Source organism: Miniopterus natalensis, chromosome 1 (assembly GCF_054644295.1).
Source record: "Miniopterus natalensis isolate mMinNat1 chromosome 1, mMinNat1.hap1, whole genome shotgun sequence".
NCBI lineage: Eukaryota > Metazoa > Chordata > Mammalia > Chiroptera > Miniopteridae > Miniopterus > Miniopterus natalensis.
The window spans coordinates 6,262,689-6,406,867 of NC_142081.1; the positions used below are offsets into that span (position 1 = coordinate 6,262,689).

Below are 144,179 nucleotides of genomic sequence, written 5' to 3' on the forward strand. Positions count from 1 at the left end.
GGGGACCCCCGTGGAGCGGTCGGGTCCCAGCGTGGCTTACACGCACCGCCGTCCCGTTCAGAGAAACAGAACAGAGTGTGTTGTTATGAAAACCCCTGTTCATCTCCGGTTGTAAAGTCAGACTCGGCGTCACCTTGTCAGGTGGCCGCCTTCACCCAGACCAACCCTCCACCCCCACCCCCCACCCCCCGGCACCGACATATTTGTCTTGTGCTTCACAGCCACGTGGGTAACTAAGGCTCCCCTCGCCCCTCGGTCTCTCCCACGCCTGCGGTTAGCGGTCCTCCTACGAAGGCCAGGCCGCCTCAGCGGTCCCCGCGCCGGATTCACATCCTGCGACCAAGTGAGTCTCTTCTCCGGCGCCTCTCACTGCCTCTCCCAGCTCAGAGCAGGCGACAGGTACACTCCCTGAATTTAAGTCCAGGTTCATAAAAGTGGGATGCCCGGGAGAAACCGTTGGTCACAGCAAAACCAGGCCCCTCAAGCCCGGTGGCTCGAGGCTCAGTAGCAGCTGAGAGCACCGCCTCTCCTCGGATGGAGCATTTACAAAGCTGCTCTAAAGGAACTGCCGCCATGGATCACGAGCTCTTAGAAACCAGCCTTCCCGTATTCGCTCCCGTCTAGCTAACCGCCCCGGAAACACAGCCCGTGCCGCCCGGTGGGTGCGGGAAGGGGGGATGCGTAACGCTCTCGCTCCGGTTTCCAGCTCGTGCGGGTTTCTTTTCTGCCAGCTCTTCCCCAGCCCACTAAATATTCCAGACGTACGCGGCTCCTCATTTAATTCATTCTAATAACTTTTTTCATCAATGTGACTTTTGAGAATGCATTGCTATAGCAAATTAAATATTATTTATGACTTTAATTTGTGTCCTGTTTAGATCTTACATCCACAGGGCCAACGTGGCTATCATCATTACCGTATCGTCTCAGACTACTCCTAAAATTAAAACCCACTCTTGCCTCTCAACGTCTTATTGTGCTTGTCATTCCTGCTCTGCGCGGGACGGAGCGTGATGAATTCTGTTAGCCAAGTGCAGGCCGCCTGCCTGGCCACCACCCACTATCTCCACCTCGGCTGCCTGAGAGCGCGCTTTATTATTACTTTTCTCGTGTTTTCCATGACCGCTTGTATTTCCCCGTTCTTGGGGGTTCTGCACTGCCCAGATCCAAACCTTTGCAGGGACTTTGAGGCCTGTGCGATCTGGCCTCATCCTGTGCCTCTCTGCCCCCTCACCGACCACGCAGGCTTCCTCAGCTTTCTTTCAGAGGCTGGAACACTCAGGGCCCTCCCCTGCCTCTGAGCATCCCTACAGGCCCTTCCCTCTGGCTGCAATGCTCTTCCCTCACTTTCCCCCAGGGCCCCTTCTCGTCCTGCAGGTCTCCTTTAGGTCGCTTCCTCACAGAGGTCATCTTAGGCGCGTCTCTAAATTAAGCTGCATCTCTACCAGCAGCATGTCCCCCGTTTCCTGTTTCCCCCTCTGTAAAATGGGCTTATGTTAGTACCGCCAGGCAGGAGCTTGGCGAGTGCTGGCCCTGTTCCCTCTCACCCTTTGTACCAAGGACCATGGTTACACACGGAGAGATAACTAGGGACTAACATCTAGAAAGCCCCCAAGCGCACCTCCCTCCACTCCAGCCAAACCTGCGAGCAGGCGCTCCCATGGCGGCAGGGAGGTCGGGCGGCACAAGCAGGAGGGGGCGATGCGGCGCGTGCTCAGGTGCTTGGTTTTAGCCTCTTTGGCAGCCAGAGTGCATCGCGGGTGATGTGTCCTTGCGAGCAGGTGGCAGGGTTTTTCCTTTCTCAGGGGCCCGTGAAATAAACAGTAGAGCTAACAAATGAGCGCTGCCTTCGATATGAGGAAACGTGGTCACGACTATTAAATATTTCTTATTTAGTGCTTTCCACGGGCCAGGCACCAGGCCGAGTAGCTAATGGGCACGATCTAATTTCATTCTTAAAACAAGTCTGTGAGATACGTGCGGGCACAGCCGCTTCACCGATGAGGCAACTAACGCCCCGAGTGAGCGGGTGGGCTCCAGGGTCGCAGGCTAGTGCCAGTCAGGGTTCTCCCGAGAAACAGAACCACTCAGGTGACAGACAGAAACGTGGGTAAGTAGAGAGACGGGTGGAGAGATAGGGCCAATATTTCTATATGGACCCCAAAAGAGAATATATATAGAAAGACATTATACACAGGGTGCCCCAAAAAATCTATACACACTCGAACAGCTGATAGCTCCACTGATGCCCCTTTCAGATTTAACCCATTAGAATTAGTAATTACTCAAAGGGTGTATGCATTTCGGGGACACCCTGTATAAAGAGATTTATTGTGTATGTATATATTACATGTATTTATTACATATATGTATAATGTTTTTAGAACTACAGAGGTGACTAGCAGGAGGACCTTAAACAGTGGCCGTGGCCACCCTGGGGCACAGGAATTGAGGGTGGGAGGCTGGGACAGTTGGTTTTCACTATGACCCATACGGAATGATTTGATTCTAAATGCTCACATAGATCACAAGGATAAAACTAGAGTAAAGAAGAAAGTGCCACAGATGACGGCTCTGGGGCTGCCCGCAGTTCATCTTCTGTAACTGCTCCCTCGGAGTCTCTGCTCCACGGGAGCCAGTTCCTGGGTGCCCGGGGCCTCGCTTTCCCGCCCGGAAGCAGGGCGGCCAGGCTGCCTGGACGGCCAGGGAGACCACCCCCTGGCAGACCCAGGCTCTTTCTCAGTCCTTAGAGACCCCGAGAATCCTGTACGGTCCCTGCGCCCCAGCCAGAGCCGGAGGGTATTCCGCCCGGGCCGCCGTCCCTACCCAAACACCAGCCTGCCAGGCTCAGTCCCACCGAGGGCCTGGGCCAGGCTCTCCCTGGGGCCCGGCACCCTCCCCAGCGTCCCGCCCCCGTGACTGTGCCTCCTCCTGCGACTTTAACTTGCAGGTTTGGGCCCCCTCGACCACACCATCGAGTTAGCCCCTCCCGTTTTCTCCTATCCCTTATCAAAACACAATGGTTATCAATATTTTTAATCATGTGCACTATTTGTTGATTGGCTTGTTTATAGACTGTCAGCTCCATGAGCAAAATGAACCTATTTTATGCTCTAATTTTCCCAGGGGCCGTGCACTGTGCCTGCCAACAGCAGGCCCTCGATCGATGGGTGAAGAGAGATTTGTCGGACGAATGTCCCAGGAGGCCACTGTCGCTGCGCCGAGCCCCTGCACCCCTCGGTTAGTTCTGACCAGGTCTTCGCTGACCAAGTCCTCAGGCGTCAAGGTCTCTGATTTAGGTATTGAAATGGAGGCGCGGCTTCGATTAATTCTCAGTGTCCTGAAGTTTTCAGCCGTTAACGTTTAAACAGCCCCCGCTCTGGGCCAGCCCCCGCCTCGGCAGCTCAGACACACGAACGCACTTCATTCTCATCACAACTCTGCTACGTGGGGACACTGTTTAATCTCCGCTTGCAGGTGTGAAAACTAGGACAGGCTCGGGGAGCCGCAGCACGTTCCCCAAGTTCCCACAGCAGAGTCGGGGTGCAGATTCCAGGGTCCCGATCTCAACCATCGCAGGTACCGGTGAGGCCTCCGAGGTCGGAGGGGTCCTCGGGCCACATCACGTCCCCCTGAGGTCAGGGGCAGGCGAGGCTCAGGCCACATCACGTCCCCCTGAGGTCAGGGGCAGGCGAGGCTCGGGCCACATCACGTCCCCTAGATTGGGGAGGGGCTGCAGGCCCGCTGCCCACCCCCCCCCCTGGTGCTGTTCTCCTGCCAGACTGAGGGCTGCTGAGCGAGGGCACTGCAGCTGCCTCTTGCTGCTGTGTTGTTGCAAGTGACCCGAAGGACAGCCTTGCAGGCTGGGGAGGACTCCTGCTCCGCACTCAGGTGAGGCTGGGCAGGGCATGGAGGCACAGAGAAACCGCTGAGGCCACTGGCCACGGGACCTGACGGCCTGGGTTCACCTCTTGGCTCTGCTACTTAATAACTCCATAGGACCCGGGCTGTGTTGCTTCAACTCTCTGTGCCTCAGTTTCCTCGCCTGTGAAATGGGGGAGAATGTGAGTATGTCACTCAAAGGAGCACCATGCGGCTCAAATCCGCAGTTGCACTTGGAACAGGTCAGAGGCTCAGTGAATGGCTGCTGCCCTGCCATCCGCGGTCCATCTCTCCCTCCGACTCCCCAGCTCTGTGCGCCTGATGCAAACTCGGGCGAGCCCACCTCTGCGGACGAGCCCCTTATTTATGAGTCAGGGGACTGCATGAGCCACCCACCGAGCCCTGTCGTGCATTTCAGGCTGCCTTGCGGACAAAGCCCTCCCCTCCCACCCCCACCCCCCAGGACCACTGGAGTCGCTTCCTGCACCGGAGGAGCCCGGGGCCTGCGGGTCAGGGGGGCCACAGTGCGGGACAACTCCTCCAGCGAGAACAGCACAAACACAGCTCAGGTTCAAAGCTCTTCTTAGAACCTCCAGGCCGCGCTGTTCCCCACACCCAGGGAAGCATTCCACTTGGGCCCTGAAAGCTGAGTGGCGACAATTAGGCTGTAGCTCCGTAACGATGTCCCCTCCGACCGCTGAGTCCCGTCCGCCCTGCTCATTAAGGTGAAACACTTGTTAGTGGCTTTGCAAGGGGGGGATGGCAGACAACCAGCAGCAGGTGGGTGGGCGCCTGCTGGCTCCCTTGTCTCAGGCCTGGCCTGCGACAGTAGATGGTTCACTTTTCCCCAAAGCAGCCTGGCGCCCCCTCCTCCCCCCTCCCCCCGCCTCCAGCCGGGTTAACTCCCGTCCCCCGGCAGGTGTGGCAAATGCACACCGCCTGCCTAATTGTTCGACAGGATCATATGCTGGGCTTCAAGATGATTAGGCTGGCGGTAATGAGGGTTTGATGGTTTCTGGGCAATTAGACGAATGGACACAAACACTTTGTTTTTTAACCTGTGCGGAGGCTAATGACCTCAGGTGGGAATACGGCGGCTCTGCGGTTTGAGAGGCGGAGGGAACACACCCTGGGAACCTCAGAGAGAAGAAACCACCGGTGGGCTCCTCCCCGCAGAGCTGTTGCTCTAGATTCCTGGCCAGATGGTCCCTAGACATCGGTAATGAGGGGTTTCAGGCCAAAGGAGCGAGCTCGAGGGGCGGCAGCTCACTCTGGGCTTCAGTCCGTCTGCAGCAGGCGTTGCCTCTGACCTGGAGCAAGTCGCTCTCCCTATAAAGTGGGGACAGTGACGTCCGCGGAGCAGGGAGGGCCGCTGCGAGGCCTCACACGCAGTCAATGTGCCATAAAGACTTGGGTGGGGGTCACCCAGCCGGGTGTGGCTTGGCGGTTGAGCGTCGACCTAGGATCCAGGCAATCAGGGTTCGATTCCCGGTCAGGGCACATGCCTGGGTTGCAAGCTGCAGCCGATCAATGACTCTCTCATCATTGATGTTTCTATGTCTCACTCCCCCTCTCCTTTCCTCTCTCTGAAATCAATAAAGATATATTTAAAAAAAAAAAAAGACTTGGGTGGGGGTCATGGGAGAGGGAAGCTCTGCGTGGAAGTGTCAGGAAGCTAGAACCTGCCAGGCTGGCACGGCTCAGCGGTTGAGCATCGACCTAGGATCCAGGAGATCTCAGTTTGATTCCCGGTCAGGGCACAGGCCTGGGTTTGGGGCTCGATCCCCAGTCGGGGGCGTGCAGGAGGCAGCCGGTCAATGACTCTCATCATTGATGTTTCTATCTCTCTCTCCCCCTCTCCCTTCCTCTCTCTGAAATCAATAAAAACAGATTTACTTAAAAAAAAAAAAAGCAGCAGCTAGAACATGGCAGAGGCCAGAAATGAGCAGTGAGTCCTTTCCCACCAGCAAAGGGGAACTGGCCCCTTCCAAGTCTCAAAGGCTCAGACACCAGTGGCTGTTTAGAACTTGCCTCAAAACAAAGGAGAAGAGACAGGAAACCCGGCTGGGCCGAGGCTCAGGAGAAGGAGCCACTGGCCGCCACGGCAGAGCATGCGGCCTCGGGAAATGCCGTCCCCTCCACGTGCCCCAGGTTTCCCGCGTGGCCAGGCAGAGCAGCGCCACCTCATCTGACAGCACATGGGCACAGGGGCCTGCACGGCCGGACAGGTGGCAGGGCCTAGAAACAGGAGGACTGGAGCAGGGCGATCGGCGTGGTGTCCGCTGATGGGTCCCCGCAGGCAGTTCTCCTCCAGACAGGCGGTAGGGTAGACGGGCAGGAGATCCCAGGGCTGGGATGGTGGGTAGCACTGGGGAGGGGTCTATCCACTCGACACACACCTTCTGAGCCTTTGGTCTGCTCGGGGCCCAGCGCTCACGCTTGGGCTACAGAGATAAACACCACCAGCCCCTGGCAGCGACACTGTCACAATATAAAGTGACAGGCAGCTTACGTGAGACCTGCAAGGAGCATAGGGCCGCTCTGCCCGGACCCAGGAGAGCTTCCCGAGAGATTCAGGCTGGGCCCTGAAAGGTGGACCAGTGTGCCTGGACCCTGGGGCCAGCATCAGGCTGGGGGTCGTGATCAGCAGTCCGGCCTACTGTGTGCAGCGTGTGGGTGCTCCCGGACTACACACTGCCCCTCCGTTCCTGGAGAGAGGAACTTCCTTGCCAACTGCAGTTACAGAAAAAGGCGATTCTCTGCCTCTCCGTCCCTCATGGCCGGGCGGCCCACAGCCTCTGCCCAGCATCCTCCGGGTCCTCACTCTCTCCTGCACCAGCCTAGAAATCCCTGGCAAAGCTGGGCCAGGAGGCACCGGCACCAGGACGGAAGGGGTGGGACCTGAGGCGGGTGGCTCAGCACCATGGACAGAGGCCCGCGCCTCCGAGCCACCTGCTCCGTCCTCCTCAGCGCCCACGCGGGCTCCTGCGACCTGCCTTCCTCGCCCACGCACAAGGACATCCAGAGCCACTGTCTTGTCTTACAACAGTTTGCATCACTATTTGCAAACCAGGTGCCAAATCTTGCTGTAATCTATTCAAATCTTCAGGCCGGCATCGGAGGCTTCTCTCAGGTACCGTTTTAACCCATATTGGCAGCCGCTCCAGACGAGCGTTGCGACATCCTGTGTGTGGGAGTGGGAGGCAGAGCCCACCAGGACTCCGATCTCGGGGCCGGGGGTGGGGGGGGGAAAGAAGGGCAGATGTTTAATTGACATCAGGGACCCCGGGGCTCCCCTGAGCCTCGAGTCCCAGGCTGACGTGCTGCCTGTAATCCCCCTATTATAGGATAGAAGCCCAAGGGACCTTCTCGGGTCGGCCCTGGCGCCTCTCTGTCCCTGGGGAGCCACCTCTCCCGCAGGAAGATCGGGGTGGCTGCAGAGAAAGTCCCAAGCAAGGGCCATGCCTAAGGTAATTCCATGGAAGAGTTCAGGGTCACTGCTGAAAATTCAACGTCAGCCTGGGGAAGTGAGGGAGCAAGGCTGACACCCTGACACACCAAATCAGTCTCACCCGAGACAGACACCCGGCGCTCAGGTTTCTCTCGGGATAAACCAGCAGGAAACGGAGCTCGACGCTGAAGCCGAGATTTCCCTGGAAACCCTGAGCTCCTGCGTGTGAGCAGGGCTTTCCTCAAGAATCACCGAACCTGAGAGAGCCAGAAAGGGATCAGGTGCCACAGAAATCCCCAGTCTACTGAGCTCGGTGGGGGGGAGGGGTGGGGTCCAGAGCTGCTCAGCTGAGCCCCCAGGACAGAGCTGGGGGGTGGGGGTTCCAGAGCTGCTCAGCTGAGCCCCCCCAGGACAGATCTGGGGGGCGGGGGTTCCAGAGGTGCTCAGCTGAGCCCCCCCAGGACAGATCTGGGGGGCGGGGGTTCCAGAGGTGCTCAGCTGAGCCCCCCCAGGACAGAGGCTGTGGCCTCATGAAGCAGCTACTGGCCTGGAAGTCAGAGGCCCTGGTGCTCACTCCCCTGGTAACCATTCATGGGTTGCTGCTCGACCACTGAGCCGCACCGGCTGGGCCAAAGGTGTCTATTTTATCATAAGTACCTAGTGACTCATCTGTCACCCCGCAGAGCGGCTTTTCAATGCTCTAACTCCAGGGCCGGGCACCTCAGCGGCCACACAGCAGGTGCCCCGTTTCAGCCAGATGAATGACGACTATGAGATATTTTGAAAATACTCTAAAGTACGACAGGGAGGTAAACTGTTATCAACAGAAACAACACTGAACATCCTGGCCATTCGGCCGAGATGTGAAACTAGAGTAACAGGCAGGAAAGATCGAGGACCTGCTTCTGTCTCGGTTCACGGGGTGAAGGGCATCTTGACAACGATGGGACGTCCGATCCGTGAGGCCTTAGAGAGCTGTGGGAGTTGGGTAAAGAGGAGGTTCCCTCTGGCCGCAACGGTCAGGGCGCCCCTCCTGGGGGAGGGGCCTGGGCTTGGGGGCAGGGCCATGAGCTAAGGATTGGGGTGCGGGGCAGGCCGGGGGAGAGATGAGGGACGAGGACTGGCTGGGAGGACAGACCAGCAGGTCTGAGGGCCCACTACCTCAGTGACACCGGTTCTCCTCTAAAATGCCGTTTCCCTTGCCTGGCCGGCGTGGCTCAGTGGCTGTGCATCGACCTAGGATCCAGGAGATCGGGGTTCGATTCCCGGTCAGGGCACATGCCCAGTTATGGGCTCGATCCCCAGTGGGGGGCAGCCGGTCAGTGGCTCTCTCATCATTGATGTTTCTCTCTCTCTCTCCCTTCCTCTCTCTGAAATCAATATATACTTTTTAAAAATAAATTAAATTAAATGCCATTTCCCAGGCCCTTCCAGAATCAAGATCTACAAGGGAGGGACCCAGGAATCTTTATTTAACCAATTCCTACACAGGATTCTGATGCAGATGCAAAACTGGACCTTTGAAGGGACCCACAGGTTCATAAAGGGACGCAGCGTGGGGTGACCGGCTAAGGACAGACCCAGACTGAACATTAACCTGATGGCACTAGGGAGCCACGGCGGGCTTTAGAGTGAAGGAACGGCACACCAGTGCTGTCGGTGTGGGGAGAGGTGGGGGGGAGGCGAGGCGTCCTCCCGGGGCACCTGCAGCAGTCCAGGCACAAAGTAGCGACAGGACGGAGGCTGCAGCGACTGGAGCTGAGGAGTATTATGCAGAATAGTCAGGACCTGGCAACGGACTGGATGGGGGACCGGGGAGGAGGGAGTCACAGGTGACTTATTCAAGATGCCTTCGGTGTCTTTAATATAAAATACACACACGCGAGATCTTATGCTCTTTAATGTTTGTCCGGCTTGAAGAAGCAGCCCCCACCTCTCAGCTCCCGGAGACACGCAAGGCTCGAGGCAGTGTTAGCAATGATGTATTTTACAGTATATGAACTTTGCCATCTGTGCTGCAGGCATCAAAAAGTCAATATGAGCAAATTGACAAGCTTGTCAATGAATAAAATTAATTTTTTTCCTGCTGCATCACTAAACATCATTTCAGGATGTCACGGTAATAACATCCGCCGTCCGCTATCACGGCCATGGTGGGACGGGGCGAGCGCGGGGTTCGCCTGTGGACAGAGACGGCCAGATGGCAGCACCCAGCACCCAGGAGCGCGCACGCCCGAGACAGGCATTAGTTCCGGGGGACACGCGGCCCCCGGTACCTTCTCTCAGAATCTGCCCCATTTGCAGCCGAGACACCTCTGCCCTTGGGGTGCGAGAAAGTGGATTTTAACACATTGCCCAGTTTTAACCAACTGAACGGACGGTCAGGCCTCGGAGGCGGCCACGGGGATCAGGGGTGCAGTCTCCCGGTGGGAACGGAGAGTCGGGGATCCAGCCGTGGTCCGTGGGCCTGGCCGTGTGCAGGGGGTGGGAGCAGGGTCCCGGAGGGGGCGGCCACTGCTTCTGTGGAAAGAAATCAGAGGCTGGACGGTGGAGAACATGCAGGCAGGTGCTGGTTCCTTCACCCAGTCGCGGGGCAGCTCGCCACTGAGCACCGGCCACGGGCAAGCGCCGCGGCGAGCCGGGAACTGGGGAGAAAGGTCCCTCCTGCCACCTCTGCTGTGGCCGGTGGAGGAGTCGAGGGCCTTCCCCGGGTGCCAGCGGGGGCGTCCTTGGTGCTCGAGCAGGACAAAGACCAGGAGCTGCTGACGTGCAGACCTATAGACAACGCTCCTTCCAAAACTGGGGCCCCAGCTCCACAGGGCGGACAAGGCGACACCCGCTCGGGGCCACGCCCAGCTGGCGTTGTCTGTCCTCGTGGAGAGAAGCAGCCGCCTGGCGCGAGCGAGCGGCCTTACGTATTTCCCCTAAACGGCTGAACGGGGTTTTGTCTCTGTTTCTGTTTTGCTTCTAGTTGACAACAGGGCTGACAAGGACGGGTTTTTAGAGCAAACGTCTGTGTTGTTCGTGACGGTGTCTGTGCAGCGCCAGGCAGGCAGCCGGATGTGGGCGCGTCATGGGGGGAGGGCCGGGGACCGTGTTTCTGCACCTTGGTCCTTCTGGGCCGTGCCGCTAATTGAAACTTACTGTCCCGTTAATGAGTCCCCTCTCCAGAGACCCGTGTGACCCTTTCAACTCTGCAGTCCCTGCCTGATGGACTCCTGAGGGCGGGAGAGCCGCGCAGCTCCGTCTCAGCAGCCCCCTATTAAGTACGCAGCACCCCCAATTAACCCCGGGTTTGAAAAACAGGGCGGCGACGCGGCTCTCGGGCCAGCTCCTGGAACAGCGCTCAACTGGCAGGAGCTAATTGCTCTCCCTCCCTGGAAAAGGCCAGCGTGGCCACCATCTGAGCAGTGGACGCCAGGCCCCTCGGTGGCGCAGAATCAATTGCCATCCTCTGGATGCCACCTGTGCAGGCCAAGTCGCTCGGGCCCTGACAGTCACCCGGGGGGCGAGGCTCACAGGGCCAGTCTTCACACGATTCCCTGGCTGCCTGGAAAACGGGTCCATGGTGAGAGCGGAGACCAGCCAAAAAGGCCAGTCCCCAGGGACGCCCACGGGCAGATGCCAATGGCTGAGCACCCCCGGCCGGGCTGGGTAAGGACTCTGCCCCAGAACCTCCGGTTTCACCTCAAGTGTGGCCACTGACATCGCTGCACCTCTGACTAGAATGCAAACCTGCTCACAGCCCTCCCTGCTCCCTCACCCTCACCGGCTCCCTATGGCCCTCCCAGGACACCCCAGCTCCTCAGGGGAGAACACAAAGGCTCCGTCTGGCCTCCAGCCTCCCCGCCCCCCTCGCGCTCCTCAGGCCTTATCTCGGGAAATAGCACGTTGCCCGTGGTTTTCACGGGCCCATCATGCCCTGGGCTGCGGCTCAGCTGCCTCCCCACCCCCCAACCGCTTTTGTGCTCCCTCCTTCCCACAACCCAGGTCTCACTGCAGATGTATCCCCCCTGGGAAGACGTCTCCCATGGAGGCCTCTGCTCCCCGACCCAGCCCCGGGCTGAGATGTAAGATACCTTCACCCTGTTCCCACCGTGGACACCCGGTCATTGCGGAGACCTGACAGCGGCTATTTTGGTGTCTCTCTCCAAATAAAACAGAGTTTCTCAACCTCGGCTCCACCGACATTTTGGGCACCTAATTATTTGTTGTGAGGGGACTTCCTGTGCATTACAACAACCGAAATGCTCCCTCACACTGCCAGATGTCCCCCAGGGGCGCCATGGCCCTGGTGCAGCTCCCCTGGGCTAGACTGTCAGCTCCTGGAGGCTGCGCCCAGGGAGGGAACAGAAGCACAGGGCCACCCTCGCCACCCTGCTCCCCAGGTGAGTGTCCCCAAGCAAGCTGCTTCCTCCCGAGCCTCGGTTTCCTCGCCAGGGAAACGGGGATAGGGCGTGTAGCCTGCACAGCTGCTGAGATTTGCTGCAGTGGGTGGGGCTGGCCGTCGGCACTCACCTCTCCACCTTGGGCTGGACGTGCTGCATTAGATGCACAAGGTGCTGCTCTCTGTCACCTGCCCGCCGTGGCACCTCTGTGTAACGGGTCCTTTGTCCTGTGCATCGTCCCATTCGACTCTCACCATTATGACTGTGCCTATTCTCTGGATAGGGGCACCGAGGCCCTGACATCAGCTGACTCACCCAGGGCCTACCTAAGCGGTTCCCTGTCTCCTGGCTCTGCAGTCATTGGGCCTCTCCCCTCTCCAGAACCCGGCAGGTGCTGTCCCCTCTTCCAGCCCAGCTGCACCCCACCCTGTCTGGTGACCTGTCCATCTGCAGGCCTTGCTTTAATCAACTCCTCCAGGAGCTGGCGCCCACAGCTCCAGGGTTTATCATTATAATGCTGTCACACACCCTGACTAACACATAACCCAGGGGGGCTGAGTTACTGACTGTCCCCCACTTTGCCCAGTGCCTGGGACACTGGCACGCACTATCAAATGAACGAATGAGTGAGTGAGTGAATAATAAAGAGTGGTTCAGCCCTGGTCGGTGTGGCTCAGTGGTTAGAGTATCGGCCTGGGCACCAAAGGGTCACGGGTTCAATTACCGGTCAAGGGCACGTACCTGGGTTGCAGGTTCGATCCCCAGCCTCAGTCAGTGTGTGTGCCGGAGGCAACCAATTGCTGTCTCGCTCACATCAATGTTTCCTGCTCTCTCCCCCCACTTCCTCCCTCCCTCCCTTCCACTCTCTCTAAAAACCAATGGAAAATATCCTCAGGTAAGGAGTAACAACAACGAAAAAGCGGTTAAGAGCTGACAGGACTGACCTCCAACCAGGAACATGGCAGTCAGCAGGCCAGGGAGGGAATCCTCAGCTCCAGAATGGCCTTCTTCTCTGCGGGAGTCTCCAGTTTCTTCCTCTTTGTAGCAAATGCAATGCGCAGAGTGGGGCCAGTCACATGGAGGCGATATCAGGGCCTGCGTGTTTTAGGAGGCCACGCAGTGGTCAGAGGCCACGGCCCAGGCAGAGGCCTGCACTGGTCAGCTCCACGGCAGAGCTGTCCCATGGCCCATCAGGCCGGCAGATGTGGGGGAGCTTCGCCCGCATGCCTGGCCCCTCCGACTTCCTCCAGTTCCTCCATGACCCGTGTACTCTGAGCACCAAGCTTTGCCTCCTACTGTTCCAGCTTCCTCCAAGCAGCTGTGCACGCCCACCTGAGTTGTGAGTCTCCACCTGGATGTGCTTCCTGGAAAGGCCACACACATGCACGCACAGACGCACACACGCACGCACACACGCGCGCGCACACACGCACACCCTGCTCTGGCGAGGCTCCCATCATGCCTTGCTTCTCCCTGGCATCGTCTCCTTCAACCGCACACTGTCAATGACGGTCACCCGCTCGGCTCTCAGCTCTGTCCCTGATGCTCCCAACGCCCCGCAAAGCGCAGCTGCCCAGTAAATGATGGGTGAGCGAATGCATTTTGCAAAGGGGCACACGTTTGGGCTGTGGTGTCCTGAGAGGCCCCTGGACGTCCATTTCCTTAAGTTCCTTCCGTGGTCCCAACCCTCTGCTGATGGCTCTGCCTCTCTTGTGGGGTCTGCCCACAGGGAGAGGACACCTCGGTCCTGACTCGAGAGTTCCGATCCACACGCTATTCATAATTCTCACTGTAAACCAGCAAGCTGGATTCTGGTTGCATAAGCTCTGAGCCCAGCACCAGGGGACTCCCTCGCAGGGAACCCTCCATGCTCGCCCGCTACCGTCCTCTCTCGCGGGACAGGTGTGGCGGTGACTCCCCCTTTGTCGTTTCCTAGCCCCGGGAAAGGCAGGCGAGGTGGGAAGGAGAGAAACCTGCACGAACCTGGCCTCGCGTTCCCATCACTTCGCCAAAGGAAAGCCGTGTCTACTGGAAAATACTGTACAAAACAATCTCTTCCCAAGGGGGAAAAAAAATGCAATCCTCTCTTTAGGAGAAAAAAAAAATACAGTCCCTAAAAACCCAGCCATGCCCTGCATACGGTCTGTTTAAGTGCGTTTTATTAAGAGTTATACCTCTTAATGATAGCTTAAAGGATCACTATATAAATAACACTATCTTAGCCGTAAGAAGGTTGGAATATTTCTAATCACGCCAGTAAAAACTCACTCCTCGGTGGCCTATGCAACGTGAGGATGTGATGTGGCAGCGTTCAATTAGTGTCAGGCCGTATGGATTTCAATCTGGCTTGAAATTTATTTAAACAAATGAAGCGGCGACAAACGCTGGCTCTCGGGCCAGCCGGAGCTAAAAAATCCATTTTCTATCCCATTTATAATAAGGACTAATCTGAATGTAATTTATCTAAAGCACAATGTTTCCTAATTTTTCCTTGCAACCGTTACTTAGAGTTTAAGTAATAGTTATATCCATGGATCCGGGTGCACTTAATTGAAAATGCATGTTATTAAAACGCAAGACTTAATCCTTCAAAAATAAAAGCGTTATCCCACAGGATAATTGAACACTCAGACTCGGAGCGAGGGAGAACAGGAGGGGAGGGGGGCCGCTTTTAAAACAGAAACCCGCCCCCTTTAAACAGCGCGCTTCCCTCGTTTCACGCGGTATTAGGATTATGTCAGAGCGAAATTAGCCACTCTCGACCCGCGATTTCAATTCCGATTACCACCGCCTCTCATCCAAGTGTCAGGCTTGGCACCGGAGTCAGATCCGTCTGCAGGGGAGTGACATGTCAAGGGTGACAGTGACAAATTGTCACTAAGTGAGGAATAACACATGACAGGGCATGTGTCCGTAATGAGGCATATGCATGCCAGGGAGCCTGGGGACGCGCGCGGCTGAGGGCGGAATGCTGGGAGCGCCCCCGACGCCCCGACTTCTCATTAGGACTCCACGCCTCCTCGGAAGGGGTTTCCATCATTAGAATAAATAAATAATAAATACGCTCCGAAGGGAGCGGCACACGGACAAAGCCCTCCTCTGTTCTGGGTTTTGTTTTTTTAAAATGCTCCAAACGTCTGGGAATTTTTTTCGAGGGTGTAAGATAAATAAGGTGGTTCTTTGTGAGCTCTTCCTGCATGTTCCTGATTTGTTTCTTTGTTTTCTCCTTAACATCACCAAGTTCAAGGAGACCTGTGCTCGGAACAAAATGACTCTACCCATGTGTTTGTGCCAACGTTTCCATGAGCACTTTGAGAGACGGTCCGATCTCCCAAGTGGGGCCGTCAGGCGGACATCTCACAGGAGCAGCAAAGGGGTGGGTTTCGTATCCGTCTGCAGTGCAAATGACCATTTCTTACCCCAAGCAAAATGCAAACCGGGAGAGAGAGGGAGAAAGCAAGAGGTATCACTATGAAAAACTAACTGAAGAGGCCACAGAAACAGCAGTAAGAAAGGGAGGTAAAGTCTCGTTTTGTTTTCTTGTCTTTAATTTCCCCTATGGGATTTCTGGAATTGTTTTTTGTCCCAATAAACAGCGACGTTTTTATACCTGAGTCAGAAGGATAAAGGTGTGCTGTTGGGTTTTTATTGAGTGGATGGGTGGGTGGGTGGATGGATGGGTGGGTGGATGGGTGGGTGGGTGGATGGGTGGGTGGGTGGATGGGTGGGTGGGTGGATGGGTGGGTGGGTGGATGGATGGAAAATAAATGAGTAGATGGATGGATGGATGAGTGGGTGGGTGGATGGATGGATGGGGGGATGGGGGATGAGTGGGTGGGTGCGGGGGTGGGGGGTTGTGTGGGGGGATGGATGGGTGGGTGAGTGGATGGATGGACAAATGGATGGGTGGATGGATGGATGGATGGATGGGCACAGAGGTAAGACAGGAAGTGAGGAGTCCACAGGCATGGCTGGGGCAGCTCCTTGGGGGAATCAAATGTCCTGTAGGAGCTTGGACTGCCCAGCGTGGTAAATAACTTGGCGTTGGAGTGGCGTGGACAGGTCTGCATGGTGGAAAGATTGCTCTGGGTTCCGTGTGTACAGTCTACGGGAGCAGATGGAAGGGAGGCAGGGTGACCAGAGAGGAGACAGCTGCAAACTTCCAGGTGTGAAACGGTAACGCCCAGGGTAAAGCGCTGAAGAGGCGGGAGGGGCTGCTGCCTTGGTTACCCTCTGACAGCTGATCCGGATTCGCGGTGTCAGGGAAGCCTCAGGTGGAACAGAGAGAACTGGACATCTGCTACTTGACAGGGGATCTCGGGGGCCAAGGGCCCTGCTGCTCCCACCTGCAAGCCCAGGGGCCACTCAGCCCACACCGGAGCCCGAGAGCGAACGCCGCAGCCCTCCTTCCTCTCCAAGGTGGGCCTCTCCGCAGATGACAGGTGGCCGACTAGCTGCTCCCTCTGGCCCCAGCTGGACAGAAGCCCCAAACCATCAGCAGCTGTATTTGGGCATCAGTGCGAATAGACGAGGACTCACCCACGAGGCTCTCCCCAGCTCGGCAGAGGGTGGCAGGGAGCAGACGGACACGTAAGACAGGCCGGGACAGCGTGAGAAACCCCGGGACTCTCGGTAAACTTGCCAAACCACCCTGGCAGGGGTGAGATCCCACCCACAGAGGCTCGCAGAGGCTCCAGTCCACCTGATTCACTTCCAGTGTTTGGGGAAATTAGAGAAAACTTGCTGAAGGCAAATCTCAGCTCCCCAGTTGGACAACTCTGCCCTGCTCGGCTGCCCCTGAAGTCTAGTCCCACACAAACGTGTCCCCTACCAGCCCATCTCCTCTTCAGTGGGCGGCGCTCAACCTCCCCTCCCTGCCACCGGCCTGCTGGTCCAGGTCCGACACAGGAAGCAGGGCGGCCCCAGGCTGCCACTGCTCCTCGGGGACAAGTGCGCTGAAGCATCTCACTGTGTGACTGGCCGCAGGACGGGACTCACTGGCCGGAGGCTGAGACCCCCGTGTAGCTGCAGAGGTCCCACGGAGGGACCACGGGGTGAATCCTGACAGTGTGCTGAGCGCTGCTCTGGGCTCGAGGGGAGGAGCAGCGCCCAGAGCATCCCCTGGCTCCCGAGCCAGCGGAGGAGACAGGCCACGGGGGACAAGCAGGAAAGACTGACGCTCTCCCGGGGTCCCTCGCGGGGCCGCAGTGGGGGGTGACGGGCAGAGCGGCTAGGGCAGCGTGGGCGAGGTGAGGGAATCCAGGGCAGGGCAGCGTGTACACGGGCTATAGACAAAAATGGGCTGGGTGTTCCAGAAACCGGAAAAAAACGGAGTGCCCGGGGCAGAGTGAGCTGTAGTGGAGAGGACCCGAGCGCCTGCAGAGGTGGGAAGGGCCCAGGTGGACCGGCTCTGGTGGCGTGGGAGCCACAGGGACTACGGGCCACGGGGCGAGTGTGGGAGGAACAAACCCAAACTGCACTCGGATTTAGAATTTCCAACCAGCCAAACGTGAAAGGGCCCACCACGGGCCGGGAGGAGGTGCCTGCCCCTCGGTAACCGGGCAAGGGAGAGAATCAGGGCGCACATAAAAACGGCTACAAATCAGCAAAGGGAAGCAGCACCCCAAGAGGGAGGATTTCCAGAGGCAGCGCCAGGTACGTGCGCGGCTGGTTCCCGGGTCCCTCGGGGGAACCTGCCCAGCCTCTCCCAGCTTCTGGACGCCTCCAGCGTCCCCGGCTGGTAGATAGATGGCTGTGGTCTCCCTGCGCCTGCTCCCTGTCTTCCCTCTGTGGGTACCCATGTCCCAATGCCCCCTTTCTATAGGACACCAGTCACGCTGGATTAGGGGCCACCTGATGACCTCGTGTTAACTTGGTTACCTCTGTAAAGACCCATCTCCAAATAACGTCCCTTTCTCAGGCCCTAGAGAACGTATCTTTGGGGGGGAGGGCACAATTCACCCCATAACATCGGAACAGTAGCAAAATGAGTTGACCCAGCTTCTCCCATCCAACCACTCAGGGCTGGAGGTGGGGCGGGGGGCAGAGGAGTCGGGGGTCGCATTTAGTGAAACGTGGTGAGCGGTCACAAGCACGGCCACGCAGCCTGGGGTTGAACCCCCAGCTTTGTTCTTTGAAGTTGCCAATTTTCTGAAACCCTAGGAGCCTGTTCCTCCTTCTGGGAAACAGGGAGAAAGTCCTAGTGCCCGTCTCGGGGCGGCCGTGAGAACACGAGGAGAGGCGGCGACCGAGGCCCCATCCAGTGGCGGCAGGTAATAGGCCCTTGATAGGCGGTAACCGTTACTGTGTCCCCACTTTCCCGCACCCTGCTGCTGCTGAACTCCCGTGGAGGGAGAACGTGGAGAAGCCGAGAATATAGCCACATAAGCCGATAAGGTGGCGTAATTTTCACAGGCTCAGAGGCGACCGCGCACCGTCCTCGCGAGGGACAGAGAATGCGCGGGGAGTGGAGAAGCCCTGGGTCCCTGCGCGTTTCCACGCCGCAGCTTCGGCGGGAGAAGGCGGCGCCCTGGCTTCCCCCGCTGTAGAGGCTGCTAAATGTTTTACACTTATTTACGAGGCAGAGCAATTATGTGTAATTATTGCGTGATGCAAACACATTACGAACACTTACAGCGCCGTCTCCCTGCCTCCTGGGGAGCCTGGCCGAGCCCCGCTTGGGATATTTCGTAAGGCTGAAATTTGGAGCGGGCGTGGGGAAAGGCGAGCCTTCCTGCGGGCGGTGGGAGCCGGGCCAGCTCGGGTCAAAGCAGCAGCGCTGGTTGGGAGGACTCGAAGGGCTCCGTCCCGAAGAACCCGCTGCGGAGCGCATCAGGCGGACGCGGAGATCCAGACCTCTGCTCCGGCGTCACCTCTCTCCTCCACGGAGCTCCCACCTGACAGCGTCCTCTGCCCTCACTGTCCCCGGCGCCTGCACCCGCTACAAGGGGACCCTCAGTGTGTCCCTGAAACCACAGCACCCCCAAGAGGGCCAGGCACACGGTGGGCACGCAATAAACACATGCTGACCAAGCGCATCAATGAATAAATCACTCCCCGGAAGGAAGGCGTGAGGGGGAAAGGAGTGGGCGTTAAGTGAGCACCTACTAGACGGGTCAGTCACAGGATGGCGTTTCGTCGGCGTTTCGTCGTCATAAACACTCTCGGGTTTGTATTTTATCCCCAGCGCACACGAGACTGAGGCACAAAGTGGCGGAGGTGACGAGACGGTGGCTCAGGCCTCGGCTCTGGCCGCTGCACCGTGTGACCGTCTTCCGCACCTGACGTCAGCACCCCGATAAAAGGCGCATTCTGTATGGGCAACCAGAACCTCGTGAATCACCCCACTGAACAGCACGGCTGTGACGGAAAAGGGGCCATCGGACACAGAAGCTGTCATCAGAAATGAAAAAGGGAATCCCAGTGGCCGGGGGAGGCCGTTCGTCGGGGGAGCTCATTTTCCCGACAGCTGACGGAAACCTGAACCGTGGCCTCTCAACCTGAACTTCGACTTGGCCTCATCCCGTATCGAATGACAGAGGCTGGCCATCTGTCCCGGGTCTGGCCCGCGCAGGAGCTCGCAGGGCAGATCTAATCTCCCCCCTCCTGGTCCTGACATACAGATCCTCGCTGCTCCTACTCGAGAAACAATCACTGCATTTATCCCCCGGCCCCACGCAGATGGCTGGCCAGTGGCCTGCTCCCTGTCTGCCCCTCCGTCTGAGAGAGGCAGAGGGAGGGACGGTCACTTTAAAGTGAGGTGAGGCCCTCAGACAGAGAGCCTTTCAGTCGGGGCTGGACAGATGAAACCCACGCGCCTTTGCCCCAGGTGCCAACTTAATGAACCACACGGAGGGGAAACACGCACATGAGAGTCAGACTGTGGTCTGCGTCCTGGCTCCCCCACTACCAGCTGTGTGACCTTGGGCAAGTCACTCCACTTCTCTGTTCAGCTGTCTTAGCTATAAAAATAGCCTCTTTCCCTTGGAGTTTCTGGGAAGGTTTAACTTAATGGGACAATGTATGTAAAGCTCCTCAGACCAGACTCAGAATGAGCTTCTTAAACAGGTGTTAGTAGGGGGCGACCTAGACCCTAAGAAAACATCTCCAGGGACACATAAGGCTGCAAACCTTGTTCTTTGTTGCACTAACCTGTCCCCAGAACTCACCCAGTCAGCTCATCAGAGGCTGTAAGAGGACTCAGTCGTCACTTGATCTGCCCATCTGGCAGACAGGGATGCCAAGGCCCAGACGGGAAAGCATGGTCCACGCCCACCCAGTGAGAGAGACAGCGGCAGGGGCAGAACCCCAGATCGGAGCTCTGCCTCTTAGCCCCCCCAGGCCTACACACTCTGCATCCCTTACAGCTGTACATAACAGATACCCCCCAAAACACAGGGGCTTAAAACAAGCACGTTCTCTGCATTTAATTGCCAAGGCCACCAAAGAACCACAGACGGGGCGGGGTGGCGTCAGCAACAGGAGTCGATCTCTCAGCTCTGGAGGGGAAGACGTCCAAAGCGTCAGCACGTTTGCTCTCTCCTGAGGTCTCTCTCCTTGGCTTGCAGACGGCCGCCCTCACACTGCCATTCCTGCGCACCCACACCCCTGGGGTCCTTTCCCCTTCTTACAAGGACACTAGTCATATTGGACGAGGGCCCCACCCTGTGAACTCAGTGAACCCTGATTACCTCTTGAAAGGCCCTGTTTCCACATGCAGTTAGTGCTGGGGGGTGCCCTGGCCAGTGCGGCTCAGTTGGCTGAGCACCGTCTCATGCACTGAAAGGCGGCGGGTGCAATTCCAGGCAGGGCACGTGCCCAGGTTGCAGGCTCGATCCCTGGTCGGGGTGCATGCGGAGGCAACCGATTGATATTCCTCTTTCTCTTTCCCTCTCCCTTCCTCTCTAAAATCAGTAAAAGGACATTTTTAAAATCAGTTAACTAAAAATGGGCACTGCACTCATACATGGGGAAGATGTCCAGGCCGAGTTCAGAGAGGTGCCCAGCAAGGCCAGCACTGCCAAAAACTGCCCGATCTCTAGTCAACTGCGGGGAGACGGGACCTGTGCCCGAGCCTCCCACAGCCTGGCCCAGCACCCTTCCCTCAACTCCAGTGAGCCCCGCTCCGCGAGAAGTGAGCAGGCAGGCCCTGGAACAGCCCCTGAGCAGGGTCAGAGGAGCTCCCCTCTGGTAAGGATCCAAGGACAGAGATGACACTAGGCTGCAAATGACAATCGCTCCTTTGACCAGAGCCTGTGTTTCTGTGACTCAGAGCTTCTCTCCAGTCAGTGGCTAAGGCAGAGACTCTGAAGTCACCACTCACCACCACCCCCACCCCCCCACCCCGTCCTCCCCAGGCTGCTTTCCTTGCATTTAATTTCCCCCCCTCAGCCACCTGATAAAACATAACACAGTGTATCCCCCCGCCCCCGGAAAGATCAGCTATTTTATCAGCATTACAAAGCACCTCCAATTTGAACTCAACTTGTAACCACAGCCGAGGACTATTTCACTTTTAGTCACTATCATGTGGGATGTTATTCATTACTGTTTTTCATTTCCAGCAATATGCTTTCTATCCATATGTATCTTTTGTAACCTTTTCTTGTAACAGGAATGAACTTTTCTCTATGGCAGTATTAGCATTACGCGGCATTGCCTTCTGGGAAAAGAAAAGGCTCAGTGGGGTCGAACCCATTCTTTCTCCAGGGCCTGTCCTCACCCCCAAGCTGCGTCATGAGAACGGGGCTCCACGGGGCCCCAAGGGCAGGGTCCATCTTCCTGGTCACCCCAAGCTTTGGGACTCAGTGGGGCCGTGCGTGCTCAGGTCCAGGACAGAGGAGCTTGGTGACACGACACAGCACCAGCTGCCAACCCCTCGGCGAGGCCTGCTCGGGCCCAGGGAGCAGTTACGAGCGGCTACAGTGAGCCCTCCCCGTGTGCAGAGCGTCATGTCTCGGAGGCTGACCCTGGGAAAGCCGCCAGGCCCAGTGAGCCCGTGAGCCTCAGTGCTGGTCTCTGCAAAGTAGGGACGACCGCCAGGGATGCGTGAGGACAGCAGTCTCCTGGTCACCGTGCTGGCCACCTCTGAAGGGCAGGGCTCTACACAGGAGTCCTGGTTGCTCTTCAGAAGCAGAATCCTCCAACATGCTTGCTGCTCTCAGGACCTTACAGTTTGGGAAGAGTAAAAGGGGGGGAGGCCTTTTATCCTCAAGGCCCTGTCACAATGCAGCTTCCTCCAGGATGCCTTCTTGATTTCCTCACCCCCACTCTGTGCCCTCATGTTACACTTTGTGGAGCTGTGTGCCTCTGCCATGCCTAAGCCTCCCTCATTTGTCCCTGAAAGCCCAGAGCCTAATTTCTACTGGATGCTCAGAAAATACTAGGTGACCTGAGGCCCCCAAGAGTTCGAACACAGGTCACCATAAAGTTTAACAGCCCAGCCCCGGCAGCTGTGAGTGGGTCTCGTGAGCACAGTGCGAGGCTCCCTCACATGCAACTCCCTGAAGACCTGAGTTTAAGGGAGGGGGGCACACTGAGGGCCGGGTCCTGGCAGAGTGATCCTTAGAGAGCTCCTGTCATCTCACTTCACGGGGGGAGCCTGCAATTAACCCGCACCTGGAAGGCAAGCTGCATTCACAGAGAGCTCCGGGGGACAGGGGGAACGTGTACTTGAAACATCTAAGTTCGCAATGGGTTAGTAGTTGGAATGTGCAAGGGAAGCCTGCAAATTGACGGGAAACCGAGAACAGACCTAACAGAAAAATATACCCAGGAAAAGAACCGGCAACTTACAGAGGAAGAACCAAAACGTGTATGAAAAGATGCACAAACCCATCAAGAATCAGAGAAACAGCACTGGCCGGTGGCTCAGGTAGCTGGAGCATTGTCCTATGCACCAAAAAGGTTGAGGGTTCGATTCCCGGTCAGGGCGCATACCTAGATCGCAGGTTCGAGAGTACTGGAGGCAACCAATCTGTTTTGTCTCACATCCATGTTTCTCTCTTCCTCTCTCTCTGAAATCAATTTTTAAAAAGTATCCTCAAGTGAGAATTAAAAAAAAATCAGAACAATCAGAGGCCACGTACTCAGTGCGCTGGGGTGGCCGCTGTGCCAACCTCATTGCATTATTTTAGAATGGCCACTGGAGCCTATTCGTGAGCCATATAATGGTTTTGTTTTTGGAGCAATACATTGTTTTTTATCCCAGGTGCTATATGCCTCAGTGCAACTATCCATTTTGTTGCTAGATTTGGCTCTGAAAAACTTGGAACCATCGCCAAGCATTAAATCTAGCCTGGAAGGTGGGTGCTGGTCTCTGCCATGAGCACATTCAAAGCAATATGCTCATGTAGAAGGTGTACCTCCAGCCTGCGCCTCTTCCACCCTGCTGGTTGGGCTACTCCAGGCTGGGGATCTGGTGCCCAAAGGCTGAGAACCTTGAGGGTTCATGGGTGACACTCAACTTCCACTCAGTGGGATTAAGCTGACCCTATCCCCACCTCCACCTTGGGGATGCAGCTCTTATCCACCCCTGTCTAAACATGTTCATTTTCAAGCCAGGAGAGTCTAGGATCCCAAGATCTGGATTGAGGGTTAGGGGATTCTAGGAGGCTCTGCCTACATTGATAGACAACATACTTACTAAGACACAACCAATATCGACTGTGATTCATTAAAAGCCACATCCCTCTGCAGACCATGCTGGGAGGGTAGCAATGCGTCGCCCTTTCAAAGTGTTGGCAAAGCCCCTTTCACAGGAGCACAATTCTGAACCCAGATGGATGACAGGAACTGAGAGCCTGTTTCTAGACCAAGGTGCCAATCACAAGATTCTTCTCCTTCCATCTTGGTGTTCGGGGGTGGGAGGGGCCTCTGCCCAGGCTGCTGTGAGCCCCCAGTCCAGCACCACCACCTCAAGGGGACGCTGTGTTCTACACCGACCCCCTCAGCTCTCAGAATTACATGCTGTGAACTATTGAAAACAAAACCCCAGGACGCACAGGGCACCAAGACGACGGCATTTCTGGGCGGGGATCACAGATGGAGTGAACTATTGAAAACAAAACCCCGGGACGCACGGGGCACCAAGAGGACTGGCATTTCTGGGCGGCGATCACAGATGGAGGCGCTGTGGTAGGGTCGGTGGGTCCTGCTCCCAAGGGCAACAGGGTGGACAGCTGTCCTGCTTTTCACGGAGGTGGCGAGCAGTGCCACCCCGTCACTCACCAAGAAAAGTTCACTTCCCAAAATACCACGCGCGGCAGGTAAAGGGAAGAAAGGTCAGAATGGGGCAGGTGCGCGTGGTATGAACCAGCTCGTACATAAAAATTGCCTAATTACTGGGAAGATACGGAAGAGCGTATATTACTCTGAGCGGCTAACCCTCGGGGCTGTGTTGGAGGCTTTCACCCAGGTACAGAGAAAATACAAAATTCTTTATGCCCCACCACTGCCACATTACATATAAAGCAGTCTCTAAAAACTGCATAAAAACGTCATGTATATTTGAATCTTTTGTGTTCATTTCATACTTAAATAATATGACTAATCATTGTTTTTTACTCTTTGTCCTTGAATTTTCATTCTGAAGATTCGAAAGGTATAAATCTCACCCATCAGGCTTAGAGGCATACAATAGTATGTCATTTGAAAGAATTAAATTTTGTTGACTTCTGTGTATTTCAGTTGAGGTTGTGAAACGAGATGGGTGCCAGCATGTCGTCCTGTCTCCTTTGATTCTGGGTGATCTCCAAACTCTGCACACAGGGAACCTCGGTCATCCAAGTATCAGATCCCCTTTGGAGCAAAGCAATTTTCTTTTAAAATAACTTCATAATTCATTTATCCCACCAAAAACTCATTTGCTGTGTGTCTCAGGTTCTAGACATTGAACATCAAGGATTAAGTCTGCAATTAGTCTTCAGGTATTTCTTCAAGCTCTTTGGAAAAAGAGAACATATAGGTATTTAATTATAAAAAACATTGTTTGTAAATATAAGTAGGGAGCAAACAGGAGGGACAGCTAAGCCAGACTGATGGGATCAGGGAAGGCTTTCTCAGGAAGTGAAATCAGACTCTTCAAGAATCAGCAGGAATCACTTATTTGGAAAGGAGGAGAGAGGGCTTTGGGGAGAGGGTGCAGACCCGAGGCTGAGCACGCAGCTCATCTGAAGTAACATGAGCTGTTTTTTTAGGGTGGTCCCCATCGACATGAACTCTGAGGGGCACACCTGTTTTCAGCTGGTTCTTCTGCACAGCATCTAGAGCACCTTCTGGAGTCTTCCTTCTTGCTCCCCTCAGGATATAATCATGAATCAGTGTCGTAAGTCTCTACCATTTTTAGAAAATAGCCCGTATTAGAGAGAAGACAAGCCAGAGCAACAGAGATTTCTAGAAAGATGGATGGAAATGAGGCCCGGGGGCACCGAGGCTGTTGGAAGAGGACTGGTAAACAAGGGTTCAGAGGCCACAGGAAGTGACTCTGACCACCACAGGAAAAGGGGGTAGATGCACAGTCAACCACCACAAGCGGCTGGGTCCTGCAATACCATCTCCCCGTATGCATGCACGGGCCCATGTGCGCACATGCGCGTGCGCACCCACACACATGCACATCTAGGGGACAAGCTAGGATGACTCTTGGGTCACTTATTCAGGTGAAGCATTGATCAGACCAAAACCACTGCTTGGGTGGCCTGGAGAAGAAACCCCAGAAATCAAGGCTACTCCATCAGAAAGGAATCACTGCAGGTGGAGACCGACATCTCTACATGCCAGGCATCACCAAGATGCTCGTCACAGAATGAAGGGTGTGACCGAGATCCCAACTGCCAGTCAGGAAAGTGTCTGTGACTATGGGGGAGGGGGACAACCTTGACCTTGTGAAGTCTTCCACATAATGCAATGCAAACATCACCTCATGCCTCACACTCACGGGAATTCCTTAACCTTGTAGTAACCTTGGACAGTTTTTTTAATTTCTAATATTCCCATGTTCCCAAAGAGAAGGGAACTGTAACTACCAGACTCTTCTGAAAAGCCAAGTTACCCAAGGGAAATTCCTTATCAAGTGCATCAGTTATGCCAAGGCACAGGTTCCCCACCCACCCCTCCTAGTGGTGAGCAGCAGCGAGGTCAGCCGCTCTGCGGACCACAGGAGATGCGAGGGTCCACTGGGAACGACCTCATCATCCTGGGTGGGGACATGAGTTCCCATAGCAGAATGTAGCCAAGAGCCTGAGACTCGTGTGCTGAGCTGGAGATTTAACCACCAGACCTCCCTTGAACATTCAGCAGATCGCTGGTTCATGACGTGTCTATCCATCTATCAATCAGCCCAGCGCCGAGAACCTTGGAGACAAGGGTGAATCAGAGGGTGAAACGTGTTTCTTGCCAATAAAGGGCAGGAAGCGAGGGTGAGGCGTGCCTGCCACGGAGGGCTGGAGTTCCGAGGGCTGCAAAGACCGCGCTGCAGGAACTTCGAGGAGGGAGGGTGCCACACTCCCCTTGGCACACCACAGCCAAGGATGACGAGGGAGAAGGGTGCACAGAGGTCAGCCCTTCCCCCATTTGGGACTACACTGTAGGGCCCTCCCACCTCCCTTCATTCTGACTACACCACAGTTTAACTCCTCCCTCTGCCTCGCCATGAGTCCCTCATGCCCCCATGGGGAGCTGGTGGGAGTCAATCCTGGGCACTCCTGCCAACTCTGAATTCAGTCAGGTCAGGTCCAAAGCTAGAAATTGGCCCTGGTGGGAGAGTTTACACCACAGAAATTGGCAGACTACAAGTCACAACACCCCGCCAGAAAATTGTTGTTATGCACCTATCAGCACAACACTACCCATGCTGTCAATCCCAAGGCACTCAGTAAACTTCCTGAACGCAAGACACCTTTCCCACCCAGGGGTCCTGGGACCTTGGGTGGGGCCCCTTTGCAAACCAACCCCACCCCAACCACTGAGACTTTGAGCACGTCACCTAATCTCACAGAGCCTTAATTCCCACATCTCAAATGAGAGGCATGGACTGGATCTGAGTTTGGGGCTGTTGCAAAGAGCACTGGATGCCCAGGGAGTCTACAAAGTCACAGAAAAATATCTAATCCCACTGTGGCCTGGGACCTATGTGGTAGGGTCCTCGTCTATAAAGTGGGGACAAATCTCTCAGCCATTATAAGAAATAGAAGAGACCAGTGGAGAAAAGCTCCCTGTGCAGGGCCCAGGCTGGGAAGTTTGTCTGCAAATGAATGAACACCTCCCAGCTGGTGCTCTCGGCAGGTGCTCCCAGACTGGGTCCCACAAGAGCAGGGTTCATTACTCACCCAGAACGTGGTGGCCGAACATGTGTCAAATGATGAGATGAAATGGCGAGGTCTGCTCTTTGCATAGCAGCATACAGCATAGACAGAAATGTTAACCAAGCAATCCAAACATTTTCACTCTCTGTTTCCACCACCATAAACAGGAGACAATCAAGAGTATTCTAGGAGAGGCTTTTAATGGCCATATAGTTCAATTAAACCCTCTTTAGAACCACTCTGCGTTGCTTCCCATGGTTAGGCTGCTGGCTAGTGCCCTAGACAGGTCTGCCTTGGGTCTGGCATCACACAGTTGCTCCACAGAAGAGATTAGTTTACCCCCTGCCTGCCTCTGTCCGGCTGCGGTTAAAGGCTGTCTCCTTGGACAAGTCTCCTGCTAGGGCTCTCCTGGTTGAGGTGATGAGGAGGGTTTCCTGTGACCCAGACGCAGAATCGTGCTTTCTTGGAAGCTGCAGAGAGCCATTTGTCTCTAGGATTCTGTTCTTCCCCCTACCGAGTCCTGAAGAACATGTCCAGGAATACACTCTGAGAAGCTGCTCAGCACACGGTTGGCAACGCGCTTCCCTGAGCACCATCTCGAGCTATCTGAAAATCAGCAGCAGGTGCATTCCAGGTGGGGAATAGCAAAATCCCAGAGAACATTCTGTAGACATGAGTTTATTCTAAAAATCATCTACAAATAAAAAGGTCCTTTAATAACTAAAACAATCTTTAATAAAAAAGAAGGGACAAAGTGGGAGGAATGACAGGACCACTCCCCCTGACATGCAGCTTTCTATGTGGCTGCAGTAATCCAACAGCAAGGCAGTGCCTGAGGGACAAGCATGTGCATCAGCAGATAGACAGGAAACCCAGAAACAGACCCGCTTACAAATATGTCCAACTAATCTCTGACCAAGATGCAAAGCAATTCAATGGAGGCCAGTTTCCAAAAGATCGTCTTTGAACAACTGGGTATCTGTATGTAAAAACTTGAACCTTGGCTTAAAACTCAGACCTTACACAAAAACTAACTCAAAGTGGATCACAGACTTACACGTAAAACAGAAAGCTATAAGTCTTAGAAAAAAAGAAAATCTTCAGAATCTAGGGCTAGGCCGAGTTCTTAGACTTGGCACAATGCATAAAAGGCAGAATCAATACACTGCATGGGTGTTACGAACTGAATGCTTGTGTGCCCTCCCCAATTCCTATGTTGAACCCTGCCCAGTATTATGAGGTGGGGCCTTTGGGCAGCGACTAGGCCTAGATGAAGTCAAGGGTGGAACTCTCATGAATGAGAGCTGTGCCTTTTAAGTCAGGAGAGCTTGCCCCCTCTCTGCTCTCCACTATGTTCACTATGTTAACACACAAGCAGGCAATCACGACCCAGAAGAGGGCCCTCCCCAGAACCCAACCATGCTGGCACTCACTCTCAGACTCCCAGCCTCCGGGACAGTGAGAAATAAATTTGTTTTTTTAAATCCTCACAGGAGGATGTTTTTTTTTAATTGATTTCTTTTAGAGAGAGAGGAAGGGAGGGAGAGAGAGAGAAACATCTACGTGAGAAACATTGACTGGTTGCACAAACCTGCAACCTAAGTATGTGCCCTGACGGAACAGAACCCGCAACCTTTTGGTGCACAGGATGATGCTCCAACTGAACCACCCGGCCAGGGCAAATTTCTGTTGTTTAGAGGCCACCCAGTCTATGATATTTTTGTTACAGCAGCCCAAGCGAAGACAATTGGGACCTCTTAACAATTCAACCCTCTGGGTAAGAGGTAGGAAGAATCTTCTCTAGGGAAACTGACAAGGAGGAAAGTAGGTGGGCGAAGAGGAAAAGAAAAAAAAACCTTAGCCGATCAGCCCGTGGTTCCCAACCTCTGAATAACGAAGCCCCCAAAAGAAAACAGAATGACTTCAAGTCTGCTCAACAGCAACACTGGAACCAGAAGACACGAGTGATGCTCAGTAGGAGGTATACAGAAGGCAGCCAATCGCCATCTCTCTCATCAATGTTTCTCTCTATCCCTCTCCCTTCCTCTATCTCTAAAATCAACAAAAACGTATTTTAAAAAAAAAATGTTTGAAAGGAAGTATCTTTGAAAAATGGAACACAGACCACTGTCACATTTTGGAGGGAGGGGAACTCCATGCAGAGCACAACCAAGTTCATCTGTGAGGGTGCGGAGCCGGGTGTGGGAAGCGGCCTTCTGAATTTAGGAAACAGCAACGACGAGCAGATCAGCCAGGCCGCGAGTGCCACATGCCCACGTGCTGGCGCGGCTGCAGTTCTTTTTTTACTGTCTGGCAAAATGTCTTACAAACGAAACCCAGCAAGACTACCATTCTACCAGAAGGTGCCTCAGATGGCTTAGCTAATAATTTTGATCAGCTGAAATGGAGAAAAACACCAGTTCAATTATTCACTTTTCAAAACCCATCAACTTTAAGTGGGAATATTAAATGCCCTTTCTTCCACCCTCCGTGACCACTGACCAAACAAAACCCAACCCCAGGAGAACCTTCACAAAGAGGAAAAAGGGGTGGGGCAAGCAGGGACATTTTTCAATAAAAACCTTGTCAACATTAACTTCTCGTCACTGGAAGCTGAGTCCAGCTTCAGTGCGACTTTGCTGGAGGAAAGCACGTTCCTTTAGCGAAATCGGGGGAGGCCGGTGCTGCCGCCACCACAAGGATGTAAGCACAAACCACCCTACATTGGCTTTTGTCTTAATAGCCTTTTAACCAACTCTGTTAATGGACTGAATGCAATTCAGCTATGGAACTTGGCTAAAACGGAGCTTCAATTGGCTATTAAAATTTAAGAGCCAACTAAGATAGCTAATTACAAAAAAAAGCTCGTGATAGTGCTAAGCAGAATTAGTAATAGCAAATGACAGTCTGTCTCATCTTGTTCCCACAGGAGAAGAAACTCTCGGCTGAGAAGCCGACCAGACACCGCGCAGCAAACCTAATTGCATTGCTGGTGTCACGGCGGGCAAGGCTGGTAGTGTGTGGGGACAAACCAGGAGGCGAGTCTGCCCAACTCACCACGGAGCAACTGACCCTCTTTACATACCAGTTACGGCGGGTCCAGGAAAACTGTGCTTTCACTCAGTGGATGGGGAGGCGCCCTTTCACAAGGAGCATTCCTATAAAACTCAGCAGGGACCTGGGAGGGGAGGGAAGGCACAGGCCCTCCAAACAGAGCAGTTCAAAAGGAAAAGTGCCTTCACTCGCAGAGTCAGGCTCTCCCTGATATTTAGGTCTGAAGAACAGGGATATCTGCTAAAAAGTTGAGCGTAGAGGGGATGCTCCACTTCTGAGCCTCATTACAGGCACCTCGTTACAGCATCGGCTGAAGTGCAGGCCGGCGCGCCCGGGAGGATTTATCGTGTGTGTGTGTGTGTGTGTGTGTGTGTGTTGGCCACTTTGAATCGGAGGCACTGGAGTCTTTAACATTCCCTCGTCAAGTGTCTCCCCGCTGTGCCTGTAAATGTCAGTCCAGTTTTTTCACGGCTGCGCGCACAGATTAGAAACAGCGGGAGGGCCGGGAGTAGGACTACAATGCCAGTAAGGACACTTGTCTTCGTGGCACTGCTCAAGTGATTCTTGGAATGCAGGACCCCGCTGTTTTCTAATATTTACACACAACTGGAGTCATCAAGAGCGGTAAATGCAGTCTCAAGGCAGCTTGCTTCTTTTGTTAGGGACTCTTCATTTAAATGGGGATATCAACAATCACACCAAAAAACCCCACTATTTTTAAAAGTTTCATATTTCCCCCCACAATTTTGCTGCTAAAAGACCAATGGGTATTACGATGGCTGTTCGCTCAGCTCGACCCTCCCTTGCAAACATTTCTGTGTGCATCGCACAGCTCGCTGGGAACAGCAGGTGTCTGGGATTCCTGACCTCGAATTGTGTGCTTGCGGGCTGGTTCCTCTGACCTCCACAGGACAGGGCCTTGGAAACCATTTGATGTAATTTCAGCTGCCTCTGCTTTCTGAGCACTTTGCATGACATAGCAAAGACTTACTGGGGGCTGCTGCACCTGGAATACAGACAACTTCTCTCAAAAACCTGGTTAGAAACTTAAAAGGGCAGGGGGAGAACCCCACTGTGACTATACGTACATCTTTAAAAATGTCTGAGTGACCCAACCCTTCTTTATATTATAAATGGTAGGATAAATTACATATTTTTGTCATAAGCTTTTAAATGCCGCCAAGGCTTTTTGGACTAGAATCCTGAGGGGTAGGCGGGGGAGAGGGGCTGCTGTATAGGGAGCAGCTCATGTGCCTCAGCAACTACTGCTGACCAGGGTAGGACGCACACAGCCCTTCCCCAGGGGAGCTGACTCATGCATTAGCACTAATACGTTCTGTAAAGTTCATCACACACATGAAGACAAAGCTTTTAATTGGGGTGGAGGTGAGTGGAAACTAATGCCCAGAACATAAAGGTCTTCTGAAGGCTGTTGAAGGCGCATTTCTCTATCTAGAAAAGTTCAGGAACGGAACTCATCCTCTCCCCCCTTCAGCAGGCTATCCAACAGAACCCACATGCACGCCCAGCTGTCACTTTCCCCGTGACAGACTGCCACAGCACTTCACCACGTTCAGGTTAGCAGGCCCTTCAGCTGCTTCACTCTGACCTCTAAGACTAGCATGTACTGGACCCTTATGAGGAAGGTCTGGGAATGTGTGTAGAGGCATTTCTCACAGCTGAGAATTACACCAAGAAGGAGCATTACAGACTCTGTACTAAGATTTTTGTGTCAAGGTCAGAAAGGATATTGAATGCAGCTGTTCTTCAGTTTTTAAACAAGCTGCAGTCTAGGCTTCACTTACATAACTGTGACCACTTTCACTTGCGTCTAAAAGATGTCAGAAGCAGAAACACAACCTACAGAAAAATGGGAACAGATCTCAGAACACTGTCCCTCCCCCACCTCCTCCAAGCTCCCAAGCCAGGCGTTCCAAACCCTTCCTGTCTGTCTCTACACTCCAGGCACAAAGATGACCTTACAGATCATCTCCACTCACACTCCTGATCATTCAGACAGTTCTAACAAATGCTTAACTTCACTAAGTCAAAAAGTGGTGTTTTTTTGAAGATCATTTACAGTGGTATATAAATACAACTCACTTGCTCAATGCAGAAACTTCACAGGCAACTTTTCACAAGCCAAAACTACAAAAATTTAAGAACCGTACTCATAAATTACAAAATGCTACTGCCATAATAAAAGAACACTCACCATTAGATGAATGACACATCCTTAGCACACTGGAAATGGTAAGCATTTGCTTGTAAAATAACACTTGAGTGATAGCTACCTAAATCGTACGGTCAGTGGGATACTGCATGGAATACAGTGGAGGCCACATTTACCGAAAGACCCTTTTCCAGTATTAGAACTTCAATGTGCCTGGTACTCTTTGTAGAGCTTTATAAATGAGAGGGATACAGAGTAACCTGTGCACTTTAAGAAAAAAACAAAAACCACAAAGCTTTTATCTACGCAACTATTTGAACCATGAAAAATTAAGTGGGCGTGAAACAGTACTAAAAAATAACAGCCAAAGGACAAGAGTTTAAATTGTGTACTGGTGACAAGATTGTAAGTTTTTTTTTTCCATTTTGATTTTTATTAATGTGATCTGGGCAATAAATAAGAATTAATAAGTTAAATGACATTAATTAAATCAGTGTGGTGTGGGCATAAGAATAGACAGATCAATGAAATCAAACACACACTCCAGAAACAGACCCTGGTATAAGAACTTAATCTGTAACAAAGCAGTTATCACAAACCAGGGTGGGGGAGAAAATTTATTTAACAAATGATACTGAAGCTACTGGTTAGCTGTTTGGAAAAAAATCCATTGTGATTCTTGCCTCATGGCATATACACACCAAAATAAATTTGACACGGATTAAAAATTTAGAAGTATTAAAAAACCTAGAAAACATCATGATAAATAATTCTGATTTCACAATGAGAAATATTTTAAAACAGTGGCAGAATTTATAATGAAAAAGATCAATAGATTAAGTGATAAAAATCAAACTTCATAAAAATAAAAAAATATAGCAATAAAAAATAAAGCAGAAAAAATAAGCAACACACGTGACAAAGGGTTAAGGTTCTTACTATACAAACAACACAAACACACACACCAAAGAGAGACCAGAATGAAGAGTTTACAAATAAAAACTGCTCAGGCTCACTAGCTATTAAAAGAACTCACATGATCAAAGTATAAAAATTAGTAACACTCAGGGATGACAGAAGCGCAAGCCAAGCTCTCTGACTTACAAGTGCAAAGGGATGGACTTTTTCAAGGCAATCTGATAATATGCATCAGCAACCTTCTTCCACTCCTCTAGCCTTTGGGCCAAGTGGTTCCCTTTAGAAAATCTAAAGAAATATTTATACATGTGGACATATTCCTGCCCAATTTTATTGAAGAATATTCCTTATGCCATTCCAATACTGAAAAAAACTTAATGTCCAATATGAAGGAAATGGTCATGAAAGTATCATAAATCCAAGAAAAATATTATAAAAACATAAAAATTATATTTATTCTCTGTAATAACATGGCAATTATTTAATGTTATCTTTAAAAAGCAGAATATAAAGCTTCATATATAGTATGATAATTAAAGATAAAAATGCCTACAAAGACTAGAAGAAAATGTGTCTGAACCTTCTCAGTGGCTGTCAGGGGCGGCAGTAGTGTGGCTAGGCTAGTGTGTCTTTGGACAGTTTCTGCATGTTCCAAATGTTCTACAATGACCCTGTATTACCAATACATCTTGACAGCCAGACTAGTAAAGGACACTAAAAATAAAATTTTAAAGGATAAACAAGCATATAATGTTCGAGTATACATATATAGGGTATCCAAAAAAAATGTACACACTTTAACAGCTGATAGCTCAATTGATGTTTCTTTCTTTTCAGATTTAACCCATTGGAATTAATAATTATTCAAAGTGCATGTAAACAGGGGATCCCAAAAAAACGTATACACACACTTTGAATAATTATAAAGGCAGTATTTACTAAAATATATTTCATTTTCGAAATTGCATGTAATTATTTATACTACCACCACTAACTTACTGCTATGCAGCTGAGTCTCTACAGGCACAGTGAACTCAGTAATTCAGAGAAGTCAGTGGGGTTTTGTTTGTCTTAGAGATGGCTCCTGAAGAACACCTAGAAGCTATTTCACTTCAGGGCTTAGTCAGTTACAAAGGTTTACTGGTTGCTTCCTAGAAAATGTGGAACACACATAACTCCTGTTGTGTGAGGACAGGAGCTGGGCACAGGTGTCGGTCCTCAATAGACCTCAGAAAACGGCAGAGAAGGTGACAAAATGGTGCGGGAAACACATGTCAGATACGGAAGCTGAACTCTGAAGGGTGAACAAAGAATGGCAAACCCCACTGAATGCAGGGAATGGAAAGAAAATAATAAAAACAACACAAGATAAACATAGTAAATGTAGAACTGAACAAGGGGGGGGGAGCATAACTCCAAATAAGGGCAAGATTATTTTACTTTTTTTTTAAAAAAAGAAAAAAAAGAAAAAAGTGGGTAGGCATCCAGTGGGCGTGGGTCAGTGGTTGAGCAATCACCTATGAACCAGGAGGTCACAGTTTGATTCCTGGTTACGGCACATGCCCGGGTTTTGGGCTCGATCCCCAGTAGGGGGCATGCAGGAGGCAGCCGATCGATCAATGACTCTCTCATCATTGATGTTTCTCTCTCTCTCCCTCTCCCTTCCTTACTCTGAAATCAATAAAAATATTTTAAAATAAAATAAAAGGGGGTAAGAAAAACCAGTGTGAGGCCAGGAAAGAAAGCCAGCAGACAAGGGGTGCAGCTGTAGAATCAGACTGGCTACTATGGCTACTGGTTTTCCATTTTTGCAGCCCTGCCAATAGAGTAACATTCGAGAAAATGCCAGCACTTGTTAAAAACAATATGTGAGGAAATATTTGTTTTCTTAATATTTAACCAACAGGTTCTGCTACGTTTTTGTGTTTTGAAAAATAAAAAGGGCTAAGGCATATACACAAAAACACAGCACACACAGTTTATCCTATTTTAGGCGTCAATGTGTTTGAAACAGAACTTGAGAGTTGATTTAGGTGTTACAAATAAACTCGGGACCATAACACTGGTGAGGACTACAATCCAACACCACAGACAGCAGAAGTCTCTGCCCAGGGCCGAGTTCCTTCTTCTGCAGACACAGAGCCCTACAACTTGGGGAGGCTTTCAGACCAACCTTCACAGGGAAGTTGCGGTCTGTTTCGCATGTGTCAGTGTCTGACCACTTCAGGGATAAATGCTGCAAGTGACAACTGAATGCCCACATCAGAGAGTGAAAGTTCTAGTCTTTGTGTTGCCCAGAGTTGCTCTAACTTGGTACAACCTGGACAATTTTTTATCTGTCAACATCCCACCCATACTGTTACTTAGTATTTTCTTCAGATCAACTCACTTTTTACAAACTGAAATATTAGGCTTGTCCTAAGCAGTACAGAAAATCACCAGCTTGGCATGGCTACTTATATTTTGAATACATATTAAAAATAAATACTTAAGTATTTAAGTAAAAGTGAGTCTCTACACCACCTAAAACCCTGTACGTGATACAACGGGGAAGGCCTGCCACCATTAGAAAATCCAATCAGCCCCAGGTTCTCTAACAAAGCAAACCTTGAAATGGTTCATAAACATTTAAATTCCAAGTTTGTTTCCAGGGCAACTATAAAAAGTCCACATCTTTAAATTTCTAATCACCAAAACTCTCGAGAGCTTGGTTTACTGTACAAACATTATATGCTACAAAAAATGAAACTTTTAAGAAAAATAACCTGTGACTAAACCATAAGATATAGAGATAGATATAGATACATTAAACGGACGTACAGATATAGATATACAGATGTATTTCACAGGATTTCCTTAAATGAAGCCAGTCTATAAAGTCTGTGATCATGTCACCACTTGACAATTACCATCTGTCTTCTCACCTTAGAGCCTACACACTTCCATAATCCTTATGTAATCTAACGTTCAAACACATATATCTGACCAGTCACAGATACACTTACTTACTACCCCACATTCTTTCATATCCTTTCCCTTTGTACCTCTCATTTCATATAGCAGGTGCTTAAGAAATGCTTGTGGAATTGAACAAAATCAGTAAAAACCAAAATTATGACCACAACAAATTGCACATTTGTATCAAGCGAAAAGACCCTTTTATTTTAAGTTTCCTATTTCCTTTAAAGGAAAGACTCGTCAAGCATGTTATATTCTGGGAAAGACACACGACGGGAAAGTGCACGTCACAGCAATTTCTCTGTAAGTATCCAGACCTTTCACAGGCACAGACAGCTTAAAGGGTACATGTAACCTAAACATTTTGAAATTTTATAAGTTAGCCTTTAATAAATTGTACAAAGCATTTATTTTAATAAAAAATTGGTTTTTCAGAGACATAGGTATTTCCCCACTACCCCACCCACAACACTCACATGAAAACACCCAAAAAAGAAAAAAGAGAAAAGTCACATGAAAGGAAGGAAAGGAAACTGGCTCACACAGCATGTGATTTACTTCTGGACTCTCTTTCTCCGTTTTGAACCTTGAAGAGAAAAATAAAGACATTTAAAACAATAATCATTAATTTACAAAAACAGAAGAACAGATAAGTATTTCCACACATAGTTATTAATATTTTAAAATTTATTAACCAGGATGATTTGTGGAGATGAAATTCATACGTAAAGGTACAACTATTAATGCCCTGAAGATCTTAGAAAATTGTGTCAATTTTTTAACATGTCAAAAATATGCTGCCCAGCCGGGCATGGCTCAGCGGTTGAGCATCGATCTAGGATCCTGGAGATCATGGTTCGATTCCGGGTCAGGGCACATGCCCAGGTTGCCGGCTCGATCCCCAGTTGGGAGTGTGCAGGAGGCAGCCGATCAATGACTCTCTCATCATTGATGTTTCTCTCTCTCTCTCCCTCTCCCTTCCTCTCTCTGAAATCAATAAAAATATATTTAAATATATATATACACACACGCTAACAAAGTCGGCCTTCTAAGTTCCATCGGAACTCTTCCACTGGTAAAGCATACCCAATTCACACTGCTCCTGAAATATTTCTCCCCAAAATTGTCTTGCACAACTGAAAACATCAAATCTGACATAAAGTATAGCAACAAAGCAAGTACTCACTTTCTTGGGGGAACTGCTGAGGTTATGGATATTATGAAAAGCAGGAAATTCTATTCTGAATGTGCTGCCTTTTAACACCTGTTACCTGTGCTCCTTAGGCAGGAGAGCACTGGACTATTCCCAAAGTTTTCTCCCTAGGAATCAAACAGATCCCAACTGAGCGGCCCCTAGAAAAGCATCACATCTGATACTAGTCTAAGTAACTTAGGACAGTTTTGCTCAGACTGTCCCTGGGTTGGAATAAATCAGCGATTCTTTTCGAGGGCAGGGAGTGCTGCCTCACCAAGGAGACTGTGTTCCCAGCCACCACCCCCACGCCACCTCCCACAAGAGCGCAGCAGAGTCAGAGGACACAGTTAAGGCTGATCATGCCTAGTGCTGTGCTCTGCCAGGGAAGAGCAATGGCACCAGGGTGAGGGCCAGCACAGCAGCTCACCATCAATCAATGAACCCCCAAACAACAGAGATCAATACTTCCTTTCTGAAACATACACAACATTGTTTGAATCTGGGACCAAATGTCTATCACACACGTCTAATAAATACTGTCTAAAGGTTTTCTGACTACAGATTTATTTAGTCACTTAACTGGAAGATCAGCAGTTTAAAAATTAGTGGGGTTTTTTTTTTCCTTCCATTTTTCCAAGTTCTAGTTTCTATTCAACTGCCATACACTAAATCAGCAATTTTCAATCGGTGCGCCGCACGAATTTTTAACACATGCAAAACCTGACTGTTTAGTTGGGCACTGGCCTCTTTTCCCTTAGATTGTCAGATAAAAAAATGACAGCAGCCAGCATAACAACAGCCGTCTGGTGTGAATGAATCAAAATCAGACCTATTTTGGGGGGGTCAGATCAGCAAAAAATGTCTTTTCTGGTGTGTCACAGAACCTTAGTAATTAGGTTATACATGCCATGAGATGACAAAGGTGGAAAATCGCTGCACCAAATTAAAGCAAATTTCAAACGTATATGAATAATCTTTTTTTTCTGCCACTCAAATGCATAGCCTATAACTATGGCTGGTTTAAACTTGTGAGTTTTTTCTTCAATTTCTGTGATACAGCCTTCTTTCAAAAGTATCTCATGGTAGATTTTTAGGTTTCTATTTCAAGAATTTCAAAATTAACTTGGCAGAGATAATTGAGAGTGTTGTGATCTTCTGAGTTTGGCAAAATGGGATCACGAGATCAAGGTCAATAATCAACACATCTCCTTTCAATAAATTGTGAATCTGCAGTCACACACTAGGGACACTGAAGTTCGCAACAATTACAGCCTGTTCAAGTAGTATTGTATCATTAACGTCCTAATTTGACATTTCACTCTTAAATACCATTGCTGCTCATCCCCTCCGATCTAGACTTAAAGTTCAATGCCATCACCACCTGGAATTTACTATATAATCAGTATTATGCAATTTAAACACTTTGCTGCATCTATCAGTTCAATATTTTCCTTATAATCAATTCTGATTGCTGCAGAAAAAAATCTATTTCTCTTCTCATCTCTTTAAAATATATACTCATTTTCATAATACACTAATACTGGTAAAAGTTCCAATTCACAAAATTACTATGTGTAAAAGTTAATATTTGAAAAATAAAATAGACAAGTTTGGGGGTACTTTCCTACAATTTTAATGATGCAGAATATAGAAAACAAGTGGAAAATTTCTATGTAGGGAGCCCTTAAAAATATCTCTTTCTTGACTAGAGCGTAGATATTCAAGAGGTAAATATAAAACATGCTTTCATCAAAGAATCCTCAAGAATGGTCCAAATCCAAGGTACTTCAAAAATAAAACTAAAAACACCAGCAAGGCAACTGTTGTGTACTGACCATTCAATACTAGCCATAAATATCATGGCACCACTGACTAATTCTTAGTCCAATTCTGAAATATTGGCACGGTTTTGAAATACCGGAATACACATGGTTTTCTAAGGCTTGTCATTTTGTGGGGGAAAGAAATTACTTGCAGCAAATAACCAAATTTCCTCAATTGGTAAAAACTATGCCTTGCATAAAGATAAAAGGATTAGAGGACTCTGTTCTTCCTGAACACCCCCCCATCCCCTCCCCTTTCTTTGAGGAAACCTACATAATACACATTTGAAAGCTTTCCGAATGTGTTCCCACACAATAGACCCCCGACTAGTCGAAATGAGTTGAGGTGTATCAAGAAAATTATACACGTTTTTAAAGTGGTCTAAATAGATATTAAAGGAAAGCTGCTCCCATTTTGCCAGGCACAGCATTCTGAAAGATCACACAGTGAGAAAAATCTCTCACCATATTGTGAACCATAAATTGTGTTTGAAAATAAAATTGTTAATGAAGAAACTGACATTTCTAAAGCTGCTGTTAGAGGTAAGCATTCTTCAAACACGTTTATGACACAACCTGAGAGCTCTAAAGCAGAATTCAGTGAACTGGATTACTTTTTTTTTTTTTTTTAATTCGAACATAATAATGTGCCTTCTTCAAGTTATTTTAAACTGATGAATACAAATATATACGTTTTCCTGACCCCTTGGCTTTTTTGTGGGTTCTTGTTTTTTTGTGGGGCTATTTTACCATCTCTGGTGGTATTTCTCCCATTTTTAAATATTTAAATAGTAAAATGCCTTCACTACCCTTATATTTTAGGGAAAACGTGAATTACAATGAGAAGACAGCCAGCACTACTTAAGGAGAGCAATTCTGAGTTTACGTGAAAGGGAGAATCCGATGATTCATAATCTTTTTCATCTCCAAAGATACCTGGATTGCTCCCCTTAAATTGGCAATGGGATCTACTCTCTTCTTTTGTCATTATTAAATAAAACAAAAATACTAATACATTTTCTCACAGTAAAACTACCAGTATAAGGACCTTCAATTAAAATTTTAGGTATACAAACATTTTTGTAATTACAGTCAAATTTAAAATCATTTATGTATCAAAACAAATACCTCCGATGCCCAGTAAGCAGAGCTCAGGTAACAATGAGGTAGTTAAGAGAGGCGGAGATTTCCTCCGGGCACTTCTGAGAATCCCCTTTGGTCTAAATGGGTGTCAACCTTACTAAAGAATGCAGAACCTCTGCTAACCTAACTCGGCCAGTTTCAGAATTTAGGGAGTTTTTTAAAGTAAGCTTATTGCTCTACTTTATAAATGCTGCTTAATCTTGCTCCCACTCACTGTCGTAGCTGCTGTTGCTAGCCTCTGGCTGAGACATGCTTCGCTGCACTGCTCCTCCGGACTCCTCACTTCCTAACAACAAAATGAACAAGACAGGGGCGGAGGGAAAACAGTGGGGAATGGAGGACTGCAGCAGAAGAGACAGGGAGGCTTCAGAACCTGGGGCTCCAGAGTGAGCTATACATTCACTCTTCAGATACCCCAGTGTTCTCTTGGGTAAATTCAGATCATCTTAAGGATGTTCTATCCATAATATATAACGAAGAAAATGCTGATGAAAGGGGAGGAGACAGTTCTCCTTGAAAGTGAAATCTTTGCCTTCCACAGCATGCACTGGGGCCATGTCAGAAGGGGGGCACAATACACCACTGACCTGTCTCAATCAGGAGCTCATGCTTTAATGAAATTTTACCTAAAATAAGCCTTTTCCATTAGAAATCTAGGACCAACAAAATAATAAACAAAGGGCAGACAGGAGAGATGGTACTATAGCCAGCGTTGAATCTCTCTTCCTAGAGTCTAGTCAATCATGTCTTACGGACCTGCGACACACTGTTCCCTTTTCTGGGGCACCCACAGGTCTGCCTACACCAGAGAGGGGGCCCACCAACCCAGTCTGGCCTGTGCGCCACCGCCCTAGCTCAGGTTAGTGCTGGAACCACTCCCCACGGAAGTAATGGCAGCACCAGCCTAGGAGCCATCTAGTGACTGCATACCTTGCTTTTTGCTTCAAGAGCTTTGGAAAATGACGGTTCAAGGCTTTAACTCCTTGCGTCTGAACTAGTTGAGAGAAAAGAAGGGCTGGCCTTCTGTGGGGAACCACCAGGAAGTGTGGGCAAGCGGAGCCAGGTGGCTGAGGGAAGTGCATGAACCGAGGACCCGACCTCGACCCCCGCACCCTCCCCAGTCAGGTGTGTGGGAATGGAAAGACCTGCCTGAGAGTCAGGAGTTCTGGTCTCTACATCTAACCCTTTCTCAACGACTCTTTCTTTTTTTAATCCTCACCTGAGGACATGTTTATTGATTTTTTAGAGAGAGAAAGAGAAACATCGATGTTCAGTTGCCTCCCATATGCGCCCACACTGGGGATTGGGGATCTAAGCCCCAACCTAGGAATGTGCTCTGACCAGGAATCGAACCCACAACCTTTTGGTGTACGGGACGATGCTCTGACTGAGTCACCCGGCCAGGGGGCAACGCTATTTCTTTGTCTTAAATGCTCAGTGTCTTGGGCTCCATATCCGCAAAATGAGAGAAGCTCCTGGTCCCCACTTCATGATTACTGTGAACAGTAAATTACACAATGTGTGTACAAGACACTGTGATACACATTATACAAACAGAAGATCTTCTACAATATTTTACCATAAAATCTAAATGTGATGACCCACACAGTTAAACCCTTGTTTAGTGAAAGGAAAGGAAATCTGTGTTTAGACATGGAGAAAGGTAACAGTTCAGACTGTTCGACTTACGCGTCTGCATGGCTTCTTCCGGCTGGGCATCTGAGCATTCCATTTCTTCAACACTCGCCTCTGTGCTTTTCTCAGCTGCTTTCTTTCGCTTATTACATATAAAAATTTAAAAAGAGAAAGATGTGGTCTGATGATCAAGTAAGTAAATATATAACCTCACTGTATATTAGTATGTATACGAATTTATATAGTGGAAGCCTGAGGCTTCGGACAGCGCAGAATCCTATATAATAGTGTATTACATTTTTTCCTATACTTACATGCCTTTCCCTTAAAGGCAATATCTGACAGCTTCTCTCTGGCATATCCGAATTGCCAGCATCCCTACCCTTGTGCTTTGGGGTCATTATTAAAATAAGGGTGAGCTGAACACGAACACTGTGAAACTGCGGCAGTTGATCTGACAACCTAGACGGCTACTGAGTGACTACGGGTGGTGGAAATGCTGGACAATGGGCTGATCCACGTGTCAGGCAAGGTGGCAAGAGATCTCATGCTACTCAGAGCGGTGCGCAATTTAAAACTTAAGAATTGTTTATTTCTGAAATTTCCTATTTAATATTTTCAGACCATGGCTGACTGCAGGTAACTGAAACCAAGGAAAGAGAAATGCAGATGGGGGGCTGCTGCATGCAACTTCAGTGTAGTGGGTGCCAGTGCCCAAGGGAAGGGTGGAAGACAATGGGATTAGAGAACCTTCAACTATTCAGTTAGTCTAAATGGTGGGCCCAATTGCTGTACTCACTTCTAACTTTCATGCCTCACATATTCATCATTGATAGCCTCATTTTAACCATCAGGACTGATTATACAGAAACTCTCTTAACGCCAAGTGTTTTATAAACCTGATATCACCACTCTCTGAGGCCACTGATACTTCTCTCATTTTTACAATGTGCATCTGAGGGGGTGAGGGGAGGTTTCTTTTGGAATATTTTTATTAAAAGTTCAAGAGGACCATAAACCTTACTGTAAAGGGAGTATCTTAAAATTACAAAGCTCTCCTAAAATCTCAGAAACCCGCTGGGTTTTCCACCATTTTTCTGTTTTCTACTTATTTTTCCAGACGAGCATGGCTTCGGAGCTAAGAGTTACATGGTGCCACCGCCCATTCTTCCCCTTGTTCGTTCACTTCCCTTTTATTATTTCCCTCACTACACCATTTTCTAACTAGTTCATTCCTGTGCAAAGTTTTTAAACCACTTAACATCTCTATATGTAAGTGTAACTATAGAAGGACCTTAGGAATAATTTAAAACTTTGCATTTTGCATAACTTTATCCCATGCAGTCTCAAATTTAAATGTGTTAAAATGCAAATTCTAACTCAAAGCTTCTCTGGGTTACCTAAAATAAGTGTGTACCATTCAGGAAATCATCTGATATTTCCCAAATCTCACAGATTCACCAGGCATCAGAATGTCCTCATTTGTAGTTTCTAACAATTAACATAAGTTAAAGCTCATCTGAGAACTTTCCTTGCTCGGGGCCATTCTGCGTGTGGCTATGAGTGTAATACCTGCTGACAGCACACTGCTCCTCTTCCTGATGGCGGCCGTGGTTCTGTTCCAAAGAGAACTGCACAGGAAGCCCAACTTGACTCAGACCACATTACCATAAAACTCCAAATGGTCAGAACTGTTGTTATCTATGTATCACAACTGATCCCACTGTTTCAACAGATTCCTAAGGCAGCTGCGAAAGACGAGGGTGCAGATCCCCCATGTCCCCAAAGAACAGGCCTCACTAGCACAAGCATGATGGCTCGCTAACACTCAGGGGGCTTCAATAAAGGCACTCGAGGAGCAGACTCGCATGCAGAGGTGCTCCTCCTCAGAAGAGCTTGAGTGGCCGTGCCCTCCTCTGATGAGGAGGGGCCGAGCCTTATATCCTTTCTTCCCCAAAGTGCTGCCTCGTGATTACCATCTAGGCCCTGCTGGGCTGAACAGATTGGCTCGATAATTACATACAACAACTGCAGTGGGCAGGTAACCCTCAGCTGGCACGGGCAGCTCCCCTGTGAGAGCGTCCATATGCAAGCGGCACTGATGGAGCGCATTAGGTGCCTCTTTCCCGCCGGTGCGCAGGCCTGATTAACGCCAGCCAAGACTCCAAGGTTAGCATGTCAGCAGATTTGTGATGCATTAGGCAGGAATAAACACAGACACTTTTGTTCGTCCGGGCCAAAATTAAGGAGGAATATTTCAGTACTATATTGCTTTCCGGACAGGAGAAAATGCTTTTTCCAGTTTCAGGAGGGCAGATTTCTAAATGCTCATTATAAAGGGAGCCATCCAATACATTCTACCCAAGAACCTAGTGCATTCATCTTGTTTTCAAGCTTATTTAATAAAAAGGAGCTTTCTTCATCTCCATGCAGGTAAATGACACAGGAACAAAAATCAGACAGGATTCAACCAACAAAAGAAACACCTGCGTTTTTAGCAGTATGCATCGGGTTAAGCACTGAATTTCAGCTGGGTGTCTCCTGCCCAACTTTCCCAGCAATGTATGTTGTTTGAGAAAACAACGAAAAAACAAAACCCTTCAAGTTTAATAGTATCTAAGTACAAATTGTCAATTACAAAAACAGCCACAGGGATATAAAGTACAGCACAGGGAACACAGTCAATCATACCACAGTGACTACATATGGTGTCAGGCTTACTGGGGTGAAGACTGTGTAGGGTATATAAATGTCTAACCACTATGCTTCACACCTGAAACTGATAGAATATTGTATGTCAACTGCAATAAAAACATAATTTTTTTAAAGGAAGAAAATTCTGATCCATGCTACAACATGGATGAACCTTAAGGGAATTACCTCAACGAAATAAGCCAAACAGTGTATGATCCCACTTACATGAGGGGCCAAGAGCAGCCACACTGAGAACAGAAAGGAGAGCGGGTGTTGCCAGGCCTGGGGGAGGACGCAGTGTTTAATGGGGGCAGCTTCTGTTTCGCAAGACGAAAGGCATCCTGGGATGGGTGGTGGTGACGGGTGCACGACAGTGTGAATGTACTTAATGCCACTGAACTGTACACTTAAAAAATGGTTAAAATGGTAAATTTTATGTTATGTGTATTTTACCACAATAAAATATTTTTTTAAAATGACATCTAAGTATGTTATTCATCTGATAAGGCAACGAGTAAAATTCCAAACAACCTGCGGCCAGCTTCTGTCTCCTGATTCTCTCCAAATGCTTCGAATGTTATCTGTCAACCTCTCAGGCTCTGCTGTCCCTGAGTACCCATGGGGATGGTTCCAGGACCCCCAAGTGGACACCCAGGTCAGAGGATGCTCCAGTCCGTATGTAAAATGGCGTGGTACTTGCATATAACCTGTATTTGCACAGGGGCTGCGAGGCTGTGCCCACCATCTCTGCATTCATGTGGATTCCATGTAGTGCTCAGCACATGGCAAATTCAACTTTCTGGGATTCCCTCCCCCCTCCCCCGAGTACTTTCAATCCAAAGTTGGTTAGGTCCGTATATACAAAACGTGCAGATACAAAGAGCTGACTGCATTTTGGTTCTCTGAGCAGAAAACAGCTTCACAAAGTGACTGTGTGTGATCTCTGACTGTGTCTGTGCCAGACCAGGTTTCAAAGGCACCTTTACTGGCATTTACAAATGAAACCAAAATACTGATGACATGCAAGAATAACTTAAAAACTTAACACAGAGTTTTCTTTTAATTCAGCACAGCTATCTTCAAAAAATTCGGTTTCTTTCAAAGGGCATTAGCGCACATGCTACACATTGTATTTTTGAAGTGTTCAGATATGCTAGGCTAAAATTTAGTTAATGAGCAGTTTCTCACTTCCAGGTTAAAAAAAGGAAGACAAGTTAGCTAGATGCGTCTAGACTGATAATCTACTAATAGTCTAAACACTGACTGGAGACCAGTAATAGACTTTAAGTTGTTTTAATGGGAAAGAGAATAAAAACCTTTAGAGGCAAAAAAACAAAGGCCAATTCTTTGCTTCCCAAGTAAAACTTCAAAGGATCACATCTAGATGCTTTCAAAAGTGTCTGAGAAAAGCCAGCCAGTCATGGAAGCAGCAAAGGACATGTGTACTCAGGCACCGTTGCTGGGTTTCCCCCTTACTATAAAAGTCATAAATGCTCATTATAAAAACTCATAATAGCCTAAAATTGTTACATGTTTGATATTGCACATGTGTCAAAGAACAAAGAAATATAAATATAAATATATGTCTAAACTAATCAGTTAACCTTATTTCATTTATCTGATTGAAGTCACTATGCAAAGTATATACTTCATAAATTACTATTACATTCCTTAATAGTAACCAAAAATAGGATATTTGTTACTCAACAGTAACTAAAAAAAAAATAGGACGTATCTTCTGTGAAGATAAACCAAACACAGGTGTTACACCACAATATTTACAAAACCAGTGGATTTTAGTCAAAATTCACAATATAGACAGAAAAAACTGAGGCTAGAGACAGAAGAAAGCTAAGAGGATTTGCTCAGTGTTTCTCCGCTGGTGGTGGAAGACTAGAACTCAGAGCTCTCTGTCCTTATTACAGCTTCCTTCGCAGAGCTACCTGGCCTCCCTGTGTGACTTTCACACAAAGCCGCAGTTTCCAGTTGTGCTTCCGCTTTGGTGTATCCCTCCCTGAAGAGCTACAGCCCATGTCTGTGTACTTGGCATGGCCCATTTCCACACTGCTCTCTGTTTCTCTCCTGCTAGAGATGCTCCCGAGGGCAAGGACATGGTCTTCTTCACTTGTTGACCCCTCACTGAGCATCTCCTTGCACAGTAACCCTGCCCTCCATCTGAACAGAGTGGAGCCCCCACCACCTGTTTACTAAACATCTACCATGTGCCTGCCACTGTTACAACAGGCTTCATTCTCAAGCTGAGAAACAGGCACTGAAAGAAAGATTAAGGAAAAAGGGTGACTTTAGCTTTTATAAAAACATTAAAGACATACAAGTTAAATGTCTAAAACTGCATTTATGTAAGAAATCACTTTAGAGTCCCCTTACTTCTTAAGTAAGTATTCAGTGTGATCCCTTACATGCAATTTCCTCCTATGAAGCATCAAGCTGTACATAAATGTAACACACGCGTGACTTCACAGCCTACCCTTGATTTTGTTCTGTTGCTCTTACTGTTGTCTTATTTACATCTCTCTCCTGTCAACACTTTTAGTTATCTACTCTGGAGACGGGAAGAGGGAGTAAAACTCAAGTAATCTTTCCAACTATTAACAGGTCTGGGGAAAGGGTTCAGCAAAAGAAAGTGCTTAAATACAGGGCTAGCAAAGTTTGGAATATCTGTTCTGCCCTAGTGCAAGCTCTCTCACTCTTACACACCAGGAAAAAGGAAAAACAGACTGCCTGACAGTGCTGCACCAAAGTCACTGCTAATTCATGAGCGTGCTCAAAAATACTGATGCATTTCTAAGCTCTGTCAGAATAAATAAATGGGGGGGAAACGTCATCTAGTTGGCAATCAGAATTGCTTGCTTGCTCCATGGGCAATACATCTTTTAGCAAAAGCACTGTTTTCAAAAAGTAGATATAATGTGTCTACTTGCTTATTAGGAGCAAATATGTTTGTGTCAGAAGTTGGGCCTGCTGAGGATAGAAAAGAGCTGCTTCAGAGCACTAATGTCACTCGTTTTCCTAGAAAACCACTCAGTTAATGAGCAGTGCGCTGAATAACAAGCTGAAACCAGAGTATTATGTGCATGAGAACTTAACTCATGAGGTTCTCATTTAATAATGGAAATCACAACCTGGAAAGACCTCCCAATAGCATTTCTAAAACCAGTACATCCAACTTCCAACTTGTTGGTGACAATGGCCTTTCATGACTCTAATATCATTCATATCACAGGAACCATGAAACTTCCAACATGACCAAACCTATAGGCACATACCAACTGAATGAAGTTCCCACAGATTCAGTAAACTAAGGCCTTAGAAGACTAGCATGTCACCGTGCTCTATTCTAAGGTGGAATTACTATGACACCTCTTCATTCACATTTTCCTCTGAGGGCATCATGACCTGCACCCTTAATGTTAAAAACTTTCAGCAGTTAAGGTGTTTCAAGGGCAATTTATGAAGAGAGGGTGTCTAGTTGTGCTTCAGTTGTCTTTCATATTTTATGCCTCAAATTACAAGAAGATTTTTAGTGCCTTGAGCACTGAGGAAAAAAAAACACTACTATATAAATGCATAATAAATTAATGGTTGCATGGCCCTGGACAAGTCACCTAACCTCTTCTGAATTTTAGTTTCATCATGTGTAAGCAGATGTCTCTCACATCAATGCTGTAAAGTATACATAAAGTAACTTAAAGTACTTACAGAATATAGAGTACTACATAAATGTTCAATGATAACCTAAATTGGTAGATATTGTCAAAATAAAGCATAAGGCTCAGAAGCTGTAACACTGCAAACTACAAAGGCCAATATTTATATAAATATTTCAATGAAAACCAAACTCTGTGTGTTCTGGTAAGGAGTTAAGTGATTACAAGCCATACATGAACACGTTTCTTACAAAATATATCAGGCTTACAGTTTTATTAAAAACAGGCTACCTGACCTCCTCCCAATAAGGCCATGTCCACAAAATACCTAATTCCTAAACTCACAGGTGGAAAATGGTGGGCACAAATTCTCCGGCACTCAAAGTCCTCTGCTTATGTCAACTACCTACAATCCTTTAGTGTATCAATCAACAGCTTCTGGGAAAATAGGTAACTTCAAACTCATTAATTTGATTTTTATATCTTTAACATGAGTGAGTTACAGAGCTGCATTTTGGAGTCTTTATTTCACAGTAATTACCATCTTTCTTTTTCTTTGTTGAAAAACCAACTTCTACCAATTCCCAGTCATCTCCTATTCAAAACACTCACCAAGCAAACGGTAGGCCAGTCTTCATTCATACCTATCTAATATACCCTATTTCATTAACTGAACTTTTACATTTTTGAGATCTTAGCTCAAAAGTTCATGTGTATTTTCTTGACATAAACCAGAAAGACTTGAGAACACTTAGTCAGTGAAACAACATTAACAATGATAACGCATTAACGTTTATTGATCACGTTATGTATCTGGCGTTGTTCTAAGCACTTTACATATTTCATTTAATCCACACAACAATATTATGAGCAAGATAGATAACACTGTATTTCCACAAAAGAAAGCTTTTAAAAATTCATCCCTTATTTTTTAAAAATGTACCAACTTAATCCAAATTTATACCTTTGAAATATAGTTTGGCCCTGGCCAGTGTGGTTCAGTGGTAGAGCGTCAGCCTGTGCACTGAAGGGTAGCGGGTTTGATTCCCGGCTAAGGGCACAAACCTGTGTTGCAGGTCTGTTCCCTGGCCATGGTTGGGGCAAATGCAGTGGCCAACCAATCGATGTGTCTCTCTCACATCCATGTTTCTCACATCGAGGTTTATCTTTCTCTCTCCTCCCCCCCACTCTCTCTAAAAATCAATGGAAAAAATATCCTCAGGTAAGGATTAACAACGACAACAAAAGAATTAGATTAAAAAATGATATATACATATGTGTATATGCATATGTGTGTGTGTGTGTATCTGTGTGTGCATGCATATATGTGTGTATATATGCGCAGGTATGCATAGTGCGTGTAGCGCACATGTGTATATGTATGTGTGCATGTATGTATGTGTGTGGATATATGTGTATGCTTGTGTGTGTGTGTATATAGTTTTTCTCTATTATTCTATCATGCTGAAAAAGCTAAATAGATTTTCACTAAATTTAGAGGGTATATTTGGAGCAATCTAACTTAAGCTACAGGCCACATGATATAAATTAAATACTGCATGAGGTACAGGCACCTCAAAGCACAGGAAGCCATTCCCCAGAGCAGCCGCAGGCCGCTGCCTTGAGAAGGAAGGAGCTACTCCTGCTCAATGCGCTGCGCCACATTCCAGTCTGAGAGGCAGCAGGGACCCGCTTACAAACGGCTAGTGATTTTTCAGAGGACCTCTAGAAAAGCCAACTAGCATAAGGTAACTTTAAAAAACAAAAACTTTGTTTATGGAAAGAAGGGTGTATGCATTCCACTCATAAGGAGCAACAATATATACAGTGTGGAAGTGAACAAATAAAACATAAATTGCAGGGCCATCCTCCAGTCTAGACCTACTCAATGACTCTACAGGGACGACACTCCAGAGTCTAATGAACAGTCCCCTTTTGGTTGGCCTGGGCAGCAACTTCATCAAAACCCTACAGGAAAATAGCTACTGAAGGTATTAACTTGCTGAGTTCCTTCCAGTAAATTAAGCTGTTCTTACCCCAGATGGGACAGGAAGGAATTCTTTAAGGATGGAGCAACATGTTATTGATCTCTGTAGCCCCAGAGACCCAGCCTGGACCAGGCACATAAATCAGACCTTACACATAATTCTTGAATGTTGATTTGAGTATACGCTAAATCCAGTAACTGCTGGAACTACACTGCCAGATTCTAATGAAAGCGTTTAGTTCTAATCAACAATGAAAATCTTTGGCTGTGCTTTTTAAGGGCAGATTGGGGCAGATTGATCATCAGACTCTTTTCTTCTTCAGCTTTCTGTCATCCCAAAATTCTGTGCTTTAAATAAAACCCTTAGGCTACTGAGACCAAAAACTCTTCCAAGTGAGTAAATTCATCTTTCACTCCAGTTTCCAAATATACTGTATCATAATCAAGCCTGGCTATAAAAAACGGATAGAACCTTTGCTTCATTCCATTGCTGATCAATTCTTATAGGTTTTACCACAATGGTTATGTGTTAGGAACATAACGAGAAACATATATTGAACTGATTACACCTGCCCCTTTCCAAGAGAGATTCCAGTCTGATAAATACAAAGAACATATACATTTTTCTTATCTTTTCCCTAAACTTACTGTGGTAGTCATTTCACAATATATTTAAGTCAAGCATAGGCTGTACACCTTAAACTTATACAGTGCTGAATGTCAACTGTATCTCAATAAAACTAGAAAGACAAAAAATAAGGCATTAGCAAAGATTTTTATAAATGTAAATGCTGTCACACAAAATCAGCTGAGCTGGAGGAAGCAGTGTGTAATGGAAAGAGAGTCAAACACTTCAGTTCCAAAGCTTAGTTTAGCATAAATCGCAGGATCTCTAAGGCCCTTTGTAATTCTAAAAATGGATTTTCAAGAAATGAATAGGATCAAAAACGAAAACTACAGTTTAACACAGACGATGTGAATAACAAACCTGAAAAACTTAAAAAATTAAGACAAAGGAAAAAGAGGAGTGAGCAAAAACTCTAATTATAAGAATTAATACTGTAGTTTCTGTAATCACAGAATCCTATTTAGCTCTGAGCTTCCTGGTAACCAGAGCAAAAAAAAAAAAGACATCTTGATTATATATCCCTTGCAAAAAAAGAAATGAAATACTAACTTCTCTAAAGAGAAAGTTTTCCTAGGTAGGGAGCTTTTCGCTCAGTGGAGCTCTGCTTCTACCTGTTTTAGACATGTGGCATTTATAATTTATTTAGAAAACGTGTTCTAGGGCATAAAAAAAGAAGAAAAAGTGGGGGAAAAAATTGGCCTGGTTCAATTCTTTCACTTTTACAAACAAAAAGACAAAAGCCAACAAATTTAATAACTTACCTATAGTTGTGTAGCTATTAAGCAGCTTCATGATCTTACCTAAACCTAACTTTACTTTTAATACTAAGAATAGCTCTGTGTCAGCCATGAAGACCAAAAAACAAAATATAAAATAAAGCAGTAAACTAATAAAGAAAGCCTACTAGTTCAACTTGGTATTCATATATTCCCCCCACATGCAGCTTTACACACGTAGGGGATGATCCAACAGGACATTTCCAGCCTTCTGAACTACCAAAGACACAGAGGATTATAAGGTCACAGATGTTAGCTCTGCAGCAAACTGCCCTACCCAGCTGTAAAGTCAGCCAACCTGCAGAAGTCAAATTTTCTCCAGCACACAGGTCCAAACAGTCACTTACAAAGGAAGGAGGAATGGCACTGGACGAGTTCTTACTGCAGCAGAGATCTTTACTTCTCAATCAGCAAACTTTTAGAGAAAAACACACTAAAACTGAGCTATAAATATAATGTAAAGAAATCTGTCCTGAGCGCGCAGACGCATGCTGCATGTTTATCCATGTGTACAGACTCTGAGTTTACTGCTTTACTGAAAAATCCCACTCAGGCTTCCATTTCACCCTTCATTTCAAAGCTGAATGTAGCTTTTATCACACTTGTTGACCACAAAACTGAGTAGATGCAATTAACACAAAACTTGAAGGCCAAAAAATGCCTACATAGATGAAATGTGTATAATTTTCAATTCCGTGATGAAATTACAGAATTACAGAGACGTACTATTTGCCAAAAAGTCAAATTCATGATCCAATTTCAAAATTCCAATCTAGAAAGAATTATAAAAATCTTTTAATTTGCTGTTTATTATTTTAAATAGAGAAAATTTGTTTTAACCTTTTTTCTCATAGTTTGGAATATGAGGTTTCCAAAGGAAGCTACTGGCGCTTACAGGGTTAATAACAGTAAGGCTGGTCACTACTGTAAAAAATGCCTTTCTCCTAAAAGTAGTTTTCCTTCTCCATATAAAAGCAGCTGACATATTTATTAAATAATTTCAGATTATAAAGGAAATCAACGTCAGCAATTATTAGAAATAACCAATAATGAAGCAAAAAGTGAATGCATACCTATAAAATCTAAATAGTAAAGTGATACCTGGAGTTATTTACATGGCTGCACAATACTTCTCCATAAAGTTCATTATTTAACATTTCTCTCTAAAAAAGTAATCCCCCTATATGCACATATATCGCTTTACATAATGACATTTTGGTAAAGAGCAAAATCATGTTCAAATGGTAAACATACCAACAAACAAGACAACTTTCAAATGGTAATTTTTCAAATACCAATTTTCAAATAATACATACTTTGACTACACCAACAAACAAGAAAAAATTGAGAGACAAGATCAACCTCAGGGGCTGACTTGGGAAAAACAACTATGAATTGAGAGCCTCGTCAAAATCCCTCTACCAGATATCACTATCCCAAGTTAGAATCTTTCTTAAAAATTTAATCACTTGCTACTGTACATAATAAATGTTCATTTTTTTACAACCCTCTATGTATTTTTCTGTATCATCAAGAGCTTGCCTTTAGATGATGAGGATAAACATTTAATTGCCAAGCAGTCTGTTATTATTTTCTTTACTGAGCTACTTACTGATTTACTCTACTAAAATTAGTATTTGTTGCAATTATAATCACAGGAAGTCTAAAGGGTAATTCAAAAACAAAATTCACCTTTGTTACAGATTTTGCTTTCAGGCCTCCATTCTCCAAAGACCCAAGGTCCAGTTTGCCATCATCCTTACTTCCTATAGATTTTAGTCCTTGCAAAAGAATATCTTGTAAATTTTGATAAAGAGGTTTCTCGTCATAGTCCAGTAATTTCACTGTTTCCATGTATTTAGCAATTTCATCTAAAAAAATAACACAATTATTCTGTAATTTTTAATCATGAATACGACATATTTATTATCCCTTACTTCTAAGAAAATAATTTGTGGTTATAGTAAAATTAGGATAAAAATGCGTATCCTGTTAAGTAATGTTTTTTCAATCACTTCTTCAATGAAAAGTATGCTTTTGAACTCAGAAATTGTCAGAAAATAGTCTAAATAAAAAATATATTTTGAGATACGATGTAAAAAACATTTGTGAAATTGTGAGACAATAAAAGACATACTTAAAATTTAAACATGCACAGAAATAACTGCTGTAGTTTTAAAACTATCAAAAATACAAAAGGACCTAGAATATAGATTATGAACTAAAATGTGCTTAAGTACAATGAATAGCATAGACAATGTTTTTTGTTTGTTTCTTTGTGTAAACAGGAAATAAAACATACCAAAAGCAGGTTGAAGAAGGAAACAAGGTCTGGCTTTCCCATAAAAGAAAAAAGCGTCTTCTGAATGATAAAAGGCTTACTGTACACTGGGGCAGAACCATGTCCATAAAAAGGAATCTTACTAGTCAAGATCCAGACTTCTCAACATTAAAGACCCGTCTTCAGGGTACTGAGTCACACATGTCTATCCCCAGCCTAGCCCCTTCCCCTGAACTGCAGACTTGTATATATGTGCAACTGTCATCTCAAATCCCAACAAATGTACATCTAAACCTCTGACTGCCCCTAGCACCTGCGGCCTGTGGTTTCCGTCTGGGTTTCCGAGAAGTTCCCACCCTCCCACCCCTCAGACCATGACTCTTCTTCCCATGCCCATGCCCACACCCACGCCCAATCGATCAAGAGACCCTCCCAGTGCTACACACACATGCACATTCACTCAGTCAAATATGTATTAGGCATCCAGTATGTGCCAAGCAAAATTCTAGACACTTGAGATACATGGGTTAAAAAACCCTCCTTTCAACTTTCCTAATTGATCAAGGGAATCTATAGAAAACCTAAAGCAACATCACCCAGCCTGGTAAACTGGAAATTTCCCTTCTGAGAGGAAAATGGCAAGGATGTCCACTTTCACCACTTCTGTTCAGCACAAAAGCCATGTATGCTTTAGCAGTACAGCAAGGCAAGAAAAGAAATAAAAGGCACAGAGTTGAATGAAAGATATAAAACAGCTTATTCACAAACATGATAACGCATGTAGAATATCATAAGGAATCTATTTAAGAAAAGTACTAGGCCCCGCCAGGCGTGGCTCAGCGGTTGAGCGTCGACCTAGGATCCAGGCGATCAGGGTTCTATTCCCGGTCAGGGCACATGCCCAGTTGCGGGCTTGATCAATGACCCTCTCATCATTGATGTTTCTATCTCTCTCTCCCCCTCTCCTTTCCTCTCTCTGAAATCAATAAAGATATATTTTTTTAAAAAAGAAAGAAAACTACTAGAATAGGTAAACATGACAAGGTCACAGAAGCAAGGTAAGTATATAAAAATATATTTCTGTATACTAACAACAAGCAATTGGAAAATATTTTATATATACATCCCATAATATAGCATCAAAAGCATCAAATACAATGAAAGATGGGTAAGATTTTTTGCAGAGGAAACTATAAAACACAGTTGGAAGAAACCAAAACTAAATCAAATGCAGGATATACCATATTAGTGGCCTGGCAGCCTCAATGCTATAATGATGTCAAAGCTCCCTAATCAGTCCAAAGGCAATGCAATTGCACCCAAAGTTCCAGCAAACTGGAGATAGAGGGGATGTGTGAGAAAGTGACAAGGTGATTCTTAAATGTACATAGGTGGGCAAAAGACCAAGAACAGCAAAATAGCAAGGTCAATTTAAAGAGCAGTGCTGGAAGACTTAAACCACCAGATGCCAAGACTTAAGACAAAGCTACAATAATTAAGACAGTATAGCCCAAGAATAGACAGAATAAGGAAAGAGAAGAGTCTGGAAACAGAACCACAAGTCTACACTTGACTTAAGACAAAGGTAGCACAGAGGGCAAGAATGGTCTTACCAAGAAGCGCTGCTGGGTAACTGGATATAAATAGGGGGTTGGGAAAAAATATGACTCCTCCTTATATGATACACAATAATTATTTGCAGATAAGCTATACATCTATATGTGTAATTGGCAATCTACAGTTGCCAAAAATTGGAAACAACCCAACAGTAGAATATATAAATAACAGTATATAAATATAACGGAATACTATATAGAAATGAGAACGAACAAACTATTGTTAAATGTGCAAATATGGGGTTCTGAGGATCTGAAGTACAGCATGGTGTCTATAGTTAATAATACAGTGTTGTACACATAAAAGTTGCTAAGAGTAGATGGTAAGCATTCTCACCATAAGAAAAGTTAACTATGTGAAGTAACGGATGTGTCAATTACCTTGATTTTGGTAATCATTCTACAATGTGTATGTGTATCAAATGATCATGTTGTACACTTTAAATACATACAATTATATTGTCAATTATTCTTCAATGAAATTAAAAATAAATAAAAACATCCAAAACACCAATGCAACAATGTGAATGAACTTCGCAGACACAATAATGAATGAAAGATAAGGACTCTAACATAGAACTAGAATGTCAATTTCATAAGGGCAGGGGCTTTTATCCATTTTGTTCACACAATGATTCCATTTCCATATAATTCAAAAACACAATTTTGCTGTTGGAAGTTAGGCTAGTGATTTATTAGGCCAGAGAAACAGGCTGGGACCGGGGGGATTCTGAGAAACCTATAATGTCCCATTTCTTGATGTGGTTGGTAGGTTGCAACTTTAAACAGCTTAAGGTCAGGGTAGACCTCCCTGAAAAAAGAGACCAACTAGGTAAAGGTTTGAAAGACTTCTAACTACATCCACACTGACTGCTTCTCACTACCTCCACTGCTACCTCCACTGCTTGGATTACTGCAGTAGCCTCCTAACCTGCTCCTGTTTGTACCCTGCCTTGCTCCCTGAGCAATCTATCTTCAAGAGAAGCTAGAGAGATGTCCCTTACAGACAGACAGTTCATGGCACTTTTCTACTCCAAACCTTACATACACTCTTCTCAAAGTAAAAACCAAAGCCCTTATGGTGGCTTAAAAGGAAGCACTCCTAAACACACCAGGCACTTGCTGTTCCTTCTGCCTAGATCTCCCCTCCCCAGACTTCCATAAAGCTCAATCCCCATCTCCTTCCTACAGCTGCTCAAATGGTACCTCCCCAGTGAGGCCATCCTGCCACCCCATTTCAAACCCTAACCCTCCTCCCCACTCTACTCCCTAATTCTATTCCATGCTTTCTTTTTTTTCCCATAGTACTAACCACACAATACACTGTAAAATTCACTCATCTATTTACTGTGTATCTCTTCCAACTAAAGCACTAGCTTCACGCAGACAGGAATTTTTATGTTTTGTTCACTGGTGTATCCCTGGTGCCTAGAATGGTCCCTGGCACACAATAAAGCTTCAATTTAAAAAAACAGCCACATGAATAAATGAAATTTGGTTCCCTTCCTGAAAGCAATGAACAACTGAATGAAGCCCCTTCTGAAGAGGAAAGTGCTTTTTGATTAGAGCAGGTCCCAGTATAATGACCACACCTAACTCTTACATTAAGGAACATTCCACAGACATCGTGACTTTGTTTTCTCTCAGAAGACAAAAGTCCCTATGAATAGGTAAGAAGTCTTTTCCTACCTGGTTTGTTCTTCTCAGGAAAACATTTGTCCATCAACCCTGCAATATTTTCTCTGTATCTGTTAAAAATTAAAGAATGAGTCACTGTTTGAAGCTTGATGCCATAGAAAGGTATTAATATTTAATAGCAGTAAATAGCACATTAAGCAGCACTGTGCTACATCCTAAATATGCTTACAGACATTCTTCTAAAATAAATTGAACAAAAGACCAAGAAATCTTGTTTAACAAGTACTTTCTTATTTCTACATTAGTATCAGTTAAAGCTACAGATCCAGTAACGAAATTCTCACTGGAAAACATGTGCCTTACGGTGATTCCCCAAAATAACTGGTAAATCTCCTTTACCTAATTTTGGAATCTCTAACATAGTTAGGATCTTTCAAATTATCCTCCCAAGGAAGATGGCCACTGAGCCACTGGATCATGCAGTAACCAAGTATTTCCAAGTCACCACGTCTTGATGGGGCTGTGAACACAAAAGAAGCAGATTAAGCACTCTGAAGTAGTGTTTAAGGTGCAATTTCAAGTATATATAAAGCAGTAAGGTAAAACAGTCAACTCTACAGCCTTGCTTCTCATCATAAAATTTTGACTGCATTTAATAAAAGTACTGAATATTGGATAGTATAAAAGAAATAATTTACCTCCGACCAATAATTTACTTTAAAACCCAAATTGGCAAACTCCAGAGTTTCAAACTGAGACTATTAATCTAGGAAATAAAATATAAAATAATGACACATTTAATATTGCCCTTGGAAAACCTGAAAGTATTAAAAAGGCTATGAGCTATTAAGAGGCCCAGAGAACTAGGGATTTTAGCTCCCCCACAGTGTTGGGCACAGAAAAAAGAAATGACTGCTGAAGAAACAGACCAGCTTAACAGGTGACAAAATACAAGTTTACCTGTTATAAAGTTGTAGCTGCATGAGAAACTTAAGATTTTTAGGGGGGAAACCAACCAACATTCTGATTAGGTTAAATGCAACCAAAAAGAAATCCTCACTGCAGCTGACTGAACCCCCTTCACTGCTAAAACCTTGGCGTCTCAGAAGCTAGGGGGACACAGGAGAGACCAAGGTACCTGTTATACAACTATGGGAGCCTGGCCTCCCCCTTTCCCCATCCCACCTTGCCTCTTCAATCTTCTCTACTTTGTTATTTATGCAGAACTAAGTACTGTGTAGGAATTTGGAAGAAAGGTTAGCTGTGTATTTATTTCTTGTTCAGCTGCCGCCAACGTACCCACGCCATTGTGCGCGTCAATGCTGGTGAATTCAATGGTGCCATCGTGACATCTTTTGGGGTCTTCCTTGTATTCTTTATGAATTCCTTCTGGGCAGTATCGATAAGCAAGGCCATAATCCACCAGGTACACCTATAAATTTCCAAGCACCAAGAAAAATTAAAGCCAGAATGGCTGCACATAGACTCCTTCAAAGGCCAGAAACTAAAAACTGCCACTTAATGGTGATTTCACTACAAAACCATACGACAGCACCCCAGACAAGTTAGGTCCTATATGCAAACAACAGCAAAGACTTAATTCTGAAAGATTCTTCATTTAAAGGAAAATATTAGATAACCATGTAGCTACAGTCCAGATAGTATCACCTGGTCTCTTCAACTTGAGCATGGGTTATAAACCTCATACTTCTCCTAACAGTCTGAAAAAACTGAGCACTAAGTAAACCATCAGTACTTGTTGCGATACAACTGCCACACTCGAGTATAATCCCGCTAACTTAGGTGGCATATGATACATTAGTTGTCTTCATTCCTCTGCTCTTCACTTGTAAAATAATCAAGTATCAACTCACTTCATAGAAGTATTCCAGAATATAAAAATGATTTAAAGAACTTTCAGATGAGGCTCTTACCTACATTTAAATATTATATATTAAAGTCAAGTCTTCAAAATTAAAACTAAATTTTAATGTTATATACACACATATCTGTGGGCATGCACACGTGGGCCTGATTAGCATACAAATCTAATAAGCCTGGGGTTCTTCTATGCCTTAGTCTCATATTACATTCCTAATACTGGGAACTGCCTCACAAATGTATGCAGCTGGTCACAAGAGGGAACTGAAATAAAACTATGGGGATGGATCTAGCACATACACCTAATACCAGAAAAATAACCCCATCCAAAGCGCATGCCCAAAGAATAACAGAGCTGCAAGAGTACGTCCACAGAAACAAAGCAGCATTTTCAGTCGACTGCAATAAACTGAAACAGGCTGTACTATTACTTATTATATTGCATAAGTCCAGTCTACTTCAATTAATGGAATCCTTATTGTTCAGGTTCTTAGCTGTGTTTTGTTTTTAATCTAAAACAAGATGGCTGGACACTCTGCGACAGCCTTTGAGATTGCTCCATCAGCATGCTTTAGTACAGCCACTTTCTCCTGTATATGCACATGGATCTCTACGGCCACCATAACAAAGACGGGGGAGAAGCAAATATACGAGTGACAGAAAAGAAAGAGGAGCTACAGAAAAAAAAGGAAAAACTGAGCAAGAAGAAGTTAAAGACAGGTCTGAGGAAAGAGAAATGAATGAGGAATACTGACATAAACATTTAAAATGCTTTGACAACCTTTTCTCATACAAGATCAGGTAAGAAGTGAGAACACAGAGAATGGAGTAAGTACAGTGGCCCAACAACGAAATGTCAACTAAACCTTACTAACCAAAATCATAGAAACAACTACGAGAAAAATGTATAGATCCCTTGACTCCAACTAAACTAACTCAAATAAAGGTAAAATAACATTAGCTTTCCTCCTTTCCCTAAAAAGTAAAAACTACAAAGGGAATGTAATGAACTAAAAAAAAAAGCAAATTTAAATTTCAAACACTAAGGGCATACAAATTTAAGACAGCTAAGATATTTCTATAAACCAACTGATTTGAATAATCAACATGTTAAAGACCAAATTTTCCAAGTAACAGAACACTTACATTTGATGGATTTCTTGAACAAAGGAAATGAAAAAATGACAAAGCAGACAGGCAAACATAATTCATTGGTGCACTATATAATTTTAAGCTTCCACCCCCAAATAGCTATTTGAAATTCATTTTGTATCACAAGCACTTCTTCTGAATATTATTTAGGGCAAAATAGCCAACTTGATAAAGTGCCAACAAATGGCATCAAAAATGTAGAATGTTAACTAGAGAAAAGTGTCAAGAAAAAATATTATTATTACCATATCTACTTCAGAAAGTAAAACTTCTGCATGAGTTCGAAAGTTCAAAGCAACCATATCTGCTTTCAAACAACAGGTTTTAAATAGTAGAAATTAAAGTTATAAAACTACCTGGTCAGGATTCTTGCAGCTCAGAAGAAGATTTGAGGCCTTGATATCTCCATGCACATACTCGTGCTCGTGAATATATTCCAGGATATCAAGCTAAAAGCATCACATAGAATAAATTAGTGCAGTACCCAACACCAACCAGCAGAGGACTGAGCTTCAACATAATAGTTTTACTGGGTTAAAAACAAGAAACATGTAGCTCACATACAATTCTTAAACTTAGCTGCAAGACAGTTTTCCGAGAAAACCTTTTGGCATTTGCTTCATATATTTTCTGAAGGTCACTCCCGAAGCGATCCATTATCATAAATCTGTAACTGAAGACAAACAAGAAAAGTCAAAAAACAAAATACAACTCTGGAAAACTGACTTTGCAATGAGTACTCTCCTGTCAAAGTAGATTTTCAAGGCAATTTTTAGGAAGAAAGAAGAAAGGAAAGACAAACATTTGCAACAGTTTCTTCTAACTAGAATTCTCAAGAGCTACAGAGCTTTCCTGTCCTTGTACCCTGAGGCCTCTTCTTGGTCTCATCTAGTTAGAAGAGACCACAAGCAATGTAAGGTAACACCCACAGAAAGATCCAACAAATTCATTCAGAGTAAAGACAAAACAATCTGAGGAAGAATGATATCTGTGGTTTTTTTCTCGAAGTTAATGTATGCTTCTGGATATTAGCTTCCTTCCTGTCACTGCTTTTTTCTATTTTTAAGGCACATTTTAGCAATATTACTACCATTCTGTTTAAATCAAAACTGTCAAGAGATGCTGTAACAATAGCTAATTCAATAAAATTGCTAAAATGTTTCAAAAGGACTGCATATTAAATACTTAACAGACAAGATTTGGGAAAGAAGAAATACTCTGAAGAAATGTGAAGATACTTGGTTTTGCCACAAACCAACTATGTCACCTTACTCAAGTCACATTACTTCTTTGGATCCCAAATTCCACAGGGCCTCATGCTTTCAAAGGTCTTTCCTGGAATTCAAACTCTAAGACTCAATAACCATGTTCTATTTTCTGTGTGCACTGAAAAGTATCAATAGGTTGCAGTAACACAGATCATTTTTTGCTCTGAGGATCACTTTTGTCTCTATTAAGTTTTCCAGATCTGACTTGTTTAAAATACTCAATAAATCACTAAAAACCAAGACCAAGATACTAAAAATATATCAAGATATCTTCCGACAGGGGAAAGGTGAACAACCGTCATAATAACCGCAGCTAGCATTTACTGAGGCCTTGGCATGAGCACAGACCATGCTAAGCACTTCAGATGCACTGGAGCACCCGCCTCACTCGCATCACCGGTACGAGGTGGATGCTCCTGTGAGCCCCACTGTACAGCAGAGGAAAACAATCTGTCCTCCAGCAAGTGGCGGAGCCATGCTTTTTACCACTACACTAAATATAGGGAAATAAGCATCAGCAGGACACAAACATCCCACTTACATGCTATAGGCTTCTAAAGTAAAAATACAGTATGATACGTTCAATCAGGAAGGGAGAGCTAACATTAAAGACAGCAAGCCAAAAAATAAATTCCAAATTCTACCTATTTTTGTACTAGAAGAGAATCAGAGATCTTGTGTGAACATCTTTAATAAATAACTAATGTCTACGGAGGTAAAGTGATTCGCCTGAAGTCAAACAATTAGCCAGTGGCAATGTATTCACTCATTTAAGAGTTTCCAGTACCGCGACCTCTAAGGTAATAAAGAGGAAACAACAGTTTTGACTGCCTGGTTTCCCTTGTACAGCAGGTTTTCAAAGACTGAGGGATTACCAAGGACACGCGTAAATGTTTGTTTTTTACAAATAAGTGATGTATAAAATTATTATAAAATAATATATGGGTAACAAAAACATAACCTCTGTTAACAGTCTGAAAAGGGGATGAACCACAATTGCTTACCCGGAAACTTGGATAAACAACACAAATAATGGGAAAATACAAATCAGTATAAATAACTTAATGATAGCAGATAACAACTTTTTATGATCCTGATACTGTTCTAAGCACTATACACACACACACACACGTATATGTGTGTGTATATATACGTATATATGTGTGTGCATGTGTATATATTAATTCAAATCAGTTACAGGGAAAAGTAAGGATTTCTGGCACACACAAAAAGGACTTATATATCTTTACCAAAGATAAAGAACCAAAATGGTTGTTTTTAAAAGCGTCAACCTAAAAAGTAAATCAATATCTTAGGGGTCATTAATGCTCCATTTTAGAAGACACTTCCAGCAACTTCATGTCACAGAAGGAACAGGCTGGGAGGTAAGTAACCACTGGTAAATGCTGCGTTAAGAAGTAAACCCGAGTGTGTGGTTCCAGGGCCCTGCACTCCACAGCATCCTCTACTCCATACAGGGGTAGTTCTCCCCTGCAGCCTCCCTCAGTTACCTTAGTGTCAACCTTCAACCCCCACCACCTCCCCAGACCCTGATCACTTCACAGGGGCCACACGCACACAAGCCCTATCTAAATGGCTCTCTGCTCTATCACACAATAAGTAATAAGACTGTATAAGGTGCTATTACGGTATGGGTAACTGTAAGAAAAAGCACCATTCCCTTGCCCAGCTGGCTTGGCTCAATGGTTGAGCATCACCCTATGATACAGGAGATTGCAGTTTGATCTCTGGCAGAGGGCGTGCAGGAGGCAGCCGATCAATGACTCTCCCATCATTGATGTTTCTCTCTCTCTATCCCTCTCCCTTCCTCTCTCCGAAATCAATAAAAATGTATTTTAAAAAAAGAAATAAAGAAAAAGCACCATTCCCAAACCAAAAGAAGGAAGTAAGGAAGTAAGGAAGAGAGAGAGGCATGGAGGGAAGGAAATGATGATGATGATTGCAACTAACATTCCCTGAGCACATACTATGTGTCAGAAAAATACCCTTTACTAATTACATGTTCCAGTTTCATCTTCACAATAACTCCATAAAGAAACAGTAACTAACCCAGAACCACACTTGATGGAGTCAAATGTAATCTAGTTCAGTGATGTTTAGGTTTTACTGTAATATACTTTATTGTTGTTTAAAAAAAGTAGTTTATACTAAAATTCTGGGAGGGGAATAATTTTTTATTCTAAAATGCTCTAGCCTCAGCCACACTCCCCTTCCAATTATCTCTACAAAATGTAGTCTTTAACAGTGCACTGTTTCTTAGGAATACAATGCTGTACACTAGGAGTGCAATCAGATGTATCTGCTTTCTAGCGAATTACCTCTAAGGGTTTTGCTGCCCGCGTCCCCTCACAGGCTCCAATTCACCATGCACACTACATGAAACAAGTCTCAAGTGCCCTTTCACCACCTTGTCACTGGCCCTTGTTCAAGAGCTTCTTTCTCACTGTCTACTACACACAAAAGACAAACTGCTCTTCCCTCTGGGCTCACTATCTCTGCTCAGTCTCCTCCTCCAAGCTTTCCTCCATCTCGTTCACCTGCACACTCTCTCCTTGGTTGAAGAAGGATGGCTACCAGCCACACAGCAGCTGGAAGCCTATCCTGACCCCTGCTTGGGGTTACTCTCCCACTTGAGAGGCTATCCCTCCTCTTCACTGATTTTCTAACCAGTAGTTCTTAACATTTAAGGGACAAAAGAGCCCTCTAGAGTAAAAGCCAACATATATTTTACATATAATCTAGGAGCTTTACATTCAACCCCCTTTATTAAGTGCACAGCTGTTACTTTATCCCACAGATGAAAAAACTGAAGAAAGGAGTAACTTACCCAGTCACTTTAAAGAGCCAAAAACAGATTTAAAACCAGGTAGTCTGGCTCTTAACTTACTTAGTCAATCCTTGATCTACACTATTTCTCCAGAAAATTTCATAAAAATACAGAATCTTGTTCCAGCAAAACCATACATAACAAAGTGTTACCTCTATCATCTTGGGGAACCCCACATTCCCTCAGAGACACATGGATTCCAGAATCCGCACTTCCGAGGAAACGACACTGGCTCTCCCCCAACCACTATCTCTCCACTCCACCTTTTCCACCAGAGCCCCAGTCTGGCTCAGGCTTCTGTCCCTTCCACACGGCCAAATGCTTCACCACACGAGTCAGTGTGACTGCCTTGGTCACGCCAGTGACTGGTTTAAGAAGGACACTGATGAAACTCTGACCAAGAAAACATGACAGGAAGTCTGCCACAAGACTCCCAAGGGTTTCCATGCTAGGAACGTGAAACTCGCAAGAAGCAACACCATTTTCGGCTGTGGGGTACTCTCCGTATATAAAGCCTGGAGATGCAGTAGCCACTGAGACCACACGACAGGGAGCACAGCCAGGGTGAGGACAGAAGGGCAAGGAAGAGGGACCTGCGCCCTTGATAATTACGTGAGGGAGCTCAGTCAGGTTCCTTTATTTGCAATGAAAGCGTTCAAACTCCTTCCAAACTACATCTATTCAAATTTCAGCTTCCAGCCTTACTCCATGAAGTGCTGTTCAAATATTTAAAAAGTATTGTTTATGCATCAAATTGTTGGAGGTTTTCTACAACTCAACTATGCCAGCAATATTCTCTCCATTCTCTGAACTCCTAACACCCATAAGAGTCAGAATCACAGAATTTACCATTTAACTGTTCTAATTGTTTCATACATGTTTCATGTTAGCATTTTTCTCACCAGCCAGACTAAAACCTCATAAAAACCAAGACACTACAGCGGGCAGATTATATATCTAACAAAATGCCAAATTAAAAGGATTCCCTTTTACATAAAGGACATGGAGCTTTTTTGTTTGCTTGTTTATTTTTAAAGACAAAAAAATGCAAGGCGCATCTGGGTTTGTTTCTACCTGTCACCTGGGTTCCAGGCAGCTGGTACCACTCTGTACAACTCTCCAGACAATGGCGCCCCCTTCTAACAGTGCATCCCAATCCGCTGCTGTGGAAAGCAGGGGGCAGCCATAACATCTTGCTGGCCTGTCGCACACTCCACACAGCCCAGAGAAGGTGGAGCATACTGTAGGTGCTCAGAGTGTGATTCTTCACTAACCCAACTATACAGTGAATGCTCAAAAATAGAAGAGAAAAACAAAACATGTATATTTTTACCTTTTTCCATTTTTATCATGTAGACCAGACCCCCAGTATTTAGGAACACCCAGGTACTTCAGTTTATGGGTATGAATCCATTTCCGAACTAAAAATTAAAACAGATGCTTGTGATTTCAATTCTGACATAAGTCTTTTAAATCATTAAGAGCAAAATGTACTTATACACATAAGATTTCACTTTTATTTATTCATAAACAAGGAAGTAAACAGTACTTTATGGCCCATACATAAGAAGTAATTCAAAACATTTTTATTAACCTACAATATTTTGTTATCCTGCCCTAAACATTGTCTTTACAATGAAAAATCTGCAAAACACATTCTTAAAAAAGTCAAACCACAGTACTGTAGTTGCAATTAATATCCCTAATTATGTAAATGTTTACCTGCTTCCACAGAAAGACTTCTTTTTCACCCCAACCTAAAGGTTTTATGCCTCATTCTAAAAGTCCTCAACCAGGAAATAAAGCTCTAAGAGAAATGGAAGGCTTTCTTGAGTTCGCCAAACCTATTCCATCCTACTAGGAGACTCCTTGGGTTCTTGGGTGGAGCGTGGAGGGGAGGGGAGGGCCCAGAGGAGCTAGAAGACGCCCTGCTCTTTACCTTGATAGTCTGCTCTATTTCATCAATTATGACACCCCAACCCTCACCCCTGGTTATGTTCTCCAGAGTTCAAAAAACTACCCAAAAAGATTTTGAGATCCTGGAGTCATACTCATGGATTAGAGTTATTTTTCAATTTTTAACATTTCCTAAATTATATATCATTACTAACTTTAGTCTATATGTCAATATAGGTAAAATCTTATAACAAACTCATTAAGAAATCAGAATTCTTTCATACAAATCTCACTTAAATAGAACATATTTATAAAGTAAAAAATAAAGAATCATAATATGAGATGCAATGCTCTAGTCTTTCCTTAAAACAAAAACAAAGCGAGCTGTGGTCACATTAAAAGTATAAACAGAGGTACTGTATTTCTTACTTTGCTCTGGTTTGGCAGCTCGCTGGTAGAACTTTAATTCAGTAAAAAGAGGTCCATTGTCACTGGGTTCCTTAAAACACAGGAATGAGTTAGTACTAGCAGTCGTCAAAATTATTGAGTTATTTTCAGCGAACCTTCAAAAAAGACTAACAAATCAATTTTTCTTATCAATGTAGTTTTGATACTTAAGTTTATAACTATCTTTAAGTCAAACTCTTTAGAAATATTTCAGGCATTCTCAGAATAGTCCCTAAGTATTATATTTCTCTCCAGTTCCAATTCTGTAAGTGATAAATTATACAAAATTAGATATACAGCTCAGTCTTTGCAAAAGTTCAAGAAAAATCTTTACACTTTTTATCTTTATTAAGCTTTTTTTTTAAAAAAGATGAGCAACCATGTTAACTGTTTCACCAAGAGGCTACAAGATATTTCTGAGATTTAATAAAATGTCAATACTTAACCAATAAGTGGCAAAATCCCATTCCTTTTGTGTTTCTCCTGACAATTATATAGTTTATCAAGACAGGCAGAAGCCAACCTTACCATGAAGAAGAATATTCTGGAACTGCAGTGATCAAGCATCGGCCTCTCCTTTCTGACACTAATTCCCATGTGTCAAACTAAGGGGCCCTACAATTTACTTCCCATGAGATAATTTAAAATCAAGAGGAGCCCTGGCTAGGTGGCTCAGTTGGCTGGAGCATCGTCCTGTGCAGAAGGCTGCAGGTTCGATTCCTGGTCAGTGCACACACCTAGACTGTGGTTCAATCCTTGGTTGGGGCATATACAGGAAGCAACCAATTGAAGTTTCTCTCACATTGATGTTCCACCCCTCCCCCTTCCTCTCTCTCTAAAATCAATAAAAATACATCCTCAAGTGAGGACTTAAAGAAAATTGAAAGAATAAATAAATATAATAAAAAAGGAAAATGGAGCTCAGTAACAACTGTTTCCCACCAATTTTACTGGACTACATTCATTTCACATTTTAAGAGACATTAACAGTTAAAATTATCTGTAAAGCGGCATACACTCAAAAAATGGTATTTGAGAAGCAAGAAATAGTAGCAGCCTGTTGGGAGTTTTATCTTGTCAAATAAATATAGAAGGGTGGGTCAGATCTTATAATTTTTGGACTTTTTAAATAGAAAATACTGTCTGATTAAAATTGGTTAGTATTTATGTAATGTTTGCTATTCTGTGTTGGTAGTATCCTCTTTATTGAGAATCTGAGAAAACTTTTGAAAAGCAGTGAAAACTTCCAATGACGAAACTAACATTTCTAAGCTAATTCCAGAATTGCTTTTCTTTTAGGAAGTATGGGGAAAAGTTATTTTGGACAGAATATCTGTGTAGCTCCAGTTCAAGCGTCAGTAGAGCAGCAGAAGTGATAAACGAGGCCCATTACCTTTCCTGAGAGAATATTTGTGAAAATACATAGTTTTCAGCTATGCATTTTGCAAATACTTAAAATATGTCCTTTTTTCCTCATTCAAGGTACCCTGTCTTAGACGTTAATTTTTCTCCTTAAGGTTTAAATAAAGCCACTCTATACACACAGTTCTAATACCTCAGATTTCTTATAACTGAGAAAAAATAGGAATGCAAGTTAAAGTACTTAGAAAAACTACAGAGCCAATCTGCAGAATCAGGCAGGACCTAGCTGAGACTGAGCATTCAAAAGCAAAGAGGCAACATGCATGACACCTGGATCAGAACCAGAAAGTAAGCTTGCCTTGTGTGGTACAGATAAGTATACTTAAGCCTAGCCTCGGAAGAGTGGTATACAAGGGCTTGGCATATCATCACCTCCTAAGAAGCTGAATCTAACCAGTATATTAGGGTGTGAACGACAAATCTCTAATTTTCAGACTCAGTACCTCAAGTGTCACCGGAACGTGTGGCTCATTTCCCAGAAGCAATGGTAGCTGGACAGATGCGTGTGCATGTTTAGAGCTCATGGCTGAGAACAGGCCTTCAGCAGGAGCAAGAGACTCAGTGTTGAAACGAAGAAAGAAATGGAAATTCAAGAGGAGGAATTTTGGTAAAACCACTCTCCAAAGGCTAACTTTTAGATCAGCTCATTAATATAATTCAAGTTTGAAAGGAGTTTTCTAAGACAAATCCCAGCTTATTACACATCAGTATAAAATTCTGATTTATTCAGTTTCAATCTATGTCATATCAACTTTAATTTCAGGCTGTCCTTCAGGCAATAATTTATTAAACTTATAATAATGAGAATCAACCTATATAAATCGAGCTATTATAATGAAAGCTTCACTCCCATGAAGGCTCTCTGAGCTCATTTCAGACTTTTCTAATCCAGTAAGATTCCATTATAACAAAATAAAGGAGCTACTTCCTTGGCACTGTACTCTAGCCAAAGCTAGCTATTTCTGTTGAAGAAACTACCTTCACTCTTAACTAAATTTTATTAACATATTTCAAATCTAAAATACTTTGCCAACTCTATAATAGCCAAGATTTAGGGAAAAAATCAGGACTGACATTTTAACTAGAATATCACTAAACGTTTCTTTAAGACTTTTAAGTGTCAAAATGAAGATGACAACAGAAAAAAAATTAAAATGTGATATATTTCAATGGCACCATCTAAAAGCAACTGGCTGCCATTTAAAAATGAAGCTGCATAAAGCTTCTCCTTCCTACCAAAAAATTATGATATATGAAATGAAAATTCAGGTCACTACTCATAACATCAGTGAGGGAACTTAAACATCAGTCTGCAAACTTATTTCTACAGAACTTCTAAATACAGGTTTATATCAGTTCATACTGGAAAGTGACCATGACATAAGGAACTGTTAGGACCCAACATCCAAAAGCCTGACCTTCATCTCCAGCTCTCTATGAGCTCACTGACAAAGGGGGAGTATAACTCAAAGAACTAATTATTATAAAATCTGTTAACAAGAAATCACAAAAGAGAACTTTTCTCCTTGATTATCCAACTTATCAATTTACCATTTCTCTCAGCACATTTACTTTCCAAAATAAAAAGCAGAGTCTCTCAGTTATCTTGAGACAGAGATACAAGTTTACCATCTCTGGTGACCCAGCACTAGGACTCCAAGGCTGCTCCCATACAACAATAGGGATTAAGACCCTAAACAAAACCAGGCACACTTGTTTAGTAGAAGAGAGGATATATTTAGCATTTACCTAAACATGTATCTTGAACATGTGTGTCTTAACTTCACTTCAAAGTCAACTGTAAAAAAGTTGTGGGTTAACTATTTGGAGCTCTTTCATACAGCAGATATGCATGTTAGCAGCAACCAAATTTTGGACAAGTCTCCCACAGGTTGGTGGAAGCCCTACCAGAAGCTCTACCAGAACAGGGTGCTTACATGCCCCTACTGAACAGAAGGATCACCTCCCGGCCTGAGTGGCTCAGTCAGTTGCGCATAATCCTGTGAACCGAAAGGTTGCCAGGTCGATTCCAGGTCAGGGTACATGCCTGGGTTGCGGGTTCGATCTCTGTTTGGGGCAAGTATAGAAGGCAACAGATGGATGTTTGTCTCTCCCTTCCTCTCTCTAAGCATGCTGAGTGAGGATTAAAAAAATAAAGACCCCCCAAACAAAGATAAACATGAAGGTGCACACACAGTTCCACCAGACATAATTAAGGTGCTCTGTGCACCTTGATGCAAAAAAGCATCCTCTGGGAGCTTGACTCACCAGGCCATGCATCCAGAGATTCTGCTTACACAGTACAAGAGGAGCTGAGAACCACAGTTTAACATGCTATCACATTATTAAGTCTAAGGTCACATTAAAAAACAATTTGCCTTTGATTATTTCTTAACATTTGCTGAGATTTTTTTTTCTCTAAAAATAAAATACGTGATCATTTTATAAAATCTGGAAATATTTTGATATATTTTCTTCACATACATAGCTATTCTATAAAACTTCCTCTATACTATAATTTTGTATCTTGCCTCTTACTTAGTATTAATTATAAAATTTCCCCAAAGAGAAGTATTTATTCCTTGAAAACATGATTTTTAATAGCCCTTAATATTTTATATGGTAAATGTTGGTAAGTAGTTCAGATTTTAATACTGAAAAGATCTACTACTCATTTTATATGTTTATATTTGATGAAACATTTCAACATAATATTATAAAGTTCTGAAAATAAACGAATTACAGAATAGTGGTGGACAGAGTTGTGGCGTAACATTACCAACAAGTGAAGGCAAACTATAAGCAAGCCTACTCTAAAGGCATAAGCAAGAAATGGAAGTAGGTGGCATGAAGAAGTTAAAAGGTGGTAGGAATTATGGCTAAAAAGTTTTCAAAAGAATAAACTAGGCATTTAAGGGCAGCTTAAAGAAAACAAAGTTTAAAACCAGGTCCTTAGCATGAAATAACTTAAAATCTAGTTAGGGAGATAAAATAAAACACATAAAAAACTAAAAACAATTAGTGCCATGAGAAGGATATTGGTGTGTGAAATTGGAAATAAATGGAAATAGAATGAGTGCTATGGGAGTTTAAAGGAGTTCAGAAAAGACAGGTACCAGGGAACAAACAGTTACAAAACTCTCCCTTAGAGAGGAAAGAGAAAGTCAGTAATGTTATTTTGTTTATGGCATTCTTCCAGGATCACAAACAAACTACCACACCGAAAATGTTACTGAAATATAAACTGCAAAAGAGAAATCAGCTGAATATTTATCACTGTCCTAATTACAAAGAGTAATATAGGTGAAAGTAAACAGAACTAAATTAGGAGACAGGAGAGGCAGAGCCCTAAACCAGGTTTAATAACAAATAGCTTTAAAGTTAGAAATATAAGATAATATGCTACCTTAAGCAGTTAAAAAATACTTGTTACTGCACATTTTTCATAACTCTAGGTAAAAGAGATAGTAAAAGTGAAGTGACACTGACTCACAGCTAAAATACTTAGAATCACCCATAATAAAGAAGAGTATCATACTTCTAAAATTAAGTACAGTTTAAAGAAGCCTGGGTTACACAGCAGACAGACAGGGTTCCATGCCAGGTCCCCCAGAAGCTATAGCACCGGCACACCTCCCTTCAGAGGCCCGGAGATGACTGGGCAGGTCACAGCCAACTGCAGAGCAGTCAGAATTAACCATGTTTTTTTAACTTGCTCTCTTCTTACAATGGAAACTGTTTAAAGATCCTAAGAAGAAACTAATCTTACCCATAGATTTCAGTATTTTAATTAGTTGTATCAGAGACAAATGCAGCTAATATTCTGCAATTCTATTCAAATGACCCAACTTAACAGTTAAGAATTTTCATTCCAGCCCAGCCGGGCGTGGCTCAGTGGTTAAAGTGTCGACCTAGGATCCAGGCGATCAGGGTTCGATTCCCGGTCAGGGCACATGCCCGGGGTTTCGGGCTGCAGCCGATCAATGACTCTCTCATCATTGATGTTTCTATCTCTCTCTCTCCCTCTCCCTTCCTCTCTCTGAAATCAATAAAGATATATTTTAAAAAATTTTAAAAAAAGAATTTTCATTCCTGACACAGCAGCAAACCAAGTATTTCAAAAGGAGTAAGATCCTACAAGTGAGGAAGAAGAGTCCAAAATGACAAGGCCCGAAGGAACGTGAACGAGGGCACCAGCGACTCCCTCTAAAGTCATCCACTTCGCCTCCACTTACGGACATGACGAAGCAACTGGAAAATACAGGAAACTATTTTCATACATAAGATAAAACAGGCAGTACAGACAGTGACCTGTAACACCCAGAAAACAAAGTGAGCCCACGACAGCCCCAGCTTTCTCCACAGAGGAGCCAGGAGTGAAAAGGTAGATTGAAGACACAGCGGGGGGGAGACCAAGTACATTGGTACATTGTTCCAACAGCCCTAGCACCAAAGCCATGCAAGGAGATGAGAAATTTTTTTAATTTAGAAGTATCAGAAAAAAACTAAAGACCAGATCCCTCATGAACAAAGATGAAAAAATCTTTCATAAACTATTAGCAAGTCAATTCCAGTGTTATTAAAAAGCACAATGCACCATAACTAAGCAGAGTGTATGCTAAGAATACAAAGTTAGTTAAACACTCAAATATTAATCAATGTAATTGCCACATTAACAGAATAAAGAAAAAAAATCCTATGACACAGCTCAACAGATGCAGAAAAAGCATTAAGAAATAAATAACCAAACTACAGACTGGGAGAAAATATTTACAACACATATATCTGAAAAAGGACTTGTATCCAAAACACCTCTCTTACTACTAAATTTTAAAAAGCAAAACAACCTTGTTACTTAAAAAAAAAGTGGGAATGGAGGAGTGTCAAAAGACTGAGGCGGCACTCTGCAAAGGAAAATGTATGAATCGCTAATATGCACAATGAAAAAGTGCTCGAAATCAGTCATAAAAAAAAAGTGTGCAAACTGAAACTGTGAGACACTACTACACTTCCAATACCATGGCTAAATAACAAACCAACCAACCCAAAGACTGTGTTAAAAGAGGACATGGGGCACCCAGAACTCACATATATGACTGTGGATGTACAAAGTGATACAACCACTCTGGAAATCTGGTACATTTTTATAAATTTAAATATACCAGCAATTCTAGGTATTTACCTAAAACAAATAAAAACCTACATCCATAAAAACACTTGTACAGAATGTTTATAGAAGCTTTATTCATAACAGACAAACACTGGAAACAATCCAAATGCCTATCAACAGGAAACGGAAAGCAAACTATGTCTATACGATACAACACTACTGAACAGTAAGACTGAACAATCAACTGAAACACCAATGGCACAGATGAGCCTGTAAAACAGTGCTGAGCATGAGAAGTCAGAGACAAAACAGTACACACTGCACATGACAATTTATACCATGTTCTAGAACAGGAACAACTTAAACCACAGTGGAAAAAACAGACAAGTGGTTATTTTAAAGATGCAGGAAATAGGGGTTCGACCAGAAAAGGCCACAAGAAATCTTTTTGGGGTGATGGAAATAGTCTACATTTTAACAGGGGTGGGAATTACAAGGTATATGTACTTGCAGTATTCAAATAGTTTAATATCTACATACTTCCTTATAAAAAAACTGTGCCTGAATTTAAAAATGTTCAAAACAATCATTAAAAAAACAATTCAGGTCCAAAAAAGTTAATTCATAAGGAATCATATATATTCCTTTTGCAGAGAGTGTAAAATAAAACAAACCAAAACGGGGGGTGGAATTCTAATTCCAGAATTCTGTAGCCCTTAGCAAAAAAAAAAAAAAAAAAAAGGAGGAGGGACATATGTGGTAATTTGTTCAAATAACAGATACCGTTACCTCCTCTATGTAACTAAAACATGTACTATATAAGTCCGAAAGAACTTTGAGAGAATGAAATTACAAATGTTGGTAAGCCAAAAAATGCATAATATATTGACAAAAATGCATAATATATTGACAAAAATGCATAATATATTGATAACAAAAAAATAGCAGTTAAAATGTCTTTTAGTGCACCAATATATAAACTGACCCGGTTCAAGTACGCTTATGTCAGATGTACTCCTGCCGACTTTTACTCATTACAAACTAATTTCAACATTCTTATAGCCAAAAGAAGGTTCAAAGTGATCACAATTAAATAATTTAATTTACTAAAGTAGAAGGGGAAGGGAAGAAAACTGGAAATACACCGAAATAAGTGACCAAGTAGTTCAGAAGCAAGTGCAAGATAAAATACAGCAAAATTTCATTATGGTAGTATAGTCTTTCAGGATATAAATTTAAAAGGCATCTCATCTACTGTAAATATAGCTAAAATAAAAAGAATGAGCTGAATATTTTTATTCCACATTTGCATACCTCTATGCTTTATTTTTCCCCAAATACTACTGCCACTCGAATTCAAAAGACAGGAGAGGGGCTTTTTGAACTCAAATTATTTAAAACTATAAAGCTACTTTTGTGCCTCATTAAATAGTTATTAAACATTATTAAAAATGTAATACCTTACGGTTTAATTAATTCTAGTTATCGAGGAGGGTTTTTACAAAATAAACAAACTATTATACTAAATCGACAAAAGAGAAAAAGTATTTTCTTACCACTTTCACAACATAGGGTGCATCGCTGCCCACCGATTTTGAAGAATTCTTATCAGCTGTTTGAAAAAAGTGACGTGTAATATCAGAACAAGAAGTAGCATCATTATAAATAGCCTATTACTAACCCTTTATTAACATTTAGGTCTGTATTATCTATAACCTGATAGAATAAATTTCAGTTCCCAAACATGTGTTTCAGCCTATCATTACAGTATATGTATCACAAACTTTAAGACAATTTTTTTTATGTTTTAACATGTCTGAAACTGAAATGCATCTTACAATGGCTGGTATCTTCAATATGATCATCAATTAAGTATGAAAAATTCTAAGTTAAACCTTTAATTCAAAAGTATGCATGGTCTTTGATATGCTAACGTATGTTGTGATTTCCCAAGACAATAACTGATGCAATTTCTTAAATTTAATAAACTAAGGAATCCTTTCAAGTAGGAGTAAGAAAAGAGGGAGCTAAAGTTTCAAAAAATTCACTGGTTTGGGGGGAATAAACTTATCTAGATTCAGGATGTTCGCACTAGAACTCTGAATTGTTATCCAGAATAATTTTAACGTGGCTGTCATTTTATTTCATGCAAATAAAGCACAGTTGCCCTAGAACACTGAGTTAGAAATATAAGGTTGCCCGTATTCATTAAACAAACATTTTTGCCAAGTACCTACTATATGCAAGTTTCTAAGAAACTGATTTAGCAGTGAACAAGAAAAAATAATCCCTACTCTTATGAAGCTAATATTTCAGTGGTAGGACAGAGGCAACAATTAAAATATAAACCATGGCCCTGGCTGGTGTGGTTCAGTGGTTAGAGCATCAGCCTAAGCACGGAAGGGTTGCAGGTTCCATCCCCAGCCCTGGTTGGGGGAAGGGAAGGAGGCAGCCAATCGATGTGTGTCTCTCACATCAGTGTTTCTCTTTCTCTCTGACTCTCCTTCCCTCTCTCCCTTCCACTCTCCTTAAAAATCAATGGAAAAAATATCCTCGGGTGGGGATTAACAAAAACTATACATATAAACTACATTTGAAGGTGATAACTGCTACAGAGGAAAAATTCAGCAGGAAAGGAAGGCAGGTAGTACTGGAAGATAGTAATAGAAACCTCACCCACAGGGTGTCATTGGAGAGCGGTGGTCTGAACGCAGTGAGGGAATGAGCCATATAAAAGTCTGGACGAAGATGATTCCAGGACAACCAGCACCCATGGCCTGAGGTGGGAGCCTCTGGCATGTCTGAGGAAAGCAAAGAGGCCAAAGTAGCTGGAGAAGAATAAATGAGTGGAAAGCAACAGAGGACAGACCAGGAAAGCAGGAGGGGACAAACACAATGAGCTTGATAGGTGACAAAGCTGTCGCTCTGTGAATGAGATGGAGCCACTGGAAATTTTTGAAAAGAAGACTGGCAAGATCAGACTCAATTCTTCAGGATGCTTTGCGGAAAACAGAGCATAGAGGGCAAGGCGGCGAGATCAGTACTCACAGTGAGAGATGGCGGTGGCCTGAACCAGAATGGCAGCAGACAAGGTGGTAAGAAGTGGCCAGATTGTGAACATATTTTCAAAAAAGAGCCAAAGAATTTGTTGATGAATTGGATATGGAGGTTAAGCGGAAGAAAGGAGGTAAAGATGACTCCAGGTTTTTGGCCTGAGCAACTGGAAAGAAGAAGATGCTACTTCCTAAGATGGAGAAAACTGCAAGAGGAGTTGGTGCTGTGGGTGTCTCAAGTTTGAGATGCTTGTTAAACAACCAAGTTCAGATGTTAAATAGGCAGTGGATATACAAGGTGGGATAAAAGTAGGTTTATGTTGTTTGTATGGAAAATAATATAATAATTAATAAATAATAGTACAAGAATTCTGTGTTTCACATACCCACAACTGTAAACCTACTTTTGCTCCACCCTGTATAATCTTGAGTTTCAGAAGAATGGTGTAAGTTAAAAAAAAATGAGAGTCATCAAGCTAGGAATGCTATTCACTGAAAGCCCATGGAACTGTAAGAGATCCCCTAGGAAATGCGTGTAGACAGAAAAGAAACAATCCTAGCACTGAGCCCTAAGGCTTTCTCACATTAGAAGTTGAGATGAGGAGGGACAGGCAAAGGACACCAGGAAACTACCGACCAGCTGGGAAGCAGCTACAATACTTCAGTCTAAAGGAGAAATACCAAGTCATAAAACTGGCTAATGAGCAGAAGGATCAGCCAGGGAAAGTCACTTAAATATTGAATTAGTAATAAAGCACAGTCGATTTTTTTTAAGCAAGCATTGAGTGTACAAAATATTAAAACATGGATAGTATACTAATAATACTGTACAATTCAAACGAAGTAAGGGGGAAAGAAGCTCAATAATTTATTCAAACAATATGTACTGCAAAATATGCCAGGCACTAAGAACACCATAAGAAAACTGTCCCATTTTCAAGAAACACGTTTATTCTGGAAGGAGGAAAAGTCATTTCCATGCAGCAGGAAATGTACTATGAAAGGATTACCACAGGGAAACCGTAACAGGTAATGCCTGCCCTAAACTCAGATCTGGAAAATCGAAGCAAAAGCAGCATCACATACAAAGATCAAGCTGATCACATTGCAGCTGAAGCATAGATTTTGAGGATAAAAGGGATGAATATAAAGTTTTATCAGAACCAGACTGTATGAAGGCCCCTGTATGCCATTCTCAAAACTTGGGTACTTTATCCTAAGGGCACCAGGGAGACATTAAAGATGTTTAAATGGAAGGTCATAAGATCTGATTAGCAGTCTAGGTCACTGACGCCACAGTGTGAACAATGGAATGCAAGGGGACAAGGCTGAGCAGAGGAGATTCACTGCTATAGTGAGAATCCAGGCAAGACATGAAAATGACCTGCACTAGCAAGGTCGTGGCAGCAAAGGCAGAGAGAAATGAATGGATCTGAGGAGTCACTCCAACAGGACTAGATGAGGTGCTAGGGACTGGAGTGAAGGAACACCTGAGAAAGCCTTCCCCATGTCTGGCTTGGGAATGTCATTCATTCAAATGATCTTCTCCTGACCTCAAGAGGATCAGGAGATGGAAGAGGTTGATAGAAGTTTTAGACATGCCTGTGGGACATCACATAGGGATCCCTTGTAGGCCACCAGCTATGGGCCTGCGCTGAGGAGGTCAAGTCCTAGGCTATAAATAAAAGCTGTTGAGAAGAGTACTGGCAAGATCAGACTCTGATTTGGAAACCAACAGTAAAGAGAAAATCAGAGAAGCCATGAGACTGGATAAGATCACTCAGAGAATATGCAGAATAAAGTGAGCCAAAGGAAAGCGGAGAGCACAGAGGTACCTATGAGGATGACTAAACACACCCCAAGAGGTAGAGAAAGCCAGGTGAAGGTATGTTGTCATAAAGACGACGGGAGCAATTTTTAAGCGTGAAAGATAAACAATATCAAATGCTGCAGAAAATACCCAAAGAAAACTCAAAAGCAATCTGTTTAATTCATGAGCAGAAACTGCTGATGACCTTCGATATGGCAGCTGTAGAGAGAGAATCTGTAGGCAGTATTAAAGCAAACCCCTTCTCCAGATTGATCAACCCAGGTTTACAGCAGTGGAGTTTTATCACAGAAATCTTTCAACCATTAAATATTAAAAATACTTACTATCAGATGGCACTTTCTGATAAAGTACAAAGAGGAATAAAACAGCCAGCACACATGCAAAGCAAATTCCAATGTGCCAAAGGTTACAAAAGCAAAGTAGCTAGCACAAAATGAAGAGCCTGCTTATTTAAAGACCAGTTCCGTTCCTACCATGGGCTGTCCTAACCCACACATTCTGCAGAGAGACAGCTAATTAATCGGTCAAATAACATATACCTGGCTCATAAAGCTACTAACCTTTCATGGTTTATGAGGAATTTCACCTTCAGTCAGAGATAACCTAGTTCACTGGAATGGGTTTGGCTCTGAACAAAACTAAAGAATCAACACCTATTTCCCACTGACCCAAAGGAATCATGTTTATGAAATATAGTAAAGCAGTGGTTTTCAAACTATATTTCACGAACACACCTCTAGAGACCGGCTAAACAACTTCAGCCCATTGGTCCTGGAGGAGGTACAGCAGGAGCAGCTGCTCTTTTACCTATGTCAGGGGGTCTCAAACTTCAGCATGCAGGGGTCCTCTACAGTTTCTGATTGGCAGGTCTGGGTGGACCCTGAGAATTTGCACTTCAAACAGGTTCCCACATGATGGTAATCTACACTACAATATTAGTATTCTGAGAAAGATATTGCTTCAAAGAGAAAAGGGGTTCCACTACTAAAAACAAAAATTTATAAACCTCCAGGCAGAAATTAAATAATTAATGATGACTAACTGAATCGAGATTAGAGGTGGAGTAAGAATACAGAAAAGTTAGAGAGAAATATCAAAAGCAAATATGAAATGCGTTGTATCACTGTAATATTCTTGGTGAAGCAGACAGCTTTAGAAGTAATCAGGTAAAATGTTTTTTTTAAATCAACAATTTAGTTAACCTACAGAATCTCAGGGTTCCACAATAGATCCCCAAAATTTCAAGGTAAATATGCTAAAAAATAGTACATTAAATCAGGCCTAATATGAGTTTCTAGATCATTCTCCTAATTCCACAACGACCACTATTAGGGTTGTATAGGAAGGGGGAAAAATCTACAACTATTAAGATCTGAAAATTGCCAAATTAAACCAAAATAGAGGAATTAAGTTCTCACTGGGTGGAGGTGGGGGGGAAAATGTACATCAATTTCTTTGCATCTCAAAAGAACATATATATATTCCATATAGTCTAAATTTTCTAAAAATTTAGATTTTTCTTAAAAATCTAAAGCCATAGTGCTCGCTGACAATATTACAGATATTCTCTTTTTCAACTGTGACTAAATCAACCATCCTCTTTTCCACTCCTATGTCAGAGATGCATTTTTGCCTACTCATATAACATTAAATTGACTGTAGATTATTAGAAGAAAGCACATAAATCTTTGGCTTGACAATTCATTAGAAGCAGTCATACACTTACCAAGGTATATACAACCAAAGCCACCTTGGCCAATGGGTAATCCTAGTTTCCATTCCTTTTTTGCCAAGTCGGTGATTACCTCACCAGCTGCAAATTGTTCTGCAAGATGTCTCTTTGCAGGGCCCTGTCTTCCAGCTTGAGCTGCTTTAACACGAGGCATTTTCACTAAAATGTAAAACAAAGCAGCACTCAGAATTATAATCCTAGAAGTGTTCAAAACATTTTCCACTACGGAAAGCTTCTGTGCAATACAGGCACTATTCAAAATCCTACTAACTCTAAAATTTAAAGAACACCTGTTCTAATTTATAACCCTATTGGATTCTCTCTTAATTTTGGAGAGAAAACAATAAATAAAATGATTTATGCAATTACTTTCAAGAAAATATTTAATCTAAAGTTCCAGTGATCTAATATCACCTACGACTAAAAATGCTATTTAACAACAACAAAAATGCTCTATGAAGTTGAGGGAGAAAGGTGCACCCAATTAGTATGCACACTTTAGCATAATGCAATGAGTTTATAAAGGTCAATAACGATGTGATAAGAAAACAGCACAGAGATTGAAAACACTAGACAATTAACACGAGGGGAAAGGGAATGATTTTTCTGAACTTAAAAAAAAAAAGTGAAGACCATAATGAAAGGTCACACCACATACTTAACAAAAATCAACCCAGGATGACCAACACTAAGGCACAGCTTAATAAAATCACTGAACTTAATAGTAAAAGAAAATATTCTCTGAGCACCCAGGCCAAAAAAATGATATTTTATATGAAAAGTAAAATCAGATTGTCATCATTGACAGCAACACTTTATGCCAGAAAAGTAACGTATTTAAGACTTGAGGATAGAAACATAAACCAAAGATTTCATACTCAGTTAAATTTCAAGTATGAAGACATCACAGTGTTATCAACATGGAAAAAGGGAGTAAGAATCTATCTACTAGAAAACAAGCCTCGGATATCCAAAATGACTAACATAAGAACTGATAGGGAGCAGTAAATAGATATTTACTTATAGAACCTGAAGCTCAACAAAGGCAATAAAGGAAAAGAATACATAATGGCTATATGTTCAGATATAGTACAACTGTGAAAATCAGCGAACATATGCAAAAAAGTAATTATCCAGTACTCATACTGTGGTGATAGCTGGTTTTGTTAACTAGGGCTACTGTACGCACAAATGTGGAATAATGCAAGTGAGTGATTATGTGGTATTTTAATTCTGTCTTCCCCTTGTATCCTTAAAAATCAGGATTCAAATATGGAAGGAAGCAAATATAAATGAAAGAAGGTTAAAAAATGGTGTACACCTGGAAATATATTTAATTCAGAAGATATCTTATCTTTTACAAAAACCACACGAATACACACACACACACACACACACACACACACACACACACACCCGCTACCTACCTTTATATTTCATAACCCCATTCACATAAAAGCTTGGAAACAATAACCAACCCAGTAGTGATGAGCATCCCTGGTACACGAATTGTATTCTTGAAATACCAATTCTTATGAAAAGAAATCAGGTTGAAGAAATGACTGATTCCATGTCTGAAGCTGCAAATGCACAAGATAAACTTGAACACCTGTAGCTTCTAGATATCAAGGAAGCTATCAAAAACTACTAGAGTGATGTCAAATATGTCTAAGGATTCAGCGTGAAAGATGTTCCCACTGACCAAAAATGAGCAACTGTGTCTACAAAGATAACCACCACAACTGATTAATACATATAAAATGGGTAAATCCAAGAGTTTACAACAGTAAGAAATCCTGAGTGGTCACCTGTAGAAGGTAAACAGAAAACCGCTCAATTTTGAAAAGTGATAAGCAAAGGGCAAGAATTTATCCTCTCTTCTGAGATAAACTGCACTGCTGGGTAACCCACAGAAGATGAAGAGAAAGTTCTTCTTACATAAAAATCTCAGCTAAATAAATGACTAAGAATGGTTTAGATTAACACCGTTTCTCCCTCCTAATGAATTAATGAATCTAGATACCTAACCTCGATAGCTACAAACATCAAAATATAAGAGATATCCAGGCATTATGTGCCTCCTGATATAATAAGAACACACCACTACGCATGAAACAATCTAGCCAAAAAATAAAAAATAGAGTCTGAATCTGATCAAGCCTACCAATTCACAGGCTCTGAAAAGAACAGAACAACATGATAAACTGTAACACAGAAAAGCATCTGCACAACCCTAACTGTGGAAATCCTACAGTACACAGATCCTTAATTTCTTCAATGAAGGAAAAAAAGAAGAGATGGGGAAACAACAAACAAAAACTAGATTTAAAAAGACTGAAAAACAACATGTAAAACAAAGCTAAATCAGGCAAATCTAAGCTTCAGTGTTTAGGGATGCACATTTGAGTGACAATACTGTAAAGAAAAGGAAATGGCTTTCATAAAAAATAGAAGTTACACTGGAAAAGCATGAGAAAGTTGTGATGAGAATGAGGCACTTGGCTGGCAAAGTTCTATTTCTTGATGTAGTGGTGGTTATAAAAGTACCTCATAATTCATTAAGTCTTATTTGCTTGATAAGGTTTTCTGTATTGGTAAATAGCTTATGGTTACAGACATTTAAAAAATTACTGTTCCTATAATTAACAATCACCAAGGGATCAAAACCAGAAATCTTTTCATATTCCATAAGCTTGTCCAATCACAAAACAAAAAAAAGAAAGAAAAGACCCCCAAGTAAAAGCTATACTTCACTTCCTGTGAACAACGGGCAGCATTTTTTTAATTTAGAGGCACTTCTTATACGTTATAGTAAAGAAATTAGCTCTTTGTACTGCAAAGTTTTCCCAACTTATTTGTCTTTTGATATTGTTTATTTTGGATTTTACGTCATCCTTAGACCTCACCCAAATTACTTTATTCAAGTATCTCCCATGTTTTCCTTTAGTTGTTTTATGGTTTCATATTTTGATGGTAAAATTCTGATCTGTCTACACTGACAATGGTGTAAGATATAGGGTAGGAATACACCTTTTTCCACATTATCCAGTTCTCCTCCTCAGAAGAACCACAGTCTTCAAGGAACTTATAGCACACCAACCCAAGTAAACTAAATACAAAGTTCATATGAAGTTGTTCAACGTAGGTCCTAGATCATCAGCTTCTCTGCAAACAAAAAAGACAAAAAGAAGAAAAGGAAAAATAGATTCATTAGTATTTGAAACTAACTTTCTGCTTAGGTGAAAACCTCCCTCACACTTTGGTCCATTCCACATGAATGTGAAGAAGTCACTCAGGTTTTTCCCAGGCACAGCCAAGCTGAGCAGAGGCAGCCACATACTGTGGGGCCACTTGTAGCTGCAGACAAATGGCCAGGAGGCCAGGAACCTGTAAACCGAGTGGCAGCTTTGGACAGCATCAGAATAGGAACCAACAAGTTTCGCTTTTTTCCTTTCTTCTTACTCTTCTTTTTTGCTTTGTTTTGTTTTGTTTTTCTTCTCTTTTTTCCTTAATCTTTCCTATCTCTCTTTCCTTTTCTATTTCCTTTCTTTTTTATTTTGTTATACTTTTATTCTCATTTTCTTTTTCTAATCTTTTTTTGTCCTTTCCTTTCATATTTTTTCTTCTTTTATTCTTTTTTCTTTTGTCTTTTATTATTCTTCTCTTTTCTCATTTTTCTTTCCTTACTCTTTTTGGTGGTGGTGGTGGTGGTGGTGGTGATGGTGATGGGGTTTTTTTCAGGGGGGGTTGTTTTGCTTTGTTTTGTCTATTTTGTTCTGTCAGCACTTGCATGATGTGGTCAGAGTTGAACCTCACAGTCAGCCACCCTGAGGATCAGTCCCACACATGAACGGGCCAACAGCAAGCAAGACCAAATTACAACAGGAGGGCCCACATAATCCACATAAGGAGCATTCCCAGAGCATCCAGCTCAAGGAATCAAGGGCATTGCAACACTGGGTCCCACAGGACACCAACTACATAAGGCCACCCCACAAAGACTGAAAGTCATAGCAGATCTATTTAATTTATAGAAGCAAACATAAAGAGGCAGCCAAAATGGGGAAATGGGGAAACAAAGAAACTGGCATGAAAGAACAGAAAGAATCTCCAGAAAAAGAACTAAATGAAATGGAGGCGAGCAATTTATCAGATATTTAGTTCAAAGTAATGGTTATAAGGATGCTCAAGGAACTTAGTGAGAATTATAAGAAACTTAGTGGGAACTACAACAGCATGAAAAAAGAAATAGAAACCATGAATAAGAATATTGAAGAATACTGTATCAAGAATATACTAGAAGGAATTCAAAGCAGACTGGACGAAGCAGAGGATCGAATCAATAATTTGGAAGACAAGGTAGAAAAAACACACCCATTTCAAGCTGCAAAAAGAAAAACACTTAAAAAGAATGAGGATACTTGAAGGAACTTCGGGACAACATGAAATGTAACAATATCTGCATCACAGGGGTAACAGAAGGAGAAGAAAATGAGCAGAAATAAAGAACCTGTTAAAAAAAATAGTAACAGAAAACTTCCCTAACCTGATGAAGTTGAAAAAGTCACACAAGTTTAAGAAGCACAGAGTCCCAATCAAGATGAACCCAAAGGGACCCACACCTAGACACATCATAATGAAAACAGCAAATATTAAACTCAAAGAAAGAATCTTAAAGGCAGCAAGAGACAAGAAAGTTACCTACAAGGGAGTTCCCATTAGACTGTCATGTCAGCTGATTTCTCAACAGAAATACTTCAGGCCAGAAGGGATTGGCATGAAATATTCAAAGTAATGAAAAGCAAGGATCTGAATCTAAGATGACTCTATCCAGCAAGGCTATCATTTAAAATTGAAGGTGAAATAAAGAGCTTCCCAGACAAAAAAAGACTAGGAGTACATTACCATCAAAACCAACACTGCAATAAATGTTAAACAGACGGCTGTAAGACGAAGAAATGAGAGAAACATACATATAAAGAAAAAAATGGCAATAAATAAGTACATATCAACAATAACCTTAAGTGTAAATGGATTAAATGCTCCTATCAGAAGACATAGGATAGTAGAATAGATAAGAAAATATAACCCATATATATGCTGTCTACAGAGGCCCACCTCAGAACAAAAGATTCACACAGACTGAAAGTGAAGGGATGGAAAAACATATTCCATGCAAATGGAAACCAAAAAAAAGCCGGGGTAGCAATACTCATATCTGACAAAATAGACTTCGAAACAAAGGCCATAAAAGAGACAAAGAAGGTCACTACATAATACTAAAGGGATCAACCCAACAAGAAAATACAACCCTTGTAAACATATATGCACCCAATATAGGAGCACCTAAATACATTAATAAAAGAACCTTAGCGGACTTTAAGGGAGAGACTGACAGCAATAGTCATAGTAGGGAACTTTAACACTGCATTGACATCACTGAATAGATCTTCCAGACAAAAAAATCAACAAGGAAACAACAACCTCAAACAACATACTATATAGAACATCTCATCCCAAAGTGACAGAATATACATTCTTCTCAAGTGCACATGGAACATTCTCAAAGATAGGCCACATGATAGGACACAAAATAAGTCTTAACAAATTCAAGAAGACTGAAATTATATCAAGCATCTTCTTGGATCACAATCGCATGAAACTGGAAAACAACAATAAAACAACTCAAAACATTCAAACGCATGGAAGCTAAATAGCATGTTATTAAACAATGACTGGCTTACAAATGAGAGCAAGGAAAATATCAAAAGTTACCTGGAAACAAATGAAAATGAACATACAACAACACAAAATCTATGAGACACAACAAAAGCAGTTCTGAGAAGGAAGTTCATAGCATTACTGGCCTACCTTAAGAAACAAGAAAAATCTCAAATAAACAATGTAACCTTACACCTGAAAAGAACTAGAAAAAGAACAAACAAAGCCCAAAGTAGAAGGAAGAAAATAATAAAGATCAGAGTGGAAATATATGACAGAGACTAAAAAAACAATACTAAAGATCAATCAAACCAAGAGCTGGTTTTCTGAAAAGATAAACAAGATTGATGAACCTTTAACCAGATTCATCAAGAAACAAAGAGAGAGCACTCAAATAAACAAAATCAAAAATGAAAGAGAAGTAACAACTGACATCACAGAAATACAAAGGATAATACCACCAATTGGATAACCTGGGAGAAATGGACAAATTCCTAGAAACAGATAATCTTTCATGACTGAATCAAGAAGAATCAGAAAACCTGAGTAGACCGATAACAACTAATGAAACTGAAGCTGTAATTAAAAAAACTCCCAGCAAACAAAAGCCCTGGACCAGATGGCTTCACAGGCAAACTTTACCGAACATTCAACAAACTAACACCTATCCTCCTGAAACTATTCCAAAAAATTTGAGAGGAGGAAAGACTTGCAAGCTCTTTTTACAAGGCAAGCATCATCCTAATTTCAAAATTAGATAAAACACTACAAAGAAAGAAAATTATAGGCCAATATCCCTAATAAACATAGATAGTCAGATCGGATCCAGTAACACATTAAAAAGATCAAACACCATGATCAAGTGGGATTTATTCCAGGGACGCAAGGTTGGTACAATATTTGCAAATCAATAAATGTAATACATCACATAAACAAAATGAAAGATAAAAATCACATGATCATATCAATAGATGGAGAAAAAGTATTTGATAAAATCCAACACCCATTTATGATAAAAACCTCAGCAAAGTGCCAGTGATCAAGGGCTGGCTTCTGCTGGGTGCAGGGGAGCAATGGTAGTAGATTAGTAAACATTTGGTCAAATAACACATCTTTAAAATGTTGAGAGAAACAAAAGACCTAAGCAATTTGCATTTGGTATGCCACTAACTTGCACAGGGCAAATTTAACATGATAACCATTCCTTAAAAAAAAAAGTCATTATCTAATAAAGGTTATGATCGTTACAGTGTGCTGCTAGATTCTACTTGCTATTATTTTATTTAGAAATAAAATTGATACACATAAGTAAATTTTTCTACTATATTTATCTGTTTTGATATCAATATTATGCTCACTTCATAAAAAGAATTTAGGAGTTTTTCTTCTTTTACCACAATATAGAGTTTAAACAGCATTTAAATTATCTAGTCCTTAAAGGTTTTGAAAACCTCAACTGTGAAAGCCTGACAATGCGAGGTACGGGCAAGGATGCAGCAAGTGGAGTTCTCATACACTGAACACTGCTTCAACCATTGTGAAAATCTGACTGGCAGTGGCTGAGCCAGCAACTCCTCTTCTGTGTATCACCCAAGAGAAGTGAAAACGTGTCTACCAAGACATCTACAAGAATGATAATAGCAGCTTTATTCAAAGTAGTCAAGCACTAGAAACTCACATATACATATAATAAAATACATATAATAAAATGGATGAACTTCTCAAACATTGTTTAGAAAAAGTCACACACAAGACGACATGCTGTATGATTCCACTTATGTGAAGTGTAATAACAGACAGAACTAATTAATCCATGATGATAGAAGTTAAATAGAGATACCATTTGGGGGAGGACACGACTCAGAGTTGGCAGGGGAAAGTTTCTGAGGATACAGGAATGCTCTATATCCCAATCTGGATGATACTTAAACTGTGTGTTCACTTCAAAAAAATTAATCAAGTTGTATGCTTATGATATATTTCATTCTGTTTTTTATTTATGTAATATTAACACCATAAGTTATACAAATCATATGTTATGGCAGTCAGGAGCCAGTCAGGAGATAAAAAATACACAAGTAACTTAAACAAAAAAATTTAATATACAAAATTATTAATTTGTAAAAGATAGTGAACTACTAAAAGGGGTAAAAGCATAGCAAATGCAGGAAGCAGTTAATACCTACAAGGCTAATGGAAAGTACACAAAAAGGAACTCTTTGTGGGACAACCTGTGGCTACAGCCCACTGAGTGGCAGGCTTCTCTAGGGTGCCTGTGGGCTAAAGCGGATCCACAGGAATCTGCCCACTGGGGTACTGTGGGAACATGCTGCCTCCTGGGGTGCTAAAGAATGTCACAGAGAGTAAGCTTGGCTAGCAGTCACACCTTAAAAGTGAGAAGGAAAAGAACACTGCATCACAAGAGAAGCCCCTTTCCCATTATGCCTTGCAGTGTCCCTCCCTTACCCTCTAGTGACAAAACCTAACATTGAGCTGGAAAGGAAAAAATGTTTACAGGGTCTAACTCAAGTATCACAAGCAGGGCAAAGAAAGGTGAATTTGGACTTGAGAGGCAATAAAATGATAATGTGCACAAGACTGATAAAGTTTACACGTGCATATACACCTGAGCAACAACCACCTGGATCGAGACACATGGAACATTTTCATCATACCATCAAGTTGCCTAAAGCCCTTTTCCGGTCAACACCTATTCATTCTTCTTCCACCTTACTGGCTGGGCCCCTCGGGGTGTGCCACTTTGGAGAGACACTAATCTGCCAGCTTTGTCTGAGATCTGTGTCTCAGACCCCAGTGTCCCTTTTCAGCATGCTCCCATGCCCCTATATCTGACCTTCACTGCATTTGGCAGCCTCTCTTATTTTCTGGTTCAGGGTTACAGAAGTCTCCTAGTTTTAGAGAACATGAAATCTGTGTTTCTCAATCTCCTTGTTCCTTTTCAGGTGGTTTCTGAAAAGAAAGTAGAATTATTTGAAACCAGAAATCCCTGCTCAAAAACTATGATAAATAACATAGCCATAGCACTTGCTTCAGTAAGTCAGTGAATTCTCTAAAGAACTAAAAATACTAATTTGAATTAAACAACTGCATTAGTATATTATAGGTGACTTCTAATAATGAATCAATACCTACATTAAGATTTCTATTAAAGAATACACCAGAGGGCACAAACCTCAACCAATTTAAATCTCTCCGCATAATTTCTACCCACTTGGAGCAAAGAAAACCCACTATTTAAGACAGCCAATCCAACAGAGATGTTCAAAGAAAAAGTTTACCATCACATATAATCCACTACATAATTGGACCACTTCTTTTCCCACTGATATGAAATGAAATGCAGATGCAAGTGGAAAGCACATCCAAATGCAAATCAACACCGCCCTTTGCTGAAACCCCTCACTGGTATATTCCATATTAGCATATTCACCAAAATTTAATTGTAAACAGAGTAATTACGGTACTAAAGTTATTAAATACACAAAGCAAGCTTGAAACTATACATATTCAAATAGAATTTCAGTGGCAGATCAACTTTTATATCTGAAACAATACCCTAATTAATAGTCAGCTCTGATAATAAAATGGTCCTGTTTTTCAGATAACATTCCAAAAAAGTTCTGCTATGAATATTAAAATAGTTTTGTGAAGAGATTTTTAAAATGTCAATAGCTGTATTTATCACAATACAGTGCTGTATTTAGACAACTGGCATCTTCTAAGTTCTGGATTCAAATTTGAAACCATTTCTTTTTTTAACCTTCTGCTGAAGGGAGAGAAGCTTGGATGATTCAAACAATCCCACTGACACTTAATGAGCTCTATGAATTCATCACACCCAACCTGGAAAAGGACAATGCTGTATAAAGCTTGTCACCCACTGGATACCTAGCCATACATTTTCCCTAAAATAGGATGCATGTAAGTTCCTGTGAAAGGGTCATATATTTTCATGAAGTTTTCTTTAAAGCCATAAGCTTGTTTTCAAACTGCCCAGATACACTGATTCAAGGATATTCTTGCACAAACTGGGCCATTCACCATTCCGTTAACATGGTACCGACATAGTCTTATCTCCACTCTTCACAGTGTAAAGCCCTCCCCCATCTACATTTACTGAAATCTTTTCTACACCAAATCTCTCTCTTCCTCAGTCAGATATGGCCTCTGGTTTTAGCACTGTTCTTACCTCTTCTTGCATTTGATTAAAGTTCCCTGTAAGTTTATAACCTCCCTGAAAAGAGAACTATCTTACAATATACTACGCTTGGTAGGAATTCAAAAAATGTGTAAAATTAAATGGCAAAAAGTTAAGATTTTTTTTCCTTTGAGTACCTGAAGTCTAACTTTACGCTTAATGATCACCCAACTGCAGTGGATGTAGCCACTCCTTTTAAAAGCCCAGCAACTAAACTCTCATGCTACTTTCCACAATGACTACGTCAAACCCTGTTTATTCTCCTCAAAACTATAATTCACCTTCCTACTCATAATTCTTAATAGATGACTCACCTCATAGTTTACAAAAAAAAAAAAAGCAGAAGCTTTAGGTGGGAATTTCTTACCTTACCAAGACCCAAACCTCCAAACCACCTGTCCCCACATGAAGCCCCACTGTGCACCTGGCCTGCCTTCCTTCCCTCCCACCGTCACATTTTAGGAAAGCCGTCCTCCTCTATCAAACACCAGGTCCTTCTCTGCCTCGTATCGAACCTCCTCCAACTCCTAGAACTTTAACTACTAATTACCTTCTCTCATATATTCAACATCTCCCTCAACAAGATCCTATCAGATTTTAAGTATGCTCATGGCCCACCCATTTCTTTAAAAAATGTTTTTGAATCCCCTCCACTCCCACCCTAACTTGCTTCTCCCTTTTTCATGCCCAATGTCTTAATAACTGTCTGTACTTGCCGACACTCACCCCACGGCCCTCTTCATGGACTCCACCTTCCTGAGTCCGCTCTAACTACTCTTGCTAAGGGCACAAAATCCAAATGACAATTTGAATCATCTCATTTGCCTGCTCAGCAGCACTCATCACTGAGTTCATTCTTCCTTCCTTTGCTGTCACAATACTATCCAATTTTCATTCTACTGTTTAGGCCACGCACACTCCAGACACCTGGGGAGACATAGCAATGAGGAACAGCTCGTTCTTTCAAGGCGTTTGTTCCACTTTCTGATGTACTAATTTTCACAGAAATGAATAATGATTAACTGTGAATTTACAGACAAGTAATGGTTTGTTCATTCACTCACTCAACAAGTATTTATCGATAATCTGCCATATACTAAGCACCGTTCTAGACACTTGCTATACCTCAAGGAACAAAACAAAGGTCCTCCCTTGACACTTATAGTCTAGCAGAAAGAGACAGATAATAAATTTTAAAAAAGGATAAGTGAGCTAACATTTTGAAAATGAAGGTGCTATGTTTAAAAACTAAGAAAGTAAAGCACATCAAGGGGGATAGATGATAGAGTGCAAGGTGGAAGGGGGTAGCTTGCAGTATTAACTGGTCATGGTCAGCCTCACTGAGAGGTAAGATCTGAGCAAAGACTGGAAGGAGGTGAGGAAGCTGGCCATGTGAGCATCTAGGGCAGATATGCTGGGCAGAGGGTAAGTACTGCGAAGATCTTAAGGCAGGCGCACGCCAGCGTGGCTGGTGCGGAATGAGCAAGGGGAAAGGAGACGTCGGAGAGCTAACACAGGAGCAACAAATCAAGTGAGCCCTGAAGGCCACTGTATGGACTCTGACTTTTACAAAACGGTAAACATACTTCTTTTGGAACAGGTACTATATTTGCATTTTAATTCACAATACTTCAATCAAAATAAAAATCATACTCTGAACACTTGAGTCAAGAATTCTCCCAGTGGCCAATTTCTCACCAGTTTTTACGTTTTTTATAGTTCTTGCTAATATGTATTATTCGATTCTCAAAATCCACTCAATCTATAGACTAAACTACATAAACTTTATATAAATCCAAAATTTTAAATGCCTTTGTCAGTAACATCACCTTAAGGTAGAAACGGGTTTGTAATGGGCAAATTCCACTCCTATAAGTAGAGGATATGATAAGCCCTATTCTCCTCTAACTTATTAAACAAGTGTAACTTGGTAGCACTTCACTAGAGTGAATGGTCTGCAACTGTTTAACAAGAAACAGAAACTTTCACAATGCTATACCGCATTTTAATTTCAAATAAAAATAATACTGAGTCCCATGGAATTCTACATTACTACAGTGTGTAATGCCTGCTTCATTAATTCATTTGCTCATCAAATATTTATGGAGTACATACTCTGTGCCAGACTGTTCTAGAAGATGAGAATAAAGCAGTAAGAAAATCAGACAAAAATCCCTGCTTTGCTGAGCTTATGCTTTTATTTAGGAGAGAGAGACAATTTTTAAAAAATTAAAACCTGCTATGTCCAAGAAAAAATATATATAATATATATTATACATAATTATATATTATTATATAAATATATAATAATAATAATAATAGAGTAAGGACAAGGAGTTGTGGTAGAGGGGGTGAAATTTAAAAGACAATCTAGTAAAGCCTCACAAGAAAGTGACATAAACAAAGACCTGAGAATAAAGTGAGGGAAGCTAGTCATGCAGTTATCTGGAGGAAGAACATCCCACACTGAGGGAGCAGCAAGTGCAAAGGCCCTGAGGGAAGAACATGACTAGCTTGTTCTAGAAACAGCAAAAAGGCTGGCAGAGCTTGCGGGAATTAGCCAGGGGAGCACACTGGCTGACATCAGAGATGTAAAAGGGCACAGCACAGCGATCAAGTCCAATGCACAGGCCACTGTAAGGACACTGACTTTAATTCTGGGTAAGATGGAAAATCATGGGGAGGTTTTTGTTTTGTTTAATTTGTTTTTAAATATGTTTTTATTCATTTTTAGAAAGAGAGGAGGGAGAAGAAGAGAGAAACATCAATGAGGGAACATCCATTGGCTGCCTCCTGCACACCCCTCTAATGGCAATTGAGCCTGCAACCTTGACATGTGCACTGACTGGGAATCAAACCAATGACTTTCTGGTGAATGGAATGACACTCACCCAACTGAGAGCCACACCGGCTAGGGCCACAGGGAAGTTCTGAGCAGAGAAGTGGCATGTTCTGACTTGTGTTTTTAAAGCATCACTCTGGTTAATGCATCAAACAGACTGGAAGGAAACAAGGCAGAACAGCTACCAGTTACTACAATGGAGTCACTACTGGGATAACCAATGCATCAATCCTTACTGAACAGTAAGAATATCAAGTTTAAAAAGCTGCACTTACTTTGGAACACTAAACAAAGGGCTACAGAATAAAGAGGTTTTCTCTCATTCTTTTAACTTGACACAAGCTAGCCTCCCCCAAAAAAAGTCTTCAGTGCCAAGTAGAAACAATTGATATTTGACTGACAGTCCAGGAAACATGCTAATCGTTTGTTACTCTAGATTTCCTCAGCTCTGTCTTCATGGCACTTTAGTTCACCAGGAAATTAAACATTTGAACTCATTTATTCCAAAGGCACTTATAAAACACCTCCAAAATATGTGCCGGAAACTCTGTGAGGGGCTGGAAATACAAACATGAATGAAATGCAACCTTTGGACTCAGGAAGCTGCACTAGCTTCATGCAGAAACACCGTCACACAGTTATAATTTAGTATTATCCCATCAGCCTCAAACAAGGATCAATAAAAAGCCCTCCAGGTAAACTATGTTTCTGAATCCTTGATAAAACTATTTATTAAAGACAGTGAGCAGCTGTAGACATCTACAAAATCAAACTAGTTTCATGGTGGGGAAAAGTGCCTCTTCCAGGGACGTAAGTTTTTGAGATATTAAGAGCTGTGAAACTCCTGTTTCCTCTTTTTCAATCAGTGCCAGAAAGTGCAGAGCAGACGTACAAACTCTACTGATAACTATCCATGGTATGAGATAGTGCTTCTCAATCTTGGCTATCCATCGTAATTACCAGTGGAACTTTAAACAGTAAAGGGCCGACTCCACAGGACACCAGACGTCCCTATGCTGTAGTGCTGCACAGGGGTGTGGCACACAGACTGGACAACTGATCTACGTATTCCAGTACATCTGCCTTTCCTCATTAAGTCATTCACTTCCATGTAACAGCAGATTACATACCACTCTGCTGGACTAGATCATTTTAATAAAAGCCCCCTTTAGTTCATTTTAGAAGTCGGTAAAATATATAAATTAGGGGATGAATGTCACAGGAAGAGCCAAAAAATCACTGTTTCCACCCTATTGCTTCCCAACCAAAACCACTCAGTTGTATTTCAAACTTATTTGGGATTAAGAAGTAATTGCATATTTTGGTGTAAACGGCTTCCTGCCAAACTACTGTAAGTTAAAGAATAAAATCAAACCAGAGATAATCGGTCAACAAAGAACTTCATCGCCTCTTTAGCTAAATTACATCAGGAACAATTTGAAAGCAATACATCTAAACACAATTCTCTTACAAATGAGCCAGCTAATCAAAGTTGATTAATGTATCTGATCAGTGCTAAGAGATCATTTAAGAAATAAAATACTGAATCTTGAGTTTATATAGCCGCTTCCCAATAATACAAAGGGTCTTCATATATTTACTTCATTTTGTCCACACAAATCCTACAGTTGAGACAGAACAGTAAGAATATCAAGGAGAATAAAAATATACTCATTACCAATACCATTTAACATAAAAACCTGAGACACAGGAAGGTGAACTGTGAGTTCCTGTTAGGGACGCCCAATCAGACCCCTGGTTTCACTCAGAGAACCACAAATACGAATAAAAGTATGAAAAACATTCACGCTATATGGTACCTTTAGTAGCATTAACAAAATGAGTCAAATATAGCACAACAGACCATAAGAATACAGAAGTGAACCTCCCAAAATAACAATCCTATAAATTCATAGGTTTATTCCTGAAAAACATGAAGCTAAACTCAAACTATAATGCAATCCTTGAAGCAATCGTCACACTAGTCACATTTTCACACCTTCACTGGGAAGAACTAGGTAAAGATTCTCGCATCTAACTCTGAAAAGGGAAGTGAGTATCTTCGGAGAAGAAAAATTTCTTCCTAGCCATAATTATCTTTACTTGTATTAGGAAAATGATTGCTGCATTATAAAAATTTTTGGTAGCGAATAAAATTTTTAAAATACAGTATCAAATACACTTCCCCAATTTTCATTCCTTTAAGTGATATCTGAAAGAGGAACACTACATGCAGAATTAATTTTTAACTGAAAACACACAGTGTGGTATGATTTCAAACACAAGCCCAAGATACCTCACTGCCACCACTTCCTCCAAATGGAAGGATTCCATGAAGACTCTGCTGTTCACTTCTCTGAGTTTTGATGTAGTGGGTGGGTGATCCATTCCTGGAGTCCCATGAAGCAGACACTGCAGTACATTTGTTCATTGATTCCCCCCTCCCCGATATTAGAAACTAGAAACTTACTGCTCCGCCTATGCAAAGGCATCATACATGAGGGGAGCAAGTCTAAAGATGTGGAATTCAGAAGGCAGTTCCTAAGCCATCGTGCACTATCTCCCTGACATGATAAATCTTCATTATAATACCCTTTCCCCGTTCTCTGTGAACAGTTAAACATGTTTTTCCCCCACAGGTTCAGGAGAACAGCCTACCTGCATCTAAAATCATTATCTTACCTATGTGAGATCATCATTACAATATCCTTTGACCGGAGTCTGTGAAAACACTCAAACATCTTTTTCTTACAGATTCTGGGGAACCAGCCTACCTGCATCCTAAAAAAAATTATTGCAATACTCACCTTTTTCTCATCAGATACCCTGGTTGTTGATGGTTTACAGGAAGTTATACACTGAGAATGGAGAAATAAAATGCATGAAAGGAAGAGAGGGAGGCAAGGAGGGAGGGAGGAAGGGAGGGGACTTCAAAGGGAAGTGACACAGGCCTCCTCAGAAGCCCTAAAAAGAAAGAGCTGTTTATGTAAGGCAAACACTTTCTAAAACTAGAAATTCTGCACTATGTTGTTAATATTCTTATATAACACAGCATATTTTGACAGCTTTCTAAATGATAGATTTCCCATTAGTTCTCCCATTTGGGGGTAACATTACCTACCAAACTTTGTTTACAATTACTTCTCTGGGTGTTCACTATTAAGTCTATATGGGATAACTCCCGAGAAACATTTCTCCTTATATACTTTTGCAGCAGGGCGCAAAGGGAGAATATTTCTAACTATTCTAAAAGGAAATTAGGATTACCAAATAACCAAAGTATTATCAGAAGTGTACTACAGTCATTAAAAAATTCTTGATGAAAACATAAAAGAACTATCCAGGATTTGAGACAAGGTTTTTCTAAGCAACACACAAAATAAAACACTCAAGACATAAGGAAAATTGCTAAATTTGACAAAATAAAAATTCTCCAGATAAAAATTCCTATAAACAAACTCAAAAATTTTTTAAAAATGTACAAAACATATAACAAAAGGCTAATTTTCTTAGTACTTAAAAATCCTTTATTATAAGGAAAAAGACAAAAGAAAAATGAAAAGTGACATGGAGAGGCAAATTCACAGAAAAACAATTGGCTTTTAAAAAATGCTTATTATAGGAGTTCTTATATACATATAGACCAATGATATAAGAAACTCCCATGTACACATCACCTAGTTTCAACAATTACCAACACATGGCCATCCGTTTCTTCTGTATACCCCAGTCCACCAGCCCCTCCCAAGATTTTAAACCAAGCCCCAGACATCAAATCATTTCATATTTAAATACTTCTGATACTTTTTAAAAATGTAACCTCCATATATCATTGTCACACCTAACAAAATTAATAATTCCTTAATACCTAAATGTTAAAATCTTAACTGTCTCAAAAAATGTCTTCTTATAGTTGATTTTTTAGTCACTGCATCTGGCTGATGTGTCTTTGAATCTTTTTAATCAACAAGTGCCATCATCTGAAGGTTTAAATCTCGGGCAAACAAAAACAGGAGCAGAAAGCTTGCATTCAAGTATCTACCACAGTGCTTAACACAGTCACTCCAGCTTCCAAGACCCTCCTCTCACTTTCATCCTGCCTTTCTGCCCACTAGCATTTGGTCCCCTTGGTCTCCTTTTTACCCAGCTGCTCCTAATAAAGGAATTCCAATATTGGGGTTCCCCAGGTTTCCATCCTCAATCCTCTTTACACACACCCCTCCTCCTGTATTTTCAATCTCAGTTGAGGGAATCATCATCTATTTGTTCTTTTAAGCTGGGAACTGCAGAGTTGACAGAGATTTAGGAATGCAGTTAGCTAAAGCCAGGAACAAGAAATTTAACAGGCTAAATGTGAGCTCTCATGGTTGGACCAAAACAAATGCACAGAAACAGAAGATACGGTTTAAATAAACCAAGGGGCTTTCTTCAACTCTAGGTTGACTGTATGACGTGGTCATCAGAAGGATACAGCTGATATTAAGAACACAGTATGCAGAAGAAAGGTAATATTCTTTCCTATATTCATAGAAGAAAAGGGCTATAACTAGAACAAGAGCCATGCCTAAGTACTGCACTCAATTCTAAGCACTACAGTTTAAAAATGGAATTTAATCGAAGGAAAGCTGCTAATGTGGTAAACAGACAAGAAATCATGCTTTCTAAGGAAAGCTGCATAACTGATGGAGATGCTTCAGCTCAAGAACACTGAGAAGATCTGGTAACTGTCTTCACATATTTGCAAGGACGTGTGGAACAGGGACTCAGCTTGTTCTACATGTCTCCAAAAGACAGAATTGGGAGGGATAATAAGAAAGCTGACGTCCACTAATGTAAGAACTTACTAAGAGTCAAAATTTTATTAAAAGTAGGATAGGCTATCTCTAGAGAAAGTGGTTCTCAACAGGAGATGATTTTGTCCCCCAGCCAGGGATGATGCCGAACATCCTAAAATTCAGAGAACCCCCCAGAACAAAGAACAATCTGTCTAAAATGTCACTAGTCTCAGGGCTGAAAAACTCTAGAAACAGAGTTCCCTGTCACTGGAGGTATTCCATTGTAGACCAGGTAACGTCATAATATCTAGTACATGACTTTCAAGAATAATGGGAAAAGAGTTTTTTTAAAAAGATTACTTGTTTCAGATAACTCTCCAGAGAAAAACAGGAATGTTAAAGTGATGATGATGGTGGTGGTGATGATAAACAGTTATTGAACACTGACTGTGGGTCAGATATTATATAAAGTGACTAATGTACATATTTCTGTTAACTCTCACAACTACCCTATGAAATAGGTATTATTTTACCTTGATTTAATCGTAAAATTAGGTTGCCCTAATGTCATACAGCAATCAGTATCTGAACTCAGATCTACCTAACTCCAATTATATACATCACTGTCCAAACCATACATATTAACTGTCAAAGCTTTTGTACTCTAGACAGCAAGTGAAGCCACACATATCCTAGACATAGTGGAACAATGTCTGATCAGGTCTGCACTCACTGCAAACCTAGCTGGCTAGGAGAAAGGGGAAAGGGTTATTTGAAGTAGTCCTGTGATGAAGAAGAGAACAATCATCCTGATTGTCCCCAACTGCCTACTTCTGTAAGAGCCAAGTAGCTCTTATATACCCATGGACTCTCAGTCAGAAGCTGAGATTAATGATGACATCCCTTTATCCATAGGCGTGAAAGCTCAGGGTGGACAGACGTTTGAACATCCCCGACTGGGAATCCTGCCCTTAACAAATACACTAGATGCAGATACATGGTTTCTTGGCTGCCTACGCTCACGGCCATCTGTCAGGATGGCACTGAGCCTGCTCACATGTTGGTCAAACTGTCACCAGGGCATAGGTGCCAAGCAATGATAGTTTTAAATGGGCAGCTTACATAGCACTGTAAGAGCTTGCTCTTCCACAGAAAAATAAATTCTCTGTGATAATACTGAAGCGTTGCAATCACAAATGAAATATTCTTGGTCAATCTCAACATTTCGGTGGAAAAAAGATCTAGACTGGTAGAAAAGAATCACTACGGAAATTAAACAGAAAAGGTACTTTGAAGACAAATAAGTGGTTGCCCTAAAACTTTTCACACTGCCAATCTTCCATTAATATATGTCATGGCAATCTCTTATGCAGTAAAATCCTTTGTTCATCAAGTCGTCACTGATTTTTTTTAATGGGATAATACACTTTTCCATGCTCCAAATTAAAAAGTAGAAATGTACTGATATTTAGTAGTCTGTCTGACATTAAATAAGTTCTATTTTTTAAGTGACAGAAGTCTAATCTATATAAGATAGTCATTTAAATGAACAAAAGAAAGCAGGAACCAAATGAGATTCCCACAGATAAACAGAAGAAAAGTATAATTAGTTCTGGGGTACTAAGAAAAAGAAACTGAGTATTTTTGGTCACAATAAATTACGACTAGAGAACTGTCACCTGTCATGTCCCCCTGACTACAATGTTCCTAAGCTGCGCCCTTTTAGATCACTGGAGTGAAGTATCTGATGTCCTTACTGCCTGCAGATGCTCCCTGGTACTGCTGTCCGAGCCATTTGTCCTTATTCGGCCCTCAGTGGTTCTGAGGAACAGCTGGTCGTCATCATTTTCTGCGTAGTTCTTCACACACAAGTATCAGGACACGCTGATTAAATAACCCCTGAGTCGCCCCTCTGCCATAATAAAAAAGAGTGATTCCTTTAACTTTTCCCCTTTGGAGCAATTTATCATTTCATGTTGCTCACCTTAGACCCTTATTAGGCCTGATAAGAAATGTCATCCACACCAACAAACAAAACAAAAACAACAAAACCTGCTCTTCTTCCCACAGGCACAACTTACTAAAAGCAACATTCATTCGTATGAAGGAGTCAGAAAGTCCAGTAGTGTTCTCAGTATCCATCTGAAAGTCTAAAAGCTACCATTACTCTTCCATGAGATACTAGGGACTTAATATTCTGAAGTGGCACCAGTTTTTTAACTTTCTAAAAAGCATATGTTACACAAAGTGGTACGTCAACTTAAGGGTCCTGGTTACATCCTGTTTTGCCAACCAAACTATTATTGCCAGACATGGCCCTAAAACAACTTCTCTTGAATATCCTTCCTGGTAGCCAAGGAAACTGATTATAACCTCTACTGTCTAACCAGCAGTTCTCCATACTCATGAACCAACTACCCTTCCTTTACTTCCCTCCCCCTTCACTCGATGACTCCCCAAAACAGCCAGTTCTTACCTGTTTTCTCTAGGACCTATCTTTGCTCATGCAATTCTCTAAATGTTTTCCCACTTCGTCTCAAAATTACATTTAGTTTTACCAAGACTCAAGCCACGTCATACCTTCATAAATCTACATTAATTTTCATAATTGCTTACTCATTTCCTGTCTTTATCCTGGCATGCAGTTTACAGTGTATGGCCAACTGATTTTTTTATAAAAGTAAAATAATTTAGCAGAGAAAGGGTAATCTTTTCAACAAATGATTTCACAATAGCTGGACATCCACAGGCAAAAGGGAAAGGAAGAACCAAGATCTAAGCCTCATATCCTATGTAAAAATTAACCCAAAATGATCCTAGATCTAAATGTAAGTCATAAAATTGCAAAGCACTTAGACGAGAACATAGAACATCTTCCTGATCTAGAGTTAGGCAGAGTTCTGAGACATGCATGACACCAAAAACACATTCCACATTTATTTTTGTGCTGCAAAAGACATTGTAAGAGAATGTCTTACATTCCACAAGCCACAGACTGAGACAATGTATTTACAGATCATACATCTGGCAAAGGACTTGTATTTGGCAGACAAAAAGGACACTCTAAAACCAAAAATAAGGAAGTAAACAATCCAGTTACAAAATGGGCAAAAGATGTGAACAGACAAGTCACCAAACAAGATATTGATGGCAAATAAACACATGAAAAAATGTTCAACATCATTAGCCATTAGAGAACTAAAAATTAAAGCCATGATGAGATACCGCTACACACCTATTATAATAGTTAACAAAAAATATCGCCAACACCAAATGCTGACAAAGATTCAGGGAAATTGGATGCCTCAAATAGTGATGATAGGATTGTAAAATGATACAGCTACTCTGGGAAAGTGTGGCAGTTTCTTAGTAAGTTAAGCATACACCTACCCTACAACCCTACAGCTGTATTCCTGGGCATTTATCCTAGAAAAATGAAGACATATTCACATGGAAACCTGTACGTGTGTTCATAGCAGCTTTATTTGTTATAGCCAAAAACTAGAAACAACCCGCATGTCCTTCAATGGGTGAATGGTTAAATAAAATGTGGTAAAGACATCAATGGACAAGCATAGCACAATTATCAAAACTTTATTGCATTGATACATTAGTAATTACACTACTTATTTTAATTTCAGTTTTTACATTCTTTTTGTTTGTATTGTGTATAGTGCTAAGGCATTTTATCATGTGTAAAAATTCATGTAACCATCCCAACAATCAGGATACAGAACTGTTCTATGACCCCTAAGAAAAACCCTCATGCTACCCTTTTATAGTTACACCTCACCCCCAGCCCAGCAAAAACTAACCCAGCCTTCATCTCCATAATTGTGTCATTTCGAGAATGGCATACATATGGAATCATACATTCATACAACTTTTGAAATTAGCTTTTTTCACTCAGTACAATGTCCCTGAGCTCCATCCAAATTGGTGCACGGGTCACTGGTTTGTTCCTTTCTGTTATGAGTGGTGTTTCATTACATGGTTATTCCACATTTTATTTAACCCATTCACCCACTGGAGGATGTATGGTGGTGTGGGTGTTTCTGGTTTCTCGCTATTATAAACAAAACCCCTATGAACATCACATATAGGTCTTAGTGTTAATAAAAGTTTTTACTCCTCCAGAATAAGTGTCCAGGGGTAGAATGCTGGGTTGTATGTGAAGTGTATGTTTACCTTTTTAAGAAACTGCCAATCTAATTTCCAGAGTGGCTGTACCATTTTACATTCCTAACAGCAACATGAGAAGTAATATAAACTTGAAAGTCAGTTTCTAAAATATTTTCTAAAAGCCTGAAAAAACTTTAAGGTTAAGCCTTAAATGTTATAACCTAACCTTAGTTTTTTAAAAATGTATTTTTAAATTTTTTTTCTGACTTGCAAATAATAGATTTCTTTTTTATTACCTCTAACAAAGAATTTATGAGATATAATCTCTATGTTGATGACTGTTGCCATGTAATATAGTCAACTGTAATAAGAAGTGAAAAAAAGCAGCACTGCCAGTAGAAAAAGTTTCTATGTCTTGCAGTCTATGAAAATTAAAAGTTTAACAGCAGTTTCTAACACCTAGCATTGTGAAATGTGACCACAATGCATTTATACATAATACCATCAAACAATGACATTTGTTCGGCTGTTACTTGCAAAAACAATTTGAGAAAAGTAATTAACCTGAAATAAAGCTGTAGTTACCTTAGATTTCTAACTTCATGATCTTTTAAAATTTTAGATATAACTGGCAATTAGATAACAGAGTCTCTCTTGGGTTCTTGAAGCTAGGAGCTAGGTCTAGAGCAAATCTATCTGCCCCACATGCAAACAGCAGCAAGACCACCAGTCTGCAAAGAGAAAATAAAATAAGTACACAGGAAGAAATTATAAGGCCCCCAACAGAGTGGGATGGTGCCGCCCTTGATCCTAGTGACTTTCCAGTTCTCAGTGAGTTCTGGACCAACTATATTGTTCTAGATATTAAGCTCCACAAGACAAATGTGCCCTTCCAATAAATATGCATTTGCTTAAAAAGTATATGACAGAACACTCCCAAACTGCAAGGCAATAACCTGGCAATTTAATTATATGACTTCCATCTAGTATATTTTCGCACTTAGTGTATATGGCTTACTGGCAAACATTTTAGTGTGTGTTTAACGTTCATCATAAATATAGGGTGTCCCCTCCCAAAAATGTATACACACTTTAACAACTGATAGCTCAACTGGTTTTTTCTTTTCAGATTTAACCCATTGGAATTATAATGGTAGCCAAAGTGTGTATACATTTTTGCGGGGACACCCTGTATTTGCCAGTGTGAGCAGTGTCTATCTTGATTTTCAAATCCTAGAGTACTGGTTCCCTTCCTATGGGCCAGAGACCCATGGACTGATAGGAGTTTCTGCAAAGAATCATCAACATCCATGTACCTACATGAAGACTTAAATAAATGATTCACAATGTATTTTTCCCAGCTGACAAAGTTGATACTGTGGCAAACAAAATTCTTAATAAGTTTACCGAAGAATATTTCTAAAAGTAGTTTCTTGTCATTAGTATTTATTAGTGAATATTAAAAATCTAACTCCTATTAGCTCTAGGCTCTCTAGAGAGCTTTTTTGTTTTTAGTGTTGTCCATATGTCACCCAGACCAAGAATAACAGAAAGTGTTTGTGTTTGAGTGCAAAAACTTACAACAACATTGGGAGAGATGAAGCAGGAATAATTGGGAAAGTGCATGAAATTACTTCAAAACAGCAACCTCAGAATGCTAGATACCTGAATATTATTCAGGAGCCCAGAGGGGGAAACAAAGGGCATAGCCCTCTTTGCATCTTTATAATGGTCAGTTAGTACATATCAGTAGGAGTTTTGGTTAAAAGTTTTGATCATAGAGTACAAACATGTCTTGGTTATACCGCCTTGCTAAGTGCTTTGTCAGGATTCTATCACCTCTTATTAAAAATTCCATATTTGCTATATTTTATCAGTAATAGTCTAGTTTTTCGAATGTGTCCTACACATTCACTGACTTCTTGTGTGCTGAATGCTAAATAACTAAAGCAAAAAAGAATAACCTGTATTAATTTAAAACAAAGAAAACTTGCTTCAACAAAGCACTGCAATAGCAATAGACTGCACTGACTACAAGAATAGACACACAGTAGGCATGTGATACCTGCTGAATAAATGAGTCCATTTTTGCTCACTCTGAAAAATGACCTCAGCAAGCACGTAAAATATCCAACCAGTTTGAAAAATATTCTCCAGTCCTATTCAGTTACCAATCCATTCGCAAAACCCATTAAGACCAATTTTCCTGAAAGCCTCACACACACACACACACACACACACACACACAGAATTTAATTCCCATTAAGTTCACTGCTTGATATATGGAGATACCAACATTTGCACATTTGTATAAATTCAGGAGTCATCCTTCATTTGATGTAAGGTAAATTGTAAAGCTTTGCTTCATTTTCAGTAAGTTTTAGTCTTCAAATCAAAATTCTATTCATAGTAAATTATATATCTTAACAGGGATGGCTTTAAGGAAAAAAATATAGTTGTCAAAAGAAAAATCTTGGGTTTTTTCCTTTTGTAGACATCTGGGATCTTCACTTATATATTATTATTTCACATTAGTTCTTAAAAAAAGAAAAAAAGCTGGCCTCTTCAAGAAATTTAATTTTAGGAGCTGTCATCATTTTGGATGCCTTGCTGTTATTTTTAAAAAGACACACTTGCATCCTGGAATAAAACTTAGCGTAAGCTTTTCATACAACCATAACCATTTCCTGGGCACTTACTACCTCCCTGTCCGCCAGGTTCCGCGCTTGACACGTTACTGCACCCTCGCATGTGTTTAACAAATATCCTCTAATTTCTGCAGCACTGAGCACAAGAAGCCAACATACACGAGAAACGTGATTCGATTCCTACGAGACACTAGTGCTGAATTGACAGTAACGCTTAACACAAGTTTATTGTTATTAAATTCGAGGTAGTTGTACTGTATGAAAGCAGCACCATGGGCAACGCTGAGATGCAGAGACCACCACCCCGGCAGCGTCTGCGGGGAAAGCCCTCCCTGGCCGCCGCGGTTACACCCCTTCTCTAGGTGCCTTATCTCCCCAGAAGTTTAACTCCAATTGCTCCCTGCCATTTTGAACAGCACAAGCACAGTCTGAATAAAATGATTATACCAAGAGCCCTTACTGCCCTCTGAAGTTGCCGGATTCCCATTGTAGACTGAACTCGCCCCCAAAAGTATCATGCTCGGCATGTCCAAAAACCTAAGGTGTCTTTATCCACGACTCTTAAAAATAAATGCTGCTCTACGATTTTTGTTTTTATTTTTTTTAGTCTTGTAAATTTCAGACTCAACAGATGGGCAATTCCAGTTTTTTTTAAAAAAAAAAAAAAGAGAGAGAAAACAATTAGAGATGCTCTTCAACAGTTCCCCTAAAAGCAACCACCCTCCCAAGAGCAAAACTGGCTATTTCCAAGTTGTTCCCAAAAACAGGGGCGGTGGGAAGGGAACGGAGCGGTGGACACAGAGAAAACACAAAAAACGGTTGACTTGATAAGTTAAGAAAAAACGGGAACCTGGTCTGTCTCCGTCGCTACCCAGCGACCCCGGTGCCGCTGGTCGAAGCTAATTAACTGAATGCCCTGGGGGTTTTGAGGCCAGGGCCAAACACTGTTTGGACGGAGGGGAGAAGCTGTGCGTGGCCCCCGAACTCGGCGGCCTGAGCCACGGACGCCGCCCTGCCGGCCGGGGCGGGAGGCGACCGGGAGGGGCAGTCGGAGGGACGCCCGGGGCCCTCGTCACACTCCCGCGGGCGCTGCCCCCGGCGCCGCGTCCCCGGGGTGGGGCGGAGCCGCAAAGGGCGGGCCTGGAGGCGTCCTCAGGGGCTCGGGCTCCTTCTCCCCTCTCAGGTCTCAAGTCAAACGTCACCCCCTCCGAGGCGCCCCCAACACCCGCGCCCGCGATCGCCCGGCCACCCCGTCAAGAAGCTTCTCAGCATCTGCGGGGGACCGTGTTGGCGTCTGTGGTGTTTACCCTCCGGGACGCTGGCGCCGGGACAGCAGAGGGGCCTCGTCCGGCCAGGGCGGGCACAGACCCCGTCTCTCGGGCCGGGCCCCGAGCGCCCGGGACGCGCAGCCGAGTCTGGGGGCCAGCCGGGGGTGCGGCCTGGCCCGTGCGGGCAGCCGGGGCCGCCGCCCGGCCTGAGGGAGCCCGGGGTGGACCGGACGCCGGCGCCGAGCCGCCCGCGGCCCCCGTCGCCGCCGCCGGAGGTCACGGCCACCCCGCGCCGTGCCCAGCTCCCAGCAGCCCCCTGCGTGGCCACCGCTCGGCGCCCGCGCTCTGGAACCGCGCCGCCCGCAGCCCCCGTACCCGGAGCCGCAGAGCCGTCGCCTTCCAGCCAGTACGAACTTCCCGCCGCTGACGCCGACTCGCAACTCCTCCGAGGCGCCGGCCCCGGCACACCCCGCAGTATGGAGCCTTCCCATTGGCTCGGCGGCGAGCGGGAGGGACGGAGCCTGCGCGGGCCCCGCTGCCTCTCTCGGGACGCCGGGAGCCGTGGGCCCGCGCTCCCACTGCATGCTGGGAAATGGAGTCTTTCACAGTCCCTCTGCCCCCGTGGGCTTCTGGGAAGTATAGTTTATAGGATCTGAGTCAGTGTTGCTCCCACGCTGTACCCCTCAAGGCCAAAGGGTTGGACGTAAAAATTGTCCTATGTTCCCATGGGCTGAGCATCTCCTTTGCCTACTTGCCCTTGCGCTTTCCCACGCTGGGGCACCATCCTGGCGTGCGTGTGCCACAGCAGCTTGCTTGCCTGTACAAGGGCCTGCCTCTGGGAGCAGGCAAGGCAGCCCAGCCACTAGTTCAAGTCCTAGCTCTTTGTAGCTTTGTGACCTAAGTTACTTAACCCCTAGGATTCTCAGTTTCCTGTTTGTGTCAGGATTAAATAAAATAATCTATAGACAGTGCTTTGTACATAATAGGTGACGGGTAGTAAATAGTATTATATTATTCTGCCCACCCATTGCCATGTGTCTAAATCGTACCTGCCTTTCAAAGCCTCTTACAGTGTCCACCTAACCTTTTCTAGTATTTTATCTGTAATTCTCTTATGCCACAATTAGCTTTGTACTTATAATCAGTTGTCTAAGCCTCCATCGCCCGTGCGAGTGGACTGGGACAGTGTTCTAGGTCAGAATCACCAAAGCCATGGGCAGAGGGAGATTTACAATGAAGCTGATGAAACACAAGCTTCAGAGCCTCGTTTGTACAAGTTCCTTCTAAAACCCTGGGAAGGGCCTTAACAATGTGGTTACATGTTGTTTGGTTGGTTGGTTGGTTGGTTGGATTTTGTACTTGCCATGTAAGATATGTTCATAAGATTTTCTTAAAGAAGGCCTCCAAAACGGTGCGAGCTTTAGTCCCCACAAAACCTGAGTCACTCTGTCCATTGGACAGTGCAGCATTGTGCCTGATGATGTATTGGCCTCTCCAGATCCTCTCACCTGCTCAATACTTCTCCAGCCTGCCCTTCACCCCAGGAGGCTAAGCTAGACAAACCTCTCCAAGGTTCCTTTGACCCCTGGCTTCTGTTGGATTTGGCCAGTGGAGAACCAGCACTCCCCTCTCCCAGAAGACTGGAGAGAAAGACAAAGGTTTCTGAGGGTAGGTGTTCCCCTGGATCCTCGGTAAGTTCACCTCCAGTTGGCTGGGTCCCTTAGCTGAAGGCTACTGGTCCCTGGCTCTCCCTCCAGCTCACAGTGACAGCGCCACCCTCCCCTTGTGCCTCAGATCTTCAGATGAAAAACCACAGGGCTGCTGCTGAAATTCAAGTTCCTGTTCCATTCTTATGGTTTCCACCCCAACATCTTTGCTAGTAATCTCACTGCAAATAAACCTTCCTCAAATTATTCTCTATCAAATGTGTCATCTGCTTCCCGTTGAGACCCTGACGGAAACACAACATGCACAAGGTGAGCACTTGATGAACATTTGTCGGCAAAGAGGCCTCCAGATTCACACATCTTATGGGCATGGAATTCCCCAGCGAGACTGTGATCAGAATCCATTGCGAGAAAGACGTTCTGCACACACTCACACACTCACACACATGCTAAGAAGCCTTGGAACAGAACGTATATGTCACATTGTGTGACCGTGTTTCCTTAACCTCACCACACACATGCAGAAAACTGTCCCTGCTTCCACACTGGGGTGACAACTGGCTGGCCTTAAAGCACAATTAGATCAGCAACAGTGCAAAATGTATTCCAAGGTAAGAGCTCATGCTCCCTCACCCTCGGTCGGATGCTTACTGTTTAAACGCTGCTTAAATGCAGCTGTGTTCCAAGGCAGCCGCCAACACCTCCAATGCCACCCACACATGCTGAAATGTATTCCCAGTGCAGAGTGGGGCAGGACACCGGTGCAAACTGCCGGCGCAGAGACAGCGCTTCTCAAGTGCTGCAGGTGAGGATACAGCTCTGGGACACAGGAGATCCTCAGCGAAGGTTAATGAGTTGATAGCTTGGTGTCGAGATCGGGGTGGTGCAGAAGGCTGACCGGTGAGGACTGGCTGTGGCTGGGCTTTAGAAGTTCAGCACTGAACCAGGAAGGACAGGTGCATGACTATAGTCCTGCCTTATATTCAAAAATATCCCTACACTCCACCCAAATGTTTACTGAGCACCTACTGTGAACCAGGGATTTGGGCTGTGGACTCTGGGATTCTGGTTAAACTAATGTTTAAGGAGGCCCTACGATGTGTTAGACACTATGCTTTTCCACATATAATACCTCAATCCTTAAAGAGAAAAAAATCTCAAAGAGTTTAAATGATTCCAGGCCCCCTGAATCTACTTCCAAATCTTGTTGTTGCTGCCCCTTTATGCACATCTTCAGTACATGAGGAGACTTCTTATAAAGAAGTAATTTCAGTGCTGTTATAGAGGTACGTAAATACTGCCACAGTCAGGTAATGGGGCTCCTGGCGAACAGATCATCATGGATAAAACAGGGTGACCCACGAGTAGGTCTGATGCAAGGAATAAAAGTTTCCCGCCGCCTAGCAAGGGCAGACCAGCCCAAAATCTATACATGGGATCTGTATGGGTTTTCCCGTTTTATTCCCAGAGCCCCTCCAATCCCCGTAACCCTCTCGCAAAAGCTCGGAAAGGCCACAGTAGTATAGGGAGTCTGGGGAAGAGGGAAGAGGCTGGTATAGGCTGGACCACGGCACAAGCTCAGTCTGTGAAATTCAAACAAACGTGGCAGCGACTAGCAAACAGCACTGCCCTGCAGACCCTGCCTACGCGCATGAGTCAGCCCAGGCCTTGTTGCTTTCATCTGTAGAATGGGAGCAATCACTCTGGCCCAACCAGTTCTCTGCCCGCCCAGGTGATGGGAGGTGGGCGAGGTAATGTATGAGAAGAGCTTTGATCTTCCTGGAACAAAGCTGCTAGGGTGTCATTACTGGGTGTTGGCAACCTCACACTGACCCAAGAAAATATGACCTCCTGGGAGGAGGGAAAAGAGAGCGTGAGCAGCGGAATGTATCTGGGGGTCTTCTGAGGACCCTGCCCCTGCTTTCTCCTCCTCCATCCATCCCCTTTTGATGTCGCATCTCACCCCAGATGCCCAGAGCCCTTATTTCTCTTTCAGGAAGGACTTTGGGGGACCAACGCATGTGCCAGTCACAGTGTCCTTGACAGATGTATGATCCCGTGGGAGAGGCAGACACGGCCGCGAATTCTGTAAGTATGACTTCTGTGAGCACCTATTATGTGTCGGGAAAACCGTCTCGTGGAACCCTGAGGACCGCAGTGTCCAGGTGAGGAGGCAGAGCCCCAGAGGAACGAACTGGTCTGCTCAAGGTCACACTGCAGCCGCCGAGAGAGCCGCCTGGGAGCGGCCCCACCTGCTGGTGCCGGGAAAGGCGATGAGATAAGAGCCGGCCGCGGGCACAGGCTGGCAGGGAGGCTGCACGAAAGGCGGCGAGTTGCCCCCGGGCTTCGCGGGCACGCTAACGCCGGCCCACCTACTCTGCTGAACTCGTCTAGTGGCTCCCACGAGCGTAACAATAGGCTCTTTTAGGTTTAATGACATCATAATTTATGATTATAGATTATTCTGAGGTCAGAAGTGGATGAACGGGGTTTTAAAGTTTTAGGAAAATGTTTCCCCTCTTCTTCATCCTGATAATGAAAACATTGGTGATGACGGTGGTGGTGGTGACGATGATGATGACAGCTTCTTTTTTTTTTTTTTAAGTTTTATTAAGCATTTTCCAGGAACCGTGCTGAGAGTTTACGAACAACATTTCAAGAAATCTTCACAGTAACACTTGAAGTTTGATATTATCCCCTCCCCACTGTAGAGGTAAGGAAACTAAAGCTCCGAGAAGGTAATTATGTGGCTTCAGGTCACACAGCTAGTAAGTGATACAAGGTTTCGAGAGACTCAGAAGACCAAACATTTAGCCACTCTCTGCGCAGTGCACAACCATTCATTCGTCATTTGATGTGTTTATGTCTCCTGAGCTGGTGTTCAAGATGTGATCGCTATTTGTCTTCCCCAACTTTTGAGAGATTAATGGTACTGGAAAATGTGATGTGTGCACCTCCAAGAATGGCTGAATCGTTTCGCAGTGTGCTGGTGAAACTCTCAGACTGAGGGTGATGTGAGCTGTCCGTGGACGGTTGCTTTCTGCCCGCTTGTCAAGAGGATTGGCAGGTATGGCCTACTGACACTCAGCACACATTTCTAACCCCTCCTGCTCTCCCTTCCTGCTGCAGAGGCCGCCAAGCTAAACCTGCGGTTCCCAGACACCTAGTGCTTAAGGCTCTGGATGCAAATGAGGTTCCATCAGGTAGATTCCCCAAGGAAGATTTGAAGGGCAGAAGGAGGTGTCAATACCGTCACGAAGCCATGGGATTTTCCCGCAGCGGTGTCCCCGTGCCGTGTGTCTACCTTCATGAGCGTCAGAAGCCAGTTGTGTTGGCGGCAGTAGCAGCTTCCTGACCCCTGCGTGCAGATATAGTCAGGAGTTTGTGAAGTAAAGAATTTCATCTTGCTCTAAACAAGCTTTGGCCTTGGTCCTCAGCTTGTGGGAGGTGATCTCTGAGACCTTGGAATGTCACGCCTAATAGGAGTATCTTGGTTTGCCTGGGAGCCCTGAGTCACCCGTATGATTTAGGGCAGGAGCTGGTCATGCCAGAAGGACCAAGGATGCGATTTGTGGTGGGTGCTTTGAGTCATGCAGTGTCAGTCAACCGTGGAGGGACTAGAGATGGAGATCAACCCATTGGCAATCAATGATACCCTTGTGATGAAGCCCCAGTAAAAGCTCGGGACACCGAGGCTTAGGTGCCTGGTAGGCAAGACTCCACGCGTATTGTCACATGGTGATGCTGGGAGAGAAATGCTGTCCTAACTCCACGGGGAGAGGACAACTGAAGCTGCACATTTGGAACTTGTTGAGCCTCTGCTTCTGCTCTTGGCCAGTTTTAACCTGTATCCTTTCCCCACAGTAAACCATACCCATGAGTATAAGAGCTTTCAGTGAATTCTGTGAGTCCTTCTTGTGAATTATCAAAACCGGGGGTGGTTTCAGGAACCGGCCCCCCTCCAAACTTGCTGTTGGTGTCAGACTGAGGGTGGTGAACTGTGTTCCCTCTATCTGTACAGTTGACCAGAACTCCCACGGTGTCCCTGAACTCCCCAGTCCCACCGGCAGCCTCCTCCTTCTAGCCCTTTTCACTGTGGCAGAGCTAGTGGCTTTCCCAGCAAGGCAGCTCTGCAGTCCCACAGCTGGCTCCTGCCAGCCCAGCCCCTGCAGCAATTTCATGAGTACGTGACTCTGTATTAAATCCCTTTGTGCTTAAAATATCTAGAACGGTTATTGTGTCCTGTGTTAAACTAATACAGAAGAGGAGCGGTCCCTGATAAATGACATCTCTCATCAGTTCTAACACGCAAGCTTTCCACATTGTGATGTCCCTAAAATCCAGGTATGTCTTGCAATCAATGCCAACTGTAATTAGCAGTGATTTTATTTCTTCTTTATTAGTAACACATAAATAGCGAGGCCTCTTACAATTGACGGGCTCTTCGATTCGATGCAATTCTAGGACACCTGGTGCTTGTTTCCTTAGAACGTCTCTCCAGGTCACCTCTCCTGCGATTCCACGCCCCACATCGCGTACTGGATCAGACCCCCAGACTCCCAAGGGCGCAGACCTTTCCCCCTTCCTCCCACACCACTCGCTCTGAACATGAAGACAAACCTCCTTGGAGAGAGAGCAGTGTGGTAATGTGACAGGAGCTGAGGTTTTATGAATGAGCCACACCCAAGCCTGAAACCTCCCTCTGCCACTTAATTGCTGTGCAACCTTGTAGAAATGATTAACCTCTCTGAGCTTCCCTCCTCACCTGTGCATGTTTGTAGATTTGGGGATTAAATGAGATAGCATGTGAAAAGTTCTTGGGCCCTCGCAGACACTCAGCAAGATTGTTTCTCCCTCCCCCTTCTTCTGCTCACCCCTCTCCTATTTTTCTCCTAAACGCGAGGTCCACCCCTCACGTCACTCCATCTCCAGGGGCCAAGCTGCAGGCAGCTGTCATCATTCATTGTCAGCGGTGAGCCACAGACTCAGGTCAAATACACGTACATGTTCACATCCAGCTGCCAAGTTGCAAATGAGGAAAGGAAGGCAAGCTTTTCCAAAAACAAAAGCAAATCGTTGCTTTTATTTTTGCCACTATCCAACTCTTGTTATGTTTTGATTTCAGGGCTGCTCCAAGATTCTGGGACAAAAGGCACTATATATAAGCATTATTATGAGACTCAAAGGGGCTCTGAGCAAAACAAAATCCTTTTATCACAAGAGAATTGGAGAGACATGTTGCCAAATATAGTCACTGCACGGAGAAGGCATTTTTCCTTTTTTCCAACATCATCGCCATCACCACCACCTGGCTTTAACTGAACCCATAGCCTATCAATCTATAGGAAAGTATTTTTAAATAATAATCATCATCAACATATTTCAGCAATTACCATGTGCCAGGCAGTGTCCTAACTACTTTATATCTAGTATCTCACTTGGTTTTCCCAGCAATTCTGAGAGGTACATACCATTACTAGCCCACGTTACAGGGGAGGAAGTTGAGTCTTGGAGAACTTTGCAACTTGTCCAAAAGTCACAAGCTAAAAAGTGGTGGAGCCGAAGAGCAGGGTGGCTCTGGTATAAGCCAATCCCCACATCCCCCAGGCCTTGGGAGGGGCTGATTTATTTAATCCTATCAACCCTGAAAGGTAGGTGTGGTCATCACTGCGTAGTGATGAGAAACAGGGTCTTTACCTGTGCTCACCGCCAGTTAGTCACAGAACGGGATTCACACCCAGGACTGTCTGACTCCAAAGCCACGACGACTCCACACCGCCCATTAAAACTAAATAAGTGGACAATTCCCCCTTCTTTTTCTGCACAGGTGTCTCTGTCTAACACCTTGAGAGAGAATGAGTAGTCAGCAAGTTGGTAAATTATACTCAATTCAAGCAAACAAGCCAAGTGTGTGGCCTCTAACAGGTGTGGCCTGATGGCAGAACATTAGTGACCATTAATGAAAGAAGCCCCGGCTGCAACTCACCAGCATGTTCGAATTTCTCAGGATTTGCGTTTCACACCAGGGAGCTGAGCTCAGCCAATATTTTCATAAGCTAACACCTGCGATGGTGGCATAAAACGTGATTTAACGGATGCACCATTTATCTCTGGGAATTAAAATATAAACCAAAAGCTAATTTGTGAACCTGATGATTCTTTCTCCTGACTGTCATCGGTCTCAGAGACAAGGCCTCAGGCGCTTCAACATCTGTCAAGCAGCTTTAAGGGGATTTAGGACACTTCGCACAGCCCTTTGGCACATCCGCTCGTTTAACTTGAAGTCTATGTGTTTACTGTGGAGCAATGGTTTACTGAGCACCTACTTTGCCCAGGCAGGGTGCTGGGTTCTCAGGATGGGGAGGGACACAAAGCGACAGTTACAGGAATGGGGATGGTTGTGTTATGGGAGAGGATCACTGTGTCCACCCTCAAGCTCCCATTGGAAAATTCCTTCCGACGCCCCAAGGGAGCATTATTAGAAATGAATTTCAGCTCTTGTCCCACTCACCCCTCCTCCCAAATAAGAAGTGACTTGTCTGATTGGACAACTGGGAGAGGGAACTCAGAATGGGGCCCGGCGCCTTTCTCCCCCCACCCCTCACCCCCGACCTGCCTGCCTGTTCCTGCCTCCCAGGGGTACGAAAGCTGGGCTCAGGACCAGCCCTGCCTTCCTGACTCAGGTCTGGAAGCACAAGCCACTCGGTTAAGGCTCACAGGTGTGGGGCAGAGACTCCCGTTTGCATCCGACTGTATGTGACTTGCTCAGGGCAGTCAAGCCGGGATCTGGGACCAAAGTCTAAGGAAGCCCATTGGGCCACAGGTTCTCCAACCCAGCTTCATCGGTTATAAAGCTGACATTCGGATATCCATCTGTTTGAGTCTATGTCTATATTTCAATTTATTTCAAAACTCACGACAGGGAAGGAGACCAAGTATTTGTGACAGAGGGATCTAGGAGGCGATGACGGAGCAGAAGAGAGGAGAGAGGCCTCACCTGGGCGGACGGGGCTGGTGGGTAGGCCTGGGGCCCCGAGTGGCGTTCTAGAGGATGGGTGGACCTGGCTCAAGCAGACAAGGACGGGAAGGGCATCCCTGACCGGGGAGGCACACGCAAAGGCACACCTTTAGAGAAATTGGAACCAGCTACCCCTCTCCCGTGGCCGGGACCGCTCGACATCGTTGTCTCCGTCTAGTCTTTGCTTCTTCAGCTCCTCTTTGGCCCTCTCTTCGACCTCTCCCACACACCGTCAGCCTTCTTTAAGCCACCAAAAGCACTCTTGCTCTGGTCCCCAGTGACCACTGTTCTTTTCTCTCTTTTTTTTTTTTTTTAGATAGAGTGGAAGGGAGATGGAGGGGGGATAGAGAGAGAGCAAAACATCGAGGTGAGAGAGACACATTGATGGGTTGCCTCCAGCATGCGCCTTGACCAAGGCCAGGGATCGAACCTACAACCCGAGTACATGCCCTTGACTAGGATCGAACCCACTACCCTTCAGTGCACAGGCCAGCACTCTAACCACTAAGCACACCAGCCAGGGCTCTGTAACTGACTATTTTTAAGCATGATCAGGAATTTCTAAGTGCAATGTGAGTGACTCAGTGTTTTGATTAATCAGCTCAGTGGGGAAAATTTCCACGGGTAATCAGACTGAACATAAAGATAGGGCTCACGCTGAATGAATGGAGAGGAGGGGAAAGAGGGAGAGGGGGACAGAGATAAGACTTGTTTGTAGTCAGAAAGGCAGTTGGAGTCAGCGCTGCAGAACTTACAAAGTTTCTGTTTTATCATAAACTCGGGTTGGCAGCTGTTTTCGTTTCCTGTGGCTGCCACAGCAAATTACCGCAAACGTGGCGACTTAAAAGACCAGAGATTTCTTCTCTCACGGTTCTGAAGGCCAGAAATCTAAAATCAAAGAGTCAGCAGGGTCCCACTCCCTCCAGAGGCTCCGGGGGAGCCTCTTTCCCAGCATGTCCAGCTTCCGGAGCCCCAGGCCGAGGCTGCACCACTCCCGTCTCTGCCTCCAGCTTCGAGGGGCCTTCCTCCTAAGTGCGTCAAATCTCCCTCTCTGGTCACCCGTTATTGGATTTAAGGCCCACCCTCCATCCAGAATGACCTCATCTCCAAATCTTTAACTTGATTGATTACATCTGCAAAGAGACCTGATTTCCAAATAAGGTCACAGTCACAGGTGCGGGGCTTAGGACTCGGACGCGTCTTTTTGGAGACACAATAAAGCCCACTGCAGTAGCTGTGGCCGACTCGGCTGCCACAGTCCCCTGGAATGGAACTACAAGAGCAGCTGCGCTGACAATTTCTCACCATCCCCAGGTGTTGCTGGGCACCTCTTGCTGCTGCTACATGTCCTCCTCAAACTGGAGTCTGCTCTGGCCCAAACAGCCACCCTGCAAGATCCCTACTCTCCGGAGAAGGAAGCAGAGGTCTGAAAAGGTTACATCAGCTGCCCAAGGCTGCACACGGCGGAGGCAATGCTTGAACCCAGACCCGGAGACATGGACATCCCACGCTGCCTGAAACACTCTCATTATTAGAGAGCTCACCCTGTATTCTTTCAACTCATTTGTTGAACTACAAACACTTCCCGAGGTTTCCAAGCCTTCGTGGAAACTCAGATCATAGAAGGGCATATTAGATCGCCTTCTTCTAGAGCACGAGAGATCCCAGGGTATGCAGGTGGGGAGAGGGGGAGTTTTGACGTGAGGGCAGATTTACAAACTGAGAAACGGATGCCCAGAGAGGTTAAGTGACTTGACCAAGAGCACACAGCAAATCAGTAGCATGGAATCAGAAAGATGCATAAGGAAACTCGGAAGGCACCGGCCAACTTGAAGTATCCCACACTGGCTGTGCAAAGGGTTGCCGTCAGCAGAAGCAAGTTGAAATAGCAAAGCCCTCGTCAGACACGGCCAAGAGGCTCCCTTGGGTCGGTCCTTCCCAGGAGGCCTCCCTGGATGCACAGTTCAAAGAGGAGACTTAAGGAGCTTGGAGCCGAGGGAAAGAGACCTGAGCTTTGGCAGATGGCCTGGCTACAAAAGGCTCAAGTGACCTTGAGCAAGTCACTTCTCCCCTCCGAACCTCAGACTCCTTTAACTTTCTCCCATTTTTTTAAAATCCTCTTTCGAGGATATGTTTTCCATTTATTCTAGAGAGAGAGGAAGGGAAAGGGAGAGAGAGAGAGAGAAACATCAGTGAAAGAGAGAAACATCAGTCGTTTGCCTCACACATGTGCCCCGAATGGGGATTGAACCTGCAACCTGGGTATGTGCCCTGACCAGGAATCGAACCCCTGACCCTTTGGCACACAGGACGACGCTCTAACTGCTGAGCCACACCTGGCCAGGGTTCTTTTAGCTTTTGAAGCAAAAAAAAAAGTCAGACTTTATAATCTCGCAAGTGCTTTTTAGCACTAAGCATTTATCATTCAGAAGCATCTACAGTGTGGGCAAGCCTCGGGGCCAGCTAGAGCTAGTTCAAACCCCAAATGGACGTCGCTGTTTCCTTCCAGGGCGTCCTTCCTCCATCAGCAGCTCCCCCGTAGGCCACGGGCACATCCTCTTGGACTTTCCCTCTACAGCTGGAATGGGCTCACCCTGCTCCAGCCTCTGCTCTAAGAGGGGGCATGTGACCCAGACCTGGCCAATCGGGGTAGTTTGCACCCTGAAAATGGTGATTGGTTCAGGGGTACACATGTCATCCAGTCAGAGCCAATGAGATTCAGTCCACAGGGTTTTGTTGAAAATATTGGGAGAAAGTTCTCCTTCTGCTGGCCTTGCTGAGCAATGAGAACGTGAACCTGGGTGGAAGGGAGGGGATCGCGAGGCGGAGCCTCACTGGCCACGGTGTCCAGAGAGTGGTCGCAGTGCCCAGCATCTGGATGCCCCCGCACCTGACCCCAGACCGCTTCTGAAGTGTTTATAGTCACACCGGACTTTGTGGTTCTTCCCTTTTCCCTCCCTTTTCTTTTGCTTCAGCCACTTTCAGTTCTCACTTGCAACTAAACGTTTCCCGATTGATTCAAAAGCCCTCATTTTAAGGGTGAGGAAATGGAAAGCAAGAGTGGAAAAACAGCTTTTTCATATAATCTGACAGCAGAAAGCACTTGAGAGCCCATCAACTTCAATTCTCACTATTTACAGATAAAGAAACTGGTGTCCGGAATAAGATGGAACTCGTTATGTGTGTGCAACACACACACACACACGCACGCACGCACTGCAGTGTCAGTCGCCTTATTACAATGCTGAGAAACTCTATTTATCATCAAACATTTCATACATCCTATTACACGTGAGAGAATTATTATCTAGCCCGGTGCCGTGAAATGCTCTTTCCCATAATGGAATTTTACTCTGGAAGTGTATTTTGGTATTAAAAGGTTCCACTTTATAATGTCGATGGTTCAATCTGTGATCTAAAAGGCACTTAAATGCTTTGAACAAGAGGCATAAAAAGCTTTTATTGCAAAAGCCTCGCTGGATCCACCAATTTTGCCATTGATCCGTTTCCCCCAAAGGCTGCCGGGCGGCAGCAGGCCCCGGGCGAGGCTGGCCCCGCAGCCCGCGAGTGAGACACAGCCCGCAGGCCGCACTCTCCACGTGCCCATTTGCAGGCACCGAGACCAGCCCGGATGGGCCGCAAGGCGCATCGCTCAGGAAAGACAGCCGAGCCACCCAGGAACGGAGCTGAATTCCGACCCCCTCATCACTGCCAGGGCGACTGCTTTCTTGGGTCGCTCCGTCTATAACGTAAGTTCCCTAAGACCAGCTTCCCGTCGCCAAGAAGCCTGACACCTGCAGGTGCTCGGTGAACGTAGGGTCCTGCCCCTGGCTGACATCATTCTTCAATCACTGAAGGATTCAGGCCCCACCGAGGGAAGTGGGGCAGTGGATAGGCCCCCACACTTAGAGCTAACGCCCACTGACTCTCCGCATTACCCTGGGCGAGCCATTCCTTTCTCAGCCCCCCTTCCTCACTCTAAAGGGCACTGGGACACGCCCCAGAGTCGCCCTGGTCACTCATGTGGTGCATGGACCACCACGCCTGCCTCCGCCTCAGCTCCACGGGACCTTCCAGCTCCGTCACCTGCTACGGAAAATAGGACACGATTGGCCCCTCTTGGTCACTGACCCATCCTTTGCCGATAGCTGAGGACCAGGGACATTTGGTCCACAGTGTGTCTAGTCAACAAGGGCCAATGGCAGGAGTATCGCCTGGAAAGGGTGGCGGGCAGGGCGGCAATGAGAAGTAAAGTAAAAAATAACATTTCCCAACGGCCCTGCCAGAGTTCCAGAATGAAACAAGCCTGGGCAACGTGGCCGCGGAACTTCCCGCGAGGAGACTGCCAGCGCCCACCGGCATGGGTGACTCCTGTAGTCCAAGGGGGGAAATTTCACTGTGTTCAATCCTGGGCGTCCCCAACCTATTCCACCACAGGATAGCTTTCCCCCAAGCAACATCTATCGACCTATTACCACCGCATGGCACTCATGGATGGCAGAGCATACTTGGGGGCAGGGAGCCTGAAATGGCATTTTTCAGCTGTTTCTAAGCTCAGGTGTTCCTGCTGACAATTCACATGCTTCCATTTGGGAATCCCAACGTAAAGCCATTCCCCAGGCGACACCATCGCCTGTCCCCAGTGCATTCACTCATGCATACATCCCCCTTCACAGATGCACCTGCTCCCCCTGATCTCTCCTTGGCAAAGGCAACGCCCTCAAAAATGTGACTCCTGGCTGCAAGGATCTCACTGTCTAAAAGGGAAGGTAGCTCCATGAACTGGCAATTACCACCCAGACAAGGTCCACGAGATAAATGTGCACCTGATAGCTGGGGGGGTGGGGCTGATGTCAGGGGAGCCCATTTGAAACATGAATCGCTGGGGGAGGAAACGGCCTCAGGAGCAGGTGTTTCAAAGGCGGTAAGTGCAAAGGCCCAGAGGAAGACGGGGGAGGGGGGTTCTGAGCTTATAAGTTCAGAGGGGAGAGCAATAGAAAGGTAAGTAGAGGCCAGGCCATGAAGAATATAATTAAATGGCTGTTGTCTTACGTCACTAAATGTTGGGTGGGTTAGTACACAGCAAGCCATAAACAGAACATTGGACAATCTCAAAGCACCAGACCTAGTAAAAAAAACTATCCTGTGAAGATAAGTAGTGAGCGTGCACCCACACGCCCATGCGAGCGCACACACACACACGCACACACATGCACACACACACTTCTCAGGCACAACTCCTATTTCATCGTTCATTCTCACCCTGTCTCCTGCCTCAGCACGTGTCATGTCACAGCCACAATTCTGACAACATAGGGACTACGGCCCGTGTGAGAAAGAACCCGGCGTAAATATGGGGAACATCATTAGTAGGTGGGTTTCATTAATTAATGAGAATTTCATGCAATTCCGGGAGCCAAGCAACAACACCATGTCAGTCGGTGTTTCATTCCCACTGCACAATCATCTCTACAACTTCTTATGTTCCTGGGCCACATCCAAGACCGCACTGCCGAGCCAGCAAAAGCCTCCCTTCAAGGAAGGTGTTTGGGGCAATTTCAAGCCATTCGTCTCCTCCCAAGGCTCAGAGTCTCCGTACAATAGCCAAAGGCAAAGCTCGGCCTTACCTTAGTCTTCGGTGGTGGAAGGGCAGTGCTGACAGACGCCTGGGGCGGGGAGGCCATTCTGCAGGGAAGAGAAAGACAGTCCTGGAGGCCCGAGGCCCCAGCCCTGCTCTGGGAGCCGGAGACCTGTGCTCACATGCCGGCTCTGAACCTGAGGCTCTGCAGCATGACAGCTGCTTCTCTGTCTCGGGGGTATTGTGAGGCCACAGTGAGGTAGCAAACTTGCAGGCTCTCTGTTAAGTCTGGGGGGAAGGAGCCTTGAGACCAGCCAAAGGGTTGTTATGAGTTGAGTTATGTGTCCCCGAAATTCATATGTTGAAGTCCTAACTCCCGGTATGCCTAGAAAGGTGGCCTTTTTAGTAATAGGGTCATTGTAGATGTCACTTGTTAAGTGAGGTCATACCGGAGTGTGGTGGCCCCTAGTCTAGTGTGACCGATGTCCTTATAAAGAGGGAAATTGGGGCACAGACGCAAACACAGAGGACACCATGTGGAGAGTGGAGTTGAGCTGTCACAGCCGAGGAGCCACCTGCAGCTGGGAGACACCCCGGAGCAGAGCCTTCCCAGGGCTCCCAGAGGGAGCGCGGCCCGGCCCACACCTTGACCTCAGGCCCGCAGCCTCCAGACTGTGAGACAGTCCATCTCTGCTGGTTAAATCACTTGGTTAGTGGTACTTTGTCACTGCAGCCCCAGGAAAACACAAGGGGTCATTCATCTAACAGATGTGCGTTCACTGAGCTCCTTCTGTGTCCTTGGGCCTCACCCGCAGGTGAATGAGGCATGGTCCTTCCTTGCACTCAGGGGCCTTCTGAAGAGAAAACCTCATACAAAGCAGTGTGCTAGGTTCAAAGCCAAGGTAGTGAGAAGGTGCAGAGAAGAGGCTCCTAGGCCAGCCCAGAGGATCGAGAAGGCTTCTGAGAAGAGGTGACATCTAAGATTTAAGTGGCTTCCAGGGCTGTGAGGGGCAAGCTCCTCATGTGCCGAGTGCCATGGTCATGCTTCACCTGGAGGGCTCTGGCACTCGACACACGCTCTTCCATCTCAAGATAAAACCCCAGCCGGCAGTGTGTGGCCAAGGTAAGAATCCTTTGTCCACATAGGGGTTCTAGTTAGCAGAAGAGCAGCCAGGGTGTCAGAGAAGGTCAGCCAGGCCCTCCTGGGACCTCAGTATCCCTATGAACTCCGTGTGGCAGACAAGGGACAGCATTTCTTGGACTCAAAACCCAGCAGGGTCAGGTCAGAGCCTGAGGCCTAGTAGGTTCTCTGAAAATGTTCATTGAATTGAAATGAGAGAAAAAAATCAAACCCCAGCCCAGCCCGTTCTTGGGGTCATGGAGTCAGCTGTGACCACTTGCCCCTTCTCGCCTGGAAGCGAACCTACCCATCGAGTCCACCCACCTGGGGCCTGTGCCATGGGTGGGAGGGGGTGGGGGAGGGGTTGCATCATACGAAATAGCAGCCAATTGGGCATTTGACCCAAGCTGAGCCAATGAGTCCCTTCCTTCAAGGATTTTGACTTGAAGAGATGGGAGAAAGAGACAATGAAAGAGAGAGTGATGGACCCCAAGAAAACCTGAGACAGAGAGTAAGACCAACGGAGAGGGCGGGAGGGAGGGAGGGAGGGAGGGAGGGAGGGAGGGAGGGAGGGAGGGAGGGAGGGAGGGAGGGAGGGAGGGAGGGAGGGAGGGAGGGAGAATTTGGACAGTCTCTGTCCTTGGTTCTAGTCCCTTCCTGAGGCTGGCAAAGCTCACCTGGTAGACCCAGAAGCCGGGGTTCCTTTCATTTCTGCCTCCAATCCCACTGGCTCTTCCAAGGAATAGTACCAAGGATGCCTACCACCAGGTGCCTGGTGGGCTATTTTACAACCACACAATGAGAAAACAAGAGAAATCCTGGCAAACTTGAAAGAAAATAGAGTTAATTGCCGCTGACATGCTTCCTTTACTTACACAAGCAAGCCCCAGGTTTCATCACACGTATTACTGTAATCAGCCTGCCAATCACATTCTGAAATATTTCATTTTTGACATAATTACAGTAGAATACTCACGACCCATCAATAATACGGATAAGGCAAGACTGATATTGTGTTCCCAAACGGGACCTGACAGAGCCATGAGGGCTTTTGTTCGGAGGAAGAAAGGCGGGGCGGGTGGCATCTCCCGCCACGTTGTGACTGGGTTTGGGGCGACTGTCTAGCACGTCACTCAGCAGAGGCGGGAGAACCCCACCCGTCGGAACTGTAATTGGGAATTTTCAATTACCTGAGCCTCAGATGTGTTATTTTCATTGAGCAACAAGTTCTAAACGCCTGCTCTAACCTGGGGCCTTTGTGCGTGGATGCTACTGTGAAACGCGCGCCTATTGTGAATCACTCTTTTATGTTCATTTTCCTCATTTCGCTTATTAGCTCCTTGATGCCAGTCAGTGTATTCGTGTCTACTACTCTCACAAGGAAAACACGTGCGTGAGAAACTATAGAATTTGGATTTCCAGCTTTCCCAGGTAGTTCGGCCATGACCACCCCTCCCCACCACTCACACTTTTTGTCTTATCAATTCAAGGTAGAGCTAGGCCTTTAGCCCCAACAGTGAGTATTGGAAGCCCTAGACAAACCCTCAGACAAATTGCTCAAAGAGTGATTTTTTTTTTTTTGGCGTACAGAATTCTGCTCTTTTAGGAGACCCTCCTTTGAGCTGATGTTGGGAGAAAGAGGAGGGAGCTCAGAGCAGGTCCTCACTCAAACCTTGCTTCCAGAGCAAGGACATAATGTCGGGGTGTTTGACTAACAGAAGTGGGCATGAAATAGCCCAAAAGCAAGCCTCCAGGGGTCTGGGACGAGGCTAAGGTGAGCCAGCATGTGCTCGGAAGCGGCTACACCTCTCTTGGCTTTGCTCGGCTCTGAACACGCATCCCGGGCATCACAGCCTCCTCAGCAGGGCACCTGCAAATCGCCTCCGGTGCCAGCATCTTGACCTTGCTCCTGTGGCCCCCAGACTGGGAGGCCAGACAGGCCCACTGTGGGAGCCTCCCAGGCTGCTATGGTAACCCAAAATGACTGACGCACCCAGTCAAGCAGATCACAGAATTAACCAGAACCTTCATAAACCAGAGCCCTCCACTCCTGGTTAGTCAAGGCTGGGAGAGTTGTCTCGTAATATTTAATGCAGGCACCTCAGAGAGAACAAATACGTCATAGAAATGAGAAAGAGGCATACCTGCAGGTAGAAGAGGTCTCCAAAATAGAACTCATTAAAAGCGTGGCTTGTAGTAATTAGATGTGGAGTCAGCGGTTGTAGCAAGAACCCACAATACGTGGCATAAATGAAAGACAAGTCAACTATTTGCCTGCACGACTGTCCAGAAGCTGGCATGGCGGCCTCGCAGCACCGAGGACTCAGGCTCCATCTGCTTTATGGACCTGCCATCCAGCCTGTTGCCAGCGGACTCGCCTCTGGGTCCCCCTTCTGGGCAGCACGTTGAGGAGAGGGGGAGCACACACATTTAAAAGCAGGTGCCAGAAGTTGCACACAAACATCACTGCCTTTACCACCTGAATTCTGAAATCTTTCCCAACCTGAGCTTTGGAGCTTGGTCACATAGAGCCACAAGAGAAGCTAGGGGAACATCTCATTCCGGGCATTTATACCCAGCTACAGATTAAAGGTTCTCTTTCCTTAGAAAAAGGAGAGAACAGATATTGTGGACAATTAACAGTCTCTGCCACAGTAGCCAAATATCTGTCTCTAAGAAATCACCATACCAGATGGTTTTAAGAACAAATTCTCCCAAATCTTCAAAAAATAGATAGTTTCATAACGTCCCAACTTTTATCGCGTGTGGGAAAAGGCAGACAGTTTCCTGGTTCGTCCTTTCAGGTTGGCGTGGCCCTGACAATAAAAATAAGAACAGTGCACACATTAAAAACTATAGGTCAATTTCATTTATCAGCATAGAAGCAAATTCTAAATAAAACATGATCAACAGTCTGTTAAGGGAATAATGCAATCTGATCCAGGGGAGAGGCAAATCCCAGGAGTGCAGATATCACTCTAGTCCGCATGATCTATTCTCTCTCTCCCCATTTTTGCAATTGTACCCAACCCCAGTTTTTGCTGGCAGTCTGGCCACTGAGCCAGAGACTACATTTCCCAGCCTCCCTTGCAGCTGGTTGTGATCAGGCGACTACGTGCAAGCCAATGGGAGGAGAGCAGAAACGACACCTGCAATTGCGGGTTCATGCCCTAAGGAGGAACCTGTTTGCCCTCGACTTCCCTTTTCCCTCCTGTTGCCTGGAAAACGGCAAGACGAGAGCAAGTTTGCCGGAGACTAGCAGAACCAGCCTTGGGCTGCCTACCTGGACTGTCGTCATGAACGCTTACGGAAGAGAGAAATTAGCTTTGGTGTTATCCAAGCCACTGTATTTTGGAGTGTCTCTGCCGTACCGTCTAGCCCATCCCCTGATTAGCACACTGATATTATAGTTACAGAAATCACCACAAACAGCTTCCAGGGATGAATCATAGAAACGTTCTCGTTAAAGTCAGGAACAGGAACAGAATACCTGCTATCTTCTTTATTATTCAACATTTCGCTGGATGTCCTAGCCAAAGCAATTAGGTGAGAATAAAAAAATAAATATTAGAAAGAAAGAAATTTAAATTTTCATTATGTGTAGGCAATATAATTATCTGCTTTTCGACTGAAAAAGTACTGGAAATAATAAGAGATTTCAATAAGTGGCTGTATATACAGATATGCACCATATTATGATGTCTCAGTCAACGACGGGCCACACATAGGATGGTGCTCCTGTCAGATTATAACAGAGCTGAAAACCTACTATTGCCTAGTGACATCACACCTGTCCTAACATCACAGCACAACACATTACAGATTAGTTTGTCTGACAACATATCCAGGTCCTGAAGGTTCTCTACAGCCTGTGCTTGAAGGCCTCCAATGTCAGAGAGAGCATTATACGCTTACAATCTATCCACCCACCCACCCATCCTTCCTTCCACCCACCCATCCCTCCACTCACCCACCCACCCATCCCTCCATTCACCCACCCACTCACCCTTCCTTCCACCCACCCATCCCTCCACTCACCCACCCACCCATCCCTCCATTCACCCACCCACTCACCCTTCCTTCCACCCACCCATCCATCCCTCCATTCAGCCACCCATCCATCCCTCCATCCACCTAGCCATTCATCTATCCATCCATCATCCATCCACAAACCCACTCATCCATCATCCACCCACCCACTCACCCATCCTTCCTTCCACCCACCCACCCATCCCTCCATTCACCCACCCATCCATCCCTCCATCCACCTGGCCATTCATCTATCCATCCATCATCCATCCACAAACCCACTCATCCATCATCCACCCACCCACCCACCCATCCTTCCTTCCACCCACCCACCCATCCATCCACAGCACCATTGCACAAACCCTTATTGAGCATGTATTATACACCAGGCATGGTGGCTGACACAGAGGCTTTTGAATTGAACATGTCATGGTCAGGTTTTCAAGGAACTCAGAGTCAAATGTGTGTAAACAAGTAACAATAACACATTGTGACAAGAGCTATAACCGAGTCCCCTTTAAGCTGCTTTGGGAGAATGGAGATGGTAACTTCTGGGGTGTCAGCAGGGATGGCATTTCGGCCAGGTGCTGTAGAACGTCTAAGAGATATTCCTCAAGCAGAGAAGAGAGGAGGGGCTTTGCTGACAGAGGGAAGAGAAGACTGAATACAGAAATGTACCACATGATATGTTCAGAAAACCAAAAATAACAGGGCAGGGGGGAGGGGGAGGCGGAGGGGGGGAGGCTAGGAGGAGGAGTGTGAGACTGGGTCTGGAAAGGTGACAGGAGGCAAAACTCTGAAAGACTTTGCAATTCCCGCTTAGTTTAAAGTTTTGGTGAGTAGAACAGCCATTTGCTAGAAATCTCCTTAAGAAAATATTCAAAGAATCCCCATGATGTTCTTACATTAATCTGTGCTGCCAGCTTGGGCTTAGATGCAGCTTTGCAGAATATATTTTTTAAAGTTCCATTATGCCACAGCACATCAAAATAGGCCAATATAAATTATAATACGGTCATGCCAATAGGACTTGCAAACACAATATTTTAAGTTTATATTACATTCCAAGACCCATAAAAATTATTCCGAATGGCTGTTTGCTTTTTGAAACCAAATGAAAAGGTATTTGCAATTTGATTATTAACAAATCAAATCACTGATATGATATTGGATTCGGTACATCTCAAACTGACTGAGAGTGAAAAATCCTCAGTGGTCAATTATGTAGCATGGCTGGTTTATAGTTTCCTGTGTGTCATTAAGAATAAGCTCCACAACCAACTCTGATTTTTATTGTGATTTATTTTAACCATTTCCCTGCTCTGAGGCTTTCTCTCTAGACTTCTACCAGGCGTTGGAGCTTTCCTCTGACTGAGGCTACATGACTATAATAAGGTGGATAGTTGACTGTGCAAACAGAGCAATGGGTGGATGGCCAGGTGGGTGGGTGGATGGGTGGCAAGGTGGATGGATGACAAGGCGGGTGGGTGGGTGGGTGGATGGATGGATGGATGGATGGATGGATGGATGGATGGATGGATGGATGACAAGGTGGATGGATGGATGGATGGATGGATGGATGGATGGATGGATGGATGGATGGATGGATGACAAGGTGGATGGATGACAAGGTGGATGGATGACAAGGTGGATGGATGGATGGATGGATGGATGGATGGATGGATGGATGGATGGATGGATGGATGGATGGACGGATGACAAGGTGGATGGATGGATGACAAGGCGGGTGGATGGATGGATGGATGGATGGATGGATGGATGGATGGATGACAAAGTGGATGGATGGATGGATGGATGGATGGATGGATGGATGGATGGATGGATGGATGGACGGATGACAAGGTGGATGGATGGATGACAAGGCGGGTGGATGGATGGATGGATGGATGGATGGATGGATGACAAAGTGGATGGATGGATGGATGGATGGATGGATGGATGGATGGATGGATGGATGGATGACAAGGTGGATGGATGGATGACAAGGTGGATGGATGGATGACAAGGCGGGTGGGTGGGTGGGTGGATGGATGGATGGATGGATGGATGGATGGATGGATGGATGGTTGGATGGATGGATGACAAGGTGGATGGATGACAAGGTGGATGGATGGATGGATGGATGGATGGATGGATGGATGGATGGATGGATGGATGGATGGATGGATGGATGGATGACAAAGTGGGTGGATGGATGGATGGATGGATGGATGGATGGATGGATGGATGGATGGATGGATGGATGGATGGATGGCAAGGGGGGTGGATGGATGGATGGATGGATGGATGGATGGATGGATGGATGGATGGATGGCAAGGGGGGTGGGTGGATGGATGGATGGATGGATGGATGGATGGATGGATGGATGGATGGATGACAAGGTGGGTGGGTGAATGGATGATGGATGGCAAGGTGGATGGATGGATGGTTGGATGGTGGATGCATGCCATTTTAATGAACACCAGATTTTAAGAATTAGAAGCTCAAGAACTTAAAATTGCTTTCAGAGTGGAAAGAGTGCTGGTTTTCTGACTTCTATCATTGAGACTTTTTTTATATTGCCTTGTGCTTTTGCCCTGTGTCTTTGACTAATGAAAAGTTCCTTTGTTTAGATATGTCAGGGCCTTTTGAGAGTTATGGCTAGAAAGAAAACAACATATAAGCCCTCAAGTAAAATAAGTCATCCTAGTTTGGGCCTCCTGTGCAGTGTCTCTGATCCCTCTGCAGGTTTAAAAGCACACCTCCTCCTTCCAACACAGGTGCCTCTCTTCCCCCTTGCTCTGAGCTAAGGCCTGGAATCTAGGGAATCCTTAGGTCATCCAAACTCTGCTAATGCATGGAAATGCATGACCCAGGAAAGGCAAGATAAAGGTCTCCTGCAGGGTAGGGCATGTGGGGACACGCCTTTCTTTCTGCTGGAGACCTGCAAGACGGCATCTTCACTGACATGTCTGTTGGCTAGGTCGGGGTAGCTGGGGCAGCTTGGGGCTAACCAGGCATCTCTCCCCATGCAGCTTCTCCACATGGCTAGTTTAGACCTCCTCATAGCATGGAGGTCTCATCCCACAGTGCCTGTCTTTCCTTAGAGTGAGTGTTCCAAGAGAAGAAGATGGAAGCTGCAACCCTCCAGCCTCCAAAGCCAGACAGTGTCATTTCTGGCACTTATATTGGCTACAAGGGAGTTTGGGGGCAGGGGGGGTCAACCCAGATTCAAGGAGAAGAGCCTATACAAGGCATGAATACTGGGAAGTATGACTCATTGGGAGGCAATTTTAGAGACTAGCTACCTCCATATGCCAATCTATTCCCTTTGATGCCCTTAGAGTTAGGTTTCCATTCATTGCAACCAAAAGCAAGTTTGAGCAGAGCCTGGAGTAGGATGTGGGCCTGCTCTGACCTCTCACCTGTTGAAATCCTACCTGTCAAGCCCACATCATATACCCTTCTTGGTGTGCCCCCTCCCCCAACTTCCACTCCCCCAGTTTCTCCTCCCCAAACGGAAATCATTGCTTCCTTCTAGAATCCACTGCCCTCTATGAAATCAGTTGGGAGAGCCGGACAGAACCTGAGACCTCACTGAGGTTCAACACCCTACTCTAGCAGCTAGGGAAACTGAGGCCCAGAGAGGCACAGGGAAGCAACCAAAATCACTCTGCAGGTTGGGGGCTAATTCGGGAGGTGTCATAGCTCAATCACATCCTCCGTGGAATAACGGATGCTGTACACATGTCTTATTCTCTCCACTGGGCCATAAACCCCTGAGAAGCGTGGACTGTGCTCTGTCTGCATGTCCCCATGCCGCCTCGAAAGGGTCTTAGACGGCAAAGGGCTTCAAGGCTTAAACAAGTGGTGTTTAAATGTCACTGAGGCCCATTTTACACTGGGAATTTCTCAGACCTGCTCTGCCCTAAGCTCCTCTCTGGTCTCTGGGGAGCCACCCCTCTGCCCCCTCAGGAGAGGAAGGAGAGAAAGACAAAAGTCAGCCCAATGACAGAGCTCGCAGCCCAGGCCTGGGCCCCAACATAGGCTCTGCCCATTGTCGGAGGGCCCTCCGTCTCCTCATCTGTAAAATGGGGTGTAATAACCACAGCCCTCCCAGGGGCATCGCTGTGGGACTCAATGCTGTATGCAAAGGGGCTTTGAAAACTCTAACAGGCTACACAAAAGCAAGGGGTTGGCATCATTACTAGGCTGGGATGCCAGGCTCCAGTGTGCTGATGGGACAGGGGAGGGGAAGAGCAAGAGCTGCCACCCTCCCCCTCGCCTGTCCCCTCAGCCCTCCCCAGGCCCAAAGGATGAGCACTGCCGCCCAAAGCTGCCCCTCACAGCCGGGGCTGAGGGAGACACGGGGCCCCATCAGATTCCCTCCTTCCCCCCTCAGATTCCACACCCATTATTAGCCCCGAGTAGGGAAAGAGACATGACTAATTGTGCCCACAGTTGCCTCCTGGCATGGACAATTAGCCACCTGCATCTAATTCTGAGGGACCCAGAGGCTAATTGCATCTGCCAGACCCCGTGGGCTGTGTGTATGTGTGTGCGTGTGCATGTGTGTGTGTGCGCACGTGTGTCTCCTCCGGCTACCAGTGGGCACCAAGGCAGAGGCTGCTATAATAAGTGGGTGTTATTGCATTTAACATCCACCAAGAGCCTGCTGGCCCCAGCACAAAGGGACTAGGTCAGGACATTGTCCTTCCCCAAGGAGGAGGGACAAAGGAGGCTTTCACGGGTGAATGAGCACAGCACGGTGCTAAGGCTGGGGAGTGCCTCCTGAGTCACTCTGGGGGTGTAGGAGGGGTCCACTTCAGGGCTGTCACTGTGATCACAGCCACCCGCCTCAAGGTTCCAGAAGATGCCCTCGGGGACCCTCCTCTCCTCGAGTCCCCTCCTCTGTCAGAGCACTGTGCACACTCTGAGTCAGTATAGATCCATCGGCCTGCGAGCCTCCCTGTGGAGTAGAAGCACCTCCAAGTACAAGAGTCCTGTGCGTTAGTCTCTTCCCGGCTCAGGGCCGGGGCTCACGGTAGGGGTTGAGGGGAAGCGTGTGGAATGAATGAATGAATGAATGAATGAATGAATGAATGAAGACTATCCACTCCTGTATAACAAATCCTGTATTGTTAGAACAGCCTGGCACACCCTCCCATCTCACACCCACCCTCACCAGGGCAAGCAGGACCTCCCATGGGGTTGGTTTCCATTTCACCCTGACACCGTCTCAGGTTCCTATCCTGCACCTGATCCGTGCTGAGCTCCTAACCTTGGCCTCTACCCTTTGCCTTTGCTCTCACTTCTGTAGCAACTGCTCCCTCTGGCTCCTGAGGACCCTGGACCCCATCTAAAGACCCCATGCTGAGATTCCCAACCCCCTGGCCCTGCCCCTTCAGCCTTTCCACTTTGCACCTCCTTAGAAAATGTCCTGCCTTGGCTTGTGCCTTGGGATCATGCCAGCTCACCTGACCTGGCAGGAGCAGGAGGTTGGAGACACATGAGTCTCTCCCTGACCAGGCCTCCCCCTGGCCTCGCTCTCTCCCACAGACCTTGCCTAATGTGGTTCAGTTGTCTGCAGGGGACCCTGCCCCAGCAGCAGGAACATGTTCAGGTCAGAGCAGACAACTGTTGTTATAAACTCCCGAATCTCAGTGGCTTCCCACAACAAGGTTTATTCGTGCACACAGTGCAGCCCAACACGGGCTTGCGAGGCCCTCTGCTCCACGCAGCCACACCGTCTGGCTCAGCAGCCCCCACTACCCCATCTGCACGTGGTGGCGGGTGAGGGGAAAGGCAGAGCAAGCAGGACTTCACCCGGGCTTGGCCACTGAGCCCCACTCTGTCCTCTTGTACTCACGGGCAGAACGCACCTCCCTGCCCTGAGCTTGGTTTAGTCACGTGACTTACTGCGGCTAATGGGATGTTAGCAGATGAGACTGGGCTGGGGGTTGAAAAGCGTTTTCACGCTGGGATTCGTCTCTTGTACCTACACCATCCTGTGAGAGCTTCTCCCAGGTCATTGCTGCCCTGAGAGCCTGAGCCCTGAAATGGATGCCGTTGGTGTAGATCTGTGACGAACCCTCAGGGAGAAGCCAACCCCAGTCTAGAGTCACCAGAGCCCAGCCCATCTTCAGGGGTCCGAGGGAAAAACAAAGGCTATTGTTTATGTCTCTGTGGTTCTGTGATTGTTTGTTACGCAGCAAAGGCTGACTTATACATCCCCAAGTGACCATCCTCAGTTCCCTAGATTCCAACTCCAGCGCCCTGCCCCCAACTTCATGCAGGGCTCCAGCCTCCCCACACAGCAGGAGCCTTAGCTGACCTCTACATCCTGCCTTCTGGGGGGACGTATCCACATCAGGTTTCAGCTCTAGGGGATCTGGAAAATATAGCCATCCCATTATTGCATGATAATCTCCCAATTCCATATCCGTGAACCTTGTAGACCAGCATTATCCAACAGAAACAATGTGATTCACATACGTGAGCTACAGGTTTTCAATAGCCACACTGAAAAAAATAAACAGAAACAGGTGGAATTAATTCTAACGATCAATTTTATTTAATCCAATATATCGAGAATATAATTTCAACAAGTAACCAATAGTAATTATTTAAAGTACGTTATTATAATAAAAACTGTAAAGGTATGTTCATTCCTGGTCACACCACATCTTTGCATTTCAGCGTGCATTTTAAACGTGCACCACGCCTCACTTCGGACGAGCCATGTTTCAAGTGCTCAGTAGCCACATGTGGCCTATGGCTGCCATGCCGGCCAGCACAGATCTGGAGCACAGAAGGCAGAACTCAATGCCACCAGTGCTCAGCATGGGACCTGGCACATAGGAGGGACCCAGTAAATCATTATTGAATGAATGAATGACAAACACGCAGGCACTGTTTTCAAGCTGGTGTCGGTGGCAGAACTATTACCCCATAGTAAAAACACCCACGGCTTCCACAGATCAAATTTCCATTACAAAGAGTGGTGATGCTTTGAAGGACCAGGTTGGCCGGTGCTGTGTCTGAGTCTACCTAGTAGTCTTGCTCCAAGACGACACATACAAACTTAAATATAACCTCAGGTGGTATTTCCCGAACATGTTTGACCATGGAGTGTTACCTCAATTGTACTGTTTTATCAGGGTGCCAACAGAGGCTCATGTACTATTATGTAAATTAAAATAGCAAAAAAAAATAAAAGAGGTCTCACAGTTGAGTTAATTGTGGTAAGAAATGAGCAAAAAATGTGATCCGTATGTTTAATATAAAGTAAACATTGAATAATTGCACCAATACGTGCTAAAATGCATAACAAAGACTGGCAATTGTCAAATAGGAAACGCAGCTTGGCAGACGGAAGGCTAAGCCTACAACCCCCTGCCGGGCATCACGCCTCCGGGTCAGGCATCCGTCGAGTGACTTCCTAACCTTGTCGCGTACAGGACACCATTTCCCAAAGGCAGGTGATCACTCAGAAAGAAAAGCTACCACTGACCGAAGGCTTATGTGTGGCCAGCACTCTCCTAATCCTCTGTGGCAGACACTACAATTAGCACCATTGTACAGATGAAGAAACTGAGTCACAAAGAGATGGAGCAATTTCCCAGGTCCAGTTGTGCCCGAGGACTGTGGTTCCAGAGCCGGCAGCCCCCCCTGTTGGAACAGCTCTATCAGCGAGCCGAGCATTTCTCTATGTACGTTAAAGCGCATTGAAGGGGCAGATGCCTCCAGCTGTGACTGCGCCCCGATGCCCACCCCACCCCCACTTTGGAGCATCTCACAGAACCTCTGTGCGGCCCAAGAACAGAGTTTGGGGGATGGCGTTTAAGAGACACATGCAAACTCCATTAATGCTGCCAGGAGCTATTACCCGCCATGTATTGATCGACTTAATCAGTGGACTTGCTCCCCACCTCCACCCCCCCCCAAAAAGCAGCTTACAATAAAAATAGAGTACAATTAGCTCAAGCAGGGTGGGGGGGCGGGTGTATAATATTCCAGATAACACTACAAAAATTAAGCCCCAAAGTCCCCTCTGCTCTTCCCAACACCCGGAGCTTGGAAGGGGGGTGGCCGGCCAGAGCCGGGCTCCAGCCGCGTGTCGGGAGAAGCAATCTTTCTTGGCCCAGTGCCCTAAATGCATTTGTCATCGGGACATTAGCATAAGTGGCATTGAGCAGTGTAATGAATTATGTCCCCAATCGTCATTCTATTTTAAAAACGCAGCGATGTTCCTTGAGTGGCTCTGCTCGCATCGTTGCGTGACCTTTGCCGAGGGCAGGTATGAAAGTGCGGTTCCGAGGAGGCAGCTGTGAAGGGGACTCGGGACAGGCACGCCGCGTGTCACTGAGCTGCGCGGATGCTGCCTTTTGTACAAACTGAAGGCAACGCCCCACCAGCAGGAAGACTGAGGCTCGCTCCACTGCGATACCGCTTTACGGCGGTGCAGCCGACCCCCAATATCTCCGAGGTTCGCCTCTAACTACAGCGCCTGGTGCGAGACAGAACACACGGAAATAATTCTGGAATTTCAGTTTAAGCTGCTTTCAAATCTGTCCCCTTGTCATTGCCACGGTCCCGGACCAACTCCCCCTCATCGCTCCCTCGCCTTCGACAGGAGTCTCCTCAAGGGCCTTCCAGCCCCGTCTACCTCCAGCCCCTCCTCTGAGTTGTCACCACAGTGACTGTCCAAACACTCAGGCCTGAGCTCGCCCGTCTTGTGGGAAACACCGCCAGCACTCCGCGGGACGCGGGCAGCCTCCGCGGTGGTCTGTCTCTCCAGGCCCCCGCTGGCACGGGACAGGCGCTCAGGAAACGTTTATCGCTGCAAAAAGGCTCGATTCAGAAATAAAAGCAAAGGACAGCGTCCCAGCTCACTCTTGCCAACTTGCTGGGCCCCGCACTCAATGTCCACTTGCTTTCTCTGTGCCTTCCCTCCTAGGAGTCGAGCCCCCTCTGTGAAAGTCGTACTCAGACGCCGTCTCCTCTGTGACATTTCCCTTCCTGCCTCCCACCCGTGGGAACGGACTCCTCCTTCTCAAGGTCTCCACGCGGAGCAGGTAGAAAGACGTGGGTCCCCAATGCCAGGCCGCCTGAGCCTCCGTTTCCACATCTATAAATGGCAGTGGTGCCCTGGCCGGGTGGCTCAGTTGGTTGGAGCAACATCCCAACGCCAAAAGGTTGCAGGTTCGAGTCCCAGCTGGGGCACATACCCAGGTTAGGGGTCTGGTCCCCGGTAGGGGCACGTGCAGAAGGCAGGCGATGGATGTTTCTTTCTCACATCACTGTGTGTTTTTTTCTCTCTCTCTCTAAAAAATCAGTAAAAAACATATCCTTCAGTGAGTAAAAAATAAAATAAAATAAAATGGCAGTGTAGGTAAGCGCACCACAAGGTGGAAGGAGGTGTAGACGGGGTTGCTTCCTAAGTTACAAAGAGCCATGCTCACGCCGGCACATCCAGCCTGTTGCCCTCCTACCCCCAAGCTGCTGCACACCCCGCGCCTCAGGCGCACCCTGCGCCCACCGGAGCGCCTACCAGCGGCCTTGCTTGGAAGGACCGAATAAATCCGACTGCGTTAAACACGCGGGATGCGACATGTGTGTCTGATGGCTGGCATCCTAGGCCTTGAGACCACATTTTTGGGGCAACATTCATAGACACCCAGGATAACTCCTGGTCCTTCAAATTTCTTTGATTTCATGGTTCTAAGCATAGAAAAAAACCTTTTGATTTTAAATAGGGATTGGAAAGTGGAAGACCAGTGAGGAAAGTCTCTCAAGCTATCCAGGCCCGACTGCAGAGCTCAGGCAGGGCACCGGGCACCGGGCCTGACAGATCTCAGTGAATCCAGAGCTCCGGAGAGCTGGGCCTGAGCTTGGGCCCAACTGCAAGGAGGCGCAGCCTGGGCAGGGAAGATGATTAGACTAACTGAGAGCACCTCAGGGGACCCTCCCACAGACAGTCTGTCACCCAGTGTTTTTACCATTCCATTTCAAAGTTTAATTAGATAATCAGTTTCCAATGCTCACATGCAATTAACCCCTTTGCAGCAGCCCTGCCTGGTGTGCAGTCAAGTCAGTGTTCACGGGCCACGGAAGCTGAAAGGCCCACGAAGGCCTCCAGCATCACAGATTGGAGAAAAACATTTCCCAGAGAAAAAGAGCTGACAGATATTTGTGGGTTTTAAAAAAGAGAACGTTTTCCCAAAACATCAGAAGGGGAAAAAAGTCTCACCCGAGATTCAGCCGCCTTCACCGGGCCTCCTTCCTGCTCCCCGGCCGCAGCCAGGCCTCGCTTCTCTGTCCGGGGCGGTAGGAGGAATTGCAGCCAGCTGCCCTGACTCTCCTTCAAGGCCAGAGTCAGGGCAGCTGCTTGCTTCCCTGGTCCCTCTGCATTTAAATCGGTGGGACAATAGAGACCCATTGGGTCTCCTTGATGTCCAAACCTAAGATGGCAAAGAATTGAAGGGAATTCAAAATGTCCCTGCACTTTCAAACACAACCTTTTTACTTGTGTGGCTTTTCAAAGCATTCCTATATTTTACTTGAGCCTCACGATGTCCCCGTGAGGTGGGCAGGAAAGAGACTACACGCCCGTCTAACACACAAGGGCACTGACTCAGAGAGGAGACGTGCTCCATGCCACAGGGCTAGTAAGAGCCAGAGCCAGACTCGAACCCAGGGCCCCAGGTGCAGACTCCCAGTCCCAAGTTCCTTCCCCTAAGCCTTTTCATTTATTTATTCATCAAGCACTTACTGAGCGCCTACTATGTGCTAGGCCCTGGGGGATTCAGCATCTAGCAGGACAAAGGCACCACCTACCCTAAGGAACTCTAAAACTAACAGGAGGAAAGGACAAGAGGATGCAGGGTGAGAGTCCGATGACAGATATGAGCTCAGGAAGCCACCAGACCCCAGACGATGAGCCCGATCTGACGCTGGGAAGCCAGCGGGGAGCTACTCAGCAGAGCCAGGGTTAGGGTGAGACAGGCGAAGCACCTAGCAAGCAAAATGTCAGGAGGCCCTGGCTCTTAGGGGCATGCACCTTGTGTCCCTGTTACACAAGGGTTTGCTAGGAAATATTTAACTGGCTCTCTGGGGAAAACAGGCCTGGTTTGCAGCATATGCCCATTCCTGTGGTGTAAAGACTCCCACAGCAGTGGATTTCAAGCTGACCAAGTGAAGTCACTGTAGAGTGAGGGAGAGATATACACAGCCATGCATGCCCTGCGAGCTGGTATTGGCTGGTGCAGGCCTGTTCACAGCCCCTGGGCGCCTTAGGAACAAATTTCCTTCCCTTCAATCATCGTAACCTTTCTCCTTGGAGCCGATGTCGTTCTCACAGCCCCTTTGAAAATAGGGAAGAAAAAGGCAACTGCTTTTATGCTAAAGAGAAATTTATGTGCCATCCAGAAAACTAGAAGGCAAGCAGGAAGTATAATAATAATAATAATAATAATAATAATAATAATAATAATTGGCCCGGTTCCCCGTACTGAGATGCGCACTGTGGGTGTTCTCTGTGTGCGACTTTCACTCAATTGAGCATTATGGGGATCTTGCCCGTAATTCAGCTTCCTATCCTGCTTTCGTCTTGATATTTGATCACCATGATCTCCCAGGCCGTTGGCAACTTTAGGCGGTGGACAGACCATAGTTTCCTCAAACGAGTCCACCTTCGTCGGACACTCAGGTTATTTCCCCATTTTTCTTTCATACGTGGCGGCTCAATTGACATCTCTGGGCATAAAGCTCTCGCCACAGTTCAGATTATTTCTTTGGGCTGCATTCCCAGAAGTGGAATTACTGGATCAAAAGGTGTGAGCGTTTTAAAGGTGCCTGATACAGATTGCCAAACTGCTTTCCAAAGGGGTTATATCCATTTACACTCCCCAAAACTCTGCACCGGCCCCCTTCTCGACCTCTCCCCGACCTTGCGTTTTAATATCCGAATCTCCGCTCACGTCATGGACAAATGCGCCAACTGGCTGTTTTGATCTGAATTCCTTGATTATTTGGGTGGATGATGCTCTTCTCAAACCCCAATAACCCCTGCAAGTTTCAGGGTGACTGAATCAAGGTAGGTCTTTAAGAGAGGCAGGTGCTGGCTCAGAGCTGCCAGGCCTCCGGGCAGCAGCCCCGCTCCCCCCAAAAGTCCAGGCTCTGAGCGGCTGCCAGCTGCCAACCCACCTCTCCAGGCTCGCTGCCACCCCTGGAGGGTGGCATCCAGAAGAACCCCTGCATTCCAGGACAGCTCCTATCTGCCCTGCTCCCAAAGCAAAACAAGCAACAAAACACACAGCCAGGCCCGTGCGGGCTGCAGGGGGCACCGCGACCCCACAGGCAGCCGCTCACCTCCCGGGCCTGGACCGCCCACGAGCTCCGCGGACGGAGAGGGCCTGGGTGGCCTCCGAGACCGTCACCCCGGGGCCCGCGGTTCGCTGTGAAATGCCCCGGGGGGCAGGGGAGGGCGTGGGATTGGGAGGGCAGGGGGCGGGGGGCGGGGGGCGGGGGGGGGGAATGAGATACGAAGTTGGACGGAGCGAAGGCGCAGTGAGGCTGAGGCGCGGAGCAAGGAGAGGGAAGCGGGAAAGAGACACTGGGAAAACTTGGGGGGCGGGCAGGGGAGAGGTCGAGGCAGACGCTCCGAGAGACCAGAAAGCGGATGCGGTTTTGCGGCTCTAAAACAAGTGAAACGGAGGAAAAGGGGAATTGAGGAGAGTCGAGGGGCGCAGCGAGCCGGGCCCTAGGAGACGGGGAAAGACCCGGGGGGAGGCGCGGGGGACAGGAGGGGGCGCCGCCCGGCCCGCTCGCCCTGCGCCCGGGGAAGGTCAGGCGCGAGCCAGCGGCCCGACGGGGAAGGGGCTCCCCAAGGTTTGCAGCAGCATGGGCACCGCGCGCCCCCAGCTCGGAGGGGGCTCGTGTCACCGCGCGCGCCCGGCACCCCGTCGCGCTGCACCCCTGGGACCCCCCCCCCATCGTCTGCAGGGCGATCCCAGACGTCGGCGCCAGGGGGCGCACAAGGGGCGCCGCGGGGCCCGCGAGGAGCGACCCGGCGGAGGCGGCGCGGCGACCCCGCCTGCACCGCGCGGGGCGGCCCCGCAGCAGGGCCGCGCGGGGCCCGCGGGGCGACCCTGGCCCGGACGCCCGAGGCCGTGCAAGGAGGCCGCGCGCTCCGTGTATCGGAAGGAGAGGCTGCCTTGAGCTGAGTCCTTGCGAGGCCGACACGGCCCGTGTGCAACTGAGCGACGGGCAGGGCGAGCTGGGGCGGGGGACCAGAGCTGCAGACGACGCGGACCCCGAGCCCCGCCCCTCCAACCCGGGGCTCCGGCCTGCACCCCGAAACTGCCCCGGAGGAGAAACAGCCTGAGCCCCTCAGCGCGCACCGCCGCTGCCCGGCCGACGCGCAGACTCGCGCGCTCCGGATGGGGGAGGGGCGAACTTTAAAAGGCTTTTAAAGCAAAAAAAAAAAAGAAAGAAAGAAACGAGGTTTGCGAGGCTGAGGTACTTGAAATGATTTTTGTGTTGCAAATTGCTGTGCTTTTACTGAGGCGCTGATGAAAATAAATGAAGCTCCTCTCTCTCTCTCTTTTTGCTAATAAATGAAATGAAAAAAGCACCATTATTGTGCCACCTGCTTCTAATTCCTAATTGTGGGAACTTAATTCTCGGATTGTTGTTGGCGTCTTAACATCGCAGGCGCGCGCGGGTGCGGGAGGCTGTTTGGGTCTCTGGGCAGATAAGGTGGACCCTGTGCAGACTTAGGGGTTTTTTAATTTAATTTGGTGACAGTTCCTGTAGGGAAATGTGTGTGCCCTCTTCAGCACCCCACAGCGAGCTCAGAAGAATAAAAGCGTTTCCAAGATGCTCACAACCTAAATAATCCATGAAAAAAGTGACCGCGAGGAAGCTGGTATTTTCCCCACGCTGCATGGAGTGATGCATGCTTCCAAAAAAAGAGAAAGCATTAACTTTTCTAAGCTGGTCCCTAAATGCCTTCTGCCGACCTCTCAAGCTCCGGTTCCTGGCCCCCGCACTGTAGCTGATTCAGGGGGTCAAAGACCTGATTTAAAACATCTTCTCGGCAAACAGAAACGACCAGATCTGAATCACAATGTTGCCAGAGTCAAGGGCTGTGTTTCATGGATTATCCACTTTTCCATTAAAACCAAGCTCTTTTGTTTGTTTGTAACCGGCCGTTCTCACTGTTGGAAAGTTTGGAGCACATGTGGGGAAGGTCGCACAGGGCCCCAGAGAAGCACGCATTGAGGCGAGAGAGAGAAACACACACACATATTCCTTTGGTGCGATTATGAAAGGATAGAATATTTTCTTGTGCCCCAACACGTCTTTCTTCTCTAGTTCTGTGCAGACAGCTAAATAAGTGCATAAGAGTAATAACAGTTTCATCAAGGACGGTTTATCAGGGAGGCAGAATCGCCTTTTGGGAAGCCAACTTAATGCTCATTGCCACGGCCTCACGGCCTTTGATGTTCTCACCCTAGATGCCATTTGTCCCTTATGACTGGTTGAAAATTCAGGCTGAATCGCACCAGGGCCTGTGGGGCTGGTGAGACAAGCAGCCAGACCCCCACCCCCATTCAAACTGCCCTTTATGTGTAGCGGCGACCCATGGCGATGTCCTGTCCACGGTGCAATCCCGGGAGTTCTAGCGAATAAGAACTACTTCCAGCTCCCACTGGAAGGAGCAGAGAGCAGGATGCAGCCCCGTCCCAGACACGAACCAAGTTCCTGTCCTGGAGGAGAGGATGTGGCTCGGCTGGCCTGGGTCAGCCCTGAATCAAGAAACACGGGAAGAAAACATTTGTGAGTGACACTTAGCAAGCACGCGACGGAGCCGGAGCAGCAGGTGCTGTTTCAATAACCGGGACGGGGCTGCGAGGAACAGGCCCGATGCCGGCTGGGCTCTTTCCTGCGCCGCGTGGCACTGGGAAGGGGGCGTGTAAAAATCCGAGAGGCCGGCTGGCGGCGAGGAGATGGGGGATATGGAAAAGGTTTGCTCTGTAAGAGTGGGAGATGCGTGCTCTGGGCTGCAGAGGAAGGCTAGCTGAAACATTGCATGTTAATGTGCATCGTGATCAACACAAAGTATCTTATTTACATCTGAAGCTGTTTGTGCAACTGTTTTGTCCTGGAATCTTTAAAGCTGAACCCGAGGCATTTAAACAACCCTGTGCATTTGTTGTGTGTCTTCTAGAAGGCACACACACACGCGCACACGCACACGCACACACACACACAGAGCCAGCCCCAGGTCTGTGCACATAGGCAGAGCATACCCCCTCCTTATCTGGAGAAATGTCTGCCATCTCTGTATTCCCAAACACGGGAGAATTTATGTATTTATTTCTCTCTTGAACTCGACTATGAAACACAAGTCAACACTCTTAAATGTCATCTTTTAATACCTCATATAAAAGGCAAACTTTCCCTAACATGCTTTCCTCCGATCCTTATTTAATGAACTCCCCCCAATGCTGCATATACCCAGTTTCATCTGTAGACCTAAGGCATAATACAAAAAAAAAAAAAAAATTTTTTTTTTTTGGTATTAAAAAATGAAAGCAAAAAAGCAGGGGAAATATTTTGAAAGTCAATTAAAATTTTGTGTACGTTTTCATTTTTTAATGATAAATTAAGTTACTAATTTTGTCCGTGCTCTTTGTAGACACTGCAGGTTTAATTGCTAATTGTTAACTGCGAATGAATACATTTGCATATTAATTAGCTCCCAATTTACATTTTTAATTTGCTTCCTTCAAAAGGTGCAAGATAAAAGGTCGTGTTATTTTAAATAATTTATGCTTTATTGCATGAAATACGCTAATATGAAATGTGCCTGCTAATTTTAACCCCTTTTCTAAGAAGGGAGATGAATTCCATTAAGAGGAGGAAGGCAGGGCTGGCGTGGTTTGAAAAACAACGTTATGCCGTGTGGCTCCCCAGCAGCGGAACCTGCTTTTTCCTGCAGCCTCGTTGGCCTGAGACATGAACGCTTTCTTTCCTTGACCATCAGTTTAAAAAGTGATCATATATTTGAAGAACAAAACAGCTGCAGCGGGGGTGGGGGGGACCGACTGTGCTTTACCCAGGAAAAGACTCATAAAATGGCTCTTGTTTTCTGGTCAATATTGCCAGCGAGTGGAAGCCCCGGACAGGGGAGAAGAGCCCAGCGGAGGCCACTTCTTGTCCCCCACCCCCGGCCCCCGGTCCTGCCACTCACTGCTGCCTGGGCCTTGGGCTCCAAGTGGCTCCCGCTGGCTCCTTGAGAAACCGTGAGCCTGTTTCACCAGGAGAGAGCCTTCCAGGGAGCGGGCCGAGAGGTTCCCAAGCCCCAGCGCTCCCTGCCCGCCTCTTGCCAGAAAATCACACGGGTGATGTTAACACTCCGTGGCTGAGCCAGGGGACGGCTGTGCGCTCCACAGGGGCCTGCGGGCCGCTGTCCTCCGGCCACTGTGGAGAGAAACCTCTGCTTTTATTTGATTCCTCTTTTCTTTTGCAGGATGTTGTTCTGAGCCATAGCCGCTAACATGCTGCTACTATTTTGTGGAGCTATTGTAATAATCTTTTTGAATAAGCATTCATTAAATTAAAAAAACACACACACAAAACACAGGGACTGGGAGGAGGAAAATAAGATGATAGCAGAATGTGCTCATAATTTAGAGGAAATGGAAAGCGGTCCCTTTACTCTCTGGGTTGCCGCTTAGCCCCAGCTCTTTTTGTTAGCTTTTAGTTTTGCAGAGGAAACCCAAGGCACAGTCCTGTGGTGGGAGCGTCGTGGGAGACTGCACTCGTGGGGGTTAACCTTTGTGACTCCACCAGCAGCGGGGTGCTGGAGGGAGAAGGAACCGGGGAGCTGTGGGCAGAGAGAGCCCCCAGTGCAGGACGGAGGAACTAAGGGGGTGAGGAGCATCGAGGAGCCTCCCTGTGCCGTCCCAGGGCTCGGGCCTAACACTCCCTTCTCCCCAGCATCAAAACGCACCCTCCTGGACCATCTGGGACGGGCCCAGGTTGGAAACTCTCTGAGATCAACGTGGCTCTGTAGAAGCGTAATCAATGGAACGGAGCTGGCTGTTCACCAGAAGGCCCATCTTCCCAGGCAGCGAGAGCTGCAGCGACAGGGACACTGGTGGGTTCACTCGGAGACACGCTGGCAGTCAGGGAGAGCCCCCCGGAGGAGCCAGGTGGGTGCCCAGGGACCTCCCGCCAAGCTCGTGGGCTTTTCAGGCAGGGAGACTTCCTTTCATTCCCACCAACACCAGCAGAATGAAAACCCAACAAGGTGCAGCCTGGGCTCGTCCGCCGAAGGAGGCTGAGAGGAGACCAGGTACGGTCTCATCGTGTGTCATTCCAGGCGCCCCAGGAGCGGACCAAAGAGGCTCTCAAACAGCCATGTTCACTTCCTGCCCCTTGTCAGTCAGAGAAAATAAAACCAGAGAGGCATGGAAAGTGCCAAACCGCCGTCAAATACCCAGCGTCCGGCCCGCTCTGCCTGACGGCGAAGGGTGGGCACAGGAACGCGGCGGGCAGTGGCCTGTTGTGCCGCAGGGGCCGGCGGGCGACTGGGTCAAGGGCCCCTGGGACGTGCGGTCGCCCCTGCGGTGAGCACCCCGCTTTCTCAGCTGTGCGCCGATGCTGCTGTAAATTCACACGGCTGAAGACAGGCTCCCACAGCATCTCGCAGTCTCCCCGCCTCTGCATCTCCCTGAGCCGGGCTCCCCTGTTTCATACCGGGCAGCCCTCCCGTAAACCGGGGGTTCACTGTGGCTCTTCCAGACGGACGGAAAGAGGGAGCCAGGCTTCTGAAGGGCCCCGTCAAGCGGAGGGGAGCTCGGAGGGAGGGGCTGACTTTCTGAAATCCAAGTTTAGTGCTCTTCCTGAGCCATTTGGGGGTGTGTGTGTGTGTGTGTGTGTGTGTGTGTGTGTGTGTGTGTGTTTAAAAAGCACACCGGGTGCGAATGCTGGAAAGTCCCGGCGCACTTGAATTAATAAAGCCACTTAGGACGAGTGCAAATCCTGCGTGTCTCTGACATCCAGCCCGGTTTGTTTAGCGTGATAGTCAAAACATTTTTTCTTCTCCCGGGTCATGTTGATCTGTGGTATAATTTGAATTCTCAAGCTGTTATCCATACATCATTCCCAATAGCATCCCAATGAAAGGAAACAATTTCATATTCTATAATTAAGCAATCCGGAGCATGCAACAGGCAGGGGCGACGGGGGAGGGCCAGGAGGGGCAGGCGTCAAGGACAGAGGCCTGAGCTCCGAGCCCACCAGGCCCGCAGGGCAGGCCACTCGGCGGTCTCACCTAAAAGACCCTCTTCACATAAGTATTCCCCAAATTCAGGCACCCAGCCCCCCTCCCTTCGACCAGCTCCTGGAACAATGTTTCTCTTGGGGAAATTCCAGGTTGTCTGACAGATTTGTTCCGATGGGGAGCCTCCGCTGCCCATTTAAAAACAATCCACTTCTGGGGTGCACAGAACAGCCCTACGTACTTCGTGCTGAAGAAGGCTGGGCTGGTGTCTTTCTTTTAATTTTTTTTTTTTCCCTTAACAGGAGAGGGTTTGAAGAATTGCTTCTACCATGGATACCAGAGAGGGGAATTTTAAGTAGGCAGAATGTAATCACCCAAATTGGAATTCAGCCAGGACCTGCCAGGGCAATTATTCCTCCTCTTGAGCTAAATACCAGGGGAGCGTCAATGACCCGAGTCGCACAGGCTTGCAGGCCTGCACCCCCATTCCGGCGGGGCTGCCGGTGTGGGGAGCCCCAGGGCTCACCTGCACGGACAGGCAGCCCCGCCCTCAGGTACAAATGTTTAGAAGAACAGCTACGGGGAGTGTCTTCCCGCCCCCCAGGCCCCTACCTCGATGATGGATTAGACTAGTTACTGTCCTGCACCCCACTGCCCCGCCGCGACTGGGAAGGCCGCTTCTCTCATCTCCACTCCTTAGCCCCAGACGGAGCCCCAAAGAGGCTGTGACCTGCTCAAGGTCACAGACTGGCCCCAGGACTGTCTGACCCAGGCCCGGCCTGTGCTTGTGATGGACACACCTGAACCGACTCCGCTGCGACCTGGCCCGGCTTAGGCTCCCTGTGGGGTGGGGCAGGTCTCCCTTTGAAGACAAGGGCTTACTTTATCAATCGTTTTTCTGTGTTATAAAGGGGACTGTGGTGAACGTCCTCGGGACAGTCACCCTTGCACACTTCCCCATCATCATCAGAGGATCTACTCAGGGATTAAAAGAATTTCCTAGCAGTGGAAAGTCTGTTCAGA

The 144,179-nt window shown here is 45.4% G+C and overlaps 1 protein-coding gene across 1 annotated transcript; it reads right to left on the minus strand.

Annotated features, from left to right (window-relative positions):
• Positions 1 to 36,303: 36,303 nt before the first annotated feature.
• Positions 36,304 to 105,869, minus strand: VRK1 (VRK serine/threonine kinase 1). Its single transcript, XM_016201020.2, has 13 exons — positions 105,821 to 105,869; positions 79,845 to 80,009; positions 74,791 to 74,846; positions 66,685 to 66,754; positions 65,693 to 65,780; positions 60,808 to 60,916; positions 60,600 to 60,692; positions 58,510 to 58,642; positions 57,610 to 57,730; positions 57,262 to 57,320; positions 53,368 to 53,546; positions 41,977 to 42,064; positions 36,304 to 36,712 (listed from the first exon to the last, which is right to left on the minus strand). The coding sequence occupies exons 2-13, from the start codon at positions 80,002 to 80,004 to the stop codon at positions 36,681 to 36,683; spliced, it is 1,188 nt and encodes a 395-aa protein (XP_016056506.1). The 5' UTR covers positions 80,005 to 80,009; positions 105,821 to 105,869; the 3' UTR covers positions 36,304 to 36,680.
• Between the last annotated feature and the right edge of the window lie 38,310 nt (positions 105,870 to 144,179).

Bases quoted from the DNA above. Each gene is read 5' to 3' on its own strand.
- VRK1 (XM_016201020.2), bottom strand. From the start codon at position 80,004: ATGCCTCGTGTTAAAGCAGCTCAAGCTGGAAGACAGGGCCCTGCAAAG. The intron at 66,755-74,790 runs GTAAGAAAATAC...CTGTGTTTTAAG, and splicing joins CACCCTATGTTGTGAAAGTG to GAACCCAGTGACAATGGACC. The intron at 53,547-57,261 runs GTAGGAAAAGAC...TTATTTTTTTAG, and splicing joins TCCTGAGAAGAACAAACCAG to ATGAAATTGCTAAATACATG.